Source organism: Leptopilina heterotoma, unplaced genomic scaffold (assembly GCF_015476425.1).
Source record: "Leptopilina heterotoma isolate Lh14 unplaced genomic scaffold, ASM1547642v1 Lhet_332, whole genome shotgun sequence".
Taxonomy (NCBI): domain Eukaryota; kingdom Metazoa; phylum Arthropoda; class Insecta; order Hymenoptera; family Figitidae; genus Leptopilina; species Leptopilina heterotoma.
In genome coordinates, this window is record NW_025111023.1 from 194,710 (window position 1) to 338,888 (window position 144,179).

Here is a 144,179-nt window from a genome sequence, read left to right on the forward strand (position 1 = left end):
TTTAAGAAAAGTTGCTCCCCGAAGAAAAGGTACCTTTAAGAAGACGCTACCCACAGCTGCGATACGTAACTAAATTTGCTTCAAAAAGTTTTTAAAATTCTTTCCACGAAATGTAAAGCAAGGTCCAAAAAGCATTTTGGAAAAACGGTTACTATGTTTAGCTTCAAATTACACTGATTGTGAGTGTTTTATTTATATGACTCTCAAATTAAATTTTTTTAAATAAATGAACTAAAGATACACACCGAGCATGCTCGGGTAAAACCGTATGGGGGTTCAATAGTATAATCTGTAAATGTGAAGTTAATTCAGGGTGTCTGCTGGTCCTGGAATTCCTGGAAATGTCCTGAAATTTGAAAAAATAGCCTGAAAAACTTGTTTAAACATAACCCAGTATGTCTACTAAAAATATGATTTTAAATTCCAGGACATTTTCAGGTCATTCCAGGACAAATTTTTAATTTTTCCAAAACATTAAAATGGATAATATTATTTTATATTACGATTAGCTTGTGATTACGATATGAAGCGTTAAAAATCAATATGGTAGTTAACTATTTCTTTAATCCAACTTTAAATTTGAATTCTTTTTTAATAGATCTAAAAAATTATTTTTTTTATAGTTTGAGTAAAATTTTTTAATTAATGAATATTTTTAAGTAAAATATGGAAAATTCAAGGACAAAAGTTAAAGATCCAGGACATTTCAGGCTATTTTTTCAAATTTCAGGACATTTCCAGGAATTCCAGGACCAGCAGACACCCTGAATTAACTTCACATTTACAGATTATACTATTTAACCCCCATACTGTTTTACCCGAGCATGCTCGGGGTGTATCTTTCGTTTATTTATTTAAAAAAATTTAATTCGAGAGTCATATTGATACAGGTCACTAAATGGTAGGGAAAAAACAAAACATTTTTTTTCGTTCCCGCATTGTCTTGGCCGAGCCAATGTTACTATCCTAAAGGAAAATTGTAATACCATTTTTAGTTTACTTTTTAGACTTTCTTTTAGACATTCTTTCGCGGCAAATTGTTTAAACAAAGGGTTTTTCGAAGCAATACTAGTAAATAACATTCATTAACAATTTGAAATGTATTTTTGAGTCTACCCTACATGAGCGAATTTCGTCTCACTTACGGTAATAAACCTTTAAGATTTCTCATTTGTACTCTGTTTTTAATGTGGGATCCGGAATCCGGAATGTGGAATGCGGAATGTGAAATCCGAAATGTGGATTCCGGAATGTGAAATGTGGAATATGAAATGTGGAATGCGGAATGTGAAATGTGGAATTCGGAATGTGCAATCTGGAATGTAGAATTCGGAATGTGGAATCCGAAATTTGGAATGTGGAATCCGGAATGTGAAATGTGAAATCCGGAATGTGAAATGTGGAATCCGGAATGTGGAATATGGAATCCAAAATGTGGAATCCGGAATGTGGAATTTGAAATCCGGAATATGGAATGTGGAATTTGGAATGTGGAATTCGGAATGTGAAATATGGAATGTGGAATCCGGAATTTAGAGTGTGGAATCCGGAATAGGGATTTTGAAATCCAGAATGTGGAATCCGGAATGTGGAATTTGGAATGTGGAATACGGAATGTGGAATCCGGAATGTGGGATCCGGAATATGGAATGTGGAAACCGAAATTTGGAATGTGGAATCCGGAATGTGGAATCCGAAATTTGGAATCCGGAATGTGGAACGTGGGATCTGGAATAAGTTACGTAATCGACCCCAAGGGCTAAGGGATCCAACCACTGAAGGTAAGATATATTGTTGTCCAATCAATAAAGATCAGGGTTATTAGGTCTAACCACAGAAGGTCAGAAACATTGTTGACCAATCAATGAAGATCAGGGATATCAGGTCCAACCACTGAAGGTAAGATACATTGCTGTCCAATCTATGAAAATCAGGGTTATCAGGTCCAACCACTGAAGGTAAGAAACTGTTGACCAATCAATGAAGATCAGGGTTATGGAATCCAACCACTGAAGGTAAGAAACATTGTTGTCTAATGAGTGGTTGGACCTGATAACCCTGATCTTCATTGATTGGTCAACAATGTTTCTTACCTTAAGTGGTTGAATCTGATAACCCTGATCTTCATTGATTGGACAACAATGTTTCTTACCTTCAGTGGTTAGACCTAGTAACCCTGATCTTCATTGATTGGTCCACAATGTTTCTTACCTTAAGTGGTTGGACCTGATAACACTTATCTTCATTGAGTGGTCAACAATGTTTCTTACCTGCAGTGGTTAGACCTGATAACCCTTTTCTTTATTGATTGGACAACAATGTATCTTACCTTCAGTGGTTGGACCTGATAACCCTTATCTTTATTGATTGGACTACATTTTTTCTTACCTTCAGTGGTTGGATCCCATAATCCCGATCTTCATTGATTGGACAACAATGTATCTTACCTTTAGTGGTTTGACCTGATAACTCTGATCTTCATTGATTGAGCAACAAGGTATCTTACCTTCAGTGGTTGGACCTGAATCCCTGATCTTTATTGATTGGTCAACAATGTTTCTTACCTTCTGTCGTTGGACCTAATAACCCTGATCTTCATTGATTGGACAACAATGTATCTTACCTTTAGTGGTTTGATCCCTCAGCCCTGATCTTTATTGATTGGACAAGCAAAGACTTTACCTTCACGGTTTGAATATTTTATGTGTTTTCTTTATTGATTGATATAAATTGATTATCACCATATCAAATATTTATTTAAAGTGTCATAAATAGCAAAATAACTTGGTTTTTAATATGTAACTTCGGAGGTAATTTTTTAGGGATGATATAAGGATGGTTTCTGATCATGATTAAATGTTGTTGAGTTAATGGTGGATGTAACAATAGTTGCTTATTTGTTATTGGTAGGCATAACTCTTTAACAAAAACATTAGAATCTTAGTCCACGACATTTGGAATTTTTTTCCATTTTTGGTTGTTTAGAGGTGGTTTTTTAACATATTTAGGGGTGGCCGATATTTCAACAGCAGTGGTAAGCGTTGTTTATTTTTGAAGGATTACACAGGCCTACAAATTTCAGACCTAGAAACGGGATAAGTCATTTCCGATGTAATTTGTCACCCTGAATCCAAAACTGGCAGCGAAATTGCTCTATCACGTCAGGATTCTGAGATATTCTAACCTAAAAGAGTAAAAAAGGCCTTTTTTGGCAACATTCGACTCTCAATAAAATCCACAAAAAATTTTTTTTATCATTCGAACAAATTTTAAAGGAAAGTACAATTATTCACCTTTCAAAATATTCTACACCCGATCCGATCCGACTTTTTTTCACTAAGGTACAACAATTTAAAGTTTAGGTTACACGACCTAAAAACTGAAAAAACGAAGAAAAGAATAATTGGAAAGGACTTTAACTTAAGCATCTGATTCTTAATATTTTGGGATCGTTGATTAGAAAACCGATGTCGAATTTTCAAAATTCAAAATGGCGGATCCAATATGGCGGCTGTCAAAATAAAAAATTGATCGGATTCGCTTGAAACTTTTTACTCGGGGGTTTTTAAGGTCGCTAATTACGAATCTGATGTCACATTTTCGAAATTCAAAATGGCAGATGTAATATGGCGACATATTTTTAAAAAATTTAACGGATTTGCTTGAAACTCTTCACTCGGGTGTTTTTAAGGTCGCTTATTACGAATCTGATGTCACATTTTCGAAATTTAAAATAATTGTGGATCTAATATGGTATTATATGTTAGTGAAATCGGAAAACGTGAATTTCGAAGTCTTTGGCGTAATTGAAAAAAAGATTTCCACACCCATAAATATCTAAATTGAGAAAAGATGTATTTACAGGTCTAGATATAAGCAAAAAAGTGATTCTGTATTATATTCTAAAAACGAAACCAACTATACGAAAATCTTTTGAAGAAAAATGTGTAAAGGTTCATAAAGAAAAATAAAACTTTAAATTTTCTTTACTAAAAGAGTGTATAAATTATGCCCTAAATGTTCGAATTTTACGTTCTTCGATTTTACTAACATATAATACCATATTAGATCCACAGTAAATTTAAATTTCGAAAATGTGACATCAGATTTGTAATAAGCAACCTTAAAAACACCCGAGTGAAGAGTTACAAGCAAATCCGTTAAATTTTTTAAAAATATGTCGCTATATTACATCCGCCATTTTGAATTTCGAAAATCTGACATCAGATTCGTAATTAGGGACCTCAAAAACCCCCGAGTAAAAAGTTTCAAGCGAATCCGATCAATTTTTTATTTTGACAGCCGCCATATTGGATCCGCCATTTTGAATTTTGAAAATCCGACATCGGTTTTCTAATCAACGATTCCAAAATATTAAGAATCAGATGCTTAAGTTAAAGTCCTTTCCAATTATTCTTTTCTTCGTTTTTTCAGTTTTTAGGTCGTGTAACCTAAACTTTAAATTGTTGTACCTTAGTGAAAAAAAGTCGGATCGGATCGGGTGTAGAATATTTTGAAAGGTGAATAATTGTACTTTCCTTTAAAATTTGTTCGAATAATAAAAAAAATTTTTTGTGGATTTTATTGAGAGTCGAATGTTGCCAAAAATGGCCTTTTTTACTCTTTTAGGTTAGAATATCTCAGAATCCTGACGTGATAGAGCAATTTCGCTGCCAGTTTTGGATTCAGGGTGACAAATTACATCGGAAATGACTTATCCCGTTTGTGGATCTGACAAAATTCTAAATTTTGTAGGTCTGTGTTAATTATTGCTTTGTTATGTATCAATATATTGACGTTTTATACCTTTTTGGGTTTTGTCATAAGGGTTAATGTATGAGGGGGTAGTTTTTTATACTGCAAGGGTCGTAATCTTGATTTAAATTATTCGGTTGCTATTACTTATTTTAATAAATGATAGTGTAAACATTTCTTATTTACAAAATTTTATCACATTTTACTGTTTTTTATTGAAAATGGTATCTGTGAGTTAAGGGTGGTTTTTCAACCTTTTCCCCAAGATACAGAACTTTCTAAGGGTGATTTTTGGATTAAGCAGGTCAAAATCTGAAAAAACATATACTTTTTTTACAATCCCCTTCAGGGGCAAATTTTGACCATTTTTCAGCATAGTTCTTTATATTATATTACTTACCTTATGACGCTTACTAGAAACTAACTTCTAATGCTTACAGATACTTACCAGAGATAGTTTTAAAGAACTTTTCTCTACTTGTTTTCAGAAAAGTTTCTTAGATAACTTTCTGCAAGCTAACACGGAAAACTAAAAAGCGTAGGACATTTATAGGCCAAGGGAAGCTAACGGGAAACTAACCATGTTAGCTATAGAAGCTAACATGGTTAGTTTCCCGTTAGCTTTCCGCAAAATATGGTGCTATGTGGGTATTTTTATTACAGTTTACATTAGAGAATGCAAATACAAATAATTTTTTAACACATTGAAGTTCACCATAGGACAGTGAATTCCGAAAAAAGTTCAGAAATGTTATTAAAAAGTGGGAGAAAAATATTGAACGAAATTTACGTATAATAGACTTATCCCCTTTTCTACACTGCATTATTTTTATTATTAACACACTTAATTTCCTTAAGAGAAACAATCATATTTTTATAGTACATATTGAGATAACTTTACCTATTATTAGTAGTTTTTGTTTGTTTGACCGTATTATATATTTTGTAGGATAATGAAAAGGCCTAGATACGGTATCTAGGCCTTTTCATTTTACCTATTATTATTATGTAACAAATTAATATTATTATTCATTATCGTTTTGAAAATTAGTTCTGGTAATGACATTTACCTGATAGGGAATACAGAGGAATTACTTCTTCGAAGTAATTTACTATTCTATAATGTTTCTTTCTTCTTGACGGAATTAAAATTTTTATTATGTCATCATCATCATCATCGTTAAAGAAAAGGTCCATAGCAAGCATAAGCGTTGCTGCGTTTTGTAAATTTTCTGCCATTATTTTTCAGCCGGCTTTGCAATTCTTTGCTTCTAAACTCTACAAAAACCTGAATTAAAGTTTGACTTCTTCATTTCTTTCCTTCGCTTATATGATTTTCCACGTCGGATTTTTTTACTTCATTATTTGGGTCCCCTGAAGAGATACCTAAAGGTATTTGCTAAATATCTTTAGTCAGATTTTTTATATTTGTTGTTAAAGCCAAAAACGCACCCTGGGGCGAAAAGTTAAATAATGGGTGGGGCGAAAAGTTAAATGTGAGTAAGAATTTTTGAAACGTGCCACCTAAAATTCAAAAAATTTATTTTTGGCCAAAATGTTGTTTTTTCTATAGTGCTTTACATAAAAAAACACTATGTCAAAGGATTTGCCAAAAAAAAAAATTTTGTTATTGTTATAAACAATTAAAGTTTTCAGACACTTTTTTTTTAAAAATTAATTAAAAAGAAACTTGTTAACCGATTTTAAAGATTCAAGAGGAATATCAAAAATAATATTAAAATAATGTTTAAGTATTTCTTATGGACGAAAAAAACTATAACAATTTAATTAATTGTTTAAACAATTAATTTTTGTTATTTTTTCATAAACAGTAGTTCGGGCTAGAAATTTCTAGTTTTCTCTCAATTTCTCAATTTTTCAATGAGTAAAACATCTACTAATGGTAAAAAATAAATTAATTAAACATTGCTTAAACAATAATTAATTGTTGTTATTTTTTTCATAAACGGTACTTAGGGCTAGAAATTTAAAGTTTTTTCTCAATTATGCAATTTTTCAGGCGTAAACATATATTAATCATTAAAACTAAAAATTACTTATTTATTAAATTGTTGAAACAATTAATTGTTTTTATTTTTTTCATAACTGCAATTAGAGTTATAAATTACTTGTTCTTTTTCTATATTATGCATTTTTTGTAACGAAAGCACTTAAGTATAACAAAACTAAAAATTATCTAATTATTTAAACATTATTTAAACAATTTATTTTGTTAATTTTTCAATTAACTGTACTTAACTAGAAATTCCTTAGTTTTTCTCAATTTTAAATTTTTTTTATAATTTAAATACTTAATTATAATAGTAAAACTAAAAGAATGTTATTTAACCATTGATGAACAATTCATAATTTTTCAATTGATTATACATTTAGGGCATTTATAATTTTTCAATTGATTATAAATTTAGAGCATTTATAATTTTTCAATTGATTATAAATTTAGGGATAAAATAATAATATAATAATATAATAATAATAATATAATATATAATAATAATAATAATAATAATAATAATAATAATAATAATAATAATAAAAATAATATAATTATAGTAAAAAAACTATATATATATATTTAATTTATATTTATTTTTAAATAAATAATTTTTTATTTTTTATCAGTAGATTTTTTTCATAAAAAATTGCACGATTGAAAAAACTAAATTTCTAACCCTAAGTACAGTTTATGAAAAAAATAACAACAATTAATTATTGTTTAAACAATGTTTAATTAATTTATTTTTTATTTTTTATCATTAGTAGATGTTTTACTCATTGAAAAATTGAGAAATTGCGAGAAGACTAGAAATTTCTAGCCCTAACTACTGTTTATGAAAAAATAACAAAAATTAATTGTTTAAACAATTAATTAAATTGTTATAGTTTTTTTCGTCCATAAGAAATACTTAAACATTATTTTAATATTATTTTTGATATTCCTCTGATATTCTCTTAGATTCCCGCGTCAAAGGACCGCTGCGCGTGACGTCACATGCAAATCCCGTTCTGCTCGGGATAAACAATGTTTAAATAAGTCAGTTGTCCAAGCCGTGCCATTTTTTTTCTCAACGGAATATTACTCAGTGGTAATCAGAGAATAAGTACTATTTTTTCATTTTGAAATTCGATTGAGAACATGGTTTTTTGCTAATTTGTTATAAATAAATAATTTGTTTATTTATTAAATTTCAATATTTTTTTACGAAAAAAATTTTATTCAAAACTTTGACTCAAATAAAAAAGAATGCCTCTTGAATTATTAAAATCAGTTAACAAGTTTCTTTTTAATTAATTTTTTAAAAAAAGTGTCTGAAAACTTTAATTGTTTATAACAATAACAAAAATTTTTTTTTTGGCAAATCCTTTGGCATAGTGTTTTTTTATGTAAAGCACTATAGAAAAAACCACATTTTGGCCAAAAATAAATTTTTTGAATTTTAGGTGGCACGTTTCAAAAATTCTTACTCGTGTATTTTTACATGTTATTAAAAATTTTTTTTTTATTTTTCATTTTTTTGGGTTTATTTGTTTAAAAATTATTTATTTGACATTGGGCAAGTACTCTGTCAAAAAATAAGACCGCTCACGTGAAATAAACCAAAAAAATTTTTTTTTTTTTTTGAAATTTCAATTTATTCACTTTATAACTATTCAAAAGCTTTTGTTAAGTAAACAAAGATATTTTATTAACTAAATTACTTGTTTACGTATACTTTAACTTATCTACTACTTAACACCTGTCGGAAAATAGTTTTAGTAGGCTAAAAATAGAATTTAACTTTTTGCCCCAGCCATTTAACTTTTCGCCCCAGCATGGGGCGAAAAGTTAAAAAAAACAAAATTTTCAAAAAAGGACAAAACATGTATTGTATGCGAAAATATCAGAAACTTTTTTATTGAAAGTTGTAGGGGACAAGTTGCCCTACAATATTGATGTATAAATATTTGCATCTAAGCGGATTATATTGTCTAAAAAAATCATTTATGCAAAATTTAACTTTTCGCCCCAGTCTCCCCTACTAATTCATATTAATAATAATAATTATTTTGTTAAATCAATTTTAAATAATTTTTTAACACATTATTATTCACTTCTTTTTAATAAAATTTAACTTTAGGGAAATGCAGTTTTTCTCAATTTTGCAATTTACCAAAATTTTATAAAAAAAAAACCCGATTTAGATGAAAAATAAAATTATTATTTAATCAATTATGTAAAATATTAGTAAATAACAAAATTAATTTTTTTAATGCTTTTTTGAGTAATAATTTTATTTTTTATCTGCAAATCAATATTTTGAATAACTTTAGTAAATTGCAAAATTAGAATACTGCAAAAAATTTGTAACTGACAATAATAATTTATTATTATTAATATATTAATTTTGTTTCCAATCAGCACAGGTATTATATAAGGTTAGGTAAATTGTTATAAATTAAGAAAGATACTGCTACCTCTAAAGTGATTTGTGTAAAAAGTTAGCAAATAATAATAATAATAATAATAATAATAATAATAAGATAATAATAAGATGCGAGTCCGCGACGGGCGACTCAAGGCGGGAAGAGAATTAAGCGAAAGGAGGCTCCACAGCTTGGTTCTGAGTCGCTAGTTGGAACAAAAGAGGCGCCCTCAAACAGTCCTGGCAAGTCGTATGCTGGGACCGTCTTGAGGGACGGAGCGGACAATGGAGACGGTTTCAAAGTTGTTAAAAACAAAAAGAAACGGACTCCAAAAGAGAAACCCTCAGGTGAGAAAAAAGAGCTTCCGAAGCCCCCTTTGAAGCTAAGGAGCACGGAAGCTGTTAAAATTACGGCAAGCGACCCAAAGTTTTATGAGGGTATCTTGCCGCTAATAAAAGCAAAGGTAAACCCAGAAGATACGGGTACCGTGATCCGGAAAATCAGGAGAACTTTTAAACAGGAGGTTCTCGTGATAGTGAAAAAGGGCGGAGAGACCTTAAAATTTGCAGATGCACTGTCTTCGGCCCTGCATGGTAAAGCTGAGGTCACACCTCTAGTGAATAAAAGGTCTCTAGAGATTAAGGATTTGGACGAAGCCACCTCAGAGGATGAGGTAACTGCAGCACTAAGAGAAAAGCTGGGTAAACCCGACCTGAAGATGGAGTGTCGACTTTTGACGCGCCACAGAGGAACTAAGGTTGCTCTGGTACTCTGGTACCCTCAAGGTTCGAGGGTGGGTCCATTTGTATGGAATGTATCTTACGATGATTTTCTGCGAATTGATCTACCCGAAGGTGCGGTGATCATCGGCTTTGCGGACGACGCGTTGTTCGTGTGCACTGCCGAAAGTAAGGAGGCTCTTGGGACATTGGTGAACGAATGTCTGCGACTAGCAAAAAGCTGGCTCGATACCAGAGGTCTTGAAATGGCCCTGGAAAAGACCGAGGCACTGCTGGTCACAGACAGACGTGGTTATGAGCTCCCACGAATCGTGATAGACGGATTCGAGGTCAAGTGGAGTAAGCAAATTAAATATCTTGGTGTGGAGTTGGATGGAAGGTTAAACTTCCACCACCACATGGCTACGGCGTCAAATAAGGCGATCGACTGTGCGGCTAATCTTTCACGGTTAATGCCAAATGTAGGCGGACCCCGTGAACACAAACGGAGACTGGTGGCAAGTGTCGCCCACGCTAAAATGCTCTATGCAGCACCAGCGTGGGCCCCATCCCTGAGGTGCAAAAGATGTGTGACCATCTGTGAAAAGATACTGTCGGCGCAGAGATCGATAACAACGCGTATCATCTCTGCATATAAGACGGTATCTACGAGTGCTGTGCAGGTCCTTGCAAGTGTCCCGCCAGCAGATCTTTTGGCGAGGGAAAGGGAAGAAATGTTTCTCTTTTCTAAAGAAAGAAGTTCCTTAGATGAGGAAATAAGACCAAGCAAGGGCCTGATCCGCAAAGAAGCGAGGCACAGGCTCATAGAAAGATGGCAAGAAAGATTATTTGACTCAGGCGCTCACAGGTCACGGGTGTTTTAACTCGTACCTGTGTCGCTTTAAATTACGCGAGGACGAGGTGTGTGCATATTGCCAGTTCCCTGAGGACAACGCGGAGCACACCCTCTTCTGATGCAGAAAATGGGACTTGGAGAGGCGGGCCATGTTCGAAGGTGTAAATAGTCAAGTTACACCGGAGAACATGGTATCGCTGATGACCCAGTCGGAAGAGAATTGGCGGCAAGTCGAGAACTTCATAATCTCGGTTATGTCGAGGAAGGATCTCGACGGCCGCCAAAAAGCGTAATTTAACAGCTTTTAATTTTGTACGTTTGTTTTTTATTAATTTATTTTGTGATTTATTTGTCCTTATACATTTTTTAATTGTTTGTGTTTTTTATTCATCTTTGTACAGTTTTATCTTTTCAATATTTTATACGCGTTTATTTTTTCTTTTTTTTATATATCCGTTTGTAATTTTATCTTTTGACTTTTTACACTTTTTAGAATTTGCTTTTTTATTGTTGTGCTGTAAATTCCGCTTATACTTTGAAATAGTTAAAATTTTTTTTTAACTATGGACGCAGGTTAACCGCAGAGAAAAGCAGAAAGTCACATTAGCGACAGAGTTGGAGCGCCACCCTCGAAGGCTAAAGTCTTACGACAGTTCCGAGGGAGGGTAAAGGGCTCCAGAAGAAGGGTTACGGGTTTTAGTGGGTCGGACTGGCAGTAGGTCGCCAGTTTATTAAATTTACTATTTTATATATTTATTTTTCTTTTTTTTATCTCCTTTTGTTTTATCACACCAACCCCACATAACCTTGGAGTGCGGAATCCAAGGTATCTGTAGGCAGATTTCCCAAAAGACACCCTAAGCAAAAAAAAAATAATAATAATAATAATAATAATGATTTTGTTAATCTCTGTGGATATATAGATGTTTTTTTGAAAATTTATAATATTACATTTTTTAAATATGTTTTGCCAGCACGGTGGTCTTGAAGCAAAATAAAGTATGCAGGATGATTTAAATCAGGGACCGTCACGGAAATCAAATTTTGATTTCGTTACGATATTCCAAAACAAAACGAAATTATTAATGTATTTTGATTTTGATTCGGTAACGAAACAAAATTTACTTTCTATTTTGATTCTGATACTGTAACGAAACAAAATTCACTTCCTATTTTGATTCTGATACTGCAACGAAACAAAATTTACTTCCTATTTTGATTCTGATACTTTAATACTGGAATTCGGTTTTCTTATAGAAACAGAAGTCGATTCGAATTCTACTTCAGATTTCTTATGTAAAAACGATATTATCTTCTGATATATTTGACATTTGCAACAAAATTTAGGTTCAATGAGACTTATACATGCGCAGTAGTATTTTATCAAAATTAAAACAAAAAAGAATTTTGATTTTGATATTGGAATCAAAACTAAATAGAATGGAATTTTGATTTTGATATTGGAACCAAAACGAAATAGAGTGGAATTTTGATATTGGAACCAAAACTAAATAGAGTGGAATTTTGATATTGGAATCAGAACTAAATAGAGTGGAATTTTGATTCTGATACCCATATCCGAATCAAAACAAAAGTATTTTTTAATTTTGTTTTGATTCCGTGACGGTCCCTGATTTAAATCGTTAACTTTATAACTTTTCCAAGTTTTCAAAAAATGTCGATGAATAGATTCACCTGCTTGCTCCGAAAAAAGTCCTAATTATATTTAAAAGATAATAAAAACGTTATTTGCACCTTAAAATACAATATTAAAACTACAAAAAGAAACAATTGTTTCGTTTTTCAACTATTATTTACGATTTGTGGAGGGCACCAAAGTATGGCGATCTCTAATTTGTAAGAGTTAGCGGTGCTCCCGATACAGCAGTTCCTGACAGTCTAAAGTCTAAAAACAAAATTTAATTCTTAGTACACATAAATACCTAGTAGACGTATGTGATGGAATTAAAAAAAGTAAAAAAAATGGATAAATTCAAGAGTTTAAAGAGAACTTATAAAAATCAGAAAAAAAAGAAACATCTGGGAAGGGAAACGCAGACTGGGAGCATTATGAACAAATGCATAATTTAATGTTTTAAAGACCAGAGATGAACCCCATAGCAACATCATCCAATATTACCGGTTTTAAAAAAAGTGAACCTATCGAAACAAAAAAGCGCAAAATGACTATAGATTCGTCTAGCGATGAAGAAAAGCAAAATATCAAACAGCCTCGTAAAAAAAAGAATAATTCTGAGATGGAGAAAATTCTGGACTTCATGGAGAAGAAAGAAGAAAACAGAAATAAATTTATAGAGCGTTTTTTATCTATACTTGAAAAAAAGTAAAATAGTACGGTATTTTTCTAAATACTTGTTGTTTGATATAAATTCTTTCCTTTTTTTATTTTATTCGATATTTTTAAAACAAATTTTTTGAAATTTTGATTATAGATCACATATTTGTTTGAGTGGTTTTGAGGTTTCTTCGACTTTTTGATAAAATATGTAGCATGCGTTAAACTTTTTCGTCACTTAAAAAATTATAATGTTATAAAGTAAAAAAAAAATAAATAAACTTAATTACTTATAAAAAAATCTTTCTTTGATTAAATAAAAATCTTTTAAAAATGAGAACTTTTTTTTGGTGTCAAGAATTTTATCGACTTTTTAAATTTATTTCACTAGAACTACCTATACAATTTTAATAAATGTAAAAAATTTTTAATCTTCTATATTTGTTTTTTTATTTACTCTCCCTGCGCACAGCAGGGTTCGAGGATCCTTTTACAAAAAAAATTTACAAAAATCTTAAGAGTAATAACATATAGCCTTAACCTAATTACAATCTTTCGCTCTTATTCTACTTAAAACTACTCTTATCCGCCAGTGCCCGGGCCTCCGTTTCCGGTTTCTTTCACCCAGATTAGCTTCGTCAACATATTATTTAAAATTCTCTATTCCCCATGACCCTCCCCTTCGTCCTCTATAACTTCAAGCACACCTTTTCTCATTTTTTCCAATTCTTTCATCCATCTCTCCCCCTGTCCATTCTCATTTAAAGTCCACCTCACTCTTTCATCCACTCCATCTCCCATATTCCCCTGAGACACACTTGCACACCTATCCAACACATGCTCCCAATCTTCCAGCTCATACCCACATACTCTACACATCCTTTTATCCCCTCTCATCCAATACCTACATTCATTCATCCTCTCTCCCATCCTAAAACACACCATCCTACTCCATCTGCTTTCTTCTTTCATCCATTTTAAATATTTCGGCTCTCCCACTCCTTTCACCATCTTATACTATCTATTATACTTAGTTCACAATTCTCTCCCATCTTTCATCCTTATCTCTCTCCTTCCATCCCTCTTCCAAAATTTCCCCACCCCTTCTTCCTTTCCTTCCCTCTTTTAACGCCACCACCCTTGCTTTTTCCCATTTTGACCACTCCCTAACCGCCCTCTCCTCCCTATCTTTTATCGCTTTCCAGCACATCTGTGTCCACATATTTCCCTTTCCTTGACTCATTCTTTCTTCAAAATTCCATGCTCTCTTTCTTTGACGCACCACCATTTTCTCTCTTCCTATCTCTTCTCTCAACATGTACCCTGGACACCACATATTCACCCCCATCGTCCATCTTATATACTTCTCATGCATGCTCTCAACTTTACTCCATTCACACCACCCCACACTTCCACTCCGTAACACAACACTGACCATACAAACGCATCAAACAACCATAACCTCTTTTTCCAATCATTCATAAACCTTCTCTTTCCTATTCCCCACACTTGCCCCATAATTTTTCCCGCTTTCTCCACTCTTCTACTAACATTTAACTTGTGACTACCATTATACGCGAACCAATACCCTAGATAACAAAACTCATTCACTTCTTCAATCTCTCTTCCATTCATTTTCCACACTTCCTCCTCACCACTCCTTTTCTTTCTAAATCTCATCATCTTCGTCTTTTCCACATTCACCCATAACTCTTTACTTTTTGCATACACTTCAAACTCCTTAACTAACAACCTCATTCCACTTTCATTCACTGCAAACAAAACCACGTCATCCGCATATGCTAGTGAAAACAGTCTTCCTTTTCCCAGCACCACACCTCCCTTCCCTCTCTTCTCTAGTCGCTCTTCCAAATCCGCCATTAATAGACTGAACAGAAGAGGACTTAGCGGGCAACCCTGCATAAGTCCCCTTCCCATCCAAAACGTCTCCCCTAATTTCTCTCCCACCCTAACCCTAGCCTTTACGTCTGTATTTACTTTTTTGTTTCCTAATTTTTTTACTAATTTTCTTGTTAAATATTTTTAAATTAAAATAAAAAAAAAATATTAAAACTCGTTAAATTCTTGCAAAAAATTTAAGAATAATTGAATTACTTAAAAAATTGTATTATTTATGAAAATAATTATATTCTCGCTAAGAATTATTAAAAAATTCTTGGAATCCCTAATTAAATTTCTTTGAAGAATTATTTTCAATTTGTTTAATAATTGAATTTCTTTAATAATTTTAACTGGAAATTTTTAAAGTAATTTATTTATAATTTAATAAAATAAAACAATTTTTAATTTTAATCTTTCAAGTTTTTAAAATAAATCAAGTTTTTCTAAAACAATATAATTTATTCAAGGAACTTTATTAAAATATAGAAAACAATAAAAGTAATTGAATTCTTACAAAAAATTTCTTAAATTTATTGAATATAATCGATTTTGATAAAAATTGTCATAAATAATTTTACTATTAAACTTTTATTAAAATTATTAATTGAAAATTAAATTCTTTTAAATAATTTTATTAGAATTTTTGTGAGTAATTAAATTATTTTCAAGAATTTCTTTAAGTTGATTTTAAATGATAATTTTAGAGAAAGGTAGATTATGCATTTTGTGTCCCTCTAATTATGCGCTTAAATTGTGCACAATTATGCGTAATTATGCGCTTAAATTGTATGTACAATTATGCGGAATTATGCAACTAAAAAGATGAATTCTGCGTTAATTATGCGATAAAATGAGCATGATTATGCAGAATTATGCAATTAAAAAGAATTCTGCTTCAATTATGCGCTAAGAAATGTTCATTTTACAAAATTATGCTGCATTTAAAAAAAATTTTTGATTTGGAACAGTTACTGGTTATTTTTCGAAACCAATTTCCCGAAAGGCCCTATCCCGAATGTCTAAAATCCCAAATACCTTTTTCCCGAATCTAATTTCCCAAAGATTTATGAACCCAAAATTTTTTTTGGTTTTTTATTAAAAATAGATATATGTGCGACTCCAAGTAAGAATTTAGTTTTTTTGGAGTAAGTAAACCAATTGCAATAAAATTCAGGAATTTTAATCTACACATAAAAAGAAATGTTTCCACCACACTTAATTCAGAAAAAAAAATGAAAAAATTGTTTATATTATGTTTATACAAATTTTTATAAACAAAACAGGTATTAAATAATAATTAAATAACTCTTGAACGACCAAACGAAATTGAATGAGGCAAACACTAAACAAATCTTTGCTGTGGTTTCTTTAAGATTCCGAAAAAAATTTTAACAACGGAAACATCTTTATACTAATTAGACATTCAGACACGGCCTTTCGGGAAAATGACCGGAAACGATGTTACTCATCATATATAGTACTTACTGCTTTTTAAAATTTAAGATTTATTTAATTTTTCAATAACATTTAACAAGTTAGTTAATAGTTTAAAAACTTATTTATTTTATTATTTAATTTAAAAAATATTTTAAAAATAAAGAAACTAAAAAAAATTTTCCATGGTTTTTAGTTAAAAAAGCACTATTTTGAAAATTTTGAGTCTATTCTGCGATCATTATGCAAAAAGAGTACAATTATGCAGTAAGTAAAAAATTATGCAATATTATGCGCTCTAGAAACATGTTGTAAAAAGTTTAAAACATGAATTAACATAATATTATAATGTTTCTACTTGATTTTAAAAAATTATGCAATTATGCAATCGCATAATCTACCTTTCTCTAGGGATGGAAAAACTGAAAAAAAATTCTTCGTAGATGTATAGTAAATCAACCAGTTGACTGATAATGTATCATATAAAATAAACAATCAACCATTACAAAATTAGTTATGTAAAAACTTGAATAACTTGAACAAATTTTAATAGATTTTCATTCAACTTGGTAAAAAGAAGTTTTTTTTTATTTTGCTGAATAAGAATCTAAAATCAAATTTTTAAATTTCAAAATGGTGGATCCAATATGGCGGATGAACCTAAAAATAATATTTTTAAAAATTGATTAAATTTGCTTGAATCTGGATACTAGGGGGTTTTTGAGGTCGCTGTATACGAATTTGACGTCAAATTTTAAATTTTCAAAATGGCGGATCCAATATCGCGGATGAACCTACAAATATTTTTAAAAATTAATCAAATTTAAAAAAAAAATTTTTTTTTTTTGTAAAGAAGACCTAATTTCCTTTTTTATGTAATTTTACATTGCCAAAGTAATAAAATTGTGAAATAAAAGCAAATTTATTCAATTATTTTCTTTTAAAATGTAGTTCAATTTCTGTTTACATTACCCCGAGTTTTCGAATTCTCGGGGTAAATGTAAACACTTAATTATTTATTAACTAAATTGACGGAAATAAAAAATCGAAGTCAATTTTTGTTAGGGCATTAATAAGGAAGAATTACATATTTTTGTTTGATTTTTTAATTTATTTTTATGCAAATGCGAGACAAAATACTGAAACAGTAAAACTTTGATTTTCAATCTTTTTTGCATTAAAAAATAACTTACATTATGGCATTGCCAATTGTCAAAATAAAATATTGGCAATACTCAGAACATCTTGTAGGTGAGCTGAGGTAAAAATATTGACGTCGTACTTATTTTTAAATTTGTAAATTTAGCTACATCTACATCTACTGTTTACATTTACCCCAAATGACCCTAAATCACTAAAATTTATTAGAATTCATGTAGCAATTTTATGGGATCGTTCTAGTGAATTTCTATTTCTTTATACTAATTAGACATTCAGACACGGCCTTTCGGGAAAATGACCGGAAACGATGTTACTCATCATATATAGTACTTACTGCTTTTTAAAATTTAAGATTTATTTAATTTTTCAATAACATTTAACAAGTTAGTTAATAGTTTAAAAACTTATTTATTTTATTATTTAATTTAAAAAAATATTTTAAAAATAAAGAAACTAAAAAAAAATTTTCCATGGTTTTTAGTTAAAAAAGCACTATTTTGAAAATTTTGAGTCTATTCTGCAATCATTATGCAAAAAGAGTACAATTATGCAGTGAGTAAAAAATTATGCAATATTATGCGCTCTAGAAACATGTTGTAAAAGGTTTAAAACATGAATTAACATAATATTATAATGTTTCTACTTGATTTTAAAAAATTATGCAATTATGCAATCGCATAATCTACCTTTCTCTAGATAATTTTAAAAACCATAGAAGTAAACAAAAAATTTTGATCAACCTTTTAAAATTATCGCGTCTGGTGGTAGTAATTATAATAAAATATTTGATTATTCTCACGTTTATTAAAATTGTAGGTATTGAAAATAATTGAATTTCTGAGAATAATTTTATTATTTATAAAAATAATTTAATTCTTTCGAAGAATGTTGTTGTTTATGAAAATAATTGAATTCTTGGACAAAGAATTGTATTAAAAATTTTGAAATTAATAAACAGGAATAATTAATTAGTAAATTAGTTAATAATTGAATTGTTTGAAAGTTTGAATCGGAAATTTTTCAATAATTCGTATTTGAAAATAAACATTTTTTTAATTTGCATAATCCCTAATGAAAATAAACACGTGTAGATTTGGACACATGTAAATGCACGAGTAAATTCACAAGGAAAAGATTTTACACGTGTAATAATGTTTTCCTCGTGTAACTACACATGTAAATACAGGAGAAAAAATTGTTACACTTGTAAAAAACGTTTCCTCGTGTATATTTACATGCACTGAGAAAACTGGAGAGTCAAATTCAGAGGTTCAAAAAGTGTATGTTTCCTTTGCTTATGAAGAGAGTTAAATAGTCCTTCTAAAATAAATTTTGAATTGATAATGGAAATCTACTTGTATATTCTCTCCCATTATATCTGAGGGTTAAAAGTTGCGCAGAAAATGTGTACGATCTGATGCGCGCGAAATTATTTTTCTGACATTTTATGTATTTAATTTAGGGGTTAGGTTGCCATATTTATTCATTTCGCGCCGGATAAGGAAGGGATTTCTCAAGATGGTTAATTTGTCCCTCTGTTATAAACTCATTTTCCCTCCAAAAGAAATGGCACGAATATCTATCAATGCGGTGTATTTGAACATTTAGATTGTTATCCAATAGCTAACTCTCAAATATCAACGATTTGTCCCTCCAGATGTTTAGTCCAATACTCCAGTTTTCTCAGTGTGTGTAAGATATGTCCAAAAAGACACATGCAATTACACGTGTAAATTTTCACATAATAATAAATAGAATACCACATTCCGCGCGTATAATTTGCTAGTGAAATAATTAAACTACTTATTTAAATCTGAAGTAGTCAATATTTTGACTAATTCAAGTAGTAATTCTACTACATTACATTTGTATAAAGTAGTAAAACTTGCTATATCCCAGGTAAAAAATGATTCGCACGAAATTCGTACGAATTTCGTTCAGAAATCTGTCTAGATTCGTACAGAATTCCTATCGAATTCGAACGAAATTGCTAGTGAAATTCGTGTGACGTTTTGAAACGTTTTTTCGCACGAATATTCGTGCGAATAGTACCCGGATTTTTAAAAATGAATTTTCAAACAAAAATTTCTTTCGGAAATCCGTATGGAATTCCGCATGAAATGTCAACTAAAAATTTCCTCAAAAATTTTCAGCGAAATTTCCATACGAAATTCGTATGAAATTCGAGCGAATTACGAACGGATTCATTTTGGAAAATTTTTATAAAATCTGCTCGTAAATTCGTATGGAATTTTGCACGAATTCGATAGGAATTCTGTACGAATCTGGACAGATTTCTGAACGAAATTCGTACGAATTATACGAATCATTTTTAGCTGGGTATAAAATGCATAATTACCTGGTTTCTATACTATTACCGGGTATAACATCTCAAAATTATAGTGAATAACCTTATCCAGATTCGTTAAAATTTACAAATAAATTAATAAAACTAATCGTTTTATAAAATAATTGGTAAAATTTTACTAATACATAAAATTGTCAAAAAATGAAACCCCTCATAAAATTAGTTAAAAAATTTTAAATAATTATATTAAAATGTATTATGAGTTTTGATTTTATTTTTTTTTACATAATTTTAGTATATTAAAATATAAATACATAATATCTACACTGTAAAAAAATCTGGTGTAAATTTACTATGTCCGACGTTGGAAAGTTTGGTCACTATGTCCGACGTGGTATTTTTACACGCCGACTGTAATCTACATAACCTGCAAATATTTTTTGAAATAATATTTTCAGTCGTAACTTTTTGTATTTATGAAATATAGCCCAAAACTGTTTGTAATATTATTATTTACTTATGAATTAGCATATACTTTCTATAAATGTATATTATATACACTTTTTTAGAGTTATTTATAAAAACTTGAAAATTTTTCGAAAATCTTAAAGGAATAAGAAAATTACATTCGCCATGTAATTGTACAGATCGTGCGACGTAATATTACGTCAAAGTGTAGAAATACACGCAATGTAAAAATACCACGTCGGACATAGTGATCAAATTTTCCTACGTCGGACGTAGTAAATTTACACAAAACTATTAAATTACATAGTCGTATAATGTAAAATTATTAAAAATAGTAAAACTACTTTTGGAACGAAATAAATTTACTACGTACAACCTATAATTTTGATGTGTGAAATTACAAGTTTTGTGTTATTTTACACCAGATTTTTTTACAGTGATATATCTATATCAAAAGACAAAATTCTTTTTTTTAATTTACATTAAGTGGGTTAATTAAGTTTTTTCGTATTATTATAACGATACAAACTTTCATTATATTTTTTCCACCCCGGTGGCATTGATGAGTTGAAGTGTACCATTACTTTTTCATAACACATTTTATAACCTCAAAATATATGATTTTTTTTAAAGCACCTAATTTACCTCATAATTAATATCTGTTATAAATAATACCTAAAAAATATTTTATTACATTAAAATTGTCAATTTAAATTAATTTGGTTCATTTTTATTTCTTATTTTAAATTTTTTATTTAGCAACAATCACATCATCGAACCACCGAACCAGCGAACCATCGAACGTGTTCCTATGTTCCACAAGCTAAAACGACATTAGCAGAAACAGGTTTCCTCTCTTTGCCTCGTGGCGCGTAGGCGCTTCCGTACAGATTTCAGGTGTAAAAACTACGGAAGCGCTCATGCGCAAACCCTAGCAAGTGTGCTTGCCTACCGCTCTGAGCATCTCGAAGCAGCTCGGCATGTGTGCATATAGGCACACCTGCACGTGTGCTTTGAATGTCTTGATTCTCATCATTTTTCATAAATTAATAAAAACTAAGTGCCTTATTTAATTAAACTGTTAACAATAATTATAAATATTGCTTAACGTAATAAATAAAATATATTTTATTGAAAAGCGCTTAATTTAATTTATTTCACTGATTTTTTTTCAAAAAAATTTACATAACCTCTATATAATTTAACATCTACTTTATGTTAAAAGCAAGAACTTTATTTTGTTTTAAGATAATTCTATAACATTATTGTTCAAAGTATATAATATAGTTATAATGAAATTTAAAAAATTTAATTTTATTTGTTATGAAAATATTTATTATCAAAAAAAAATTATAATACTATAACATGCGACACAATTTTAGATGGAGTTTGCGAAGGAAAAAATAAAAATAGAATACAAAGAGGAAAAGCAATGCATTTTTGTAATTGACAATAAAGTGAAAAAAGCTATGATGGATGGATAATAAATAAATAAAATAAATATTAATAAATAATAAAATAAAATAATAAAAAATAAATAAAATAAATAAATATTTTCATAACAAATAAAATTAAATTTTTTAAATTTTATTATAATTATATATTATATACTTTGAACAAAAATGTTATAGAATTATCTTAAAACAAAATAAAGTTCTTGCTTTTAACATAAAGTAAATATTAAATTATATTGAGGTTATGTAAATTTTTTTGAAAAAAAATCAGTGAAATAAATTAAATTAAGCGCTTTTCAATAAAATATATTTTATTTATTACTTTAAGCAATATTTATAATTATTGTTAACAGTTTAATTAAATAAGGCACTTAGTTTTTATTAATTTATGAAAAATGATGAGAATCAAAACATTCAAAGCACACGTGCAGGTGTGCCTATATGCACACATGCCGAGCTGCTTCGAGATGCTCAGAGCGGTAGGCAAGCACACTTGCTAGGGTTTGCGCATGAGCGCTTCCGCAAAAAACGGTCTGAACGCAGCTTTTGCGCAATTTACTATTTCAGAACGCAACCCTTCTAGTTAAATACCTATAAAACTGCAGCCAGTATCACACACACTATCTGATTCATACGCTCTCAACGAATCAGAGTCCAAGTTAACAAATTTACTTTTCAAACTAAAATGAGAACCTTTCACGCCTCCGAGGCGCTTCAGGGCCTATATCTCGTAAACACCCACCGTAACCCACCAATACGGTTTTTACGCGAAAACGCATTTACCGAACGGTCACCACCAATACTTTTTCTCTATTCTAAATACTTTTTTTTACTGGGCAAGCTTTCTAACGCGATATTAAAATTGAAAAAACCTATTTAAATAACTGCCTCGCAAACCAAAATGTGCCGTCTTGGCTGCCTCGCCCCGTTCTCCTCTACAGACTTATTTTACAGAGTTAAAACTATATTTAAAAAATTCTTCAGTTTGATCAGATGAACAGTTCAAAATTGGTTGAGCTTTGAAAAATGATCTAAAAAAGAGGTGTGTTTTCCGAAAGCTAAACGAAATAATTTTTCATGTCGTAATAAACTAAAACCTATATTACAAAATATTTTATAAAGCTTTTAAATCAATATTATGTATAAAGAAATACAGTTGAATTAATTTAAATTAATAAAAACATAATTTTTGTTGCATTATTCCATGCTTTTTAATTGAAATAGGCCCTGTGCATAACTGACGCCATCGGTGGTGACTTTTAACAGTTGGTCCTCTTTCAACTCACATTCTTGAAATCTACTGTACCTCGTGGTGTTCTTGGAGGGACGCGGTTTCTCGTATAGTATAACATATTGGGAACCTGTCGAGCAAAAAGACGACAGTCGATATCGTCGTTATTACCAATTGAAGAAAACTAAATTCCAGATGTCGCTTATGTAGTGAAAAAATTGAACGCATCCTTTGTAGGTGTGACGGCAGGTCAGCTGATTTCTGAAAGAGAAATAAGATCATTTGCAGACGTTGTATAAAGTAAATAATATTTTTTTTAGAAAAATTCTGGTATACTATTTCTGAATTAAAAACCTTTTTTTTGAAAAAATGGCACTACATTCTGCAGGAAAGGGAAAACTTTTAGCTGTCATTGGTGATGAAGTGAGTAACAAATTAATACTTCCTTTTTACTCCTAAAAATTCTTTTAATAAGTACAAAAATTTTATTAATAATCAATCAGATTTTTTAAACTTAATAAATTAGAAGTTAATTGATTTTTTTTCAGGATACCTGTGTAGGATTTTTATTGGGAGGCGTTGGCGAAATTAATAAAAATCGTCATCCTAATTTTATGGTTGTCGACAAAAGTAATGTTTTTATGATATATTTAATTTTAGCTTCACCCTTATAATCTTCATATTCGTTTTAGTTTCTTACCTTTTTAATAGTATTCTTCTTTTTGGTACTGGTATTATTAGAATGTAATGTTTAATGTTGATATTTTTATTATAATTTTTTGCTATTTTAGTAATTTTAAATTACTTTTGTAATTCTTTTAATTCTTTATTATTAGTGATAATTTTAACTGTTACTTAAGTTTTTATAACAAATTACATTATATTACTTTTAGATACAGCGGTTGGAGAAATTGAGGATACATTTAAACGTTTTATAAAACGAGATGATATTGATATAATTCTTATTAATCAAAATGTAAGTTTAAATTATTTTTTCAATGTTCTTTAATAAAAAAATATATTTACTTAAGAATATATATATAATTAATATTTAAATGATTGAAATATTATTAACAGTATTGTCTAGAAAACAAAAATATTAATTATCAAGAAAAAAAATTGACAATCAAAAAATTAATTGGTTTATATAAATTTTTTGTCATACTAGCTCCTCCGACGGCCGCAAGCGGCCGTCTACGGTGCTAGTTTTTATATGTCCATTGTCCAAGTCCATTATTTTATTAATAATAATATTCAAATTTTTTCAGTTAATAATTTGCTTATTTATATTTGAAATGTTGACGTTTTTTTTTAAATGCAAAATAAGATTTATTATGAGTACTTTCTCTTAACAAAAATAAAATTTATATATTCGCGCTCTTTTTAAATAACATACGACTGCAGCGCCACCTTCACATGTACAAACAATTTTAAAAACACCCTTCTATTAAGATTTTACATTCTCATTGCCCATTCTTTACTTCGATACTTTTCGATACATTCGACGTTTCCACTCCATGTCTTTTTTAAGAAAGGATTGCTTCTTAAAAATGATTCGATTTTAATATGCATAATTATGGCTTATTTTCTTTAAAAAATGATTCTTTACAACGTAACCATTCAGGTTTTTAAATAAACACGCTGTTTTAAAAATATGCTTATTTGTTTAGAAGAAAATTTTTACTTTTTCTAAACAAATAAGCATATTTTCCAAACGGCATACGTGTTTAAAAATTTAAACGGTGACATTAAAATATATTAAAATCGAAATACACTACCGTCGGGAATTATCGGAACGGCTGCACGCGCACGGCCCAAAAACATACCAATCTTTAAATCACGATTTTTTTGTAAATACAAATGTCAGAAAATTAACAAATATAGGTACCATTCGAAAGATTATTAAATTCTACGATTAATGATACATGACTGAGAATTTTAATAATTTATACAAAGATTGCAGCAATCGACAAATATAACAAAAAAATTTAAAAAATAAAATTTTGGAAATTTTTTCAACTCCTGCATATTTTTTTAAAATTGTAGAAAAAATTTGAAACTTACATGGGTGTAATCATTCAAATCTCATTTTTAATTTAAGACCAAAAAGCGACTATGTAATTCAATGCATTTATCAAAAAACATGCTCGGACGTTTATAATGATATCTCATGAACCGAATAAGATTTTTAAACTCTTTTGGTCTTAAATTAAAGATGAGACTTAAATGATCACACCTATGTAAGTATCAAATTTTTTTTACAATTTTAAAAAATATGCAGGGGTTGAAAAAATTTCCAAAAAAATTTTATTTTTTAAATTTTTTTGGCAAATTTGTTGATTGCTGCAATCTTTGTATGAATTATTAAAATTTACAGTCATGTATCATTAATCGTAGAATTTAATAATCTTACGAATAGTATATTTGTTAATTTTCTGACATTTGCATTTACAAAAAAATCGTGATTTAAAGATTGGTATGTTTTTGGGCCGTGCGCGTGCAGCCGTACCGATAATTCCCGACGGTAGTGTATATTTTTTTTAATTTTTAAGAAGCGATATGACAAAAAATTTGGATTACATTGAAATTATATAATAAATTTTGTAAGTTTTAAATTTTTTTCTTGAAAATTAATATTTGTTCTTTCAGAAAATTCGAATGATAATAAAATTTCAATTTCTTAAATGTGAATTCATTATTTTTTTAAGTCTGCATTCAGGGTGGTCACAGATCAGTAAAGTCAGGAAATAGTACATTGCACAACTAGTGCTGAAAGTGTGATTTTTCGAGAGTGAAGTTTGCGGTTCGAGCGTAGCAAGAGCAGCAATCACTTGAGAAAAATCATTTTTTCATCACGTGTTGTGCACTAGGTTTTCTCCAACGCCTTGCGAGGAAAGGTTTTTTCTTGAGTTTCGTATAATTTTAATTTAACGGATGCTTATTAGGGTGTCCGTAAGATATATGGGAAATTTATTTTTTCGAATTTTGTTTACGCCACCCCCCACTTTGGTTTCAATAAAATTAAAAATAATTTTCCCAAAATCTGAAGCGGATTGATTAATATAAACACGTGCTAGTAATCGATCTAAATTTCCCATAAAAAATAAATAAAAAAATGCACTTTTAAAAAAAATTATAATTTAAAAATTTTTTATGCACAAAATTCTCCAGATCACAAATCTTTTCATTTTGAATTGTTTATCAAGAATCTGATATCAGAAATTAATTTTTCAAACTTTTTGATCGAATATGGCGGACATAAAATTTTGATTTTCCACATTTTTTAAGTAAATATTCTAAATATTAATTTTTTAGATTAAATCCTCCTTGACGGTGTATCAGAATATTTATTTCAAAAATGTGAAAAATGAAAATTTCGAGTCCGCCATATATTGGATCAAAAAGTTTGAAAAATTAATTTCTGATATCAGATTCTTGATAAACAATTCAAATTACCCCTGAGTAAGAAAATTTGTTGAATTTCTGCTAACATTTACGTGATAAAACGTTGCATACATTGTGGTCTGCATTTTTATGACCCACTTTAAATATCCGCCATTTTGAAAATTTTTTTAAATTAAATTTTTGTAGAAGTGCTAAGTATCTTATAGTGCAGTTAAAAATGAAATGATTTGTGACCTGGAGAATTTTTTGCATAAAAATTAAAAAAATTATGATTTTTGTTTAAAAAGTGCATTTTTCTCATGTATTTTTGATCGATTACTGGCATGTTTTATTATCAATCAATCGGCTTCAGATTTTGGGAAAATTTATTTTATTGGAACCAAACTAGGGGGAGGCGTAAACAAAATTAGAAAGTCGCATTTTTACGGACACCCTAGTGCTTATCCTTTACTAAAAAAGAAAGTTCGAGAAAAATCGAAGAACTAGCTCGAAACTCTATTTCTATTGAAACTCGAATTCTCTCGAAACTTTAGAGATATATCGATATTACGTCATCACAGAACTTTCTTAAAAAAGACTACGCACGCGTGAAATGCAGGATGACGTCAAACCAAGATAGAAAGATGGCTACTGTTTGTTTTCTTTTGGAATCTTATTTTATTTTCGGCAAATAATTGTTTTTTATTATTATAATATAAATAAAAGTATATTAAATGTTTTTTAATTTTGTAATTTTTGGGCTGCGTCTACAATGGAAAAATAATGTGTTGAATGTGTTATGTTGTAGTATTTCTGGTTAGTGCTAAATGTACAAGGTATGCACTTTGTAAACAAATGTAACCTCACTAACTTAGTTACTTAATCGGAACAAAACAAATTTCTGTTGTTGTTGTGACCGACTAAAAATACAACAAAATAACCATATATATTATACGTATAAATAATAAATAAACATTTATTTGCTGAAGAATGAGTAAAAATTAAAAAAAACGTAGGGTAACAGTTTTTTATTATTGTTTATAAACCAGTTTTCGTTCGAAGTGATATTTTAATGTTTTATTATTTTTGAACAAATATAATAATTTTTGAATTTTGACACAAACATTTTGTTTCAAAATTTATTTAAACAAATGAAATTTGTTGTTTTTACATTTTTTTATCACAACAAAATCATAATTTAAAGGTAGGAATAACATGAAAAAGCAAATTACGTGTTAAAAATTTTAAAGAATATTTACGTGTTAAATGGAAAGTGGAAGCAACGTAGTCGACCGCGTAGCGGTCGACGGAGGCGCTACACAGAGAGAAATTTATAGTAGTGGGTAACATAATTGTGGTTAGGGTGACCATCTTTAATGCTACGTATACAGACAGCTATCTAGATAGTCACCGTTACCATCAATATCATCAGGAGTAACATCTTGGTAGTAAGGGGTAGCATAACTATATTTTTTTTAGCATCTGTGATGGTTGGCAGTAGCATAATGATAGTATCGTGTAACATCATCTTTTTAACATCAAAATCTGACTATCCATTTCTCTCAGTGTAGTGTTTAATATAATAACAGACGAATGTTTTGAGTGGGGAAGAAGTGAGACACAAAATATATCTCGCGGTCAAGGAACAACACGGAGAAAAATAAATAGTAATAATTATACTATTCTCGATGAAAAATTACTACTTTCAAGTAGTAATTTTGAAACTGCTCAAGAAATAGTAACTTTTGCTTCGTTTTCAAACGATTTTTACTATTTTAAAAAAGTATAATTTACTTCAAGGAATCTAAATTTTACTAAAGGCCGAGTAATATTTAAAATGTTCCGAGCAATTAATACGAATCAGAGCAATTATTACTATTTAGTAAAGATTTTTACTCGGAAAAGTAGTAATCCGTACCCACTCAATGACGCGCCTCACACCGACGGGTGAAAAGAATGCCGGCGCATTTACACTAAGCCTCTCGGCTACACAATTGCTATGGAAGAAAATTTCGGTTACCCGCATATATCCCTTTCCCATGTAGCACGTAACATTACAGTAATATTACCCGGTAAAATTACTGTAATATTATGGTCATATTAAAATGTCCGCCTGATGGTAATATTACCCATCAATATTATAGTAACATTACAGTAATATTATGCGGTAATATTTCAGTAACATTACTGTAATATTACATACTTAAGAAAAAATTGAAAAAAAGTTTATTTTCTAACGATAAAATAAAAAAAAATTTCTTGTTTATTCATTAGATATGCATTTCACAGCCTTTTTTATTTACTTTACACACTGAGAAAACTGGAGTATTGGACTAAACATCTGGAGGGACAAATCGTTGATATTTGAGAGTTAGCTATTGGATAACAATCTAAATGTTCAAATACACCATTGACAGATATTCGTGCCATTTCTCTTGGAGGGAAAATGAGTTTATAACAGAGGGACAAATTAACCATCTTGAGAAATCCCTTCCTTATCCGGCGCGAAATGAATAAATATGGCAACCTAACCCCTAAATTAAATACATAAAATGTCAGAAAAATAATTTCGCGCGCATCAGATCGTACACATTTTCTGCGCAACTTTTAACCCTCAGATATAATGGGAGAGAATATACAAGTAGATTTCCATTATCAATTAAAAACTTATTTTAGAAGGACTATTTAACTCTCTTCATAAGCAAAGGAAACATACACTTTTTGAACCTCTGAATTTGACTCTCCAGTTTTCTCAATGCATGCTCGTGTAATATTACTGTAATTTTAAATTAATTTTGCTCTGAAAAATTTACTTTAACATTACTGTAATTTTACTATATTTATTTACATAAGCTACTGAATTAAAATATAAACATTAATAATAATAATGCAATAATAATAATAATAATAATAATAATAATAATAATAATAATAATAATAATAAACGACAGTATTATTAATTTAAAATTACTTAATTTAATTATTAAATTATTAGATTATTATTCTTAGATTTCTTATTCTGATTTTGTACAAAATAAAAAAGAATTATTTCAATAAATGTTATAAATAATTTTATACAAAGCTAGAATTGCACATTTTAATATATGTATAAAACTTTGGAGTATAGTATTATAATGTTAATGACTTTGAAGTCAGGCTACGATCGCTGGGCATGACAGTAGTGACGTCATCACACACACAGGTCTATAGTAGTAGTGGTACGGATTACTATTTTTTCGAGTAAAAAGTTCGCTCTCCAATAGTAAAAGTTGTTTCTTGCAGAAGTAATTAGTAGAATTTCTACGAGTAATATTTACAACATATCGAATGTAAAAAGTAATACAAAATTTAATAAAATTTACAATGACGATGTAAAAATTAAAATTCTTAAAGCAATTTTTAAATGTGACTAATGTAATAATTACTATTAGTAATTTTTACTACCAGAAATAGTAATATTTACTTCATTCGAAGTACATTTTACTATGAATAGTAATTTTTAATATAAAAGTAGAATTATTACTATTCCATAGGAACTTTTACTAGAAACTCAGCACCATTTTTCTCCGTGAAGAAAAAAATGAGGTCATGATTTACTTTTACCACGCTAAAATTTACTTTCGCCATGCTGAATTTACTTTCGTGTCTCTCTTCAGAGAAGTTGAGAAAATTTCTACTTTCGCCACACTTATCTAACAAAAAAGTACTCCTTTCGGAGCAGGCGTTGGAGAAACAAAATTTTTGTCAGTAAAGTCAGGGAAATGATATGAAAAAAAAAATTTTGTCAGGGAAATTAAGAAAATAAATAATAATTTTAATGTTAATAAATTGTCAAGGAAATTGATAGGGTAGAGTGGGGTAAAAAAGCCATGGTGTAAAAAAGCCATTTGAGTTTTATTTAAAAACTATTAAGCCGATTTATCAGCTGTTTAGAATATAAATACTATTAGGTAATACGCAACTTTTGAATCTAATTTGAATGTTGTACCTAAATTAATATTGTTTTTATTGTAATTTTAATTTTTTGTTGCTTTTTTGAAAACATTTTAGTGAACTTTTCAAACATATTACAACCTGATTAAGTGAACGAATAATAAAAGTAAATGTTTGTACATAAGGAGAAAAGTATACCGAAAACGTATACAATGTTAATTTTTGGAAATTGAACTGAATTAACAATTTATTTTTGCTTTTTTTAATAACTGGTCATGGGTGTAAAAAAGCCAGGGCAAAAAATCCATTGAATATTTTGTGAAATTCACTTGTTTTCTATTTAAACTAACCTTCTTATTTTACAAAATTTCTCGTGTTTATTTAATAAAATAAATTAAACACGACGAAAAAGTAGTTCAAAGTGCATTTAAAAAATAAACAATGAATAAACGGTTGCAACGAAATATGTTATCTGTGGTGAAACTTAAAGAGAACTTCTAAAAAAGGTACGAAAAATTGGCAGTGCAAATCGAAAACAGGTAAACTTAATATAATTTTCAATTTTGCTTGCTAAAAACTCTTTCATAATTATTAAAATATTTTTCAAATAAGACTATTTATCATATAAATAAAGGAAAACTATAAAAATACCTAAATTGATAACATGTTTTGCTAAAATCGTAGGGTGGCTTTTTCACCCCACCAGGTGGTGCAAAAAAGCCACTTGCAGTGCTTTCGTAAAACTCTTATAACTTAGTCCTTTCATGAGATAAAAATTATTTTCGTCAAGAATTTTCAAGCTTAATAACTAAACTTTCAATAACAATTGGAAATTTGAGAAAAAAATTTTAAATACAGATTTTACAGCATCACAAGTAAAAATGTGGCTTTTTTACCCCACTCTACCCTAAACTGAAACTAGGGAATTTCTTTGAATGAACGTCCTTAATTAATTTAATTTTCCATTTCCCATTGTCAGTTTGTAAATATTTTTTTTAACAAAATAGATCGAAAAACATTATTTAATTAAGACACTTTTTAGATCGCTGAAATGATTAGACACGTCATTGATACTCATATTCAGCCTATCCCATCAGTGTTAGAAATTCCAAGTAAGGATCATCCCTATGATGCTAGTAAAGATTCTATATTACGACGAGCTAAGGTAATTATTTGTATTTAAGAAATACTATAAGGTCATTCCGTTATATTTCGACTAAATTCAATGACAACTATAGTTTTTAAAAATGTTTATACTTATGACAGTAATAGCTGTGCATGTTTTCAAAGTAAGTGTAAAATAATTATTAGTTATTCTAAAAAGTGATCAATAAATTTTTAAAAAATGTTAAGAATATTTAATTTGTAATATATAAAATAATTCATTCAAAATCATTTTATAGAATTTTTTTCAAAGAATTTAGTCGAAGTATACAATAAAAGTAAAATGAAAATTTAGAATTTTCAATTTCATAAATAATAAAATGTTGTTTTACATTTTAGGGAATGTTCAATCCTGAAGATATTCACTAATCCTAAATTAAAAATGCAATATAAGTTGCAATGTATAAGTTGTATTATAAAGGATTATGTTATTCCTTCATATAATATTTATTAGGCAAAGTTTTCTAAATATTTTCTGTTGCTGTATAGTATTTGCTGAAAGTACAAAATTCCACACAAAGAACTGTTAAAAAATGGCATGCTTTGATTAGTACAATAAAGTTTCTGTTTATAATCTACACGATATTTATTGTTTTAATGAATAATTATTAATGAAACATCACCCTATTTAATTTAATCATTTATTAAGGATTGTCAATAGAAAGATAAAAAAAAACTTATAAAATTTTCAGTGCTGTAGATTAATTAATTATTAGTTTTTTAAGCGTCAGTTCTTCGATCCAGCCCCTCAATTATATAACGTATATGAATAACACTAATTGACGACACTTATAAATTTAAAATTAATACATGAACTAATTACAACTAATTACAATTAAAATATAATTATAATTATAGTAACTATGATTATACAATTTACTTATAATTAATATTGCAATATCAAATAATATTTAACAAAGATACTAAAAATTACAAAACTCAATAAAAAACAAATTGACAGCATCTGATTTTGAAAATTACTTTTTAATAGAAATATTATTGGCTCAACAGTCATAGACTTATACAATTGCAATAAGTTGATTATGATTTAAGTAATCAACATTTTATTTTATTCAAATAGTAAACTAGGATTTCTTTGGCTACTCTATTCTTTCTCATACAGTAAATAAATTTTTAAGATAGCAATGAAATTTTTCTTTTCATTATGCATATCATTATTAATAATTTTATTTCGTCTTATTAAGTAATTACTTAATGTTTTGTCTATTACTTTTTCTTTTTAGTTTTTACAAAACAGTATAAAACATATTCAGATCTTTATGTTGAAAATATCTGCTTTTTAGGTAACTAACTTCATCTTATACAGTAAGTATAATTTATAAAACTAAGCAAAAAGTAAAAAAAAATATTATTTCACCTAAAAATAATACATAATTATTAGTAGGTACATTGCGCGATACACGTTTGGAAAGATGAACATTTCCGTTCTTTTGAAAAAAGTTAATATATCTTAATTTCTTTGTTCATATTATCCGAATTTAAGAATACTAGGAAAATGTGCATCTTCCAAAAAGAGTATTGCATTTTATTTTTTATTACAAATATATGGAAACGTCGAACATGATAATAACGATATTATCAAGTTTACGTCGAGGTGTGGTCGGTAGAGGTGTTCCAACTCAAAAGTTTATAATTTTTGTAATTATATTTAGTAATTAATATTAAAATATTAAAAATTATTAAAAATAGTGTCACCACGTCATGTCTAATCGAGTATAGGCCATCGCAGAATAGATTAAAAACATATATGCGATTCTGTTTGCGATCTTGATTAAGAATCTATTCTGCTTTGACTTTAGGTTGAGTCCAGAATAGACAAATATATCTTGAGCAATACCAGTCTCTGTAGAGTTTACAATAGGAAAACAATATAAAGGCGCCGTCTGATGCAGCATGGGACGTCACCTTAAACTTCTACAGAGGCTATATATGAATTGCACAAGATATATTTGTTAATTGAATAGACTCAACCTTATACGTTTAAATTGTTAACACAACTATGTTACAATATAACTAAATTCTTATTGGTTAAACCGAGGAAATTTTTTCAATCTTTGGTAATGTGACGTTTATCTGAATTATTTCCATCTATAACAAGTTACGTTTTCCATGCTTGTGTTATGAAAAAAGTAAGTTAGTATTGTACTTTTAAATTATCAAAAACCTGAATAAAAAGTGAGATTTTTGCTGTTAAAATAAGTAATAAATTAACTAAACATAATATTTAATTAATGCATTCGAAAATATTTAAAGTTTATTTATTATATCAAGTATCATTCAAACTTTATTTATAAATTCTGGATAATATAATTATGTACACATATTTTAAGTACTTTAAAAGTTTTTAAAATTTCACTAGAAGTAGTGAATTTGCTATAATTTATAATTAACTTTAAAAACAGGTTTTTAAACGAAAAATTTATAAAATCTTTCGTTAAAAAAAATATTCAATTTTTTAAATTTATAAATGTGGAAGAAATTTGGAGATTTTTCATAAAAAAAACATGGATCATTAATGTTGTGAATTTCATACCATGAAAATGATGAAAACCAAAAAAAATACAAATTTTAAGTAGAAATATAAATTCTTACAGCTATTCTTCAGATTCTTGATTGGATGGTATTTTACACCTTCTGTGTATAATAAATCATTGGTACATCAAGCGTATTTGGCATGCCCTAAAATTGTGACTTTGATATTCAGCTATACTTAATTGAAGATTGGATATTATTGTCTAGACAGTCTATATAATCCATTCATTTTCCACAAGTTAAAATCAAGTAAACCATTTCAGTCATCATGATCTTCTCTTGCTGCCATAAATAACTTCTGTACTGTATGAGTTAATTTCACTAGAAGAAAGTATTTCATTTACCATTATTATTTACTCAAAACTATTTTTAGCCCAAATTAATCCAACTCTCAGTTAAACTTGACTGTTAGATAGCCATAAGAAGTGAAATGCGGTAAATTTATTAGACACTTATCTGAAGTGGATATAATGTGGGGCTTAATCGAAATAATATTCTTATAACTGATTAATAATTACCAGGGTGGCGAGTTTTTTTTATCTTTAATCGGCTGCAATATCTTAGTCAATTAAATTTTGTTAGCTAGTGTTTTAATAACTATTCTAATTTTATTTACTTTTTCAAATTATTTATCCCTTATGGATATATTTACACGGAAAATCTTTGTTCAAGAAAGATTACAAAATTTCTTCAGGAAATGAGGATATGGAAAAAAATTTAGAAAAATAGTTAAAGTGTCTATTGAATTACTACGCAGACACACGGGTTTAGGAGGGGTCGCACACACACTGACACACACAAAGTATATTATTCTGTCACAGATTACACACACTATAATAACGCACCTAAAACTAACACTATCATACAACTATACGAATACATATAACGCTCGCTTTCGCACGCACGCATATAACATACCACGAGTTGCTTTGAATCTCTCTTATATACTAAACCTGCGTTTTCTTAGCCACTTGTGAGAAGAAATAAGGTTTTATTAAAATTAACTTTTTTCAATTAATTTAAATTAAAATAAATGTAATATGGAATAATTAAGTAAAGGTTAATTTTTTCGACTGAAAAGATTCTATATTTTGACGAAATTAAAAAGCTAGTAATTATTTTACTTATACATTTTAATATTTTTATATAAATTTTAATGTTTTATTCATTTAAATTTATATATTACAATATTTAAAGAATATATATGCAAAACCACTCCTTAAATCAATGCTAACCAATATAATAATTTACTATTATAAATTACGAATTCAAGTGGAACAATTTGTGACAAACAATTTTATTTTCTTAAATAGTATATACATAGAGACCTACACTTTGTGCGAAGCGCATAATCGCACAATTTTCAAAAATTACACAGAAAAAAATGCGAATGGTAAAAACAACCACATGCATTTGTGTAGTTAGAAAAAAAGTAGTTAAAACTACCATATTCAGCAGCATTTTAACTACACTTCCTCAGTTAGTGGAACCAAAATGAAGTAGTTGGTTTTATGTAGTTAAAATAACTACTTTACGTAGTTGAAATAACTAACAGATGCTTGTAAATGGCTCAACTATAGTGTAGTAGTAAAAACTATTGTTAAAAATAGTTAATTTTACTATTGTGGTAGCAAAAATAACTATTTTGTATTAGTTGCAAACAAAATGAGACTTACTGTTTTTATACAGTAAATACAACCTCTGAAAGTTGTTACTTTTATGATTTATGTAGTTAAAACAACTATTTCTTACTAGTTGCAGAGAAAGAAAGAAATTTACTGTTTTCATATAGTAAAATCAATTGTTGAAAATAGTTATTTTTACTATTTATGCAGTTGAAAAGATCATTTTTTTCTACAGAGAAAAAACGTGAGTGGTAAAAACATCCACATATGTGCAGTTAAAAAAATATAGTTAAAACTACCATATTCATCAGCATTTCAACTAAACTTCCATAGTTAGTGGAACTAAAATTGAATAGTAGGTTTTATGTAGTTAAAATTACTACTACACGTTATGATTGTAAATAACTCAACAATAGTGCAGTAGTTAAAAGTACTGTTAAAAATAGTTATTTTCGGAATTTCTGCAGTAGAAATATCCATTTCTTGCTATTTGCAAAATAAATTAAAATTTACTGTTCCAAAGAGTAAAAACAACCGCTGGAATTTGTTATTTTTGTGTTTAATGTAGTTAAAAGAACCAATTCTTACTAGCTTTTAATAATTTATCTCTATGGTGGTAAGAAACATTTATTTTTATAATTACAAAAGTCATAAAAGTAACAATTTTTATGTTATTTTTACTATATGAAAATAGTAAGTTTAATTTTTTTATAACTAGTAAAAAGTGGATAATTTTACTACAGAAATTCTGAAAATAACTATTTTCAACAGTACTTTTAACTACTGCACTATCGTTGAGTCATTTAAAATCATATGCTGGCTACATTTCAACTAAGTCCTTGAGCTTAAAAAATTAGTTACTGCAACTAAACGGAGTAGTTATTATGACTGAATCTAAGAAGAATGTTCTCAAGTACAATGCCAGTCATCGTAGCGTGCGAGCGAGGTTAGGTGGTTAGGTTATCGGTTTGTGAATGTTAGGGTCGTGCGTTCAATCCCCGGCGTTTGGGGATTTTTCTCTGTTAGGTGTATAAGAATTTAATATATAAATTATATATGAACAAAAATAGGTAAGAGAAAATATAAAAAATGGACCTCAATAATAATAAAAAACAAATAAATAATTTCATTTTACTACTTTAAATAGTTAATTTAACTATTTTTTACAGTTGTTACAACTACAATTTGTTACGGGCGCCTATAGGAACTATGAAAATTTAGTTACTACAACTAAATGAAGCAGTTAGTACGACTAACAACAAATAGTTAAGATAACTGTTTTAGTAGTTAAATTTACTGTAAAAATGGTATTTATTACCACATTTTACAGTTAGACTAACTATTCTGTCATAGTTCATTTTACTAAATAACGTTATGGGCGCCTATAGGAACTACAGGAAATAGTAAAAAAGTAGTCAAATTTACCATATTTTTTTTGTGTGTAAAAGAAAGTTTAAAGTTCTACGTATTATAATGTTTATGAATAAAATAAAATAAATTTAACGTCGCATCAAAACGCATAATTTTTTTTCATCGCACAATTTTTGAATTCTCGCATAATTGTGCATAATTATATTTTTTGTGCAAGAAATATAAAAATATTTCACAGTCTAAATCTGCATTAACGAAATATCTCTTTATAAATACATTTTATCATAAATTTATGAATAAAATTAATCATCCATAATTAAAAGGGCAATCCTAGTTGTAATTTTCAAAAAATCGGTTTTTCTTGTCTTGTATTTTTTCTAAGTTTACTCACACAACACCGAAAATTTCCTAAATATTTACTAAAAATTTACTTGCAAGCTTGGAAGTACATATTTACTTGCGAAGTTTAGTGAAAATTCTGCAAAGATTTAAATGTCCCATTTCAATAAATGTTGAGCTATGTAACTTTACAAGTAAATTCTTCGATGTTTGCAAGTAAATCTTTAATAAATTTGTAGGAAAGTTTCGGTACTGTGTGGGTAGGGTCTCAGACATATGTTTGTAAAATAATAAGTTGATATTTTAATAATTGAGTGAGATATAAAGCTTTAAAGATCTGAAGTAAGGTTCAGTTAAGTCTGACTTCCTGTAGCCCGTAAAAAAATTTCGTCTAATGAAAGAGTATGATAAAACTTTAAACTCGTTTTTCTTAAAACAGCATTTTGCAAATCGGTGATCGCACTATTTCTCAAACCTACTGCACTGAATCTCCGATTTTTCTTGAGTTTAGTGGGCTTTTTTAATACATAAAAATCTACTCCTCACATCAATAGAATGATTTCTTTTTTTAAGAAAGGGGTCGTCCATAAAGCATTAGATATTTGAAGGAGTAGGTGGGTCCATAAAATATCATGATTCATATTAATCATTAATGGAAAAAGCATCAAGATGGTTGGGGATAAAATTTCGGAAATTAAGTATGCTTTATGGATGACCCCAAACAATATCTTTTTACAGCTGAGAACCCACAGCATTTTTTTATCTTTTACTTTAACTAAATTCGTTTGAATTTTGTATTTCTGAGAAACCAGCTCCATGTTACCGTGTTCATCGCAAAAAATATTTCTTATGATGCTCTTTACTCTATATTTATAGAGAATAAGTTGCTTTATTTAAAAATGTTGGTGGTTTTTCTTAAAAAAAATTCATGCAAATGATAAATTTTTGTACCCTACAACTAGGGTTGCCCCCTTAATTATTTTCAGTGTATATATTATGAATAATGTAATTTATACTATAATTAAATAGAAACTTATTAAAATATTCTAGCTATATATTAGTTTAAAATGCAACTTTTAATTAACATAATAATGTTAAAAGCTTTATTTGGGTCCTTAATAACGTTTTTCTGTCAAAAAAGCATCAATTTGCACTTTTTAATTTTTCAACGCATAATTTCGCATAATAAACAGTTTTTTAGGGCATAATCCAGTAATTTTCAGCGTCATAAAATATTGTCCTTATATATACACTTAATAATTTAAAAAAAAGAACCATTAACTTTAATACATAAATTTTATAGGTCTAATAACTTGACAGTATAAACTAATTAACACTTTTTACCTCACACGGAAAAAATAAATTCTGTAAGAATTCCTGAATTTGTTCCATAATTGAGGATTTGTGCAAAGTTCCAGAAATTTTTAGAAATTCAATATAAGTATATCTGAATCGTTCCGAACTAATTACGAAACGGTTTTTGTGAGACTTTCAAAATCAGCATTGTAAATAAATTCCTGGAGAAATACAGGACTGGTCTATAATATTATCGAAATTTTGTCGTAGAAATTATATTTCTTCTAAAATAGTATTTACAAGCGTCTAATCAAGGAGAACTCCAGTTTAAATTTCATAATAATTCCCGAACTTCATCGAAAGAAAAGATGTGCCGACCCCGTTTCTCACAAGCGCTGAATAAAAGTAAAGTCTAGTATATAAGAGACTTCCCAGGTCCCTACAACCAGCGTGCGATTCAATGCGTCGTGTATAAATTATGTGTGCGTTAGAATATATGTAGGTAGCTATAAGTGTATTATGTATGTATGTGTGTGTATCCTCCTTAACCAATCACAGTTCGCCTTGCTTGACGAATGTCGATCAAGTATATACGCGTATACACAACTTCTTTTTTTATTTTCTTTGCTACGGAATTGTTCCGGAACTATTCTGTAGCCCTTATAAGAGCTTCTTCATATATGAAGCGACCCTCTGAATTTTTCCCGAACTCATCGGAAGTTCTACCGTCCAGACTATCTGAAATACTCAGCCGCTACATTTCGTAAAAACTACTACATAAATACCGAGTTCTTACCATATAATTCCTAAATATCTATTTTGAAAGTTCGACATTTCTTCCAAATAACAGCTCTACACGGAGAGAAATTTATAGTAGTGGGTAACATAATTGTGGTTAGGGTGACCATCTTTAATGCTACGTATACAGACAGCTATCTAGATAGTCACCGTTACCATCAATATCATCAGGAGTAACATCTTGGTAGTACGGGGTAGCATCCCAGGAGGAAAAGTCGGACGAATGTCGGATTATACAACCGCCTGGGATCCGCGCCCGTACGGACCGCCAGCACCGATGGTCTGTACCGATTCGGATCCTAAAATGCAACCGGCGCGGAACAGATTAGGCTCCGACTTTTGGATCCGCCTTTCTACTTTCGTCAGTACTGGCGCGGTACTGGATTTGTTCCGCCTGCAGATTTCATTCTTCTACGCGCGTCGGAAGAATGACGGATGTTAGGTCTGTACTGGCTCGGTGCTGGGGCGGATCCGACTGCGGATCTCGTCATTTATTGTTATAGTTTACATTATCAGTATAATCATAAATTTATTTTATTATTATAATTAGTTATTACAATAACTAATTGCATTTATTATAATATTATTATTAGTTAACCAATAAATAAATTAATAGTATTCATGCAAAGGAAGAATATAAGAAACTTAATTTTTTCATTATAAATATATATAAAAATCCAACTTTATTAATGTGCAATTAAATAAATAATTTTTAATAAATAATATATTAATTTGAAAGAAGTAAAATATATTTAACTTGAAAGAAAATGTGATCAATATATTATAATGCCTACAATAAATAACATATTAAATACAATATATAAAAAAGAGATTATTATTAATTAATTTATTATTAATTAATTAATAATCTCTTTTTAATTTAAACAATATATTAAGTAATTATTTATTGACACTTTTCTGCAAATTAAATAATTAAAAAAATGTGTTGTGCATTAAAATTTTATTCAATTTAATACTATTACTTATATGTTAAAAATTGTTTTGCAGTGAAGTTATGTTCATATTATTCGATATATTATGTAATAAAATATTAAAAAACATAATAATAAAAATATAACATTTTTTTAAACATTTTTTTAAACGAAATATTGAAATATTCATAAATACACATTCAGTAAAGTATTGAAAATATACCGGTATAACATCAGTCCGTATTTCCAAATTGCCTATTGCCGCGTAGTAATTTTACAATTTTTATTTCAGCTAGTGAGACTTGAAAGCATTTAAGGTTTGAGAGTTCCATGCGAGCGTAGCATAGTGGTTAGCGTGCGAGATTTCGGTTTGTAAATATTCGGTTAGGCGTAGGTTCGTACCCCCAAGCGTTAGGATTTTTCAAATGTGAATATAAAAAAATACCGTTAAGTGTATAAAAAAATGTGTAAAGTGAACTATCAATGAATTGTTATCAGTATTTATCTTTTGCAATTAATTATTATTTTTTTATTGATATATTTTGTTGAAATTATTATTTTGATCCGAGCCGGTTGTCAGGCGGTAGAATGCCAGCATTGCCAGCGCACATCTGGCTAGGAAATGAAAGATCCGCAGTCGGTACAGTGCCGGGTCCCAGCCGGTTGAATTATACACGGAACGGCTCTTCGCGGCCGGTTACCGGGCGGTAGAATGCCAGTTCCGAGACGGATGGCCAGCCAGCTCCTGGCCAAGTCATCTTTTGGTAGAATACCAGTTCTCGGGCGGTAGGCAGGCGGTTCCTAGCCAGTACAACTACTCCGGCGTCGGTACAGGCGAGGATCCACGCCGGTTGGAAATTTCCCACTGGGATAACTATATTTTTTTAGCATCTGTGATGGTTGGCAGTAGCATAATGATAGTATCGTGTAACATAATCTTTTTAACATCAAAATCTGACTATCCATTTCTCTCAGTGTATAATAATTACCGACTTTTGCTCATATCCTCAATTTCGGAACGAATTCAGGAACTATTTCCGAATTATTTTTTTCCGTGCATTTCGGAACGGCTCCATGATCTCTAGTGAAACAATAAAAAAATAATATTCTGAACATATTTATGTTCAAATTTAATTTTTCAAAAAACTATTATTATGACTTTTACGAATTATACTATGAATTTAATCAATTCATTATTAGCACTTTCAAATAATCCGTTAACCAAGCAATATCGTTTGCCGGTTATGTCAGTTTAGGCTAGGGTCTTAATCACCACTCACACAGATGTACTTGCGTAGTGCTTACTGCGCATCAAACGATTCTATTCCAGTTTCAAAAGAATTATAAAGAACTATTAAATCTTTTGAAAGAAATATAGAATTATTTCAAACATTCTCCGAAATTCTCCAGTTTCGTAAAAATAGAGAAAAGTTTCATTTATTATACAAAACATTTATAAACAGTCATAGAATTTTTTCCATATCTTCATTTCCTGAAGAAATTTTGTAATCTTTCTTGAACAAAGATTTTCCGTGTATCAAATTTTTAAAATATAAAGTAGAAATAATGCTAGAAATTCCCGGTTCAAAATGAATTTCCCAGTTTTCACGGTCAGTTTTTAAAATCCTGGTCAACTCGACACTCTGATTACTAAGTTCAAATTATTACTTGTTAAATTTTTAAGCGGACTTTCTGGTGCAGAATTTGTAAAAAACAATTTTTTAAAATCTTATTGTAAATAAAAAATGTATTATAGTTATTGCAAAAATTTCTTTTGCATATTGCTACATATTGCAAGAAGAGAATGTAGGTAGCGTTTTCCAAAAAGTACCTTTTATTCGGGGAAAGAGTTTCCGGCATCTGTTTTACATAAATTAAAAATTCAAACGGGGTTTTCTTCCTAAGGGTTTATCCTACACGGAGAGACCCACATTTGTAAAAATTACTAAAAATGGTTGCAATGACCGGAAATAAGGGGACTTTTAGCATAATAATGTACTACAGAATTAGATAAATTTACAAAAGAAATAGATAAATTTGCTACATTGAAATAGCAAATTTTAATATTTTGTGTAAGAGTTGTAAATGTAGCGAAAATTGATTATAGTTTTCTCTAATTTAATTAGACAAAATCTGACAAATGAAAACATTTTCCACTAAAACCTACTATCCACTGTAGTAATTTTTGGTGAGCAAGTGTGGCTAGCGAGTGCAGTCATATGGCGCCTGCATTTCTATTGGTTGCTAACCTCGTCAATCTCCGTAAATGAGCCGATGCCATCCGATCATTGACAGTGAGTATGTTTCGCGTATGTAAAAAAAATTTGGATATTATCTACAATAATTAAATATAAAGTGAAACGTAGGTCGTTCGTTATCTCAGAAATTGACCATTATAAATTAATAAATTTTGCATTTATTTCTGTCCCAAGAACTATGTCTTATAATAAGTTGTTAAAAGTAAACTGCTTTCTCGTAAGTGCTGTAAATTTTCATCATTCAATATATAAGGAAACAAAGATGTATACTTTCAGTGAAATTCGTTGTCGTGCGTGCAGTTGTGTATTAAAGGTATTAATTAACCGCGTCTATACATATAAGTGAAATAAACATGTGTGTGTCTTCAAATATTTATCCAACAAATATATAAGTGTGTGTGTGTCTGTGTATGTAAAAATCCTTCCAGTTTACCTCCATTAGTCAAGAATTGACGGGAAACCGGCGATTAAAATCCGTATTTTTTCTTTCACTCTTTCTTTCTGCATTTACAAACGACTATAGTAATTTTACGTACACAATACTTCTGAGTTTACTACAGTTGTTTGGAACTATTGGACGAAATAGTAAGAAACTTTGCTAATTTGGTGAACATTTGTCGGATTAGTGACTAAGTGTAGAAAATAGTAAAAAATACAAAAAGTCCCCTTATTTCCGGTGGTTGCAATGTGAAAATAGTAAATTCTAGTGTGATTTTATACAAAAATTAGTAATCTCGGTCTCTCCGTGTACAAAAAGGTGTACAGAAATTAATCACTTTGTGCTGCATTTATGTTAAAGAAAATAAACTCGCTTTCAGCATGTATTAAATAAACTATTTTTTAAAATGTTTTATAATTTTTATATACATTTTTCTCAAAAAATCAAAAAAATGATGTGTTTTTGGGTGAATTCACCCTTTTAGAAAATAACAGGGGGTAGAAATTAAAAATTTTAGAGGTTTTTTTTCGTTGTTTAGATAAACAATCGTACGGTTTTTGGTTTCTTAAAATTGGTTAGGTAGACTTCGAGAAAAGTATCTTCGTTCTCAAAAATGCATTTTCGAGAAAAACGCGTTTAATGTTTTCGTATATAACGTATTCATAAGTGAGTAAAAGTACGACCATAGATATTGTTATAACTTTTTTCTTCTGCATATTTCTTAAAAAATGTTTTAGGTGAGCAATATTATGATACTCACACTGAAAAAATGTTGAGTATCGTGCAATCCCAATCGTCGGAAAGTGGAGGAACTATAGTTTGGATGTGCTGCGTTCTCAATTCGGGAAATCTACGTTCCCATGTCGGTGGCGCTGAACACCCAAGATTTGAGACTCAAAACCTTGAGACTGCAATAGCCGCATCTTGGGCGCTCAGCACGCCCGAGTTGGAAATGCAGCTCCTCCAAACTAAAGTCGTATCACATTCGTAAATTTTCGGTCTACTTGGAACGGCTCGTCACCCAAAATTTTTTCCGTCCAGGAACATTATAATGTATCACATCCCCTAAACGCTTTTCTATAGATTTTTTTTTAATTTTACCATACGTTCTTATTATTATTCTTGAAATATTTGCAAAATTCTAAGAAATTTTAACCTCACGGAACCAGAGATACTGACTTTTTTCCTTGTAGCTATAAGAATAAGGTATATGATAAAGTGAAGACGATTTTGAAAATTTCGAAAATTTTTTGAAAATATTCAAATTTGAAAATTTATGTACTAATTTTTTAAAATTAAGATAACTCCGGTTGTTTTCAATATTTTTTCAAAATTTTTTTTTAAGTTTCTCAGTATAACTAGTACTTTTTAAATAAATTTAAAAAAAAAATTTTATTACCTAATTATTAAAAATTTTTCCAAAAAAATTTTTTTTTTACTTTTTAAAAAACACCCCCTTTTCGATTTTTTTATAGTGATAGCCAAAAGTAATAAGAAATTGTTCGTAAAAGTTTCATAGTGGGATCGCGATAACTTTTCGAGAAATCAACGAAGAAGTCTATGGCGCCCCGTTGAGACTGACGCGCTCACGAACGTATGTCCAAGAAGTTGGCAACGCCATTTCTTTTTTTCTGAACAAAATTTTGATTAAACTTAAAACCAAAACTTGTGCTACACCTACCTAGCAAACGATAACAAATATTGTGCTGGAAAAAAATTTAAATATTTTTCAAAAATTAAAAAAAATAGTATATTAAGCAACAAGAGGATAAAGGCAGCCATTTCTTTACGGTGACTTTTGTGACACGAGTGGAGGTCGAGTAGAGGGTTACTTTTACCAATTTATTTTTTTCAAAATTAATTTTACCAATGACCAATTTTTCAAAAATTTAAAATTTCCCACAAAATTTCTTTCCAAAACCAAAAATTCCAAAAAGAATATTTTCCAAAAATACCTTCTGGAAGATTTTAAACGACGAGAATGATCGCTGTCCCAGCTTAAAAAGTTCTACAGAATTTCACTGAAATCATTCTATATTAATTCTAGTAAATATTCTATAGAATTTCACTAGAACAATCTTACAGGATTTCTACATAAATTCTACTAAATTGAAGTAAACTTTAATTTTAAGAAATATAAAATTTGTGAAGTAATTTTTTAAAATTTTATGTTATTGTGTATAATTAAATTTTACATCTGATTTCAATGACAAATTTTATGCAAAAATTGTTTAAAACATTTAGATTTATAGATTTCATTTAACTTAGTGGTTACTAAGTTATATATTATGGTTATATAATAATATAATGTTTAAAAAAATATTCCACGAAATTTATATTTTTTCTAATTATAGGGTCATTTGGGGTAAATGTAAACGGAATATCTATTTTTCACCAAAAACATTAGTTTTTTTTTAAGGTAAAACGGACGGATTTCTTTTGCATGAACTTGTTACTATAGAGTTCCCTATAGGGAAAGAAAAGGTCTGGAAGAGATATCCATAAAAATATTGTTGAGCAGAATATTGTTGTGTTATCCAATTCAATGGAAGAGACAACTTTCAGAATGGAAGCACATTCCATATTCAGTGGATGAGGGAACCATATTATATTGTTGAATCAAATATGGATGTGACATCCATAGGCATGGTTGGGCTTACAATTCATGCTATGGATTTTCACATATGGCTGCCTCATCCATATAAACTTTGGTTGGGAGATCCATAGTTAGTTCAAAATTTCGATACATGTTGCGCACAATTCATTATCATGGCATCCATTTAAAAATGGTCGTCTCAATTTGTCCGTCGTGTCGGTTTCCTGTCACGTCTATATAATCGCGTTGTGAGTTTATTGTGTATAAATAGTGTTATAATTGTTTATTATTTATTATCGTTATTGTCTATTAGTGTTTATGTAAATTCATTTTCATGAAATATGTGTATAGTATATATAAGGAATATTATATGCTCAAATATTGTAGTTGCGTGTATAGTGTAGTGGATAGCGTTAGTGTTTAGTATGCGTTAGGTCTAGGGTTCGCGTCTCCCCCATCGGTTAATGATTTATTTCGTAAATATGCGGTTATTCAATAAGTGGTGTGTATTAATTAACAAAAATGTGTATAAAATATCTCAAGTGACATGGAATTTAATTAATTAAGTGATTCAAATTTTTTTGTTTCCTATTTCCATTACTATGGATCACCCAACCATAGGTCTTTTGCTGCTCCAACAATATACAGCCAGCCATAGAATATGGATGCAGCAACCTTAACTATGGATATCCCGTATTTTTCAATATAATATGGCTGTGATATCCATGTATCTGGATGTGTCAACTATTCCTTTTTCTCCGTGTAGAAAAATTTGATGAGGTACAAAAAAATATTGATGCACCTGAATCGCCTAAAACTGACTGTTTACATTTACCCCGAGATTTTGAAATTTTCCTAAAATTCGGGGTAAATGTAAACACCACTGTAGTTAAGCGAGGTTTAAGAAATAAGTTATTTCAAGTATACTATACTGTTTTAAGGGATGGATAGAGAAAGGTAGATTATGCATTTTGAGTCCCTCTAATTATGCGCTTAAATTGTGCACAATTATGCGGAATTATGCGCTTAAATTGTGTACAATTATGCGGAATTATGCAACTAAAAAGATGAATTCTGCGTTAATTATGCGATAAAATGAGCATGATTATGTAGAATTATGCAATTAAAAAGAATTCTGCTTCAATTATGCGCTAAAAAATGTTCATTTTACAAAATTATGCTGCATTTAAAAAAAATTTTTGATTTGGAACAGTTACTGGTTATTTTTCGAAACCAATTTCCCGAAAGGCCCTATCCCGAATGTCTAAAATCCCAAATACCTTTTTCCCGAATCTAATTTCCCAAAGATTTATGTACCCAAAATTTTTTTTTGTTTTTTATTAAAAATAGATATATGTGCGACTCCAAGTAAGAATTTAGTTTTTTTGGAGTAAGTAAACCAATTGCAATAAAATTCAGGAATTTTAATCTACACATAAAAAGAAATGTTTCCACCACACTTAATTCAGAAAAAAAATGAAAAATTGTTTATATTATGTTTATACAAATTTTTATAAACAAAACAGGTATTAAATAATAATTAAATAACTCTTGAACGACCAAACGAAATTGAATGAGGCAAACACTAAACAAATCTTTGCTGTGGTTTCTTTAAGATTCCGAAAAAAATTTTAACAACGGAAACATCTTTATACTAATTAGACATTCAGACACGGCCTTTCGGGAAAATGACCGGAAACGATGTTACTCATCATATATAGTACTTACTGCTTTTTAAAATTTAAGATTTATTTAATTTTTCAATAACATTTAACAAGTTAGTTAATAGTTTAAAAACTTATTTATTTTATTATTTAATTTAAAAAAATATTTTAAAAATAAAGAAACTAAAAAAAATTTTCCATGGTTTTTAGTTAAAAAAGCACTATTTTGAAAATTTTGAGTCTATTCTGCGATCATTATGCAAAAAGAGTACAATTATGCAGTGAGTAAAAAATTATGCAATATTATGCGCTCTAGAAACATGTTGTAAAAGGTTTAAAACATGAATTAACATAATATTATAATGTTTCTACTTGATTTTAAAAAATTATGGAATTATGCAATCGCATAATCTACCTTTCTCTAGGGATGGAAAAACTGAAAAAAAATTCTTCGTAGATGTATAGTAAATCAACCAGTTGACTGATAATGTATCATATAAAATAAACAATCAACCATTACAAAATTAGTTATGTAAAAACTTGAATAACTTGAACAAATTTTAATAGATTTTCATTCAACTTGGTAAAAAGAAGTTTTTTTTTATTTTGCTGAATAAGAATCTAAAATCAAATTTTTAAATTTCAAAATGGTGGATCCAATATGGCGGATGAACCTAAAAATAATATTTTTAAAAATTGATTAAATTTGCTTGAATCTGGATACTAGGGGGTTTTTGAGGTCGCTGTATACGAATTTGACGTCAAATTTTAAATTTTCAAAATGGCGGATCCAATATCGCGGATGAACCTACAAATATTTTTAAAAATTAATCAAATTTAAAAAAAAAAATTTTTTTTTTTTGATCAAATTTTTTTTTTGTAAAGAAGACCTAATTTCCTTTTTTATGTAATTTTACATTGCCAAAGTAATAAAATTGTGAAATAAAAGCAAATTTATTCAATTATTTTCTTTTAAAATGTAGTTCAAGTTCTGTTTACATTACCCCGAGTTTTCGAATTCTCGGGGTAAATGTAAACACTTAATTATTTATTAACTAAATTGACGGAAATAAAAAATCGAAGTCAATTTTTGTTAGGGCATTAATAAGGAAGAATTACATATTTTTGTTAGATTTTTTAATTTATTTTTATGCAAATGCGAGACAAAATACTGAAACAGTAAAACTTTGATTTTCAATCTTTTTTGCATTAAAAAATAACTTACATTATGGCATTGCCAATTGTCAAAATAAAATATTGGCAATACTCAGAACATCTTGTAGGTGAGCTGAGGTAAAAATATTGACGTCGTACTTATTTTTAAATTTGTAAATTTAGCTACATCTACATCTACTGTTTACATTTACCCCAAATGACCCTAAATCACTAAAATTTATTAGAATTCATGTAGCAATTTTATGGGATCGTTCTAGTGAATTTCTATAGAATATTCACAAAAATTTATATATATATATATATAGATCATTAATATTTTTATGTAATTTTTTTTTAAAAAAGTATATTTGGTAAAAAATTTTTTTTGGTAAACATTTTTTTTTGGTAAAATTAGTTTCGAAATATAAATTTTTGGAAAAAATAAAATTTGAAAAAGAAAACATTGGAACTGGTGGACTAGTAATAGTTACCTCCATTCGATTTAGGGATCTTTCGACGTTCAAAAGACTTATACTCACAGCGCTAATCTAGAAAATACCCTAAATCATATGGTAATAGACCAACAGTTCAGTCTTTTTGATTAAAATGCCAAATCGAGTCAATAAACGTGAAATCGAAAGATTCAAGAGGACAGAATTGACGGTGAAAAGCAGGATTGGCAGAATGCCCCCAATACGGTTTTCACGCGAAAACGTATTAGCAGAAACTCACCGCCAATACTATTCGCTCTCTTCCAATTCTGTTTTTTTACTGGGTATTTAAAAAAAATCACTCTTTTTGACTAAAATTTTTTTTGAAAAATCAAAAGTTTGGAAAAATAAAATTTGTACCGAATTGTGGTCGTAAGCACAATAATAAAATCTGAAAACAATGTTTCAAAAAGTTAAATAATTATTTTAAAATAATCATAGGGGAATTGTGGGTCACCTCCATTATTTAACAATATTTTAAAGTTTGATCATCCAATTTTTTTATTTTCTTTTGTTCGTCGAAAGTAAATTTTTCATTAGCATTTCATGTCTGTACAGCACTTTACAATTACCTATAAGTCGTAAACAACAACCAACTGAAAATTGCATTCAAATATTTATTTTGGGCATGTTCATGTTTTTATTGTTTTTACAAGGATTTTAAAAAATTGCCGAGTTAAAAAAAAATTTTTTAATATATTTTTTCTTTTTTTTTATCAAAATTTTGTTGATAAAAATGAAATGGCGTTGACAACAGCTTCTTGGACATACGTTCGTGAGCACGTCAGTCTCAACGGGGCGCCATAGACTTTTTCGTTGATTTCTCGAAAAGTTATCGCGATCCCACTATGAAACTTTTACGAAAAATTTCTTATTACTTTTGGCTATCACTATAAAAAAAAATCGGAGGGAGGGTCTTTTTCAAAAAATAAAAAAAAATTTTTTAAGGTAATAGAAATTTTTTTTTCTAAAAAATTTATTTAAAAAGTACTACACGGAGAGAAATCTGCTGCTAATATTACTCTAAAGAGCACATTACTTAAATTGCTTAACGTTTCTCTTATATTTTTAGCATGGATTCATATGCTTATTGTAAAAATACTTTCAATGCAATAAGCATAAGAGACAGTAGCTAATTTTGCACGAAATCTTTATTATAAATACAAAGAGAACGTGCTATAAAAGTATTAGATTCTTCTTATAAGAATCGCTCGAACTCCGACTGATTTTCAGGCGGACTTTATACAACACAATCTTACCTGTGTATACGCACATATAACTCACACACATATATATTTCTCTCTCTCTATATTTGATATTTCTCTGTCCTGTAAAACATTATATACTATATGTAGTATTTAATACTTGTTGCTGTTATAAAAAGATAATATTTATTTAATAGTAAGTATATTATTTAAAAATTATTGCATTTTTATTCGTGTTTGAATGTATAAGCAACATGTGAAAATTGTTAGGTTATGTTATTGCAAACGTCACCGAGTTGTACGCGTTCCGTTCCTCGAAACCATCCAGAGAAATATATGTGTGTGTGAGTTATATGTGCGTACACGCAAGTAAGATTGTGTTGTATAAAGTCCGCCTGAAAATCAGTCGGAGTTCGAGCGATTCTTATAAGAAGAATCTAATACTTTTATAGCACGTTCTCTTTATATTTATAATAAAGATTTCGTGCAAAATTAGCAGCTGCTTTTTGTTTTTATTGCATCGAACTCTCCGTTACATTAAATAGATGATTTCGTATATAAACTATTATAACCTCAAGCTAAAATTCTATTCAGCAGTGACTAATAAAATTTGTAAAGATTCTGCAAGCAATAATAGCAACAGATTTCTCTCCGTGTAGCTATAGGGTCATTTGGGGTAAATGTAAACAGAACTTGAACTACATTTTAAAAGAAAATAATTGAATAAATTTGCTTTTTATTTCACAATTTCATTACTTTAGAAATGTAAAATTACATAGAAAAGGAAATTAGGTCTTCTTTAAAAAAAAACAATTGATCAAAAAAAAAATTTTTATTTTAAATTTGATCAATTTTTAAAAATATTTTTAGGTTCATCCGCCATATTGGATCCACCATTTTGAAATTTAAAAATTTGATTTTAGATTCTTATTCAGCAAAATAAAAAAAAAACTTCTTTTTACCAAGTTGAATGAAAATCTATTAAAATTTGTTCAAGTTATTCAAGTTTTTACATAACTAATTTTGTAATGGTTGATTGTTTATTTTATATGATGCATTACACAGTGCAACAGAATTTCACTTTTTTATTATTTCTGGGATCGCATAGGGTGATTTTGATAGGTTTTTTGATGCTGAATGCGAATCCGTAATCAGAATTGTTCCATCACCCTAGGTTTTCGAGAAATTTGACCTTGAAAATTGAAAAATGGACGTTTTTGGGATACTTTTTGGATTTTTATCAGGGTACAAAAATTTTTTCTAGTGTTTTCATGATATGAGTACGAAAGCTCACATCATCCTCAACAATCTCCAATTTGAACATTTTAAAAATATTTTTTTTTCGATGAGTTATCTTTGTTTTTGTTAAATTATTGTTAAAGAATTTGAAATGATAAACAAAAAAGCAATGGTTCATTTATTTTTGATTTTCCTAAGAATGTAATAGTTTCTTTAATGAATCATTGGTTTCTGCTTGAGATTTAATGGGTTAATATTAATAATAGTAATATTATGATAATATTTTTCTCACTGTTATCCCATTTGACGTTACGATGCGAACTTCAAACAAGGATAGCTCATTGAAAAATAGATATTTTTAAAATGTCAAGATTGGAGATTGTTGAGAAGAATAGCTTTCATACGAATATCATGCAAACACTAGAAAAAATTTTTGTACCCTGATAAAAAACAAAAAAATACCTGAAAAACGGCATTTTTGCTAATTTTACGATGCGACGCGAACATCAAACAAAGATAACTCATCGAAAAATAGATATTTTTAAAAGGTCCAAATTGGAAATTGTTAAGGGGGATATGGGCTTTCGTACGCATATAATGAAAACCCTAGGAAAAATTTGTATATATACAACCCTGATAAAAAACCAAACTCTCTAAATCTGAATATGTGAAAATTCACATATTTGTACGTTATAAGTCGTCTTCTCGATCAATAAGTGCATATACACTTATAATAAGTGAAATTTCATTTAGAATAAGTGAAAAATTCACTTATTTATAAGTGTATATGCACTTATTGATCGAGAGGACGACTTATAACGTACAATAAGTGAAATTTCACATATTCAGATTTAGAGAGAAAAGTACCCAAAAAACGGCCTTTTTTCAATTTTCAAGGTCAAATTTCTCAAAAATCTAGGGTGATGGACCAATTCTGATTACGGATTCGTGTTCGGCATCAAAAAACCTATAAGAATCACCCTATGTAATCCCAGAAATAAAAATGCTGTTGCACTGTGTTATCAGTCAACTGGTTGATTTACTATACATCTACGAAGAATTTTTTTTCAGTTTCTCCATCCCTTAAAACAGTAGTATACTTGAAATAACTTGTTTCTTAAACCTCGCTTAACTACAGTGGTGTTTACATTTACCCCGAATTTTAGGAAAATTTCAAAATCTCGGGGTAAATGTAAACAGTCAGTTTTAGGCGATTCAGGTGCATCAATATTTTTTTGTACCTCATCAAATTTTTCTAGGGAACTCTATAGTAACAAGTTCATGCAAAAGAAATCCGTCCGTTTTACCTTTTAACAAAAAAACTAATGTTTTTGGTGAAAAATAGATATTCCGTTTACATTTAGGGGCCGTACACATAATACGTCACGCGGCTAGGGGGAGGGAGGGGGTCTAAGAATTGTGACTAAGTGTGACATGGGGGAGGGGGGGGGGTGAACTCATGTGTTACGTCACAATCTTTTAAATTCAAAGATTATAAGAAATTATATGTGACAATGTCACTTTTTCTATATAAAACAAGTTAAAAATGCTGTAAACTATTTAATATCTATCACGTACCTGTTTAACATCTATTGGTATATTATTTATAATATGATAAATAATATATTCTCTTAATTTGAATCAGTTAAAAATCATGGTTTTTACTGACAATCAGCAGTGACTGACTTTTTGCTTCTGAATCAGTTAAAAATAACTGAAAAATTATCCACAAAACACCGAAATTTTTCTAAATATTGTATATTAAAGATTTGCTTGCATAATTCGAAAAATTTACTTGCAAAGTTTATTTTAAAATTGTGTAGGGTCAATTGGGGGTAAATGTAAACAGTAGATGTTTCAGCTAAATTTACAAATTTAAAAATAAGTACGACGTCAATATTTTTACCTCAGCTCACCTACAAGATGTTCTGAGTATTGCCAATATTTTATTTTGACAATTGGCAATGCCATAGTGTAAGTTATTTTTTAATGCAAAAATGATTGAAAATCAAAATTTTACTGTTTCAGTATTTTGTCTCGCATTTTCATAAAAATAAATTTAAAAATCAAACAAAAATATGTCATTCTTCCTTATTAATGAACTAACAAAAATTGACTTTGATTTTTGATTTTCGTCAATTTAGTTAATAAATAATTAAGTGTTTACATTTACCCCGAGAATTCGAAAACTCGGGGTAAATGTAAACAGAACTTTAACTACATTTTAAAAGAAAATAATTAAATAAATTTGCTTCTATTTCATAATTTCATTAATTTGGCAATGTAAATATTACATAGAAAAGGAAATTAGGTCCTCTTTGAAAAAAAAATTTAAAAAAAAAAAAAAAAATTTGATCAATTTTTAAAAATATTTTTAGGTTCATTCGCCATTTTGAAAATTTAAAATTTGACTTTAAATTCGTATTCAGCGACCTCAAAAACCCCCGAGTAGCCAGATTCAAGCAAATTTGATCAATTTTTAAAAATATTATTTTTAGGTTCATCCGCCATATTGGATCCACCATTTTGAAATTTAAAAATTCGATTTTAGATTCTTATTCAGCAACCTTGAAAACTTCTTTTTACCAAGTTGAATGAAAATCTATTAAAATTTGTTCAAGTTATTCAAGTTTTTACATTACTAATTTTGTAATGGTTGATTGTTTATTTATATGATACATTATCAGTCAACTGGTTGATTTACTATACATCTACGAAGAATTTTTTTCCAGTTTTTCCATCCCTTAAAACAGTAGTATACTTGAAATAACTTGTTTCTTAAACCTCGCTTAACTACAGTGGTGTTTACATTTACCCCGAATTTTAGGAAAATTTCAAAATCTCGGGGTGAATGTAAACAGTCAGTTTTAGGCGATTCAGGTGCATCAATATTTTTTTGTACCTCATAAAATTTTTCTAGGTAACACTAGCAACAAGTTCATGCAAAAGAAATTCGTCCGTTTTACCTAACAAAAAAAACTAAGTTTTTTGGTGAAAGATACATATTCCGTTTACATTTACCCTAATTGACCCTAAAGATTTAAATTTCTCACTCCAATAAATGTCTATCGTCAAATTTTCTTAAAAATATAGCTTGAAAGTTTACTGAACATTTGAATTACATTTTCGACTATTATACTTTCGTGAAAATTTTCCTGAAAATTTAAGTTAAATTTTCAGGAAAGTTTCGCACTAAACACTTATTGAAGTGGGATATTTAAATCTTTACACAATCTTCACTAAACTTTGCATTTAAATATTTCGAAGCTTGCGAGTAAATCTTTAATAAATTGTTAGAACAGTTTCGGTGCTATGTAGGTAGTTAAACGTGACTAATTTGAATTAATAAAAAAAAATTGTATTGAAACATCAATTATTTTTAACTAATTGTCAGAAAAAATATTACTATTTGAATTAGTGTCTGATTTTTTGCTTTTAAATCAGTTATTTTTAACTGATTCAATAATTTAGAGTGTATAGGATATAATATATAATGTCCAATGTATAAAATTTACAGTGAAATTTACGTGTGTGACGTGACGTAGGGGGAGGGGGGGTTCAAGATTTGTGACGAAGTGTGACATAGGGGGAGGGAGGGGTTAAAAATGGTCAAAAATCGCGTGACGTATTATGTGTACGGCCCCATTATGCTAAAAGTCCCCTTATTTCCGTATTATGTGTACGGCCCCTTCCCCCAAATGACCCTACTGAGAAATTTAAAAAAAAATTTTGAAAAAATATTGAAAACAACCGGAGTTATCTTAATTTTAAAAATTAGTACATAAATTTTCAAATTTGAATATTTTCAAAATCGTCTTCACTTTATCAATCTTATCCTTATACGCTACAAGGAAAAAAAGTTTCAAGAAAATTGCTAACAATGTAGAAAAATCGTCGATCATTTGACATGGAATTGCTCATAAACATAAATTGTTCATAGATGTTTTTCAAAAACTAATATATAATACACGAATACATACTCATTTTGAACCAAAATGTACAAAAAAATTTCTAGTTTACCGCCTCGTTTTTTTTTTAATTACGAATTAAAGCTTCTATTTTATGACGTTATTTGTAGTATTTTCTACTCCCATGTGAATTGACACATGTACGACTTTATTTGTAGTAGTACACGGAAAAAGTATCGGCACGTCAGATGTACAGGTTGTGTCAAATTTTCTTCTACATTTATTTTGCACGCCATCTGTGCCAGTTTGGCGTATCTGACGTGCATTACGTACGTCTGATATCTCGAAATGGCACCTCAGACGTGCAAAATGAAATGTACTGCTGTTAACACTGTCCTTGGCGCATCTAATGTCCCGGAATTTTTTCCGTGTATGTACAGGTTGAGCTAAAAGTATCAGAACGTGACCAGACCAGAAAGTCTACTTAATTCAAACACTGAATTAACTAAACTTAGGAAATTATTTAATTGAGATAAAAAAGAGCCGACGGATTCAAAAACTCGATTAACGTGCAGACACACGCTCTAATATTGGTCAAGTACCAGTGAGTGTCTCTGGATCTGTCTGTGCTACTGGAATGACATTAGAAGGTATGTTCGCGCGCTAATCGAGTTTTTTTATCCGAGAGCTTAAATGATGTATAATTAAAAAAGTTAAAACTATATTCATAAATAATAAAGAAACTAAACTTACTGTTAAATTTTTGAAAACTCATAGGTTTTTTTTTCCAACAAACTCCTACTAAATAAGCGGGAATACCTGTTAACGTAATAACTAATCCCATGCCAACCTCAAAAGGTCGTTCATAACATGGAACAATCACTAGAAATGCACAAACCACAACAAACACAATTGGAATCCAGAGAGAAATCTAAAAATTTTAATTTTATAAAATACATTTTACAATTTAAACAGAAATTAAAATAAATTAAATTAAATTAAAATAAAATAATAAATCTTATGATTTTTGTCGAAATTTACCTTGATAGGTCGTGGCATTTTGGGTCGCTTATGTCTCAACCAAAGAACTCCAGCCACAGAGAGCATTATAAAGAACGATTCAACAATTGTACAATAAGTGATAAGAACATCCAATTTATTAGTTGAAAGCATTATCAGAGACAAGAGGCACTGAAATTTTTTTTAATAGATTAAGAAAATATTTAATAAAGTTCTGTAGTAAATTGGTCTTGTAACATAAAAAAAATTTTTATTCTTACCATAAATACTAAGGCCGGTGTTGGTGTAAATTTATTGACATTTATATGACTCAACATTGATGGAAAATGTCCATTTCGAGCACCTACGAAACACATTCTCGATGATGTCATTATATGAACACTCAAACCTCCAAAAGCCGATACAGCTACCATTACCGGCAGTATCCAAGACATCACACCCAGGATTTTATCTCCAAAAGTCTAACAAAAACAATTTATACAAATGATTGCTTTCAGAATAACAAAATAAATTCATAATTTTGTATTTACATTTAATAATTTAATTTAGAAATTTTTTAGTAAAAGAAAAGAGGTTATTTTCACCCAATCTCCTTTTCTACGTAATGCAGTTGAAGTTCTGTTTACCTATACATTTACACCAAGATTACAAATTCTCGAAGTAAATGTAAACAGTTTATTATTTATTAAGTAAATTGACAAAATTGAAAAATCAAAGTCAATTTTTGTTATAGCATTAATTAGGAATAATTATAAATTTTTTTTAATTTTTAGTTTATTTTTATGCAAATACAAGTCAATATACTAAAACAGTGAAACTTTGATTTTCAATCTTTTATGAATTAAATGATTACTTCACGGAAAAAGTATCGGCACGTCAGATGTACAGGTTGTGTCAAATTTTCTTCTATTTATTTTGCACGCCATCTGTGCCAGTTTGGCGTATCTGACGTGCATTACGTACGTCTGATATCTCGAAATGGCACCTCAGACGTGAAAAATGAAATGTACTGCTGTTGACACTGTCCTTGGCGCATCTGATGTCCCGGAATTTTTTCCGTGTTGGAGTACTGCATTGTCAATTGTCAAAATAAAATATTGGCAATACTTAGCACCTCTTACAGGAGAGCTAAAGTTCGTCGTAGTTAATTTCAAATCTTTAAATTAATTTTTGACATCAGAAACTCAAAAACATTGTTTTGTTGTATTATTAACCATCAAAAGAATAAAAATATTCTACATTTAAGTGGAATAGTTTTGTTTTGAGAGAAAATTAGAAGAGAATTTTTCCTCTAAACTGGAGATTACTTTTTTCTGAGTATACAAGACATTCAAAATAATTTCAAATAATTAAAATAAAAATGCATCAAAACTTAATTCACTGAAAATAAGCTGCAGTGATTTTTCATAAAAAGTAATCATCACTTTTTGAAGAATTTTAATTTTAAACGAATCGGGTCAAAGGTAAAAAAAATTCCTCAAAATAATATTAGTTTTAATTGACCATTAATACTTACAACAGCAATTGCATTTGACTGTGACATTGCATACGGTGATAAAACAGCCAGATATGCTACGTTTGTCAATACGTAGATTAATGTAACCAAAGGCAATGAAATGTAAATAGCACGTGGCAAGTTCCTACAAAAGTGCAAACAATTTATTTAAAAAAAGTCATCGTCTACGATTTATTCAATTCGCAGATACAGTACGTCCTTGTTATTTTGATGATTCACAAGATTAATCAGTATAAAAAGCATTTTATAATATATATATATATATATATATATATATATATATATATATTATTTATTTTTAATAAAAATATATTAAAAATGTAATAATAAAATATGTATATTATATATTTTTATTTTAATACGATAATTAATAAAATTATTAATTTAAAATAAAATAAACAAATATTTATTTGAAAACATTTATTTTTTTTTACATTTAGCAAAGTATAATTTGTCAATAAATTCAGCAAGGAACTGTTTTTTAAAGTGAAAAAAAATTATACTTACACGTAAGGATTCTGTAATTCTTCAGTCATAAAGTTTAAGTAATTCCAGCCAGAGTAGGAGAATATTCCTAAATAAAATCCAACTGCTACTTTCCCCGGATCAGAATTTGTATTTTTAAATGGTTCTTGAAAGCTTGAGTAATTTCCTATCGAAAAAAGATTGATTTTTAAAAATATATGGTGTATATTTACATATAATAAAATTAAAAATAGTAAGTAGAAAAAGACTTCATGCATACGTACCCATAAAAAGCCAAATGAAACCGGAAATAATGATAAGAGCAAGGGCAGCTATTTTTGCAAACATGAAAAAATTTTGCATTTTAGATGTCTCTTTAACCCCATAGCAATTAATGAAAGTTAAAAAACCTAAAACAAAATGGTTAAAAGTAAAAATTTCAACTAAAAAAAAAATTTTCCAAAAATGTAGAAACATTTCTTACATATTACAACAGCTGCGATTAATTTTTCTGCATCCGCAGGAACGATGCAATTGTGAAAAAATGGTTCCAAAACGTATTTAGCAACAGTCAAGGCCATAATGGCATTTGTTGTTGGACTGAAACAATGAAATTGCGTAATTATTTTAGTCAGTAAAACAGCTAATTCTTTTGAAAAATAATTTGTAAGTTGCTGTACATGCAATTTATTTTGTCTTTGATGAACTTTTTTTTAGAAATTACAGTTTTACCTACACAAATATTATATTGGCTGCCCATAAATATAAAAATGCAGGTAAATCACCAAAGGCTTCGTAAATATAGGCATAATCGCCGCCACTTCTTGGGATTGTGGTTCCTAATTCTGTGTAACACAAGGCACCAATCATCGATAATAAACCACAAAGTATCCAAATCATTAGGGAAAGACCAACACTTCCCACTTCTTCTATTACTTCCTTTGGTGATATAAATATTCCTGTAAAATTTGAAATTCATACCAAGAATTCTAAACAATATTTTAAAAACTATTATAACTGAAACCCAATGATAATTTAAATTCAGACTTTAATTTTTTTCGGAAAGCTTGGTGATTGATAAAGATGTTCCCTTATAACAAATTTTTGATTCCAAAAAGGTTGCCATAGTTTTTTGTTTTTAAATTCCCTGACTTTTTCCCGGTTTTCCAGGTAAAAAAATTATGTTTTCTCTGACTTGCGTTAATTTAAATTGCAGACGAAATATCGCACATTTGTAGAAAACAATCGCAAAGAGACCGATTTTCTAATAAATTTTATTATAAAAATGTTATTATTTATAATATATTATACACTGATTCGAAAGAGAATTTCATAAACTTTCTATTGCTTTTTAATTTTTTAAAAATTTTTCTCAATTACGTAGAGAAATTTCTGTTTGAAATGTTAAACTCTTAATATCTCAAAACACCTCCCAGTCGATTTTTATGAAAATTATATAAAAATAAAGCTGAACTTTTCTAGTTTCCATTCCCGTATAAACCTGTCTCTTTGCTATTGTTTTTTGTCGGTGAAAAGGTTTGCATTTTACATTATTATTAATTAATTTTATTTATTACAGATAACAAAATTTTTGAAAATAAATTCTTACCTGATCCAAGAATAATACCCAAAATAATAGCAACTCCTTCAAGTAATCCAAGTTGTTTTTTCATTTGTACTTTATTTATGGCATCATCTTTATCAGATTGAATTATATTGCCACTTAAATTTATTGGTTGTAACTCTCGCAAATTGTCTCCTTCTTTTATGGACATTTTGCCTGAAATTAAAAATTAGTTAAAATTGAAACTCACAACTAACAATAAATAGACAATATCAAACACTAAATAATAATATATATTATATATTAAAAAAATATGAACTTAAGCCCAAAGAATTTATAAACTCGAAAATCGTATAAAATAATTTATTTCTAGTTTTAACAGAATTATAATTTATTCAATTTCGCATACTTTGAACTCAACAATTATTTTTCATACATTGACAAAAAGCCTTTACAAATTGATGAAAAAGAAATAAATATTTATAAAAACAAAAACTATTCAACTTATTTTATATATATATAAAGTAACCGCATGTTATCGTTTATCACTATTAACAATAAACATCAAGTAATTCATAGTTTATAAAATTATCATGCAACTACTTTTTTCCAACTGAAGGTCAACAAACTTAACTTTTTCTATATTTGGAAAATACAGAATTAAAAATAAATACAAAGATTTTGTTAGGTTTTTTAATTTGGTTGTTAGTTCATCACAATTATTTTAAATGTATTATTAATAAGTATTACATTAAACTTCGTGTAAGTAAATACTGAAAACTGATTTATTCAAAATAGAGTATAATTAATGATTTTGTAATGTAAAACTAAATAAATAAATTATTTTTAAGCAAAAAGTAACATGCCTAAGTAAACACGTGTTGTTTAAGCGGCTGATTTATACATACTCGATGTCTGCGGATGCTCGATTTACTCCACAGCATTCACGATAGTCCTCAGGAGGTATGGTGGGTATGGTAGATTGTATAGTGTTATTGTAGTTCAAGAAATGTCCAACAGAGAGACATTTTTCTTTAGTGATTTTTCTGGGGAAAAATGAATTCAAACAATTTTCAAATATTATTGAAATTATAAAATAATCTGAAAATAATATCAATACTTACTTCTTGCTTTTAATTCGAAAAAACTATTTATAAAATTTATGTAAGTTTTGAAATGAATTTGACAATTTTCCAAGATTCTGTGTATTGTAGGAAATGAGGTTTTAAATTTTACTAAATTGTGCCCCTACATGTTCACGTGATCAACTGCAGATCTGATTCTGTGTAGAAGCAACCTAACCTCAAAAACTATAAACATTGCTGTATATTCATTGCTCATAACGTATAATTTAATTCAGTTCTATTTTTCATAATTTTCTTCATATTCACAAAATTCAAAATATTTGAGGTTTTGTATTCTATTCCAGTGGTAATACTGTCGTCGATAAATTTAAATTGGACTTTAAAGACAAGATTAAATAATAAATCAATATTACAAAAATGGCATCAGCTATGGATATTGACGATGAAGAAGTAGATTTACCTTCATCTAGCAGTGGAAAAGGAGAAAAGAAACGCTTTGAAGTTAAAAAGGTATAAAATATATTTTTGTTTAATAAAGATAGCTACCATAAAAAAATTTTCAGTCTAAACATATATAACCTCAATTACGCTATGTCATGCATTTTTACTTTTGAAAATGTTATGGAAAGTATTTGCCTTATTCTCAAAAAAATAATATATATAGTTTTAGTGAAATTTTATTTTCTTTTAGTGGAATGCAGTCGCACTCTGGGCTTGGGGTGAGTGTAATTGAAATTATTTTAAATTTATTTCTCATAATTTTACGCTCTACAAAATTCTATCCCATTAAGGTTTTCTAAATCGTAAATATATATATATATATATATATATATATATATATTATTATCATTCAATAACAGAATCTTTCTATTTGAAATTTTGTTTACAAACAATTTTGGCAGATAAGTTTTGAAAATAATAATGCAATCATTTTAAAATTTAAATACTGTCAGTTAATTTTTCTAAAGAATTTTTGAATAATTATTTTTAAAATAAAGTTAAAAGTATTGTTTTTATTAATACTTTTTTTTCTTTAGAATTAGTTTTTTGAAAAATAATTTTAGATTATTGAAGTGAGCATAAATTTTATTTTATTTCTTTTAACTTTTTCAAGACTTTTATGATTTTCTTATTAATGACATTTTAATGAAATTGAAACTTAAAAATTTAACAAAAATTGACATTTCATTTATCAGAGTTTCTCCAATTTGTAAACTTTAAATTTTTAGTTTATTTAATGTAATATTACATTATTATTCAGAGTTACACAGGTCAGGGAAATGTCAGGAAATTTTTTCACAATTAATGGAAAAATATCAAATTTCTAGAATTACTATAAAACTCTGGTTTTTGGTTCTTGCTGTCCAAAAACATTTTTAACAAACTTAGAAATCTTGAATTCTCTTTGAAAAAAAAAGGTGAAAAAGTATTATTAATAAACAATATTAATTTTTTATTATTATTGCTTGCATTTATTATAATAGGGAAATGTCAGGAAATCAAAATTTTTGTCAGTAACGTCAAGGAAGTGACAGAAAAAAATTTTTTTGTCAGGGAAATTAAGAAAATTGAGACATTTTTCGATTTATTTTAAAAAATTGCGGATTTTCGACTTTTCTTCCAAATATTGCAACAAAATACCACATCTTTTAGTATAAAATGCAAATTATTTTCATTTTTATAGTGCGAAAAATAACTATAACAAATCTTTCAAAAATTATTCTTGAATCATTTAGATTTTTTAAACTTCGGAGAAATCATGGTCATATTTATATATAAAATTCAAAAACTTTCATATGTTCCTGCAAAAATAATTTTGTCAGGGAATATAATTTTAATGTCAGTAAATTGTCAGGGAAATTGATAATCTGAAACTTGTGACCACCCTGACAATATATTGTATCTTTTGGCCTATTGAAAAGCTATAATTTAAATAATTTTAACGATTTAGGAAGAAATTATAAGAAAACTTCGTGAGACACAAAGAAGTGTGTGCAGAATAAAAACAAATTACTTTTTCTTCCTTCAAATGTGTATCAAGAACTTTGTCTATACTTACAACAAAAATAACAAAAAGCCTATATATTTATTATTTTTATAATATTAATTATAATATAAATTTTAACAAAAATTTCTTAATAAGTTTAGTTCATGTCACACTTAAAGCTGAACCAATTTATTCGTTTTGGAATTTTTTTAAAAATTTATACAAGATTGGTTAAAATGTTAAATAAACAAACAAACATCCAACAGATACCTATTTATACCTGATGGGCGCTTTATTAATACAATAGCCAAATAGTAAAACCGTCTTATTTTGCCAGTGCACTGGCAGAATTATTTAATCATCTTATTCTGACAGTTTTTCTCTTATTTCTAGTCACTGCACTGAAAAAAAAAAAGTATTGAACCAAGAAAATTTTTCTTGGTTGAAGAAAATCGTGGGATTGAATACGGCCAAGACTATTAAAGTATTGATTCAAGAAAACGATTTTCTTGACATAGGATATTTGGGAGAAGAACATATATTCTTGATCCAAGAAAATATGGAATTCGACCAAGAAGTTAATCTTCTTATACGAAATATAAAATGTATTAAATGAATAAAATATTTTCTTGTTCTAAGAATATATATAGATGATTGAATTATTTTATTCGATTCATTCAATGTTTTGTAACGTTCGTTCAAGTAATTCAAGATTAAATGAAGAAAACATTTATTTTGTGAGAAGAACAGATATTCTTGATCCAAGAAAATATGGAATTCTACCAAGAAATTAAGTAGCATGTAAGAAATGCAGAATATATTAATTCAAAATCATTTATGTATCAAATCAAGAAAGTATGTTCTCTGTCCGAGAAAATATTTTCTTGATTTGAGAAAATTTATAGTTTTCAATCAAAAAAATACTTTCTCAATACAAGTAAATTATTTACTTAAATTACCCCCCCCCCCCTTACCTCCATCCCATCTTTTCTAATACTTAGGTCAAACATTTTTATTATTTAATTAATTAACATTTATATTTTTTATTTAAATAATTAAATAATTATTATTTTACATATATATTTACATTTAATTAATACTTAACACAAATACAACAAATATACCTTGAAAGAAAATTTTCCACGGTCGGAGGAATTGAACTCGGGTTGCACGCACCAGAAGCCGTCACGCTACCACTATGCCATCCTAGCCTCAATGGACAGTTTTCAAAAACTGATATTTAAGTTGCATATACATTTGAAGAAAAATATTTTCTTGGATCAAGAACACCGGCATTGTGTTAAGTAAAAAAAAGTTTCAAAGCAAATAAATAAAATGATTCGATTCAAGAAACATGAATTCTCCAGACAATACTTTATTATTTCGCTTAAGAACATATATTCTAGATTCAATACTTTTTGGTACTTCGGAAAAGTAAAATATTTGGTTGAAATAATTACATATTTAGTTCCGCCAAATACTACATTCTTAATTCAAGAATTCTGTTCAATGCTAATAATTACTTGACACAAGAAAATGAATTTCTTTCTTCAAATAAATATGGGATTAATTGAATATAATTTTTAATCGACTTGAAACAAATATTTACTTATATTAAGATCTTACACTTAATTGAATTGAATAAATAAAATATTTCATTCCAGAAAATATAACATTCTCGCAACAAATTAATGATTTTGAAACATGAGAATATAGAAATGCTTCAAGTAAAAGAAATGCTTAGATTAATTAATATTTCTTTGAAACAAAATAATTTTTAATTGAGTTGAAACAATTATTAACTTGTATTAATCTTCCCATTTTCTTGGCTCAAGACTATGGGTGTTGGATGAAATAAATAGTTGCTTTAAAGGAAATAAAAAAATTATTTGACTCAAGATACCAAATGACTCAAGGTAAATTACTTGACGTGAGAACATGATATTCTTGATTCAATACTTTTTCGAGACTTGGCGCATGTAAAACAGTTCGTTTGAAACAGTAAGATATTTACTTATGTCAAACCCATATTTTCTTATTTCAATAACTTTGATCAATGCTCAAAATTACTTGACACAAGAAAATAAATTTCTTCCAATAAGAAAATATGGGTTTGTTTCAAATAAATCAGGTCAAGAAAATGCATTTACTTGATTCAATGAACTTTTTTTTTCAGTGTGGCCAAATAATTAAACCACCTTATTCTGACAGTTAACTGGCCGTATAGATATGGTTTAAATTTTATTATAACTTTACCTCAATTTTTTTTAAAGCTTAGTATTTTTTATAACAAAATTTTACTTTGTTGCAATATTTCCCCAAATTGTAAAATACTTTTACAAAATTTAATATATACATATATCCTATATAATTGCGACAATATCATTTATTACTACTCATAGGCATGGTTGGCTGTGACTGATTTAATTGTTATATTGAAGATAGAATAATTTTTTTTTCTCTCACCATGTTTATGTTTAATATGCAATTTTAAAGTTGTAAAATTAAATATAGTTTTACATATAATCAAATACTTATGTATCTTATTCCTCAGTGGGCTCATTAGCCTTAGGAACTTATTATTGAATAAATAAAAAATAAAAATAAATATCCGCTCACCGTGTACATTTTTTACGGGACGCAGTAAGGTGGTCTGCATTTGAATTGTTAGAATCTTGTCAGCAAGATTTTTTGCAAAGTTAACGGTTATGGATGTTATTTTATTGAGTTTATTTGAAGCAAAAAGAGAGAGAGTAGACATAAAAAATTATTTTGAGGGTCTTTATTATGAATAATTTAAGAAAATATCGAAATTTTCATTTCTAAAAAAACGAAATTAAAAATTGTATTGTGAATTTCTCTGGTTCTTCTGGGAAGTTATTCAGATGAGAGTTGTTTTAAGTCTAGTACACCCTTAAGATAACAATCAAAAGGTTTTGAATTTTTCCACCCCCTCCATTTTGAAACAGAAACAACTTTTGCAACGGACCGACAAAGTGGCCCCTTTTCATTTTTTATCTAACAACGAAATAAAATACTTAAAGTATAAATAAATAAATGAAAAATGTATGAATCGACGTAGGAGACTCTGTAGATTAAGAAAAACGAATAAAAAAAAAATTCGATAGTTTTTTTAAAAATTAGTAAATTGCGATTATCTCGGAATCTAGAACCGACTAAGTGGTCCCTTTTCATGCGGTCGTCCACATATGGAAAGAAATTTTTCTAATAATTAAAATTTATTGTCAATAATGAATTTACTAAATAAAAAATGTTGAACACTATAATTCAGCTTAGTAGGTATTCCATTAAACGAAAATTAGATTAACTGCAAATTACGTTAAACATATATTTGATTAAATTAAAATATATGTCTAAGTATAAATTTGACGGTATAATCATTCTGTTATGAATTATTTTCTTGAAATGTAAATTCCATTAAACATATATATGGGCAATTCCACGTGAGATTTTAGTCGACCTCTTAAAATCGGCCAAAAATATTTTTTTTTCTATTCTGTATTGAAAAAAAACTAAACAGATACGTATTTTTTTATTTTTGTTTAATTGTCCAAATTTTCGAGTTATGAATTTTCGAAATTTTGGACTTTTAATTGTAGACCTATATTCAGTAGCTTATATAAGTCCGAAAATATTGAGTTTAGGAAAAAGTTGTCAAAGAATGAAAGTTTTAGTTTTCTTTCGACTTTTAAGAAATAAAAACGAAAATTTTTTTTTTATAAACAAATTAATTTTTTTTAACTTTGGGCCGGATTTATTTTTATTTTTTTTAAATTTATTTATACCTTATAATATAGAGAAGATTTTCCAAAAAGTGCCGAAATGGGCCTGATGTGTTAAATGAGTTTTAAAACATTTTCAAAAATCACTTGCAAGCATCACAGTGGGATTTTTTTACAATTAACTTTTTAAAACTGTCTACAGCGTATAATTTTTAATCTATTTGAGTGTTCTTTGTTTTAATTTAAAGGGTCTACGCTGTAGACAGTTTTAAAAAGTTAATTGTAGAAAAATCCCACTGTGATGCTTGCAAGTGATTTTTGAAAATGTTTTAAAACTCATTTAACACATCAGGCCCATTTCGGGACTATTTGGAAAATCTTCTCTATATTATAAGGTATAAATAAATTTAAAAAAAATAAAAAAAAACCGGCCCAAAGTTAAAAAAAATTAATTTGTTTATAAAAAAAAATTTTTTTTGATTACATTTCTTAAAAGTCGAAAGAAAACTAAAACTTTCATTCTTTGACAACTTTTTCCTAAACTCAATATTTTCGGACTTATATAAGCTACTGAATATAGGTCTACAATTAAAAGTCCAAAATTTCGAAAATTCATAACTCGAAAATTTTGACAATTAAACAAAAATAAAAAAATAAGTATCTATTTTTTTCAATATAGAATAGAAAAAAAATATTTTTGGCCGATTTTAAGAGGTCGACTAAAATCTCACGTAGAATTGCCCATATATATAGGGTCATTTGGGGTAAATGTAAACGGAATATCTATTTTTCACCAAAAACATTGGTTTTTTTGTTAAAAGGTAAAACGGACGGATTTCTTTTTCATGAACTTGTTACTATAGAGTTCCCTAGAAAAATTTGATGAGGTACAAAAAAATATTGATGCACCTGAATCGCCTAAAACTGACTGTTTACATTTACCCCGAGATTTTGAAATTTTCCTAAAATTCGGGGTAAATGTAAACACCACTGTAGTTAAGCGAGGTTTAAGAAACAAGTTATTTTAAGTATACTACTGTTTAATACTGTTAAACAATACAATACTGTTTAATTAATAAGGAAGAATTACATATTTTTGTTTAATTTTTAAATTTATTTTTATGCAAATGCGAGGCAAAATACTGAAACAGTAAAACTTTGATTTTCAATCTTTTTTGCATTAAAAAATAACTTACACTATGGCATTGCCAATTGTCAAAATAAAATATTGGCAATACTCAGAACATCTTGTAGGTGAGCTGAGGTAAAAATATTGACGTCGTACTTATTTTTAAATTTGTAAATTTAGCTACCTCTACATCTACTGTTTACATTTACCCCTTGTTTACATTTACCCCAAATGACCCTAATAGTTTTAAAAATTTCAATTAAATAAAGATGTTGCTTTACAAAATTTAAAACAATAAGCAGAAAATCTTATACGAGACTATTCTTTTTAACAATAATTCATTTACCTCAAATTTATTTTAAACAAAATTACTCACTTCCTAAAGTTTCAACTATTCCAATTTTGTTCAACTTCATGTTATATATTTTTACTATTCTTTTACTTCTATTCAATAATAATTTACTCAAATTGAAATTAAAATTATGGCAGTTATATTAAATAACGTTTATAGAAATTAAAATTCGATGCTGACAAGATTCTAACAATTCAAATGCAGACCACCTTACTGCGTCCCTTTTTTACTCGACTTGAGACCACCAAGAACTGGCCTTTCAATAACAGTGAAATCTTTAAACTTTTTTTTAACATTTTGGAATAATCAATCTTGCATTTAAAACATTTTAAGTCAATTTTTTAAAGTTACTTCAAGTTTTTAAGAAAAATTAATTAAAGAATTAAAAATTAATTGATATTTTAGAAAATTGAATTGAAAATAATACAATTTGTTAAAGAACTTATTAAAAATTTTAAAAAATTGATTTTTGAAAAATTTCAAAGTTGGTAATTGAGGCTCCGGATCTTAAAAGACCACTTTTAGCATTGATTTTAAATGGTAAAAGTGCCCTTTTAAGATCCGGAGCCTCAATTATTGGTAAATAATTGAAATTTACAAAGAGTCAGAATCGAATGTATTTATGTTTCTCAGTATAAAAAGCAGCATCAAAGTGTCCAAATTGCATCTAAATTAGGTTTTTAAAATAGTTAACGAAATGACTTCAAAGATAGCTTACCTATTTTACGCAAAATTTAATCAGCTTTCTAACCGTATGTAAGATTTTTTGTATCTCCTTTTATTTACGAGATATGATTGAAAAAGCAGGGCTCGAACTAGGTCCGTAAATCCCGTAAAAGTCCGTAACTTTGCTTGAAGTCCGTAAAAGTCCGTTTTTTTGAAAAAAGGTCCGTAAAGTCCGTAATTCGATTGAAAAAGGTCCGTAAAGTACGTAAATTATACGATATAATTTGGATAATTTTAGAGAAATTACAAATGATTGAAGGAATTCAATTATTTTCAAAAGTAATAAAATTCTTCGCAAAAATTCAATTATGTTCAAAAATTTTTAAAAATTCTCGTCAAAATTTCAATTATCTTTAGAAATAATTAAATTCTTCTCCGAAATATCAATTATTTTCAAAAATTTTAATAAAATTCTTAGAAAAATTTCAATTATTTTCAAAAATTTTAATAAAATTCTTAGAAAAATTTCAATTATTTTCAAAATTTTTCCTCAATTCAATGATTTTTAATAGGTATCTATACTATAGATATACTTTTAACTATAGATATACTATATACTTTTACTATAGATATACTTTTTAATACTATTCTAATAAAATTTTCCAAAAGAATTCAATTATTTAAAAAAAATCTACTAAAATTCTAAACAAACCTTTAATTATTTTCAAAAAATAATAAAAATTTTACAGGAATTTCATTATTTACAAATTTTTTTTATAAATTTCTTCGCAATATTCAATTATTTTCATAAATAATAACATTTTTACAGGTATTTAATTTTTTTGGCAAATAATAAAATTCTTATTAGGAATTCAATTATTTTAATAAATAATAAAGCTAATTGCAGAATTTCAATTATTTTTAATACAATTTTAATCGAATTCCTCGATAAATGTAATTATTCTTAAAAATTTTATTAAAATTTATCAAAGAAATTTAATTATTTTAATAACCTTTGCTACAATTTATTTATTACAATTTAAATATTATTTTTAATAAATTTTTAATTAAATTTCTTTAAAGAATAATATTATTGCATTCAGAATTTTTAATGCAATTCTTTGCGTAAATTATTAATTATCTTTATAAATAATAAAATTCTTCTCTAAAATTGAATTATTTTCAAAACATTTAATAAATTTCTTGGCAAAATTTTCATTATTTTCAAAAATTTTCCCTAATTTAATTATTTTTAATATCTACTATTTTAATAAAATTTTGCAAAAGAATTCAAATTATTTGAAAATTGATTGATACAATTCTTTAAAAGAATTCAATTTTAAGAAACATATGTAATTATTCAATAAATTGTTTTTTTTTTTGTATTTAAATAATGAAATTCTCGTAGAATTTTCTGATAAAAATTGATTTAAAAATAATTAAATTTTGAAAAGGTTTCAGATTCAAATCTTTGAAAATTTGAATTTTTCATATTTTTAACTAACAATTCTGTGGAATTAATTTTTTTGAGAAATTTTAATTGCGGATTTTTTTTTATATTATTTGAAGTTTTTATTTTTTAATACATATTTAATTGAAGAATTTAAAAATAATTGAAATTTCGTAAAATTGAATATTGTAAAGAAATGGATTTGAAAATTGTCAAAGAACTTTTTCGAAAATTATTAAAAATAATCGATTTTAAGAAGAATTTTAGTTAAAAATTCTTGAAAATAATAATTGAATTGATAATGATTTTATCATTCTATCTTTAATTATTATAAAACATGAAGTAATCGATCGCTCCGAGTCGAAGACTCGGAGTTATCGATATCTTCATGTTTTTTAGTTATGAAAAAATCTAATTTATAGTTTTAAGTAAAATGTTCTCTTATATATTTTTGTCAGTACACTGGAGCTTCACTTATTTTCAGTCTCACTTATTTTCAGTCTCACTTATTTTCACCATTTCCAGTCTCACTTATTTTCAGTTAAAAGGTTCTCCGTGCGTTCTCATTGGTTGTTGTTAAATAATCCACCAATCAAATCAACTCGAATGTTACGTTTCAGAGTGAAAATAAGTGCGACTTTGCCTTTCAGTTTGTTTCGACTTAGTGAAAATAAGTGAAGCTCCAGTGTAATTGGTCCGTAAATGGTCCGTAATTTTTCATTTTTGGTCCGTAAAGTCCGTATTTTTAAATACTTTCACTGGTTCGAGCTCTGAAAAAGTGATAACATGTTTTTTCATAGAGTCGCTTGTAACCGTCCTGATACTCGTAGACGGTAGTGTATGGTATTTATTTTCTGTTAAATATTTAAACGACATTTTTTAATAGTTATGAAAATTTTTTAAGGTTAAATTTTAATTTGTTACTTTTTTCAAACATTAAATAATTTTAAAAATGATAAAGATAATTATTAATCAATAAATACAAAAATTAAGATTAAATTTTAAAATATTTAATGCGATAATTTGTAGCTGCATCAAAAATTAGACTTGAATTTCTAAAATTTACATTTACGTGCGATTATAAATACCTAAGCATAGTAAATGGGATCACAATTTGCTTTGCATAAATTTGAACATAATTTGTTTACAAACTATCATGGAAGTGGATTTATATAAGTTACACGTCAATATTGTCTTCTCCTTAGATAGTGAGGGACAATTTCAAAATTATTTTCAAGTTTGAACAAATATTATAATTTTTTATATTAATATGAGTTTTATTCTTGTAGATATCGTTGTCGATAACTGCGCAATTTGTCGAAATCACATAATGGATCTTTGCATTGAATGCCAAGCAAATCAAGCTTCTGCTACCAGCGAAGAGTGTACAGTTGCTTGGGGAGTTTGCAATGTAAGTTAATATAAAGAATTATTTTATTTTCAATTTAAATTCAATTTATATATTAATAAGTTAGAATTAATTACAGCAGAAACGCCATTATCCAGACCCCCATTATCCGGATTTTCGATTATCCGGACAAATTTTAAATATTTTTTTGTTTTTAATTTTAAAGTTTATAAGCATTTAATACCATAAATGTTGAATTTTCACACTAAACGTTACGTTTTAATTTATTTTAATGATTATAAGAAAATGTTTATATAAATTATTTGAAATATTTCTAACTAAACATTTATTAATGTTGACTTTATGAGTTTTATTTTGTTCCTGCCTTATTTAAATACATATAGGCAATTCTATACGTAAGATTTACCTATGACCGTTAAAATTCGGTTAAACCTATTTTTTTCTTAATCTTTATAGAAAAATATGAAATACGTATTTGTTTATTTTTGTTAAATCGCCCAAATTTTCGAGTTATGAATTTTCGAAATTTTGGATTTGTACACTACCGGCGGAAATTGTGCGACCCCTAACACCTCGAGCTATTAAAAAACACACCCGCACAGAAAGAGTGATAACTCGGTTAAAAATGAAGCTTGATGCTTTTTTTAAATTGCATTGGAAATCTCATTAAATTTCCAATGAAATGCCACTATTTTAAGTTGTATTGCATAAATAGGAAGCAAGGTATTATGTTATGAAGACAAAATAATAATTCTTTTTTTTCGGAATTTCTTACCCTGACTTTGATTCCTGGCAAAATTTAGAAAAGTTGATGAAAAAATTGTTACTTTCACAGACTATTCCTTGTAACCTAAGCTTTAAATAGAGACCAAGAACAGCAAAAAATATTTACGGGTTCCCGAGATATTACAAAAAGAGTCGGACCGTGCCAAGCAATATTTTCAATCATCGATTTCTCTAATTCGCCGTTGAGTCAATTGCGTGGCTGTGAAAAAAGTGCCGAAAATTAATTTTACCAAGTACATTCTTACTGGGATCCATTATTTAATTTAACTTATTATTTAATGATATTTAAAAAGTTAACCTGTTACAGATAAATAACCAATTATTCGGTTATAACCGGTTTTAACCGAATAACCGATTATTATGTGGGTCAAACCATTTTATTTCGCCTAATGTATTTTTGACATTTATAAAAAATTTCAATACTTCGGGAAAATATTCTTACATGTTTTGGGATTACGAAATGCACAATGATTTGTAAAAAATAATTTTATTTCATATAAAAAAAGATATTATAAATTGAGAGTACATGAAAAAAGGTTACATTGACAGGCATTACAAAATATTTAAAAAAGGAGTAATCTCTTTAAGAAATATGAAAAGAGCTATTAATATCACAGCCACACAAAAAAAAAAAGTTCTGATCTGGGGGTCTCACTATGTAGACTTTATGTTTTTTGGGTCGCTGAATCCGAATCCGAGGTCCATTTAACCCCATCAGATCAGGATTTTGACATAACCTCAAAAAACCAATATGGCGGACACATTTTTGAAAAGTTCATCGGATTCGCTTGAAATTCGTTACTCGGGGGTTTTTGGGGTCGCTGATTACGAATTTGAAGTCTGATTTCAAAAATTCAAAATGGCGGATCCAATATGGCGGACAAGTTTTTGAAAAATTCATCGGATTCGCTTGAAATTCGTTACTCTGGGGTTTTTGGGGTCGCTGATTACGAAATTGATGTCGGTTTTTCAAAATTCAAATTTTTTTTTTTTCAAAATTTTTTCAAATTCAAAATTTTGAAAAACCGACATCAATTTCGTAATCAGCGACCCCAAAAACCCCAGAGTAACGAATTTCAAGCGAATCCGATGAATTTTTCAAAAACTTGTCCGCCATATTGGATCCGCCATTTTGAATTTTTGAAATCAGACTTCAAATTCGTAATCAGCGACCCCAAAAACCCCCGAGTAACGAATTTCAAGCGAATCCGATGAACTTTTCAAAAATGTGTCCGCCATATTGGTTTTTTGAGGTTATGTCAAAATCCTGATCTGATGGGGTTAAATGGACCTCGGATTCGGATTCAGCGACCCAAAAAACATAAAGTCTACATAGTGAGACCCCCAGATCAGAACTTTTTTTTTTTGTGTGGCTGTGTATTTATTTTTAAAGACTGAATTTGTGATTTGAACTTGATAAAAGTATCAAATAATTTATAATAAACTGTAAAATATGTTATTTAAGTTTCTGTATGAAATGTCAAAAATCGATCATATTTAACAATTTTTTTGACAAAGTAATTTAATTTTAGTAAATCAGAATTATTTAAATAATAAGTATTTTAAATACACTTTAATATTATTGAAATACTTTTTTGATTATCAACTGAGAAATATATAAAAATTTACCTTAAATATTAACCATTCTTCATTTTATCGGGATTTTGAATGTTTGTAACTTCGTTGGAGAAAAACCGATTCATGCCAAATTTTTGGAGCATGTTGATTGAAGCAATATCTTCCTGCTGGTAAAATTTCGCGATGGGTTTTGCACTAGTTTTAAGAAAAAGTGTTTATTTTGAAGGTTATTGACAAGTATTATAGCTGACTTGAAGTTGGCTTGTTTTAAACTGACTTTAGAAAAATCGTTTTATTTTGAATTTGACTTTTATTGCAAGTAGGAAACCAACTTCAAGTTAGTTATAATACTTGTCTGTAACCTTCAAAATAAACAATTTTTTAAAATCAATTTCTTTTGAAAACTAGTGCAAAACCCATCGCGAAATTTTAGCAGCAGGAAAATATTGCTTCAATCTACATGCTCCAAAAATTTGGCATGAATCGGTTTTTCTCCAACGAAGTTACAAACATTCAAAATCACGATAAAATGAAGAATGGTTCATTTTTAAGGTAAATTTTTTTATATTTCTCAGTTGATAATCAAAAAAGTATTTCAATAATATTAAATTGTATTTAAAATACTTATTATTTAAATAATTCTGATTTACTAAAATTAAATTACTTTGTCAAAAAAAATTGTTAAATATGATCGATTTTTGACATTTCATACAGAAACTTAAATAACATATTTTACAGTTTATTATAAATTATTTGATACTTTTATCAAGTTCAAATCACAAATTCAGTCTTTAAAAATAATTATTAATCGCTCTTTTCATATTTCTTAAAGAGATTACTCCTTTTTTAAATATTTTGTAATGCCTGTCAATGTAACCTTTTTTCATGTACTCTCAATTTATAATATCTTTTTTTATATGAAATAAAATTATTTTTTACAAATCATTGTGCATTTCGTAATCCCAAAACATGTAAGAATATTTTCCCGAAGTATTGAAATTTTTTATAAATGTCAAAAATACATTAGGCGAAATAAAATGGTTTGACCCTATGTAATAACCAATTAACCGGTTATTATAAAATAACCGGTTAACCGTTTTTTCGGTTATTTTGAAATAACTAGGTAAAAGGTTTTCCGATTCTTTTGAAATTATATATACCGTCGGGAATTATCGGTACAGCTGCACGCGCACGGCCCAAAAACATGCCAATCTTTAAATCACGATTTTTTTGTAAATAAAAATGTCAGAAAATGAACAAATATACCATTCGAAAGATTATTAAATTCTACGAATAATGATACATAACTGAAAACTTTAATAATTTATACAAAGATTGAAGCAATCAACAAATTTGACAAAAAAATTAAAAAAATTTTCAACTTCTGCATATTTTTTAAAAATTGTAGAAAAAATTTTAAACTTACATAGGTGCAATCATTTAAGTCTCATCTTTAATTTAAGACCAAAAGAGTTCAAAAATCTTAATGAGCAATTCCATGTCAAATGATCGACGATTTTTCGACATTGTTAGCAATTTTTTTGAAACTTTTTTCCTTGTAGCTATGAGGATAAGATATGATATAGTGAAGACGATTTTGAAAATTTCTAAAAAAATTTGAAAATATTTAAATTTGAAAATATATGTACTAATTTTTTAAAATTAAGATAACTCCGGTTGTTTTTAATATTTTATCAAAATATTTATTTAAACTTCTCAGTATAGCTAGTACTTTTTAAATAAATTTTTTAGAATAAAAAATTTTTATTAATTATTAAAAAATTTTCAAAAAAATTTTTTTTTATTTTTTGAGAAAAACACCCCCCCTCCGATTTTTTTAAAATTTTTTTCATAGTGATAGCCAAAAGTAATAAGAAATTTTTTGTAATGGTTTCATACATTTCATAGTTGGATCGCGATAACTTTTCGAGAAATCAACGAAAAAGTCTATGGCGCCCCGTTGAGACTGACGCGCTCACGAACGTATGTCCAAGAAGCTGTTGTCAACGCCATTTCATTTTTTCTCAAGAAAATTTTGATTAAACTAAAAAACAAAAATTGTGCTACACCTAGCAAACAACAACAAATATTGTGCTGAAAAAAAAATTTTAATATTTTTCAAAACTTAAAAAAAAATTTCTTTTATACCTACTTCAATTTTTTGAACATTTTTCACAAATCAAAATTTAAAAAAAATAAAATTTGTGCTGAATTGTGCTCAGCGAGCACAATAAAAAAAGTCTATAACAATTTTTCAAAAAGTTAATAATTATTCAAGAAAATCACACTTTTTTTACTCTAAAATTTTTTGAACATTTTTCAAAAATCAAAATAAAAAAGTCTAAAAAAACAATTTTACATCAGTTTTACAACAGCTCTATCTCATACATTGCAATGAATAGAATTGTTTTAATTAAATTACTATTATAGCTATGAGTGATTTTAATATTATGTTGCTGCATACTTCTAAAAAAATAGTGGCCCACAATTTCCCGAATGCTTCATTTTACAAAAAGCTTTGTATTATTTTTTCATTTGAATTTCATGCAATTTTTTTTTGCAGTTGAAGTAAAAAAAAAAGAAAAAATATATTAACCCATTAATGCCCATGGGCACAGGAACGCAGATATAAAAAAAAAAATTGGGATTCTGGCAAGGGGTCTAATAATAATTTTTGACGTTAAAAATTTTGTTTAAAAAAATTTGTTTAAACAATTTGTTATAAACAAATTAAGGAAAATTGATTTTTATAAAAAACTGATAGCGCCATTCAATTCTAAGCGAAAAACTACTACGAGAACATATGTTACATAATTTTTTAAAAAAGACCTATTGTTATAAAAATGTTATAAACAATTAGCCTGCATAAATACTCGTTCCAGTCCATGGGCACAGAAACGCAGATATCAAAAAAGTAACAATTGGGATCCTGGCATGGGGTCTAGTAATAATTTTTGACGTTAAAAATTGTTTAAAAAAAAATTTTTTTAAACAATTTGTTATAAACAAATAAAGAAAAACTGATTTTTATAAAATTATGTAATTTATGTTCTCGTGGTAGTTTTTCGCGTAGAATTGAATGGCGCTATCAGTTTTTTTATAAAAAGCAATTTTTCTTAATTTGTTTATAACAAATTGTTTAAACAAATTTTTTTAAACAATATTTTTAACGTCAAAAATTATTATTAGACCCAATGCCAGGATCCCAATTGTTATTTTTTTGATATCTGCGTTCCTGTGCCCATGGGCATTAATGGGTTAAACATTTTTTTTAACTAGGCAATTCTTGAAAATCTTTGGAAAAACAATAAAAACATGAAGCCCAAAATAAATATTTGAATGCAATTTTCAGTTACGACTTGTAGGTAATTGTAAAGCGCTGTAAAGTCATGAAATGCTTATGAAAAATTTACTTTTGACGAACAAAAGAAAATAAAAAAATTGGATGATCAAACTTTAAAATATTGTTAAATAATGGAGGTAACCCACAATTCCCCAATTTCCCCTAAGATTATTTTTAAATAATTATTTAACTTTTTGAAACAATGTTTTTTAGACTTTTTTATTGTGCTCGCCATAAAAATTTTATTTTTTCGAAATTTTGATTTTTGAAAAATATTTTAAAAATTTTAGAGTAAAAAAATATGATTTTCTTGAATAATTATTAATTTTTAAAAAATTGCTATAGACTTTTTTTATTGTGCTCGCTGAGCACAATATATAATTTGAACCTCAAAGAACACCACTTTGGCATAAGTGGGAAAAATTTCTATATTTATCAGTGGTTCTAATGGAAGAAAAAAATCGAAAATCAATTACTTCGCTTTTGAAAAAAGTCACATTTTAGACGAAATTTAAATTTATTTAATGTTTTCGCTTTATTAAAGTTATTTTTTATTACATATTTGAAATATTCAAGAAAAAACAAGTCATTTTCATATATTACATTATTTTTTATCTTTTGGTATAACGGAGTTAAAAGTGTTTCAAAAATCCTTTGCTTCCGAAGATGTTAAATTTAAAAAAATCATAACTATTATAATTTTGATCAAATAAAAAAATAAAAAAACACGTATTTACTTATTTTTCATATAGAATTCGAAAAAAATTGTTTTAATACAAAAAAATTTTTGAGTGAAACTTTTACTGAAAATGCCCCATATTATTCTAAAATAACCGGTTATTTTGAAATTACCTGAAAACGGTTAACCGTTTGCTAAAAATTTTTATAACCGGTTAACCGGTTATGACAATAACCGGTTTTATAACCAGTTAACCGCACTCTAAAACCGGAGTTTTAGAGCCCAGGCGGAAAGTCGGACGAATACCGGATCGTCCAACCGTCTAGCGCCCGCGCCGGTTGAATTGGAGAGTCAATGCCAGTGCAGGCAGTCTGTACCGATTCGGATGAGAATGTCTGCTGGCGCGGTACAAAGTCGGATCCGACGTTCGTTACAGTCTTTCTACTGTCGGCAGTACAGGCGAGGTACAAGATTTGATCCGACCGCCGGATCAAAATTTATACCAACTAGCAACCGGCGTTGTACTGGCATTCGTCCGTCTAACGACCCGAGCGGTACAGGCATTCTACCGACTGAGAACTATATAATTTATCTTATTATTAATATATTAATTAATTTATTAATAAGAATATGCTTAGAATATAGTAATTGTTACTAGTTTTCAAATTAGTTTTATTTTTATATATAGGATAAATTTTTTTATAAATTCGCTTTTAAAAATCTTACAACAAATATCTTTTAAAATCTGACAAGTTTTGCTATTTTTATTTTTTATAATAAAAATTAATAATAATAATAAATTTAATCCATCATGCTTTAAACATTTTTTGTATTATTAACTTTTAAAGAGCCGAAAGTACATCCCCACTGTCATTCTATTGCAAAATGCGTCCGGCTCGGTGCAGGTTTCAACCCGCCAAGCACCCGGCGTTGTACTGGCATTCGTCCGTCTGGCAACCAGCGCGGGCCAAATTATATTCTTTATTAAAAATTAAAATAAAAGAAATGTTTAATTAACTATGCAAGGTGAGTGTTAATTAATATTCAATATTTCTTTCAAATTAATTACATTCATCTTTTTCTCTTTTTTAAAAACATTTATAAAGTATAAATGAAACGCAGTAAGTTACAAATGTTTATTTTAGTTAATTTTGTATTGATTTCGAATAGTTATAAAGTGAAGTGTTCAACTAATTATTCCTAAATAATAAAATAAAGATAAATATTAAAAACATTGAAGATTTAATAAAAATATAATAAAACTTTAAATTTATTTGCATAATATAAATAAAATGCTAAAATATTGAAAAATATTTGAGTAAAAATTATTATTCACTTTATATATAAGTTTTTGTTTAGCGGTACCCGTGTAGAAATCACCATGCTATGCCTAAAATGATTATTGGCCCTAGCTTGGACCTAGCTTGGCAACCCCTTTTTATATATCCTGGGCTGGTCCTAACTTGGTACTAGCTAGGAGATCCAGTTATGACTTAGAAAAATTTTTAGGAAAATAAAGTGTCAAAATTGATACATGAAAAACATGTAAAAATTGATAAATATTCTCAATTAATATTTATAAAATTAATTGATAATCATATTTGTTTAAACAATTTATTGTATGACATAAATCAGAAAATTATACAAATACTATAAAATAAAGTTAATTTATTAATTTATTAATTCAGCAATTGTTTAAACAAATAATTGTTATTTACTAACTTTTTACACAATCAACCTAAAAACTAGCAGTTTTTTCTAATTTTGCAATAAGTAAATACTCAGATTAGTTAATTGCAAAATTTTAAAAGACTACAAGTGTCTAGACGCTTTATTGTCTTAAAAATTAATAAATAACAACAATTTTTTGTTTAAACAAATGCTGAATTGTTAAAATTATAAATTATCTTCATATTTCACTACTCAAGTGTAATAATCGCGAAGTTAGATAAAAAAACTGCAAATTTTTAAGTAATTTGTTACAAAAGTTAATAAAACAGCAAAATTTATTTATTTATTTAAACAGATACAGACTGCAATATAATTATCATTAGGAAAATATATTTCTAATTTCGTTCGCTGATTTTAAGTTTCGTTTAAGTTGGTGCTAAACACTAAGAGATATTGTAATTCGAATGTGGGCTGACCCACCCAGGTCCAACCCAAGGACCTACCTGGGCTTCCTAGTGTCATTAGCAAAAATTTCTAAGTCCAAGTCTAAAAAATTTTTTGCAACAAAAAATTAATGCTTAAAATGATTTAGAATAATGAAAAACGTGTTTTTAACATAAATTTTTTTGACATTTTTTTAAAAAGTGGATCACCCGCTTAATTAATTAGGAAAAATTTCCAAGTCCAAAAGACGAATATTTTTTTTAGACCAAGAAATTAATGTTAAAAATGATTGAGAACAATGAAAAACCTGTTTTTAACGAAAATGTATAGATATTTTTTTTCTTGATATATATTATATATATATATTATATATATATATATATATATATATATATATATTATATTTGGATATTATTTTATTATTATTGTTGTTGTTAAACTATTTTTTTTTATTTATTATCGTGTATTAGTGTCAATAATTATTATATTGAATTATCAAAAGCAAGTCCACAAAACTCACTGACAATAAAAATTTTGATCTCAACTAGTTTCATTAGCATAGTGGTTAGGGCGTTAGTCTCGTAGTCCGTAGGTCGTAGGTTCGATTCCCGCGTGCGTTAGATTTTATTTACTTTTTAGGTTTGCGTTTATTCCAATTTTTCTGCATTGTATTCGTATAAGTATGCAATTTAATGATTATATATACTGTAAAATAATTTAATTAACAAATTTCTAATTTTTTTCTAATTTTCAATGTATATATTAGAGGAATATATATTAATCTCTACATATACTAACATTATTTATGAATTCGCTTTTGGTCATCATTTAATTGAAAAAAATAATAATTAATTAAAACTAATACTTATTATTAATAATTTAGGTTATTTATTTAGCAAATATTATAAACTAATTAAAATTATAATAAAATATATAAATAAACTGGTCCTAACTAGGCTCCCAAGTTAGGACCAGGCTAGAATCGCATCACCAGCCATTGTTGGTCCAACCTACACTGCCAACCTAGGACCAAGCTATTAACAGGGCAAAATAGGTAGGACCTGGCTAGGACCAATTTTCATTTTCCACAATATTGTATATTGGCGTTGTTTTGCTCACATCCGCAAGCGAGCGAATAGCGTAGTGGTTAGCGTATTAGACTTCGGTGCGTAGATTAGGATAGGCTTGGGCTTCGTATCCCACTGCGAGCGTTTAGAATTTTAATGTGTAAAAAAATGTTAAATGTGTAAAAAATGCTTCAAATGATCTATAAATAAATGTTAATTAACGAATGCCAGTAGAACGCCAGTAGAAATAGTCATCTTACGGAACAAAATTTGGCCCGTCCTGGTTGCCAGACGGACGAATGCCGGTACAACGCCGGTTGTTCGGCGGCATCAAATCTGTACCGAGCCAGGCGCGCAGCCACTACAACACATTGTCAGGTTCCAGTACAATGTCTGCACCGCTCCGGTCGTCAGGCGGACCCATGCCAGTACAGTCTTACCGACGTCTGTACAGGCGCGGTACCCTGCCAGTGGGAAATTTCCGCCTGGGTACCTTGCACGTGATTTTTGAAAATTTTGTAAAATTCATTAAACGCATCGGCACACTCCGGGACTTTTTGGAAAATCTTCTGTATATTATAAGGTATAAATAAATTTAAAAAAAAAATAAAAAAAATCGGGTCCAAAGTTAAAAAAAAATTAATTTGTTTATTAAAAAAATTTTTTCATCCCACATTCAAAAAAATGGCGCTTTTAGACAGCCGACGACAGGACGTAAAGTCATTCATTTGTTCGACTGTATGAAAATGGCGTTCAATTTTTTCCTAGGACAAAAAAAACAACTGTTCCCATGTGTTACTGTTGTCCTAGGAAAAAAATCAACGCCATTTTCATACAAGTCGAACAATTGAATGACTTTTACTCCTTAACACGGAAAAAAATTTCCTGTGAAAATTACAAGATTTCCTGTGCCATCTATGAACGGCGGTTGTAGTATCCACAAACGGCTGAGTTTGGGAAATACACAAACCAGAATGAGTCTTGTCACAAACTTCAGTTTATGATTCAACAGCTTAAACAGTCACGCAGCAGACGACAAGCAGACGTTCACTTGAATTTTCTTGCGCATGCGTGGATTTCTTGGTGTTATAACAGATTGGTTTGTGGTACACACAACAAGCTTGTTGGAAACACAAAACTCGCCTGCATAAAGCACAACTTAACCTATTTGTATATTTTACGAAAAAGTTTGTGTTTTCTATAAGAAATTTTTTTCCGTATTGTCATCTGCTATCTGAAATCGCCACTTTTATGCATTTGGAATAAAAAGTATCGTAAGTAACTCGGGAACAAAGGCAGCCTAATTTCTTTACGATGATTTTTGTGACACATGACTATTATAATCATTTGACATAAAACCATTTACCATAAATTTCATTTGACAAAAAATCTACACTACAGGTCAAAATTGAGAGACCACCCATTTTAGGCGAATGAAAAACGTTTTAAAACATAAGATTTATTGAAACTAAAATTTGTTTCTGTTCATTTTTTGATAGATGATAAAATTTTGAAAAGAACAAGATATTTCAGAAGTCGTTTGGCCATTAATTCATTTAGATATTTTTTAAAAATTTGAATAACTTCTAAAATAATGAACGCTTTTTAATGATCTTAGGCTTATTTTAAAGGTCATTTGTTACACTATAAGAATTACTTATAGGCATTAACGTGTCATTTTTTTCTTAGAAAATGCAGGCTATCAAACTTGGACCAAAAAAATTCAAAAAATTTGGAACATTCTTATTAACAGAAAAATAATTTTTAAAATTCAAACGTATTTTTTTAATTAAATTTTCTTGAAAAATATTCACGTATATATTTAATTATTTCCACTAAACATAACGTTTTATGTCAAACTTATTAAATTTTAGCAATTTTTAATGAGTGTCTCACAACTGGAGACATTTTTTTTTTTGACAAAAGCGATGTGCTCGGAAAATGTATCGTAACATTTTTTGAGTTCATCGAAACACTACACTTTCTTTTAATAAAAGTTGCGTATTTCTGTTACCTTTCGAACGGTGTATTTTATTTACAATTTCGTTTACCCGTTTACAATTTTCGGGTCAAAAATAAAACCCGTCTCACAACTGGAGACTCTCCCCTATTTTTAAAATTCTTTTACGTATGGAAATGGAAAAAAATTCATTCCTTTAACCCTTTAACGCCCAAATGTGCTGATTTTTAACTTCGGTTTCAAGCTTATAATATTAAAAGAAAAAAATTATTAAAAATTCTACAAGGACATGTCCATATGTTTTTGGGGTCGCTCTTTCGAATGACATGGTCAAAATTTCCAAAAAGTGACGTTTAACCCTTATTATTTTCAAAAATACTCAAAAAATATAAAATTTTGGGAAGTATTTTTTTTAATCCAATTTTAGTTGTGATACCGATACAATTTTCCAAAGTTCTTGAAATCGCTTGAAATCTGTTACTTGAGGATTTTCGAGGTCGCTGATTACGAACCTGAAATTAGATTTAAAAAATTTGAAATGGCGGATCCAATATGGCAGACTAAAAAATTAAAAATGCATCGCCTTCGTTTAAAATTTGTAACTTGGGGGTTTTCGGGATCGCTGATTACGAATCTGAAGTCAGATTTAAAAAATTTAAAATGTCGGATCCAATATGGCGGACGACAATATTAAAACTTCATGTATTGGCTTCAAATTTGTTACTCGGAGGTAAAATATGTAAATAGCCAATAGGGGCCGTACACATAATACGTCACGCGGCTAGGGGGAGGGAGGGGGTCTGAGAATTGTGACTAAGTGTGACATGGGGGAGGGGGGGGTGAACTCATGTGTTACGTCACGATCTTTTAAATTCAAAGATAATAAGAAATTATATGTGACAATGTCACTTTTTCTAAATAAAACAAGTTAAAAATGGTTTGAACTATTTAATATCTATTATGTATCTGTTTAAGGGGTAACATCACCCAGAGCCTATACAAAATATGGTCTATTTCAATTAATTATTTTAAGAAAACGGTCAAGTACAATGTTGCTGGGTTTTCTCCAACGTTAAACACATGGGTTAAACTTAATTTAAAAATAAAACAAAAAAAAAATTTTCAAAATGGCGCCTTTACACATCCAACAGTGAAAAAATTGTAAAAAAAACTGGCCGGAAGGATTTCTCCAACATTTTTTGACGGATTCAATTAAAATTTAGACTGTAGCTTTAAAACAACATTCTTTATCGAAGCACATAGGATTTTTTAGATCGGTTAATGCGTTTCCGTTTTATAACCATTTTTACCTTGATTTTTTAACAAAAAATAACATTTTTGTCATCGAAGTCATACCATTTTGCGAAAAATTGATATTTTTAAAATATCCTATGTACTTTTCTAGTAAATGTCATCCTCTTTCATAATTCGTTTGAATTTTTTGCCTAGGTGCTTATGGAACGTAGAAAAGCTTCCGGCTGCAGAGGTTGTTTTAAAAAACGTGATCTACGTTGAACTGTTGTGAAGGCGCCATTTTGAAAACAAAAAATCTTTTTTTATTTTTAAATTAAGTTTAATTCATGTGTTTAACGTTGCAGAAAACCTAGCAACATTGTACTGAACCGTTTTCTTAAAATAATTAATTGAAATAGACCGTATTTTGTATAGGCTCTGGGTGATGTTACCCCTTAACATCTATTGGCATATTATTTATAATATGATAAATAATATCCCGTGTAGAAATATCCCTATTATGGCCATATTAGGGAATGAAACACACGGCCCGACCTGGGCCAGATCGGGGCGACGATCAAATGTGGATTTCCTGATCAGGGCCATATCAGGCCGTGTGTTTCATTCCCTAATATGGAAGGCCCGATGAGTCCCTGATCCGGACCATAGCGAAATTTCTACACGGGATATTCTCTTAATTTGAATCAGTTAAAAATCATGGTTTTAACTGTCAATCAGCAGTGACTGACTTTTTGCTTCTGAATCAGTTAAAAATAACTGAAAAATTATCCACAAAACACCGAAATTTTTCTAAATATTGTATATTAAAGATTTGCTTGCATAAGTTAAAAAATTTACTTGCAAAGTTTATTTTAAAATTGTGTAAAGATTTAAATTTCTCACTCCAATAAATGTCTATCGTCAAATTTTCTTAAAAATATAGCTTGAAACTTTCCTGAACATTTGAATTGCATTTTCGACTATACTTTCGTGAAAATCTTCCTAAAAATATAACTTAAATTTTCGGAAAAGTTTCCCGCTAAACATTTATTGAAGTGGGATATTTAAATCTTTACACAATTTTAACTAAACTTTGCATTTAAATATTTCGAAGCTTGCGAGTAAATCTTTAGTAAATTTTTAGGAAAGTTTCGGTGCTATGTAGGTAGTTAAACGTGACTAATTAAATCAATCAAAAACAATTGTATTGAAACATCAGTTATTTTCAACTAATTGTCAGAAAAAAATATTACTATTTGAATTAGTGACTGATTTTTTGCTTCTAAATCCGATATTCTTAACTGATTCAATAATTTAGAGTGTAAGATATAATATACATATATATTGTCCAATGTATAAAATTTACAGTGAAATTTACGTGTGTGACGTGACGTAGGGGGGAGGGGGGGTTCAAGATTTGTGACGAAGTGTGACATAGGGGGAGGGAGGGGTTAAAAGTGGTCAAAAATCGCGTGACGTATTATGTGTACGGCCCCATAGGAAAAAGTTTTAATTTTATCATCCAGCTATATTGAATCCGTCATTATGAATGTTTAAAATCTGATTTCAGATTCGTAATCAGCGACCCCGAAAACCCCCAAGTAACAAATTTGAAGCGAATACTATGCGAATACTATGCACAGTAGTATTCTATCAATGTCACACATGCAAAGTAGTATTCTATCAGTGTCACGCATGCGCAGTAGTGTTCTATCAGTGTCACGCATGCGCAGTAGTGTTCTATGAATATCAAGCATGCGCAGTAGTGTTCTATCAATGTTACGCATGCGCAGTAGTTTTCTATCAATGTCACGCATGCGCAGTAGTGTGCTATCAATGTTACGCATGCGCAGTAGTATTCTATCAATGTCACACATGCACAGTAGTATTCTATCAATGTCACACATGCAAAGTAGTATTCTATCAGTGTCACGCATGCGCAGTAGTATTCTAACAGTGTTACGCATGCGCAGTAGGGTTCTATCAATATTACGCATGCGCAGTAATGTTCTATCAATGTTACACATGCACAGTAGTGTTATATCAATGTCACGCATGCGCAGTAGTGTTCTATGAATATCAGGCATGCGCAGTAGTTTTCTATCAATGTCACGCATGCGCAGTAGTATTCTATCAATGTCACACATGCACAGTAGTATTCTATCAATGTCACACATGCAAAGTAGTATTCTATCAGTGTCACGCATGCGCAGTAGTGTTTTATCAGTGTTACGCATGCGCAGTAGGGTTCTATCAATATTACGCATGCGCAGTAATGTTCTATCAATGTTACACATGCACAGTAGTGTTATATCAATGTTACACATGCGCAGTAGTTTTCTATCAATGTAACGCATGCGCAGTAGTGTTCTATGAATATCAGGCATGCGCAGTAGTGTTCTATGAATATCAAGCATGCGAAGTAGTGTTCTATCAATGTTACGCATGCGCAGTAGTGTTCTATGAATATCAGGCATGCGCAGTAGTTTTCTATCAATGTCACGCATGCGCAGTAGTGTTCTATCAATGTTACGCATGCGCAGTAGTTTTCTATCAATGTCACGCATGCGCAGTAGTGTTCTATGAATATCAGGCATGCGCAGTAGTGTTCTATGAATATCAGGCATGCGAAGTAGTGTTCTATCAATGTTACGCATGCGCAGTAGTGTTCTATCAATGTCAGACATGCGCAGTAGTTTTCTATCAATGTCACGCATGCGCAATAGTGTTCTATCAATGTCAGGCATGCGCAGTAGTGTTCTATGAATATCAGGCATGCGCAGTAGTATTCTATCAATGTCAGGAATGCGCAGCAGTGTTCTATGAATATCAAGCATGCGCGCAAAACACCCACACATGTATACTCAACATATACACTAATCACATGTACATGTATACTCACACATGTACATAAATTATATACACATGTATACTGACTAATGTGCAGATATAGACTGCTACATATATACAAATCACATATATATAGATTTAATAAACGATTGATAATATAAATTGTTGAATTTTTTAAGGTTCGTTGATGAACGTAGTGTCTGTTGAAATTTTTTTAAATATACGTAAGTAGCTCACTCGCTAATGCTGCGCTGTCTGTGTTGTAAGGGAAATTATTTATTTACTTGTGTATTTACTTATTCCCAAGTGCGAAATTAAAAACGGCCTAAAACTGGCCCAGTGACGGCATAGTCAGTGTCTACTCTTGGCAGACAATAGTGGCCCGACTGTCGGGAGGTTAACTGCGGTAGGCCGTCGGCAGCCAATCATCGGCCGATTCTCGGTAAACATTAATGGCCCATTATTGGCTGCCATTACTCCCCAGTGTTGAAAAAATTTAAAAAAATATATTTTTTATTTAATTAACTAATTAATTCATAATATTTATACAGTTTATTTCCCTGAATTAATCGCAAACTTACAAATATTTGAAAAATTCTTACCGCTCGCGGGGATCGATACCTGAACCTGACGCACCACAGCCTAACACTGTGACCACTCTGCTACTCTGACGTGAATTCGAGTAAGCTAAAGGGTTCTTATAAGCTACACTACACTGGCCGATACTGTGCCATTCTTGGGCCGAGCTACGTCCCAATATTGGCAATTATAATTTACCATCATAGATACAAAATGATAGACATTAATATGGCATTCCTGAGCCAAGGTACGTCCCAACTCTGGCAATTATAATTTGCCACAAAATGTTTTCCATTAAAGTGCCACTAATGTGCCATTAATAGGCCGATCTTCGTCACATCACTGGCAATTGAATATTGCCATTAAAGATTGATCAACTTTGCCATGAATGTGCCATTATTGGGCCAAGCTACGCCCCAATACTGGTAATCATAATTTGCCTTCAAAGATACAAAATTTTTGCCATTAAAGTGCCACTAATGTGCCTTTAATGGGCCGATCTTTGTCACATCACTGGCAATTGAATTTTTCCTTTAAAGATTTATCTACTTTGCCAATAATGTGCCGTTATTGGGCCAAGCTACGCCCCAATTCTGTCAATTATAATTTGCCATCAAAGATACAAAATTTTTGCCATTAAAGTGCCATTAATGGGCCGATGGTCGGCACATCACTGGCAATTGCTTTTTGCCATTAAAGATTGATCAACTTTCCCATGAATGTGCCACTATTGGGCCGAGAGCTGGCCCAGTCTTAAAAAATTTGAAAATCTGACCATCGGCGCCATCATTGGCCCATCAATGGGACGTTTTGAACACCAGTAATGGCCCAGTAACTACTGCCAATTCTCGGCAGACATTACTAGACCAATTATGGGCCGTTTTTGCAGTCTTGGCATTTCGCACTTGGGTTTATTTGTTTGACAGAAATCAACAATAATTTTTTAAATGGATAATCAGTGAAAAATGACTTATATTTCTGTAAGTGTAATTTTCAACTGACTTTTAGTAAAATTATTTGTTTGACAGAAATTTACAATAATAAATAAATCACAATAAAATAACAATCAGTGAAGAAGAATGACTGATATTTTAGTACTTTTCAACTGATTTTCAGTAAAATTCCACTGATTATGAATCCAAAGTCACTTTTTAAAAATACAAAATGGCGAATCCAGGATAGCGGACGAAAATGAAAGATTTATAAGAGAATACGTAAAAATAACATTTCGTATAATGTACAAGGACAATTTTTTAAAATGTCACTTCATAATTTTTGTCTTATTACACAATGATTTTAAATAAAATAATTTATATTTTTATAAATATTAATAATTTTTTACATTTTCTAACCACTATAAGGTTTTAATTTTGTAAATGTTCAAGCTCTAGTTTAGAAAGAAAAATTTATATTATTATTTAACAATATTGTCTAGACTTGCAAAAACCCAAAGTCTAGACAAATTTGTCGTAACAATATTGTTACAATATATATTGTAACAATATTGGTGACGGTGACGTGCGTAAGAATAGTGCAGTAAAAATTTAAAAAAAACATTTCTCAAAAAAATTAATAAAATAGCATTTTTATATAGTTTACGAGATAAAAATTCCTGAAAAAAAAGTATTGAAATTATTTGATTGAAGAGCGTTCACAAATGATGTCACGCAATTTTTCGGGATTTTATAACCCCCCCCCCTCCCCCTGTCAAACAAATTTCATGCAATTTCACATGTAAAAATACATTGTGTCACGTTTAGTAGAGACCCTCCACCCTCCCCCAAAAAACGTGACATCATTTATGAACGCACCCTTGCAAATATCTTGCAAAATATTAAAAATTTTGTAAAACTTTTTGGCACACTTATTTAGGACCCTAAACACTATCAAATTACAAAGAACCCAAGTATCACGGAATATAACCTTAAATATAAGGGAATATTGCATTTCATATTCGGAATATTCCAGTGGAACGTTCCAGAGATCTTAAACCCCAGTAGCACGTAATATTGGGAACATTCCAGCAATATGCCACGACATTGAGGCAATATTGGTAATGTTAAGGCAATGTTCTCAATATCGCTGTAATATTACGTGCTACTGGGGAAGTAATATTAAAATGTCCGCTGCACAGGAATATTCCAAGATAACATTTAGGGAATGTTCCACGATTATATCGAAGTAATATTCCAGGATGATGTTAAAGGAATGTTCCACCGTAATATTAATGGAATATTCCAGGGTGATGTTGAGGGAATGTTCCTAGATAATATTAAATATGTTAAAAATACCATTGAAAATCGTTTTTACTAAAGAAAGAAGAATATTTTCAGGGAATATTCTGGGAATATTCCCTTGATATTCATTCAACATTACCTTGGAATATTCCATTAATATTACGGTGGAATATTGCCTCAACATCATCCTGGAATATTACTTCGAAATTACATTATATGAAATGTAATATTCCCTTCATTTCGATGGGTTAGTCGAAAAAAAGGACACCTCGAATTTTGGTTGAAAAAGAGGACACCTCGCATTTTAGTTGAAGAAAAGGACACGTCGAAAATATTCATTTTACATCAACTTTCGTTTGGCGATACTAGTTGTGATGCATTACGAGCGAATATCGAGAATCTCGCGAAAAATACAATGAAAACAATTGAATGTTACAGTTTCATCTCTTTCCTTTTATGAAAGGACAAAGTCTCGTTATGCATCACTAGGCGATACTATGTGTAATGTAATTGTTTTTTGTAATAGAAGATTTAAGAACATATTATCTTCATAGTTTTTGAGCACAAAATATCATAAGTCAATTACTTTACACATATCGTTCACTCCAAGTGGAATGTACGTATGTTTAAAGAACATTTTAGAAGTTACGTATCTTCCACGTTCAGTGAAGAAACCACGTATCTTTCTGTTCCGTGCAAAAACTACGTATCTCTGTCAGTCACTTTAGAAGATCTACATTTTATTATTATTATTATTATTATTTTGAAGTGAATATTTTGTTATGAAGTAATAATTTTTTCAAAAGTTGATGCAATAAAATATATATTTTTTAAAATAATTTAATTTTTTTTCTTAAAAATATTAGAATATTATTAGAAGTTTTTAAAGCGACTGACAGAGATACGTAGTTTTTGCACGGAACAGAAAGATACGTGGTTTCTTCACTGAACGTGGAAGATACGTAACTTCTAAAATGTTCTTTAAACATACGTACATTCCACTTGGAGAAAACGATATTATCGTCAAACAAAAATGCATTTAAAATTAATATTTTCGAGGTGTCCTTTTCTTCAACTAAAAAGCGAGGTGTCCTCTTTTTGAACCAAAATTCGAGGTGTCCTTTTTGTCCACTAACCCAGCGATAAAATTATTCCATTTAATTGACTTAAGTAATTTGTATTTGGTTCAAATAATTATTTATTTGATACCATAAATTAAAATATTTGTGTCCAGTAAATATTTACTTAGTTCAAATAAATAAAAATAAATAAGTAAAAACAAATAAGTTTTAATACAACCGAACGAGCGTTAGCGAGTGAGGTATATGTCGCTAGTTTCAAATTACAATAATGAATGTTTCAACAAGACTTAAAAAATATTTGTAATGAGTTCTGCCATAAATTAATATACTTTTGAAGACTAAAAAGACATATGAACATTGAGGGACACCACTGACATTTTTGAAAGATTTCACTGATAATTTTTTTTGAATAGTGAGAATAAAATCAGCCTATAAATTACAATCCAGTATCATATCTTCATTAACTGAATATAAGGAGTAAATTTAACACAAATTTATTAAAAATAAAATAATAAGCTGCAAGAAACAGAATTTTGAGGGGACACCACTGACAAGGGACACCACTGACATTTTGCTTCATTTCTCATTTTCGAAAAAGAAAGACTTTATTTTTAAGTTAAAGTCGTTGCGGTTTTTAAAGTACGTGTAATAACTGAAAATGAGATACAATAATATTTAAAAAATATTAATATTATGAACAATTTTTTGATGGGGACACCACTGACATGGTGTGCTCGACAAAGTGATACTTGCTTTCTGCCACTAACCGTACAAGTTATAGATGTGATAGAATGTTGTAATGTTTTTTCTTTAAGAAGCTGTACATATCACCAATACTATTAACGCTTAATAAGGCAATTATCTGCACTAGGTTATTTAAATATCAGACATGATATTCAAAATTTGCGATAATTACTTAAAAATATGAAACTTACGGACAGGCGATTTTGATTTTTTTTCTAGCACTGGATCAAAATTATTCTGCTAGCACAATTACTATATAAAAATATAGACTCTTAGCTGTACAAAATAATTTTTCTGGTACTAAAAATGTGAGAATCAACAATTTTTATTATTAGGTAAAGTTCTGATTTCTTAAGTGCGGACAGGGGACACCACTGACATTTTGCTTCTAATTCTTCTGCCAAATTTTTTCAGAGAATTTCTAGCGACTAAGAATTATTAATTTAAGTAGAAGGAGTGATTAAGAAAATTAATTGACTTCAAAAACTTTTATATATGAACTAGTATTCCAGATTTTTGGGCAGGACATGAAAATGACATTTTAAATTTAATCACCCATATACGCGTATACACAACTTCTTTTTTTTATTTTCTTTGCTACGGAATTGTTCCGGAACTATTCTGTAGCCCTTATAAGAGCTTCTTCATATATGAAGCGACCCTCTGAATTTTTCTCGAACTCATCGGAAGTTCTACCGTCCAGACTATCTGAAATACTCAGCCGCTACATTTCGTAAAAACTATTACATAAATACCGAGTTCTTACCATATAATTCCTAAATATCTATTTTGAAAGTTCGACATTTCGGGACGCATGATTATTCCCCAAATGTCATTTTTCCGAAATGTCATTTTACCGAACTGCACTTTTGCGAATAGTCATTTTTGCGAAAAGCCAATTTTGCGAAATGTCACTTTTGCGAATTGTCATTTTTGCGAAAAGCTATTTTTGCGAATTGTCATTTTTGCGAATGGCCATTTTTACGAATTGTCAATTTTCCGAAAAGTCATTTTTGCGAATCGCCATTTTTACGATTTGTCAATTTTTCGAAAACTCATTTTTGCGAATTGTCATTTTTACGAAAAGACATTTTTGTGAAATGTCATTTTTGCGAAAAGCCATTTTTGCGAAAAGTCATTTTTACGAATTGCCATTTTTGCGAATTGTCATTTTTAGGAAATGTTATTTTTGCGAATTGTCACTTTTGCGAATTGCCATTTTTGCGAATTGTCATTTTTAAGAAATGTTATTTTTGCGAATTGGCACTTTTGCGAATCGCCATTTTTACGAATTGTCATTTTTGCGAAAAGTTATTTTTACGAATTGTCATTTTTGCGAATTGTCATTTTTGCGAATCGCCATTTTTACGAATTGTCAATTTTCCGAAAAGTCATTTTTGCGAATCGCCATTTTTACGAATTGTCAAATTTCCGAAAAGTCATTTTTGCGAATTGTCATTTTTGCGAAAAATACAATAGAAAACTTGTAGGTCTATAAATTCACTATTGTATTTTTCGCAAAAATGACAATTCGCTAAAATGACTTTTCGAAAAATTGACAATTCGTAAAAATGGCGATTCGCAAAAATGACTTTTTGGAAAATTGACAATTCGTAAAAATGTCGATTCGCAAAAATGACAGTTCGCAAAAATAGCTTTTCGCAAAAATGACAATTCGCAAAAATGACAATTCGTAAAAATAACTTTTCGCAAAAATGACTATTCGCAAAAATGACAATTCGTAAAAATGGCGATTCGTAAAAATAGCGATTCGCAAAAGTGACAATTCGCAAAAATGACATTTCTTAAAAATGACAATTCGCAAAAATGACTTTTCGGAAATTTGACAATTCGTCAAAATGGCGATTCGCAAAAATGACATTTCACAAAAATGTCTTTTCGTAAAAATGACAATTCGCAAAAATGACTTTTCGGAAAATTGACAATTCGTAAAAATGTCGATTCGCAAAAATGACTTTTCGGAAAATTGACAATTCGTAAAAATGGCGATTCGCAAAAATGACAATTCGCAAAAATAGCTTTTCGCAAAAATGACAATTCGCAAAAGTGACATTTCGCAAAATTGGCTTTTCGCAAAAATGAGTATTCGCAAAAGTGCAGTTCGGTAAAATGACATTTCGGAAAAATGACATTTGGGGAATAATCATGCGCCCCGACATTTCTTCCAAATAACAGCTCTATAATAATTACCAACTTTGATACTTATATATCAATTCAGTTTTTTATTTAGACGTTTTTGTAATATAGCTCATTATAATGGTGCCGTCACAATTTTTATAAGTAGAGAAAGGTAGATTATGCATTTTGTGTCCCTCTAATTATGCGCTTAAATTGTGCACAATTATGCGTAATTATGCGCTTAAATTGTATGTACAATTATGCGGAATTATGCAACTAAAAAGATGAATTCTGCGTTAATTATGCGATAAAATGAGCATGATTATGCAGAATTATGCAATTAAAAAGAATTCTGCTTCAATTATGCGCTAAGAAATGTTCATTTTACAAAATTATGCTGCATTTAAAAAAAATTTTTGATTTGGAACAGTTACTGGTTATTTTTCGAAACCAATTTCCCGAAAGGCCCTATCCCGAATGTCTAAAATCCCAAATACCTTTTTCCCGAATCTAATTTCCCAAAGATTTATGAACCCAAAATTTTTTTTGGTTTTTTATTAAAAATAGATATATGTGCGACTCCAAGTAAGAATTTAGTTTTTTTGGAGTAAGTAAACCAATTGCAATAAAATTCAGGAATTTTAATCTACACATAAAAAGAAATGTTTCCACCACACTTAATTCAGAAAAAAAAATGAAAAAAATTGTTTATATTATGTTTATACAAATTTTTATAAACAAAACAGGTATTAAATAATAATTAAATAACTCTTGAACGACCAAACGAAATTGAATGAGGCAAACACTAAACAAATCTTTGCTGTGGTTTCTTTAAGATTCCGAAAAAAATTTTAACAACGGAAACATCTTTATACTAATTAGACATTCAGACACGGCCTTTCGGGAAAATGACCGGAAACGATGTTACTCATCATATATAGTACTTACTGCTTTTTAAAATTTAAGATTTATTTAATTTTTCAATAACATTTAACAAGTTAGTTAATAGTTTAAAAACTTATTTATTTTATTATTTAATTTAAAAAAATATTTTAAAAATAAAGAAACTAAAAAAAATTTTCCATGGTTTTTAGTTAAAAAAGCACTATTTTGAAAATTTTGAGTCTATTCTGCGATCATTATGCAAAAAGAGTACAATTATGCAGTAAGTAAAAAATTATGCAATATTATGCGCTCTAGAAACATGTTGTAAAAGGTTTAAAACATGAATTAACATAATATTATAATGTTTCTACTTGATTTTAAAAAATTATGCAATTATGCAATCGCATAATCTACCTTTCTCTAGGGATGGAAAAACTGAAAAAAAATTCTTCGTAGATGTATAGTAAATCAACCAGTTGACTGATAATGTATCATATAAAATAAACAATCAACCATTACAAAATTAGTTATGTAAAAACTTGAATAACTTGAACAAATTTTAATAGATTTTCATTCAACTTGGTAAAAAGAAGTTTTTTTTTATTTTGCTGAATAAGAATCTAAAATCAAATTTTTAAATTTCAAAATGGTGGATCCAATATGGCGGATGAACCTAAAAATAATATTTTTAAAAATTGATTAAATTTGCTTGAATCTGGATACTAGGGGGTTTTTGAGGTCGCTGTATACGAATTTGACGTCAAATTTTAAATTTTCAAAATGGCGGATCCAATATCGCGGATGAACCTACAAATATTTTTAAAAATTAATCAAATTTAAAAAAAAAATTTTTTTTTTTTGATCAAATTTTTTTTTTTGTAAAGAAGACCTAATTTCCTTTTTTATGTAATTTTACATTGCCAAAGTAATAAAATTGTGAAATAAAAGCAAATTTATTCAATTATTTTCTTTTAAAATGTAGTTCAATTTCTGTTTACATTACCCCGAGTTTTCGAATTCTCGGGGTAAATGTAAACACTTAATTATTTATTAACTAAATTGACGGAAATAAAAAATCGAAGTCAATTTTTGTTAGGGCATTAATAGGGAAGAATTACATATTTTTGTTTGATTTTTTAATTTATTTTTATGCAAATGCGAGACAAAATACTGAAACAGTAAAACTTTGATTTTCAATCTTTTTTGCATTAAAAAATAACTTACATTATGGCATTGCCAATTGTCAAAATAAAATATTGGCAATACTCAGAACATCTTGTAGGTGAGCTGAGGTAAAAATATTGACGTCGTACTTATTTTTAAATTTGTAAATTTAGCTACATCTACATCTACTGTTTACATTTACCCCAAATGACCCTAAATCACTAAAATTTATTAGAATTCATGTAGCAATTTTATGGGATCGTTCTAGTGAATTTCTATTTCTTTATACTAATTAGACATTCAGACACGGCCTTTCGGGAAAATGACCGGAAACGATGTTACTCATCATATATAGTACTTACTGCTTTTTAAAATTTAAGATTTATTTAATTTTTCAATAACATTTAACAAGTTAGTTAATAGTTTAAAAACTTATTTATTTTATTATTTAATTTAAAAAAATATTTTAAAAATAAAGAAACTAAAAAAAAATTTTCCATGGTTTTTAGTTAAAAAAGCACTATTTTGAAAATTTTGAGTCTATTCTGCAATCATTATGCAAAAAGAGTACAATTATGCAGTGAGTAAAAAATTATGCAATATTATGCGCTCTAGAAACATGTTGTAAAAGGTTTAAAACATGAATTAACATAATATTATAATGTTTCTACTGGATTTTAAAAAATTATGCAATTATGCAATCGCATAATCTACCTTTCTCTATTTATAAGTTTGGATCTTCTTACGGACATTTCAATTTAGAATATTAAATAATTCAAAAATTTGTTAGTCAGGGAAAATCAAAAATTGGTCAGGGAAAAGTCAGGGAATTTTAAAAATAAAATTTTGCGTCCACCCTGCATTTATCTATAGGTTGTGAAGGGTAGAAAAAGGTAAATTATAAATTAATGAATTAAATTAAATTAATTATGTGCCAATTATAATACTTGTTGAGCGATCATTATTTAACATTCGCCCATATATTATTTATATTTTTAGGTATTCAGTAAAAGAATTATGGGTGGTAGAACATTGTGCCACTTAAAACTTCTACGAAATCGTTCTGCGAAAACGCGCAACGAGTGCGCAACTCGTCAAAAAATGGTTTCTTGACGAGCACAAGAAATCACATTTAAAAATATGTATTCACCTTCGTGTAATATCTTGGTTTAGTGTTAATAAATATGTGTGCAAAATGCTCACCCCTAAAAATAATATTTGGGGTTGATATTGAATAACTTTTGTACGAGATAATGTTACTTAGTCAATTATAGTGCCATTTTAGGAAATAATATATTTGAACTATATCGCGTGTAGATTTTTGATAAATGTAAGTTCAGGTAGATAAAAGAAAATGTTTTTTTAAGGATTGTAAAATATTATAAATTCTTGAAGATAAATACGTTTTACCTGCACTCTTAACCATAAATATGAAAAAATAGTTTAAATAAAGTAGCAATTAATAAATATAAATAGGGGGTTTTCATCAAAAAAATTTTTTATTTAAATTGATAGATTAGGTCTACTTTATATAACAAATTTTTTTTCTAATAATTTTTTAACGAAAAATAAGTGTATAAATAAATAAAAACAGTTTGCATAATTTGAAAATATCGAAAACGGTCCGGAAATACCCGAGTTCTACCGAAGGGACTGTGACGTCAGAGGTGCTTATAGTTGTCAAGGGCTGTTTTCGGCGTTCACTTGGTGTTAACACCAAGCTAATTTCCATTGGATAGTTCCAACAGAATGTTAATAAATATTATTGCTGATTGGACTTTCGTTACCTCGGTGTTAACACTGGGTGAATGCCGAAAACAGCCCATGTTGACATGAATTCTTCATGTAAAACGTAGTGCAACATAAATTTTTTCTCAATATTATTATACTACCCAATGGGAAGTAAATGATTGGTTCAATAATGGGCCATGCTTAGCGAACTCCGTTCCATTATTGGAACATTAATGGCAACCATCATTGGACCACCATTGGTTTTAACTTGGAATGATCACGCTACTGCCAATGATCGGTAGCCAAGCATCGGGCCAATATTAATTGCCAAGGAATTGCCAAGAAAACAAAATCGATTTTCAAAAGCTTGATTTTTTATTGGCAGCCAACAAAAAACCAAGGATTTGAAAATTGATTTTTTTAATTATTAATTAAAATTTATTTTTAAAAAATATATTTTTCAAAAATATATTTTTTTTAATTAATTTAATTTTTCACCTTTGGTAAAACAAAGGTGAAAAACTTATAAAAATTCCCTCACCGTATCTCACAGTGGAGGGATGACTGTGAATGTCTTTGCGAAAGAGGAGCAGGTACTTATAGAGCCAGTGAAACAGGTCACAAGCGAGAAAAAATCACTGGCATGCACTCTGGCGGCGCTTGTCGGAACTGTTTTCTGGCGCGCTTGCATATCCTGACATTATCGACACAGCGCTTGGCAACCAACGTTGTTCCACTTCCGACAAGCGCCGCCAGAGTGCATGCTAGTGATTTCTTCTCGCTTGTGACCTGTTACACTGACTCTATAAGTACCTGCTCCTCTCCCGCAAAGACATTCACAGGCATCCCTCCACTGTGAGATATACGGTGAGGGAATTTTTATCAGTCTTTCACCTTTGTCTTACCAGAGGTGAAAAATTAAATTAATATGTTCTATTAATTTTAAAAAAATATATTTTTGAAAAATATATTTTTTAAAAATAAATTTTAATTAATAATTAAAAAAATCAATTTTCAAATCCTTGGTTTTTTGTTGGCTGCCAATAAAAAATCAAGCTTTTGAAAATCGATTTTGTTTCCTTGGCAATTCCTTGGCAACTAATATTGGCCCGATGCTTGGCTACCGATCATTGGCAGTAGCGTGATCATCCCAAGCTAAAACCAATAGTGGTCCAATGATGGTTGCCAATTGTTTTACCAAGAAAAAACTATTGGGCACCAAGCATGGCCCACTATTGAACCAATCGTTACCATTGGCAACTTCCCGTTGGGTATGGAGAAAAACAAAATATATAAGACGTGTTTTATGCCAAAATGTACCAGCTAACAATCAAGACACCAGAAAAATTGTTTTTTACTGTACCACAAAAAAAATATCAGGAGACAATGACAATTTGCTGTCGTTGAAAACCAAATTTTTCTGCTGTCAAGATCATTTTAATTTATATATTTACATTGCAAGAATTTTAAATTATACTAGTTATAAATTATATTTTGAGATGTGCAAGAGTAAATAAAAATTTCTAATATTATTGTATAATGTAAAATTAAGTAGTCAACATAACCTAAAAATAAAATAATAAATCGATATTTTAGGCAAATTCGATGGATCTGCTTTTTCAAATCCTGGGTCTAATGTACAAGGCATTTTTTGATAAAAATAAATCACTTATTTTCACTTTAAATAAAGTAAAATAATTTAAAAACCGTAAATCGTAAACAAAGATCATGCATGGATATTTTCAAAAATTCTACAATTTTAATTTAATTTTTTAATGTATGTAAACTTAAAAAAAATTAAAAACTTTCAACGCTAATATATTTTAAAATATCTATATTTACTATTTCTTTAAAAAAAACATAAAATTTTTTTGATGCAAACTCCCTATTACGATGGTTAAAATATACTTCTATTTGGTCGAAGAATAATAATTTATAGTAAAAACATGTGCCACACAGTGGTATTAAACTCGAATCTAGGTGGACAAAACTTTTTTCTCAAAATTTCTTCCCGTGTGGAAAATGAAAATTGGTCCTAGCCAGGTCCTACCTATTATGCCCTGTTAATAGCTTGGTCCTAGGTTGGCAGTGTAAGTTGAACCAACAATGGCTAGTGATGCGATTCTAGCCTGGTCCTAACTTGGGAGCCTAGTTCGGACCAGTTTATGGGTCCATTTAAGGACCTAGAAAGGACCATCTGAGACAGTATTTTCTATTTCATTATAATTTTAATTAGTTTATAATATTTGTTAAAGAAATAACCTAAATTAATAATAATAAGTATTAGTTTTAATTAATTATTATTTTTTTCAATTAAATGATGACCAAAAGCGAATTCATAAATAATGTTAGTACACTAGAAACTCCGAAGAGCGGTATTCCGAAGAGCGAAATAAATAGGGGAGAGGCACGGTAAACAGACGGAGGGAGAAAAATGGGCGGGTTCAGAAACTGAAAGCTACAAGCAAGAGCGTGTAGTTAAAGTGGTGCGTGATGTTCGTGCTCCGTGTACGTCACGCTTTGGAAAAAACTGAAAGGCACAAAAATACGCGTACGGCCCTGCGTGTTGATAGAATCTAACCTCTCCCGGCCGTTCAAGGACTAACTCCCAAGAGCGGGATAAGACTCTAGCCGTTCGCTCTTCGGAGTTTCCAGTGTATATGCAGAGATTAATATATATTCCTCTAATATATAGGGTGATGTGGGGTGATGTGAAACATGGGGGGATGTGCAACACCGCCGATTTCTGATCTACAGTTCGATATTGAACAGAGCCAAGTATTGCCATTTGTTTGTGTCCTCAGTAGCTTGTTTTTGATATAAAACTCAGGAGACAGCTTCTGTACGTAAGTTGACTTAAATTTCTCTAGAAGGAAATATTTCTCGCGCTTTACATTTCTAGTCGTTTCGTGAAGGGTTTTAATTTATTTTATAGATAAGAATGTGCTTATTGTTGCTTTTTTAAGTGTTTTTAAATATCTTTTTATATTTTGTGTTTCCATTGCATTGTATTGCGTACAAATCATTTTTTGCAAAATATCATATTTGGGGTGATGTGCAACACTTTTTTTGGGGTGGACGTAACTACTTTTTACGTGCCATAACTGCGATTCGCATGATGAATAAAAAATTCTTAGTTATTTTCCTTTAATTATATTCCTCATTCAGTTATTAATAAATAAAAAGTATATGGAGTGTATAACTCCTTTTTCATTTTAAGCCAAGTATAATAAAGTAAAGATTTCCTTCTTTCTTGTGGCGTAATGGCTTAAGCCATTAGGCCACAAGAAAGAAGGAAATCTTTACTTTATTAATAAATAAAAAATTAAACAAAACAAATTTTATTTTTCTTTGGTGAAATCTCCACTTTTCAGAGGTCAACTACACGGAGAGACCCACATTTGTAAAAATTACTAAAAATGGTTGCAATCACCGGAAATAAGGGGACTTTTAGCATAATATACTACAGAATTAGATAAATTTACAAAAGAAATAGATAAATTTGCTACATCGAAATAGCAAATTTTAATATTTTGTGTAAGAGTTGTAAATGTAGCGAAAATTGATTATAGTTTTCTCTAATTTAATTAGACAAAATCTGACAAATGAAAACATTTTCCACTAAAACCTACTATCCACTGTAGTAATTTTTGGTGAGCAAGTGTGGCTAGCGAGTGCAGTCATATGGCGCCTGCATTTCTATTGCTTGCTAACTTCGTCAATCTTCGTAAATGAGCCGATGCCATCCGATCATTGACAGTGACTATGTTTCGCGTATGTAAAATGAATTTGGATATTATCTACAATAATTATAAATATAAAGTGAAATGTAGGTCGTTCGTTATCTCAGAAATTGACCATTATAAATTAATAAATTTTGCATTTATTCCTGTCCCAAGAACTATGTCTTATAATAGGTTGTTAAAAGTAAACTGCTTTCTCGTAAGTGCTATAAATTTTCATCATTCAATATATAAGGAAACAAAGATGTATGCTTTCAGTGAAATTCGTTGTCGTGCGTGCAGTTGTGTATTATAGTGTATTAATTAACCGCGTCTATACATATAAGTGAAATAAACATGTGTGTGTCTTCAAATATTTATCCAACAAATATATAAGTGTGTGTGTGTCTGTGTATGTAAAAATCCTTCCAGTTTACCTCCATTAGTCAAGAATTGACGGGAAACCGGCGATAAAAATCCGTATTTTTTCTTTCACTCTTTCTTTCTGCATTTCCAAACGACTATAGTAATTTTATGTACACAATACTTCTGAGTTTACTACAGTTGTTTGGAACTATTGGACGAAATAGTAAGAAACTTTGCTAATTTGGTAAACATTTGTCGGATTAGTGACTTAGTGTAGAAAATAGTAAAAAATACAAAAAGTCCCCTTATTTCCGGTGGTTGCAATGTGAAAATAGTAAATTCTAGTGTGATTTTATACAAAAATTAGTAATCTCGGTCTCTCCGTGTATACCTTAGTAAATTTTTTTTGGCATATTTCGATTAGTTTGCATTGAAAAAGCCTAAAATTAATAATTAAAGAGATTTTCATCAATATTTATACATTACATACCTGAATTTTACTGGTGTTGCACATCACCCCAACTTTTTTAGAAAATGCAAAAACAGACGTTTTTGAAAAAGCGATAAATTTGTAGGAAAAATTTAAAATTCTGAAAATCTAATAATGCAGAAATATTCTATTATAATGCCTCTAAGTCATTCAATTTTGAAATATTTAAAAATTTAATTATTTGAAATGTTTTTTGTCCAACGAAAAAAAACGTTGCACATCACCCCACATCACCCTACATTAAAAATTATAAAAAAATTAGAAATTGGTTAATTAAATTATTTTACAGTATATATAATCTTTAAATTGCATACTTATACGAATACAATGCAGAAAAATCTGAATAAACGCAAACCTAAGAAGCAAATAAAATCTAACCCACGCGGGAATCAAACCTATGACCTACGGACTACGAGACTAACACCCAAACCACTATGCTACGGAGCCTAACTGAACATCGACGTCTTATTGTCAGTAACTTGTTGACTTGCTTTTGATGATTCAATATAGTATTTATTGACACTAATACACCATAATAAATAAAAAATAATTTAACAACAACAATAATAATAAAATAATATTCAAATATAAAAATTCAAAAATTAATATTTTTATATTATATTAAGAAAAAAATATCTATGGGCAATTCCACGCAAGATTTACCTATGACCTTGAGAATTCGGTTAAACATATTTTTTTCTCAATCTATATGGAAAAAAAGAAATACGTGATTTTTTATTTTTGTTTAATCGCCCAAATTTTCGAGTTATGAATTTTCGAAATTTTGGATTTGTAACTGTAGACATATTTTCAGTAGCTTGTAAGTCTGAAAATATTGAGTTTAGAGAAAACTTGTCAAGCAATGAAAGTTTTAGTTTTCTTTCAACTTTTAAAAAATGTAAAAAAAAAATTTTTTTTAAAATTTTTTATTAAAAAAAAATTTTTTTTTTATAAACAAACTAATTTTTTTTAACTTTGGACCTTTTTTTTTTTTTTTAAATTTATTTATACCTTATAATATACAGAAGATTTTCCAAAAAGTTTTGGAGTGGGCCGACGCGTTTAATGAGTTGTACAAAATTTTCAAAAATCACGTGCAAGGTGCTCGCGTTCTACGAAACGCCTCACAATGGAATTTTTTTACAATTTACTTCTCAAAAAATGTCTACAGACTAAAATTTTTAATCGATTTGAGTGTTTTTTGTTTTAAATAAAAGGAGAACAATTTCTGAAGATATCTCTCCATGCAAACCTAAGAATCTTCAATTGTTTATAATTTTTTTTAAAAACAAAAAGTTAACAAATTAATTGTGTAGTTTCCTTTAAAAATGAAAGATTATTTTCTTATTTTGCTACTACACATGTCCTAAATCAGATTCAATTAATATAATATACGACCACCGAATAAATAGTAAAACATAAAATAATTTATCTAAACTGTTATAAACAATATTAGTTAACAAATAGTTAACTTTGGTTCCTCTCCATAAAAAAACTTTGTTCTTTCATATTCATATTGTACTTTAGGTTCATTTAATGAATACATCTCCCTTTCGTTAAAAAACAATTTATTTTGAATTGTTATAAACAATAATAGTTAACAAATAATGAACTTTGGTTCCTCTGCACCAAAAAGAATTTTTTTCATAGTTTTCATTGAAGTTTATTACAAAGAATATATGTTAAAAAATAGTGAACGTATGAAATAGTTTGCTCAATAACTATAAACAATTAAATTTATATAAATTTGTATTAAATGTTTTTTTACTTTCCTTGTGTTTTTGAAAATTAAAATAAAAAAATTAATTAAAATAATATAAATGCAATTAATATATATTTTACATTAAAATGTTTATTGTTTTATTTTGACACAAACATTCTTTGTAATAAACTTCAATGAAAACTATGAAAAAAATTCTTTTTGGTGTAGAGGAACCAAAGTTCATTATTTGTTAACTATTATTGTTTATAACAATTAAAAATAAATTGTCTTTTAACGAAAGGGAGATGTATTCATTAAATGAACCTAAAGTAAAATATGAATATGAAAGAACAAAGTTTTTTTTATGGAGAGGAACCAAAGTTAACTATTTGTTAACTAATATTGTTTATAACAGTTTAGATAAATTATTTTATGTTTTACTATTTATTCGGTGGTCGTATATTATATTAATTGAATCTGATTTAGGACATGTGTAGTAGCAAAATAAGAAAATAATCTTTCATTTTTAAAGGAAACTACACAATTAATTTGTTAACTTTTTGTTTTTAAAAAAAATTATAAACAATTGAAGATTCTTAGGTTTGCATGGAGAGATATCTTCAGAAATTGTTCTCCTTTTATTTAAAACAAAAAACACTCAAATCGATTAAAAATTTTAGTCTGTAGACATTTTTTGAGAAGTAAATTGTAAAAAAATTCCATTGTGAGGCGTTTCGTAGAACGCGAGCACCTTGCACGTGATTTTTGAAAATTTTGTACAACTCATTAAACGCGTCGGCCCACTCCAAAACTTTTTGGAAAATCTTCTGTATATTATAAGGTATAAATAAATTTAAAAAAAAAAAAAAAAGGGTCCAAAGTTAAAAAAAATTAATTTGTTTATAAAAAAAAAAATTTTTTTAATAAAAAATTAAAAAAAATTTTTTTTTACATTTCTTAAAAGTTGAAAGAAAACTAAAACTTTCATTCCTTGACAAGTTTTTTCTAAACTCAATATTTTCAGACTTATAAGCTACTGAAAATATGTCTACAGTTACAAATCCAAAATTTCGAAAATTCATAACTCGACAATTTGGGCGAATAAACAAAAATAAAAAAACACGTATTTCTTTTTTTTCTATACAGATTGAGAAAAAAATATGTTTAACCGAATTCTCAAGGTCATAGGTAAATCTTCCGTGGAATTGCCCCTATACATTTTCGTTAAAAACAGGTTTTTCATTGTTCTCAATCATTTTTAACATTAATTTGTTGGTCTAAAAAAATATTCGTCTTTTGGACTAAGAAATTTTTGCTAATTAATTAAGAGGGTGATCCACTTTTTAAAAAAATGTCAAAAAATTTATGTTAAAAACACATTTTTCATTGTTCTAAATCATTTCAAACATTAATTTTTTGTTGCAAAAAATTTTTTAAATTTGGACTTAGAAATTTTTGCTAATGAAACTAGGAAGCCCAGGTAGGGCCTGGGTTGGAGCTGGGTGGGTCAGCCCACATTAAAATTGCAATATCTGCTAGTGTTTAGCACCAACTTAAACGAAGCTTAAAATCAGCGAACGAAATTAAAGAATATATTTTACTAATGATAATTATATTGCAGTCTGTATCTGTTTAAATAAATAAATAAATGTTACTGTTTTATTAACTTTTGTGACAAATTACTTAGAAATTTGCAGTTTTTTTTTCTAATTTTGCGATTATTACACTTGAGTAGTAAAATATGAAGATAATTTTAACAGTTCAGTTATTTGTTTTCTGATTTATGTCAAACAATAAATTGTTTAAACAAATATGATTATCAATAATTTTATAAATATTAATTGAGAATATTTATCAATTTTTACATGTTTTTCATGTATCAATTTTGACACTTTATTTTCCTAAAAATTTTTCTAAGTCATAACTGGATCTCCTAGTTAGTACAAAGTTAGGACCAGCCTAGGATATATAAAAAGGGGTTGCCAAGTTAGGTCTAAGCTAGGGCCAATAATCATTTTAGGCATAGCATGGTGATTTCTACACGGGTTGGATGAATTTACTTAAAATTAGTTACTCGGAGGTTTTTTAGGTTGCTGATTACGAATTTGAGGTCAGTTTTTAAAAATTCAAAATGGCGGATCCAATATGGCGGACATGGATGTTAAAAATGTAGTGGATTCTATTAAAACATTGTATATAGGGTTTTTCAGGGTCGCTGATTACAAATATAAAGTCAGTTTTTAATCATTCAAAATGGTGGATCCAATATGGATGCTGTGTCGCGCCTCTCCGTTCTCTAATACAAATACTGTAAATACTTACCTTCATTGGTGCTTTTTTAATACCAGAATTAAAAATAGAGGGATATGTATTACAATACCTAACAGCCAGTAAAACCAACTGCAAAATTCATTTGAACATTGTTTAAATAATAACATTTATAAGGTAACTTGCCGCAAATAACTCAAGGTGTGAGTTTTACGTCAAAATCAACTATACGCGAAACTGACAAGGTTAAACCTCCGATACAGCAATAAAAACAATTTTTAATGGATGAAATATTCTTAATCAAACAAAATAGATATCATAAATCATAAAATCACAACAACAACTAATATTTGAATACTTCGATTTTCTGACATTTGACCAGCTAGAATCGGCTCTCAGACCACTGTGTGCCACTAATTTGAAAAATAAATTTTTTTACAACAAAAAGTTTCCATTTCGTGAGATTTCCCCAAATTAAAAATCGAAAATTCGTTTATTTTGTACTTTTTTCGATTATCCGGATAGGTGCCTGCATCCATTAGTCCGGATAATGGGGTCTCTACTGTACCAATATTGAATTTCTAATTGACGGACTGGATGCTGTAAGGGGATACGCACCATTTACTTAACATGGCGCGCATCCCGTTATAACATCCAGTTTCTTAATTGCAAAAGTTAACTTCTGATTTAATTATTATTTAATTTTGAGAATGTATTTCTAATTGAATTGATGTTTTAGCATGCATTCCACTTTCATTGTATTTCCCGTTGGCTGAAGACTCGTCAAGTTTGTCCACTTGATAATCGTGAGTGGGAATTCCAAAAGTAAGAATTTGCATTTCGTAATTTTTATTTTCTGTGCGATTCCATGGGAGATTTTAGTTTTTTCGGAGTAAGTAAACCAATTGCAACGAAACTTAGGAATTTTAATCTACACATAAAAAGAAATATTTCCACCAAATATTACGTCAAAATATTCAGTAGTTTTTGAGATGTCAAAATTTTGGAAAAATTTTGAAATCGTTATATCTTTTTTCCATCTTAACCAAATCACTTAATTCTTTTTGGAAAAAATTCAGCATAAAAAAACGAACAAATTTTATCTATTATGTTTATACAAAATTTTTATAAACAAAAAAGTTATTAAATAATATATGAATAACTTTTGAATAGCTTGACGGAATTGAATGAAACAAACACTAAAATAATCTTACCATTATTTTCTTTAAAATTCCGAAAAAAAACCTGGCAACGAGAATGTCTTCATAATTATAATATTTTAAATATTTTTGTTCACTTTTGATCGTAAACATTAGAAGTTTCTGCAACTTTACGTGCAAATTTAGGTGCGCGCGCAGACCTCTTTTTCTAATCATCTGCGAATTTCCGGTTTCATAGAGAGAGGTCTGCGCGCGCACCTAAATTTGCACGTAAAGTAGCAGATACTTCCAATGTTTTCGCTTAAAAGTGAACAAAAATATTAAAAATATTATATAAAGACATTCTCGTTGCCAGGTTTTTTTTCGGAATTTTAAAGAAATCAAAGGTAAGATTATTTTAGTGTTTGTTTCATTCAATTCCGTCAAGCTATTCAAAAGTTATTCAATTATTATTTAATAACTTTTTTGTTTATAAAAATTTTGTATAAACATAATACAAAAAATTTGTTCGTTTTTTTATGCTGAATTTTTTCCAAAAAGAATGGGGATCACTATACGTAAAGCTAATCTTAGATGGCAGCACCATAGCAAGATTTGTCTAGCGCTTAATTTTTGATTTCGCGAAAAGTCACATTTGTTTTACAAACAAATGGACGAAGTAAATAAATACTTTTTGTGGAATTGTGAAAAGTTAAAAATTAAATTACTTGAGCGAGGAATTTGTGTCACAGGAAAAAAGACGGTTTTGCAAGTCACAGGCAGTATCGAAAAAGTATAGATAAAAAAAATTGAGGTTATGTTGCCTGCCATTAAAAATATTGTAAACACATTTTAATTTTGAATCTCCCAACATCTTTAAATAGTTTTCCGTACTTTATTATAACCAATATTTCTGATCTAATAATTTTATTCGTCATTTACATAAACAAAAACCATTTATATTGTTTAATTAATATTATGCAACAAATCACATTTAAAATTTTGCGCCATAAAATCTTATAGTGGTGCTGCACTCTACTGGTCAAGTTTGGCTGTGTGGAACCCCATTAAGTGATTTGGTTAAGATGGAAAGAAGATATAACGATTTCAAAATTTTGGCATCTTAGAAACTACTGAATATTTTGACGTAATATTTAGTGGAAATATTTCTTTTTATGTGTAGATTAAAATTCCTAAGTTTCATTGCAATTGGTTTACTTACTCCGAAAAAACTAAAATCTCCCATGGAATCGCACTTCTTTTCAACTTTTTTATAATTGGTAATTTATATGAGGAGTAAGTTTTCAAAACCTCATAAATCCAAATTTTGTCATTTCGAGAAATTTAAACAAATGACAATTCTCACATAACCATTAAAATGAACTTTAATGCAGAAAAATTGTAATAAATAATTCATTTTTAAGTATTTTTCATATTTAAAACGCTCTGTTTGTAATTAAAGTCTATTGTAATAAGGGAATTTAAAGGTTTTTGTAATTTTGTCTAATAAAAAAATTAAAATTAAAAATCATCAAGGTTAGGCCAAAATATTTTTTAAATTGAAAATTCTTTGGTAATAAATTTTTTTTATATTGAACAGTGATAAATCGATTTCTAAGGATTTTAGTATTTTAAATATGTGTTTATCTCAATTTTATTGAAAAATGAATTTATCAACTTCTGAAAAATTGCTCCTCATATAAACACTTTTCTTTAATATTATAAAATACTACAACTGTAAAATTAATGTTTTTAGATATGGACACTAGTCAAAGGAACTTCAAACTTCTTGGACAACTGGGATGAGAAGAACTTAAAATGTTTGCTCATCTTAATGTGTAATGAAAAGTTTAATTTCTCTTTTTTTAAACTGAATTCTAAAATACATTTGTAAAGACTTTTGCTCTTTGAAAATTTAATATTTTTGCTTCAAATAATTCTCTTTGTTGACTCATTTGTTTTTAGAAAAAAGTAACTCATATGAGAAAATAATTGTGGACGATAATTTATGTTTGTTTACGTGTATGTATTATGTAAGGAAAATAATTTATCGAATAGAAAGAAAATTGAGTCTAAAGAGAAAATAAAATGCAATACTTGCAACGTTATGGAAATTTTTGAGTTCTTTTGTAAAAAGAATGAAAAATATTTCATTCAAAAAATAACTTTCATTGAATAATTAAATTTTTTAACAAATTATTACACTCTTGTGTTTTGTCTATCTAACTAAAAAAGGAAAACATTTTTGTCTCAGAAAATCTTGAAAGGAAATGAAGAGAAAGCTGAAATTTATTAAGATCCTAAATAGCATAATAGCATGCTGTTAGGTGATTAGAGAGATCCACGGTAGAAGTTAAGAAGTAATTTCGTAGAAGGACGATTAACAAAACTATTTGAAAATGGATTCAAGCACAACTCCGCGAACATGCACGTCTTTTCCTTTCTAAGCTTTTTTCATTGGAACCCAGATGATCAGATTATCCCGTCTTACAGGGGCTTCTCGTTGGAAAATTTTTGTCCTTCCTTAGTACTGTTGGGCGATTCAGAACTTAAGCTTCTTCTCTGATTCGTCATCGTGTTTTTTCTATCAAGACTTATTCTATTTTTATTTTCAATTTTTTTTATAGAAAAAAATGGGAAGCAAACATTTTTTCTTATAATATTTCAAAATTCATAAGAATTTTCAAACAAAAAATTATTGCTCAATGTACAATAAATTAATTGAATTTTAGAGAGAAATTCAAAGTCGAGATAGACAATACTTATCATGTCGGGAAACATAGAATGCGACGACCTGGCTTCTAATCCGGGTATGTAGCGAAAATTACATCCTCACAGACCAAATGACATTTACTAGGAGCTTAGGAGCCACCGCGCATTACCGAGTCTCTCTTCGTCGCTTGGTTTTAACGAGAGATAGTTAAATTAAAATTTTTTAAACACTTATCCTCATCACCTGAGCACCTGAGAGAGATTATTATAGTGTATCGTTTAAATTCTTGTTCATTTAACTATTTTCTTTCACAACATAATTTTTTAATAATTGAAAAAATTATTCAGGGGTGGCAACCTAAACGTATTTAAAATCTTTTATTTTAAAACCTAAATTTAGTTGTTTTGGTTTTTAATATAAAAGTAAAACTGAGGGTGAGGGTGAAGTCCCATGGCAGCGTTTTGCGTTGCGTTTTGTAACTAGCCCATGAGTGCAAATATAGCAAACATAAATCTCCATCTCTCTCACACTCATTGCCTAGTTACAAAACGCAACGCAAAACGGTGCCATGGGACTCCATCCTGAGTGGAACTAAAAATTGGACAACTGCGGGGTTGCACTCGCATTGAAATGACGGGTTCCGTACATCAATATTACAATCATTTGGTACAAAAAATAAATGAAAAAGAAGTATATATTGAAGTATGGTATGTCTAATATTGTAAGCAATAAGTAGAGGAACCAAAATTGCTGATCAAAAATAATTAATTTTAAAAAAAAATTTTAAATTGGTTTTCAAAAATTTTCTTAAATGGTAATGAATGTTTGAAAGAAATTCGGGAACTGTATTAGAAAAAGCTATAAATAGTCCATTAGTCTCTTTTTCATTACTTTCTCATGTAAAGTTCATGGCACTGGCCGCAACTGTTTCTGAAATTTTCGGGAACTCGTCAAGGAATCTTGGTGCGCAGAAACTGTGCGCACCAGTCTCAACAAGTCTCACCGTCAGTAAGACTTGCGTGCCTTATATATTTATTTTATGCTGAGGTATTTAACTCGCCTGTTTAGCTCAGCTGGATAAGACGCCGGACTTCTATTCTCGGGTACGCGAGTTCTGTTCCAGCCGCCGTCGATTTTTCTCTAATATGGTTTTTTCTATTTCAGAAACTTAATAAAAAATAAAAATTGTATGTGACCTTCAAGGATAAATGTGTGTGTGTGCGGACGTGTCAAGAAGGGGAAGTGGGAGGGGGGAAGCAGAATCCATTTTTTCTTGCATTCGCCTAACTTTTCGATTTTCTTGAACAGTTTCCGACTTTTTCAAGAACAGTTTGCCGAGAAGTGGTGAAATAGTTATAATTTGTAGAGAAATAGTAAATGACATATTTAAACGAGGCAACCTTTAGTTATCTGTGCACTACCCGCCGTATCCAAGAGTTAAGAACGAAGTTCCCGAATAATCCTCGAACTTTTTTTTTCCGTGTAGCATACCAATTTTTAGCTAATTAGGTCAAATAATGTAAAAGATAGGGGAAAAAAAGGTTTTTCAAAAAAATTTTAGTTTTTCCTTGACAACGCTATGGACACTATTACATATCAAGTTCTCTTAATAAATTATGAGTAATTAATACATATATTTCGTTCTAAATAATAAAAATGCACACAAATATGTCTTGGGAAAACAACCGAAAAACTGAAACCTACACAGAAAATTTAATCTATACACGGAAAAAATTAGTTTAGTACATTTTACGAAACTAATTTCGCACTAGCAGATATTTAAGATTCCTTGACGAAGTTTGCTATAAACTCAGAAACTTTCACTACTTTAAGCAGAACAATTTTGGAGAAACTGTAACCAGTTTTGTAATTTCTAAAATAAGTTTGAATGTAGAAAAGTTTCGTATTTTCTTAGGAATATTTTATGAGAAAATGGTGAAAAATGTTTCGTACAATCTAAATAACACGTGGTTTGAGTCTTCACTTCGCTGTCTGCTGTGAATTCTAGAACAGAGTTTTGTAAAATTCTATACAGGGTGTACCAAAAGTCGCGTTATAGATAGATATCTTAAAGCTTGTCTCATCGCGTTGGTATTAACTTGTCTGCTTAGTATACGGATGATCAATATGTGGAAGGAAAAAGAGAACTGCTTTACCTGCCGGTAACGTTTGGATCATATTGTTTTCTTTTAACTATTTTACCTTACGTTGTTAAGTTGTTTCAAGTATAACCTTTTTTATGTTCTGTAATCGAAAGTTTTAATTATTAATTTCTTTTACTTTACATTCCAGTAAATTTTAGTCTATCAAGTTTGAATTAAATTTTGAAATTTTTTTATCAATATTATTTATAATTAAAAATTAAGAATAATTTTTAAAAATATAAGAATTTTATAGAGATTTTATAACTAATTATAATTCAAAAATTTTATTTTTAAAAATTATAAAATATTTTGTATAACTTTTAAAAAAATGATTTTTTTTAAAATTAATATTAAGTATATTGATATTTCTCACAAGAGCAGTTTAATCTGCTCAATTAGTATATAAAAAATTCAATTCTTTCATCTACAGTGCGAGTTATATTGTATATGCGTTGCGTCAGAGTTCGTTTATATGTATGCGTATTTCCGTTAAGTTAGTGTTAGAATAAAATAAGCCATTCAAAGCGAACCATTGCGTTGTAGAGTACACTCTACAAATAGTATTAAATAGTACAAATAGTAGTCAAATGTGTAAATTAAGAGCATCATAGACCTTTTCATCTCGAATAGGAAATGAAGAATGCGCAATCTCAGTCCGCCATGATAGTCGGTCATATTCAAGAATTCACCATGTATTAACATGAGGAACTTGAATATGACCGACCGGAAATTATTGAGAAAAAATTATTCGACATGAAAAGGTCTATTGGTGCTTTAAGAAATTCTTTTTTCTGTTTCATTCGTTTTTTTCTCCTTGAATATTTTTCTCCGTGTGCGCATGCGCTTCAGACTACACATTTTACAAAACTCTTGAATCAAAACATCCAACCGACCACTGCAGAACTTATGCCTGGTTCCACCAACTCGTAGTTAAAGGTTTGATTAACTAACGGTCCGCTAAACTTAAAGGCGCTGTTAAGTTGGCTTTAACCGCCTGTGCGTTCCACCAACATGTTATAAGCCATGGTTAACTAAACGTATACTATGTTCGTAATAACATTACTTTCTCTATTATGATTGGTCAATTCTAACAAAAAGTGTGCGTTTTCTAGATAGAATTTTGACTATTTCCCTTATCCCTTTTTAAAAAATTGAAACAGTTCAAAATAAAATTTGTTACTGGACCAAACTTCTGCGTCTATTATTTTTAAAAATTACTATAAAATTCTTTATAAATTCTATAAATTTTAATAGAATTTATAAAATTATTTAACAAACTTTCAATTACTTCTTTATCAAATTTCAATCATCTTCAATTCAATTAATAATAACAAAAACAAAATTGAAATATTTTAAAAACTTAAATTTTTAGAATTTTAAGTAAAATTTTCCTAGACTTTTATTAAATAAATTACTAAATTTAAATTATTTTAAAATTTACTAATTAATAAAAATTGTAATTGTAACTCTTTGTACAAGTCAATTCAATTATTTATAAATTATTAAATAAAAATTCTTTGACACTTTGGTTTTTTTTAATTTTTAATGAAGTTCTTTAACAAATTGTAATACACACTAAAAAAAAAGTATTGTGTGATACAGGGGTGATAGGGTGAGTGTTGTTAGGGGTGTAGGGTGCTTTGAAGGAGGGTATTTTAAGAAAGTGAGTGGTTAGATTTGACTGGGGTAGTGAGTAGGTAAAGTAGGAATGGCGTTCTTAGAAAGATCGCCGCCAATGGATAAAAGAGGGCAGGCAGGAATAAGAAAAGTAAGCGAGGGAACGCTGGTAGATGTGAGCGGGGCTGAAGGAGGGAAGGAGGCAGGAGAGACGGAAGGAGGGAGTAAGGTAGTGAGTGAGTTGAAGCCGGTAGACGAGAGCGGGCAGGAAAGGGGGAGGACGAGTGGAGAGAAGCAAGGCACGGGTAGTAAGGAGAAAGACAAGTTACTTGAGTTCGCTGTACAAGTGTCGGACAGCGTAGAGAAATTTGATAAGAAAATACTGAAACGCAGGGGCAGGAAAAATGGCGTGGATAGACTAGCACAGGAAAACCCAGGTGAATCGCCAGTGTTCATGCAGTCCTGGCTTTTATCAGGGACGAGTAAAAAAGTAATTAGTGAGGGCATGAGCAGAGAGGAGGAGGAGGTGGAAGTGGAGGATAGGGGGGAAAGGTGGATGGAGAAAATATTAAAAATGAGCGAACAAACGAATAAAAATATAATGGAATTGAGTAGAAGGGTGGACAGGGGGTTGGAAAAAGTAGAAGGGGAACTGGGGGGGATGAAAAAAGTGTGGAGGGAATGGGAGAAGAAGTGGGAAAGGGATAAAGAAATGATCTGGGGTAAGATGGAAGAAATGGATAAATATCAGGAGGAAATGAACATGGAAGTAAAGAAGGAATTAGAAGACTGGAAATTGAGGGTGGTAAACTTGGAAAAGGAGGTGGAGAAGGAAAAGGAGGAAGAGAAAAAAGTGGGTGGTGTGGGAAGGGTAATGGAAAGTAAGATTGAGCAGCTGACGTGGAAGTTGGGGCAACTGGAGAGTGAAAAGAGGAGGAATAATATTTTGATTAGAGGGCTAAAAGTGATGAAAGAGGAGGGGAAAGAGAAAGTAGGAGAGCTGTTGCGGGGATTGGGGGTAGAGGTGGGGGTTAAAGAGGTGAGGGGGGTAGGTGGGGTGGAAGAAGGAAGAGGGAATCTGTGGGTGGTGGAATTGGAGAAAGAGGAACAGAAGAAGGTGTTAAGGGTTAAAGGTAAATTAAAGGGAAAAGAAGTGTGGATAGAGGAGGACAGAACATGGGAGGAAAGAAGAATAAATTGGAAAATTAACAGGAAAGTGTGGGAAGAGAGGAATAAGGGTAGCATCGTAAGAAGGGGGAGGGATTGCGTTTGGGTTAATGGAGAGAGATGAGGAGTGAATTGGGAGACTGGTGACCTAAGAAAGGAGGAAAGAAAAACGGGGTTTGGGGACAGAAGAGGGGAGAATTTGTAAATAGTAACGGAGGGGAGGGAATAAAAGTGGTTTTTTGGAACGTGTCGGGATTGAGGAATAAAGAGGAGAGTTTTTGGAAGGAGTTAAGGAAATGGGACGTGATAATGTTGAGTGAAACGTGGGTGGAATCAAAAGATTGGGAAGGAGTAAAAAGTAGATTACCCAAAGGGTATATTTGGGAATGCCAAGGGGCTAAAAAAGAAAAAATTAAGGGTAGGAGTGCCGGAGGAATGGTTTCGGGGGTTAAAGTGGGGATAAATATAAAAGACGTGGGTATGCAGGGCAAAAAAGAAGAAGGCTGTATGGTAAGATAGGTAAATTTAGGAAATGAAAAGTTAACAGTGGTGGGGATCTATAGAAGAAGAGGGGAAAGACGGGGATGGAGACAAATGGAAGAGTGGATTGAGTGGGGGAAAGGGAAAAAGATGATAATAGGGGGGGATTTTAATGCATGGACGGGAGAATTGGGGGGAGGTGAGTGGTGTGAGGAGGAGGAGAAATATAAAAGGACATCAAAACACAAAGAGGTCGATAAAGAAGGGAGGAAATTTTTGAGTATTTTGGAGGAAACGGGGTGGGGAATTTGCAATGGAAATATAAAGGGGGATGAAGATGGGGAATTTACATTTATAGGGAGGGGGGAAACAGTCATTGATTACATTATTTCGGATGAGTGGACGAGGAAAGCGATAAACTAGATGAGGGTGGGCGACGAGAGTGATTCAGGGCACTTTCCGTTGATAGTTGAGGTAAAAGGAAAAAGGGGAAGGGGTATAGGAAGAATGACAGGTAAGGGGGAAGAAAAAAAGGGTAAAATTAAAATGGGAGAATGGAGAAGGGAAAGCTTGATAGAATTTGCGAAAAAGGTGCAGGAGAAGGCAGAAAACTTTGAGAAGGAAGGAGGAATAAACGAGAGGGTGGAAAGGCTAAGGAAAGTACTAGAAGAGGCGAGAGAGGAAATAGAGAAGGTAGAGAGAGAGAGAGAGTGGGAAGGAGAGAAAGGGGTGGTGGGACGAAGAGTGTGTTAGAAGTAGGGAAGGGTTAAGGAGATATATAAAGGAATGGAGAAGGGGTCGAATAGGGAGGGAAGTTTACAATAAGGCACATAGGGAGCATGGAAAATTGGTGAGAAGGAAAAGAGAAGAAGGTAATGTGAGATACATGGAGGAAGTGGAAAAGGCAATAGGGGAGGGTAGGGAATGGGAAGTTGTAAATAGGGAAAGACGGAAATGGAAAGGGGTGAGTAGGGAAATTGAATTGAGAGATTGGACGGGGTATTTTATGGGCTTAAGTGGGGGGGTAGGGACTAGAATTAGGGGGGAGGGCAGGAGGAAAGATATAGGAAAAGAGGAAGGACAAATCACCAGGGAAGAGTTGGATGAGGCAATGAATAGAATGAAGAGAAACAAAGCGGCTGGGGGGGATGGGATGGAGGGGGAATGTCTGAAGTTTGGGGGGGAAGTGGTAAGGGAAGAGATGTTAAAGATCGTGAACATGGTATGGGATGGGGAGGGTTGGCCGGAGGAGTGGAAAACGGGGTTGATTGTGCCAGTGTTAAAGAAAGGTGAGGGGGAAAGGGTAGAAGATTATAGGGGGGTAACGCTCATGCCGGTAGGATACAAGGTGTATGCGGAAGTATTAAGGAAAAGACTGGAGGAGGAGGTAGAAAGAGAGAGAATGATACCACATAATCAGACGGGTTTCAGGGTAGGGATGGGTACGATGGACAACATTTTTGTTTTAAATTATTTGGTAAATAGTAGTTTGAAGAGGGAAAAAGGGAAGATGGTTGGGGTATTTGTGGATTTCAAAGCGGCGTTTCCATCGGTTAATAGGGGTATTTTGTGGAAGGTGATGAGTAAGATGGGTATAAGACAGGGATTAATTGAGAGAGTTAAGGAGTTGTACGAGGATACAAAGGAAAAGGTGAAAATAGGGGGGGAATTTGGGGAGGAGTTTTGGTTAGCTAGAGGGCTGAAGCAGGGATGCCCCCTTAGTCCAATCTTGTTTAATGTGCTGATGGCGGATATGGAAGAGAGAATGAGAAAGAAAGGAAAAGGGGGTGTGATTTTGGGTAAAAGTAGAGTGTATACGTTAGCTTATGCGGATGATGTGGTGCTGCTGGCAGAGGATGAATGCGGAATGAAACTGTTATTGGGAGAATTTGAAAAATATGTAAGAGAAAAAGATTTGAGTGTGAATGTGGAAAAGACAAAAGTAGTAAGATTTGGAAGGAGAGGGGCAATGGAAGAAGTAGTATGGAAGTTGAATGAAAAGAGAGTGGAGGAAGTGAGTGAATTTTGTTATTAGGGTTATTGGTTTAATTGGGATGGAAAGCAAGATTTGAATATTACGAGACGAATGGAAAGAGGAGGAAGGATGATGGGGCAGGTGTGGGGAATCGGAGAGAGAAGGTTTAAGAATGATTGGAAGAAGCGTGTGTGGTTGTTTGATGTGTTAGTATGGGCGGTGGTAAGTTATGGGGTGGAGGTATGGGGTTGGAGGGAGATTGGGAAAATGGAAAGTATGCATGAGAGGTTCTTAAGATGGACTATGGGGGTAGACAGGAATTGCCCAGGGTATATGCTAAGGGAGGAATTAGGTAGAGAGAAGATAGTGTTGAGGCAGAGAAAGAGGGCAATGGGGTTGGAAGCAAAGCTGGAACAGGGAAGAGGAAGTGATTTAGCGAAAGAGTGTTTGAGATTGGTGAAGAAAGGGGATGATATGAGTAGAAGGAAGTTATCGAAATGGGAAAGGGAGAGAAGAGATGCGTTGGAAGAAGGGGGGAAATGGGGAGGGAATGGTAGAGAGGTAATGGAGGGATGCAAGAAGAAGGAGGAACAGGAAAGATGGAATAGAATAAGTGAGTCAAGGTATAATTGTTGGTATAAGATGGTAAGAGGGGAAGGTATGCCTGAGTATTTAGTGAGAATGAGAAAGTTTGATAAGTTTAACAGGGTGTGTAGGTTTAGAATGGGTGAGGGAGTGAGTGGGTGCAAGTATTGGTTGGATGAGCAAGAGAAGCTGTGTAGAATATGTGGATATGAGGTTGAGGATTGGGAGCATGTGTTAGAGAGGTGTATGGGTCAAATGGATGTGGGAGGGGTGCAAGGAGGTATGGGTGACAGAATGAAGTGGATACTAAATGAGAACGGCAAGAGTGAAAAATGGATTAGTGAATTGGAGAAAATGAGGGAAGAGAGAATGAGTTTAGGAAATTAAGGGGGGGGGGCTTAAGGGATAAGAAATTTTTGAATTGTTTTTGTTTTTTTGTAGAAAGAGGATCTAATCTAATTTATATGTAAATTTAAATAATTCTTTTGATGAAGCCAAAAAGGGCTTATGGAACTGGAAACGGAAACCCGAGGCACTTGGCGGATAACTAGTTGTTAAGTATTCTAATAATTAGTTTAAGTATTGGATAAGATAGAGTAAGAGTTGCGTTATAGTTTTAAGGAATTTTGTAATAAATAGGATAAGTAGATGTATATGTATTAGGGAGTCTCGAACCCTGTGGATGCAGGGAGAGTACATAAATAAATAATGTTTTAAAAATTCAATTATCTTTAAACAATTTAATTAAAATTTACAATTTTTTCAGAATTTTATATAAAATTATTTAATACTTGAATAAGTTTTAAAAGAAGTATTGAATCATCAAATTTGGGAGCTATCAATTTTGCTGTATACAGGAAAAGTACACATGAAAAAACTGCACACATGAAAATTTAAAAAATAAATTCATTAAATTAAATAACTGACAAATTTAAACTGACCACGAGAAAACCGCACACCATTAGAAATTACAAATTTTAATGAAGAATTAAAATTATTTTCAACTGTATACAAGGGTATCCGGACAAGAAGTCCAAAACAAAAAGTCCAAGCTAAAAAATCCAAAAAAATAAAAATAAAAAAGTTTCACTTTGAACATATTGGTTTTTTGTCCTGATCAAAAAGTCCAAAGCAATTAAAAATCCAATAAAAAATTTGAGATATAAAAATTTAAATGGTTGTCTTGAATGAAATTGTCCTTTTTTGAGTTGCTCATTTTGATGACTGTGAACCGAAAGTAGATAATTTAATGATTTTATTTTTTAAATACAGTTTACTCGTATGCATTTTAACTTATGCAGTTTTCCTATATACATCCCAGTAAAAAAAATTCGATACACGGACCGCGGAGTTCGTATACGAGCTCGGTAGCTCGTATGAGAAATATGAGAAAACTCTCATACGAGCCTTTTCCGTAATGAGAAGTGTATAGATGCTTGTATACGAGGTGACTTTTAAAGCATTTTTCTTAATATAACACTATTTTAAAGTAAATGTAGATAATAGAAATGAATTTTCAAAGTAAAACAAAGCTAAATTTATAAGAGAAATTAAGTTTTAAGAAAAAATGATAATTTTATTCAAAAAATTTATTCACACTGAAAACAGGTTAGAATTTGATAATTCCTTGTTACTCTAACTAACCGACATTAGATATTTCTCGTATACGGTAAGCAGATTTTGTATTAAATTTAATTATTTTATATAAGAACATTTATATAATAAATAAATAATAATATATTATTAATTAGTAATGAAAAAAACTTATTTATTCTACCGCCAATACAAAATCGTGCTTACCGCATCCGAGAAATATCTAATGTCGGTAAGTTAGAGTAACAAGGAATTATCAAATTCTAACCTTTTTTCAGTGTGAATAAATTTTTTGTACAAAATTATCCTTTTTTCTTGAAACTTAATTTCCTTTATAAATTTAGCTTTGTTTTACTTTGAAAATTCATTTCTATTATCTACATTTACTTTAAATTAGTCTTATATTAAGAAAAATGCTTTAAAAGTCACCTCGTATACAAGCATCTATACACTTCTCATTACGGAAAAGGCTCGTATGAGAGTTTTCTCATATTTGTCATACTAGCTACCGAGCTCGTATACGAACTCCGCGGTCCGTGTATCGAATTTTTTTTACTGGGATTTGAATTGTGGGAATTTAATACTGCCTCAACAAATTGTTGTGACGGTTTCGTCAAATAATAAACAAATAATATATTTTCGTGAAAATAACTTTATTTGGAGACGAGGTCTTTGCCGTAACAAATGTTTTACAACGACTGATTTTTATTTTCTACATTGCCTGTTTATATACCTTTAAAAAAAGGTCATTTTGATTTGAAAGGGAATATTAGAAAGTGGGTTTAGGAAAGAGTTTGGAAATTAGAGAAAGGGACCTGAAAGGGACTCTCTATATTAGAAAGTTAAAAAGGAAAAAGTAGAACATATTATTTTACATATTACACCCCCAACGCTAGATAGTTCTTACACCTGGAAGAACCTAATTTTTTCTGCGAAATTTAATTAAACGCTGTTCTACTAGTCTTTCGCTAAGTGTATCATTATCTTGCAGAGGTGCATTCGGCGTAGTAGGTACATAAGTTACAACATGTGGAGTAATATTATTGGTTATATCATTTTGAGGGCAACATATTCTTATACAAAATTTCGGCATACATTTGCTTATTAAATCTAATATTCCGCATTTATAAATAGTAAACAAAGCAATTAATATAATAGATGTGTGTCCAATATAAGTTAAAACATTACTTGCTTTCTCAGACCAAGTTTTGGCGCGCTTTTCATTTCTAATTTTATTTAAATAATTATCTATATCGTCGAGTGTTTTACTTGAATCAGACAAAGTTTCGAAGTTGATTTGTTTTCTTAAAGTTAATAAACTATTTTGTAAAAGGTCGAGGTCATCTGACGTATGTGGCATAGTTATATTTTTTCTGTAAAAAGTATGTTTTATTAATTTTTGAACCTTTTTTAGTTTAATTAGAATTGAATCTGAATTAAGTATGCAATCTTCGTTTGAATGAATTAAAGTAGTTTTGTTGATTATTACATCTTTGTTAAAGTTAGGACAATTTATATTTAACAGAAGTTCTTTTTCTGGTATGAGAATATATCCTTGATCATTTTCTAGTGTTATATATGTTAATAATTCTATTTTAAATATTAAAACTTGACATAATTGCACTTCTAATGTTTTTATACTAGATCTGATTAATTGATTTTCGCATGTATGTGATTCAGAAATTATGTACGTAGGTTGTTTTCGCTGACAAATTCTTGTTTGATCATACTTTTTACAATTATCTAGAAGGTTTTTATCTGTTAGTACATAAATAGTTTTTTGGTCATTAACCACTTCACTGGCAGGGCGTTCTAAATGGCGTTCCACGCGCCGAGGCCCAGACTGGCAAAAACACCGAAATGGCGTTCCTAATAAAACTTTATTTTTTCCCTGGCGGGTTTGGTGAACCGAACTCTGACCAAGTTTGGTCGGAGTTTGGTCGGAGTTTGGTTTGAGGCAAAATAATGCAAATATTTAGTGAAATATGATGTAAAAATAATAAATAATGTCAAAATAGGCATTATTTAATTGATTCGGGTGAAAATTATGTTTAATGAAACAGTAATTATGGAATAATTAAGATTTAAAATATTTTGTGTTAATCTGTCAGTTGAAATAGTGTGCAAAATTCACAAATTGTCGATGAAAATTAGTTTAAAACGTCAAGAAAAAGAGCGAATATATATTCTTTAATATTTAAAGTAATTGATTTATTATATAGTTTTGTTAATTACTGCATATTAACAAAAAAACGTAAATTAAAGTAATAATTTTGTATTCTATTATAAAGTGAAAGTGTATAGTGTCGATAACAGAGGTGTGCAGAAAAATAGCCGCGCTCAAAACACGGTAGGTGGCACTAGTAACAATTTCTCAATACTTAGAGTAGTTGTAATTTAATTATTAAATTTCATTAAAATAGAATATACTGTGAAATAAACTAAAGTTTCAACTATTGAATATATTTATTTAATATACGTGATTAACATTTATCTGCAATTTATTATAAAACAAATTAAAACAATCAAAATTCTCTGTATATGCACTGACATCAATGCTTTTCAAATAGTCAATATACAGTGGCAATAGCATAATTGATTTCCGAAAAATAAATTCATCCTATTTTTGTTTGTCATTTTTCTTGAATAATTAAATAAATAATAATAATAATAATAACAATTATTATTATTATTATTATTATTATTATTATTATTATTATTATTATTATTATTATTATTATTATTATTATTATTATTATTATTATTATTATTATTATTATTATTATTATTATTATTATTATTATTATTATTCTGTACTGGTGGAGCGACGAATTAGCCCGCTTAAAAAGAGAATGCAACGCAGCGAGGAGGAAATACACCCATTCAAAGGGAGACCTTCTGCTGCAAGAAGAGTGGCACAAAGCCAGGCATATTTTTAAGCGGGCTATAAAGAGTAGCAAAAAATCGTGTTGGAAGGACCTGATCGGAGAAGCGGAGAAGGACCCATGGGGTTTGGCCTACAAAGTCGTCACTAAGAAATTAGTTTCGAGGCAAAGAACCCCCGGTCTTGACAATCCGATCTGGGTCCGAAAGATTATTAAGGCGCTGTTTCCCCATGTGGAATCTGGCCCTAGGGAGGACTTTTCCTCTTGTGTAGTGCAAAGAGAGGAGCTCTTCACGCTGGAGGAGCTTAAAAAGGTGGCAAAGACGTTGAGGAACGGCAAAGCGCCAGGCAGCGACGGAATACCCAACGAGATCCTCAAAGAGGTAATCGCTGTGTATCCAGAGTTACTCCACGACGTCTTTAATACATGTCTCGAGAGTGGAGAGTTTTTCAGTGACTGGAAAACACAGAGGTTGGTCCTCCTGAGAAAAGGGGATAAACCTCTAGATAAAGTCTCATCGTTTAGACCAATTTGTTTATTGGACACGATGGGTAAACTTCTAGAGGGAATGATTCTAGAGCGACTTCAGGGAATCCTGGTAGGCGAAAATAGCTTATCAGAGAATCAATTCGGTTTTAGGAAAGGCCGGTCGACAGTAGACGCGATCTTAGCAGTTCTCGAAAAGGCGAAAAAGGTCAAAGAGGGACGGAAGAAGGGTTTTTGCGCGCTCGTTTCAATTGATATCCGTAACGCGTTCAATTCCGCGAAATGGGATATTTGTATGAAAGCAATGAGATGTAAAGGGGTACCAACGTATCTGTTGCGAATGATAGACAACTATCTTAGCGACAGATGGGTTGTCTACGAGAGCGATGCATGTCATATCAAAGAGAAAATGACATGCGGAGCTCCCCAAGGATCAAAGGTGGGGCCAACCATCTGGAACGTTATGTATGACGGTTTTCTGAGGATGGACTTACCCGAAGATACGTCTATATCCGGGTTCGCGGACGACGTGCTTTTGATATGTTACGACGAGAATTTGAGACTGCTAAAAATAAAACTTGAAGATAGTCTGCGGCGAGCTGAATTTTGGTTATATCGGCATGGTCTGAAAATGGCTCTCGAGAAGACCGAAGCTCTACTCGTCACAGACAGGAGAGTTTATGAAGCCCCGAAGATTGAAATGGGAGGAACTGAAGTCGCATGGGGAAATAAGCTTAAGTACCTGGGAGTGTGGTTGGACAAACGTTTAAGTTTTGGCCAACATATTAACATCTCAACACTCAAAGCCACCGAATGCATGGGAAACCTCTCGAGGATGATGCCCAATATCGGTGGCCCCAGGGAAAATAAACGAAGACTGGTGGCGACTGTGGTTCAATCAAAGCAGCTTTATGCTGCCCCTGTATGGGCTTCAGCCCTTAAGATCCACAGCATCTCTGACAGACTTCTCTCGGCCCAGAGAGAGCCAGCAAGGAGAATAACGTCAGCCTTCAGAACGGTGTCTGATTGCGCTCTTCGGGTGCTTGCTAGATTACCGCCAATGGATTTGTTGGCGATGGAAAGGCAGGAGAATTTCCAGCTCTCCAAAGATCTAGTAGGCAACCCGGAGCGTAGAGAAAGACTCAAAGCTCTAATCCGCTTAGAGTCAAGAAAAAGACTCGTTCTGAGTTGGCAGGAGAGATGGAATGGGGAATTGAAAGGTAGATGGACTCATCGCCTAATTCCCCACCTCGCCACATGGTTGGAAAGACAACACGGTGAAGTAGGCTACTACCTTACACAAGCGATGTCGGGTCATGGTTGTTTCGGTCAGTACTTCTATCGGTTTAAAATAGAAGCAGACGCGAAATGTGTGTACTGTAAAGGTTCGGGTGACGACGAAGCAGAGCACACTGACGACGCGGAGCACACGCTTTTTTCCTGCGGGCACTGGCGTGAGCTTAGGGAAGCCATGTTTTCGGCCGTGGGCACTGAAGTCACGGTCGAGAATATGGTTTCAATTATGTTGCAGAGCGCGGACTCATGGCGAGAAGTCGAGACTTTTGTCATCGAAGTCATGAGGAGGAAGGAGAACGACAGAAGGGCGAGATTACCCTGGAGAATTCCTGCTGCTCGGCGGGGCGCTCGCGGAGGACGAAGGAGACCTTAATTGGAACTCCTCCCTCTTCAGCTGGCGCCTTGTTAAGGACTTGGATCTGGAAGTAGGTAAGGAGACCTCCACTGGCGATGTAAGCTTGACAGCAGTTCCGCCAGGGGAGATATGTCTCAAAAGGGAGTGGTTTTTAGTGGGTCGGTCAGAACAAGAGCGGTCATCCCCACATAACCTAGGAGTACGGGCTCCAGGTATCTGACTTGGAAGTAGGCCTCCAAGGTTATAGCAGATTTTCCACTTCCCACGCAAAAAAAAAAATATGATTATTATTATTATTATTATTTTTTTTTTTTGCTTAGGGACTTCTGGGAAATCTGCCTACAGATACCTTGGATTCCGCACTCCAAGGTTATGTGGGGTTGGTATGATAAAAAAAACAAAAGGAAATATAAAAAAAAGAAAAATAAATAAATGTTATAATAAATTTAACAAACTGGCGACCTACTACCAGCCCGACCCACTAAAACCCATAACCCCTCTTCTAGAGCCCTTTACCCTCCCTCGGAACTGTCGTAAGACTTCAGCCTTCGAGGGTGGCGCTCCAACTCTGTCGCCAATGCGACCTTCTGCCTTTCTCCGCGGTCATCCCGCGTTAATAGTTAAAAATTTAAAACTATTTCAATATAAAAGCGGAATTAACAGCACAACAATAATAAAAAAAAATGTTTAACCCATTAACGCCTGAAACCTTTGAAATTTTGTGTTTAATTTAAGATATAATTTTATATATTAAACATGCTCCCTAAAAATAACTGAAGCGTTTCTTTATGTTTTCGGGGTCGCTCTACAAGATTCCATGCTCAGATTTTAAATTTATCGCATAGAAAATTAAATATGGCGAATTTTGTGCACCAAATTGCGAAAAAAATGAAATTTTTTTTTAAAAATAATTATTTCTTACTTCCACAAGGTCTTAAATTAAAGCTTGTAATGTGCACTAAAAGACCAATATCCATAAAATAAAAAAAAATTAAATTTTTTTTCAAAAAATGGGATTGAAGACACCAAAAATTTGTGTTTTTGGATTGCTTTAATAGACTTTTTGCAATTGCTTGGATTCGCATAAAAATGGTTACTTGGGGTTTTTGGGGTCGCTGATTACGAATCCGATATTAGTTTGCAAAAATTAAAAATGGCGGATTCGTAATCAGCGACCCCAAAAACCCTGAAATAACAATTTTCAAGCGAATCCAAGCAATTCTTAATTCTTACATCTGCCATCTTGGTTTCGCCGTTTTAAATTTTTGCAAACAAATATTGGATTCGTAATCAGCGACCCAAATAACCCCAAGTACCCATTTTCAAGCGAATCCAAGCGATTGCAAGAAGTCTATTAAAGCAATCCAAAAACACAAATTTTTTGTGTCTTCAACCCCATTTTTTGAAAAAAAATTTAATTTTTTTTTATTTTATGGATATTGGTCTTGTAGTGCACATTACAAGCTTTAATTTAAGACCTTGTGGAAGTCTCTAGCACGTCAGGTTAAAGAGAAAAGAAATGTTGAAAATCCTCAAAAAAGCGTTTTTGGGGTCTTTACCCCCACTTTTCTCAAAATCCTGACGTGATGGGCAAATTTGGAAGTCGGGATCGTGTTCAGCGTCCAAAAATACATAGGAAACCATTCCGCTATCTCATAAAAAAAAGTAAGTCTTTTTTTGTTGACCTGTGATTATTTCTTACTGAAAACATTTTTTTCAAATGAATACAAGTGTCACAAATTGGCACAAACTTATTAAACTTTCAAAATATGCAATAGCGGAAACAAAAAAAACAAAATGGCGGCTTCAAAATGGCGCTAATTTGAGAAAAAATTAATTAATTTTTTTTATAGTGCACCGATTCAGGCAATAGCTATGAAATGTAATAGAACTTAGTGTTTATATGTTTTTGAGGTCTCTCATCACGAATATGTACTCGGATTTTCAAAATTCAAAATGGCGGATCCAATATGGCCGACGAAAATTTTAAAAATTTACTCGATTCGCTTGAATTTTGTTACTCAGGGGTTTTTGAGGTCGCTGATTGTGAATCTGCAATCGGATTTTCAAAATTCAAAATGGCGGATCCAATATGGCCGACGAACATTGTAAAAATTCACTCTATTCGCTTGAACTTTGTTACTCAGGGGTTTTTGGGGTCGCTGATTATGAATCTGCTATTGGATTTTCATAATACAAAATGGCAGATCCAATATGGCCGACAAAAATTATTTAAATTTACTAGATTTGCTTGAAACTTGTTACTCAGGGGTTTTTGGGGTCGCTGATTATGAATCTGCTATTGGATTTTCAAAATACAAAATGGCGGATCCAATATGGCCGATAAAAATTGTTTAAATCAATTCTAGTCGCTTGGAATTTGTAAAATGATGACCATCTATTTGCCGTCAGAATAAGACGTTTACCAACTCTCTAAATTATTCTAATGATATTAAAGCTAAAATTCGATAATATTGGTCAACTACTCCTTATCTGTCATCTCAAATTGTTTCATTAACAATGTCAGGTTATAAGTTTTGCAATATTAAGTCTTATGCTAAGATAGTGTTGAAACAATTTATCTAAGCCAATTAGATTTAGACCTACAATTTTTTCGTTGTGTACTTCTGAGGGATTTGATTTGTATTTTGCCTTATTCTGACGGCAAATAGATGGTCATCATTTTACAAATTCCAAGCGACTAGAATTGATTTAAACAATTTTTATCGGCCATATTGGATCCGCCATTTTGTATTTTGAAAATCCAATAGCAGATTCATAATCAGCGACCCCAAAAACCCCTGAGTAACAAGTTTCAAGCGAATCTAGTAAATTTAAATCATTTTTGTCGGCCATATTGGATCTGCCATTTTGTATTATGAAAATCCAATAGCAGATTCATAATCAGCGACCCCAAAAACCCCTGAGTAACAAAGTTCAAGCAAATAGAGTGAATTTTTACAATGTTCGTCGGCCATATTGGATCCGCCATTTTGAATTTTGAAAATCCGATTGCAGATTCACAATCAGCGACCTCAAAAACCCCTGAGTAACAAAATTCAAGCGAATCGAGTAAATTTTTAAAATTTTCGTCGGCCATATTGGATCCGCCATTTTGAATTTTGAAAATCCGAGTACATATTCGTGATGAGAGACCTCAAAAACATATAAACACTAAGTTCTATTACATTTCATAGCTATTGCCTGAATCGGTGCACTATAAAAAAAATTAATTAATTTTTTCTCAAATTAGCGCCATTTTGAAGCCGCCATTTTGTTTTTTTTGTTTCCGCTATTGCATATTTTGAAAGTTTAATAAGTTTGTGCCAATTTGTGACACTTGTATTCATTTGAAAAAAAATGTTTTCAGTAAGAAATAATTATTTTTAAAAAAAAATTTCATTTTTTTCGCAATTTGGTGCACAAAATTCGCCATATTTAATTTTCTATGCGATAAATTTAAAATCTGAGCATGGAATCTTGTAGAGCGACCCCGAAAACATAAAGAAACGCTTCAGTTATTTTTAGGGAGCATGTTTAATATATAAAATTATATCTTAAATTAAACACAAAATTTCAAAGGTTTCAGGCGTTAATGGGTTAATTAAGTATAAACAGTTAAAAGATAAAATTGCAAACGGATATATAAAAAAAAGAAAAAAAAATAAACGCGTATATAATATTAAAAACATAAAACGGAATAAATTAAAATTGTATAAGGACAAATAAATCACAAAATAAATTAATAAAAAACAAACAAAACAAATTAAAAGCTGTTTAAATTACGCTTTTTTGGCGGCCGTCGAGATCTTTCCTCGACATAACCGAGATTATGAAGTTCTCGACTTGCCGCCAATTCTCTTCTGACTGGGTCATCAGCGATACCATGTTCTCCGGTGTAACTTGACTGTTTACACCTTCAAACATGGCCCGCCTCTCCAAGTCCCATTTCTTGCATGAGAAGAGGGTGTGCTCCGCGTTGTCCTCAGGGAACTGAAAATATGCACACACCTCGTCCTCGCGTAATTTAAAGCGACACAGGTACGAGTTAAAACACCCGTGACCTGTGAGCGCCTGAGTCATATAATAGGAAACCTGACCGTGTTTCCTATTTATCCAGGTGGCGAGTGCCGGGATAAGGCGATAAGTCCATCGACCTTTTTCCTCACCATCCCATCTTTCTTGCCATCTTTCTATGAGCCTGTGCCTCGCTTCTTTGCGGATCAGGCTCTTGCTTGGTCTTATTTCCTCATCCAAGGAACTACTTTCTTTAGAAAAGAGAAGCATTTCTTCCCTTTCCCTCGCCAAAAGATCTGCTGGCGGGACACTTGCAAGGACCTGCACAGCACTCGTAGATACCGTCTTATATGCAGAGATGATACGCGTTGTTATCGATCTCTGCGCCGACAGTATCTTTTCACAGATGGTCACACATCTTTTATTCCTCAGGGATGGGGCCCACGCTGGTGCTGCATAGAGCATTTTAGCATGGGCGACACTCGCCACCAGTCTCCGTTTTTGTTCACGGGGTCCGCCTACATTTGGCATTAACCGTGAAAGATTAGCCGCACACTCGATCGCCTTATTTGACGCAGTAGCCATGTGGTGGTGGAAGTTTAACCTTCCATCCAACTCCACACCAAGGTATTTAATTTGCTTACTCCACTTGACCTCGAATCCGTCTATCACGATTCGTGGGAGCTCATAACCACGTCTGTATGTTACCAGCAGTGCCTCGGTCTTTTCCAGGGCCATTTCAAGACCTCTGGTATCCAGCTAGCTTTTTGCTAGTCGCAGACATTCGTTTACCAATGTCCCAAGATCCTCCTCACTTTCGGCAGTGCACACGAACAACGCGTCGTCCGCAAAGCCGATGATCACCGCACCTTCGGGTAGATCCATTCGCAGAAAATCATCGTAAGATACATTCCATACAAATGGACCCACCCTCGAGCCTTGAGGAGCCCCACGCTGCATCTCTTCCTTGAGAGTGCAGGTGTCTCCCTCATATATAACCCACCTGTCGCTAAGATAATTATCCATTATCCGCAACAAGTAGGGCGGCATGTTTTTCTTTTCCATCGACTCGATGAGATCTTTCCATCTTGCGGAATTAAACGCGTTGCGTATGTCAATTGCTACCAACGCGCAGAAGCTCTTCTTTTTTCCAGGTCCCAACTTGTTTTTTCCTGCTTTGGCTATGTCCACAATTGCCTGGATGGCATCAACTGTGGACTTGCCTTTACGGAAACCAAATTGGTGATCGGATAGACTATTCTCTCCGGTCAAGTGGCTTTGCATTCTCTGCAGAACCATATCCTCTAGAAGTTTACCCATCGTATCCAATAGGCATATAGGCCTGTACGATGAAAGCTTATCTAAAGTTTTTTCACCTTTCCTTAGGAGGACTAACCTCTGTCGCTTCCAGTCGCGGAAGAACTCTCCTCTCTCAAGGCAAAGATTGAAGCATCGAAGCAGAATCTGGGGTGAAGTGTCGATTACCAACTTTAGGATCTCGTTACTTATCCCATCGATTCCAGGCGCCTTGCCTGTTTTCAATCTTTTGCCTGCTTTTTGCAGTTCACTAAGTGTGAAGAGTTCTTCCTCTTCGACTTTGCAAAAGCTCCAGTCCCTTCTAAGGTATGGTTCCGCAGGAGGAAACAAAGAATTTATTATCTTTCTGACCCAATCGGGATTGTCCAGGCCGGGGGTCTTTTGCCTCGTCGATAATTTCTTAGTAACGATTCCTTCCAGCTACGGCGTCGCGACTTGCGGATCTCTTTCTTGAGGTTCTTTTTCGCCTCCTTGAAAGCCTCTTTCAGCAAGGGATCTCCCTTAGATCGGGTATATGTCCTTCTTGCTTTGAGGCACTCCTTCCTCAAGGAGGCTAGCTCCTCTGACCACCAGTGCGAGGATTTTCTTACGGGAATGGCGCCTTTGCGTGGCATTTACGCATTGCAAGCGGTGACTATCATGTTTCTCACCGCCCGCACCTTCCCATCCAGACTGCTTGGCTTCTTCACCCAGCCTAAGTCCTCAATCAAAAGGGCTTCTCTTAGGGACCGGCCGAACTTTTCCTTGTCGAGTCTCTTTATATTCCACGAGGAGGTTTTGCGACTAGGAACATCCTGTCTTTTTTCTCCTCGTGTGTCTCCCATCAAGACTGAGAACTCAATGTACTGGTGGTCACTTGCGGTATATTCCTCTGAGACCCGCCAGTCCCTTATGCGGCTAAATAGTTTAGACGATGCGATCGTTAGATCTATAATTGATCCGATCGCACCTCGTCTAAAAGTCCATGTATTGCCTCGGTTCACAGCTAATAAGTCGTTTCTGGAGATCATTTCTCCAATACGAATTCCTCTCTTGTCGTGTCTCGTCTCACCCCTCTCTGGCGACTTTGCGTTAAAATCGCCAGTGATGATGACATCCAGCCTGGATTCTGTGAGGCTTGCTTCTAGGTCTTCGATATTGGCTTCGAAGTTTGTCAGTGGGTCGTTGGGTGAAAAGTAGCAGCTATACATACGTATATTAGCCACCTCTATCCACACGAACCCACTGCTCGTCTCCAGAAACTTGTCAACCCGCAATTTTGGGTTGCACAGCTTTATGGCGGCTCTCTTCGCCTTATCCTGATACCAAGGGGCGAGGTCGCTTCCTTGATACTGCTCAGTGCAGAACAGGATATCGACCTCATTTTCCCTTGCTGTTTGCATTAGGAGCAACTGTGCATCCTTACTTGTATGCAGGTTGACCTGCAAAAATTTTAAGGATTTGCCCTTTTAATCTTTTGCAGTTCTTTCCAGTAAACCGGGCAGGCTCTCTTTCCGGACTCATGATTTGTTTCTGGCTTTCCTAGGTCCAAGCATGTAAGGCACTTCGGCTTAACGTTACAGCTCTTCGCGAGGTGTCCCTCTCCGCCGCATCTCCGACAGTTTTTACTTCTGTCGGGGCCTTTGCAGAATAGGGTTCTGTGTCCATAACCTAGCCACCTTAGTACTTCTAAAGCGCGTCAAAAGGTGGCACTCTATCTTCAGATCAGGTTTGGCCAGCTTATCTCTCAGAACTGAAATCACCTCATCCTCCGTCGTGGTTTCATCCAGCTCCTTGATCTCAAGAGACCTTTTATTTACGAGAGCAGTGACCTCGCATGGCAAGGCGCCATGCAGATTATTATTATTATTATTATTATTATTATATTATATATTATATTATTATTATTATTATTATTATTATTATTTTTCACGGGGGGGGGGGAGAAGAGGAAATGCATTTACGCATCCCCAGGAAGATCCCACTTACCTGGGGTATGTCGGACTCGTACAAAATGCAAGGAAAAAAAAGAAACCTCACATACCTGCTTTTAACGGCAGTCACCCTACCGCTCTTGTTCTGGCCTTATTTTCTCCTTGTCCTTGACAAAGTCTTCTTTGCTTCCTCGAGGGCAGTTCTGAAGACCTTGCAACTCCCTGATCCGGCTACATGTTGGATGTTCTCCTTTTCGCCGAACTTCGCCTTGCATAAGAAGCAGCATGGGCTCTTCTTACAGTCTGCTGCCTTATGGCCGGCTTCTCCGCACTTAAAGCACGCAGCCGACCTATCTACTGCATTGCAGTCTCGACCTATATGACCATAGTCAAGACACCTATGAGTAAGAATTTTTGAAACGTGCCACCTAAAATTCAAAAAATTTATTTTTGGCCAAAATGTTGTTTTTTCTATAGTGCTTTACATAAAAAAAACACTATGCCAAAGGATTTGCCAAAAAAAAAATTTTTGTTATTGTTATAAACAATTAAAGTTTTCAGACACTTTTTTAAAACAAATTAATTAAAAAGAAACTTGTTAACCGATTTTAATGATTCAAGAGGCATTCTTTTTTATTTGAGTCAAAGTTTTGAATAAAATTTTTTTCGTAAAAAAATAGTGAAATTTAATAAATAAACAAATTATTTATTTATAACAAATTAGCAAAAAACCATGTTCTCAATCGAATTTCAAAATGAAAAAAATAGTACTTATTCTCTGATTACCACTGAGTAATATTCCGTTGAGAAAAAAAATGGCACGGCTTGGACAACTGACTTATTTAAACATTGTTTATCCCGAGCAGAACGGGATTTGCATGTGACGTCACGCGCAGCGGTCCTTTGACGCGGGAATCTAAGAGAATATCAGAGGAATATCAAAAATAATATTAAAATAATGTTTAAGTATTTCTTATGGACGAAAAAAAACTATAACAATTTAATTAATTGTTTAAACAATTAATTTTTGTTATTTTTTCATAAACAGTAGTTAGGGCTAGAATTTCTAGTCTTCTCGCAATTTCTCAATTTTTCAATGAGTAAAACATCTACTAATGATAAAAATAAAAAATAAATTAATTAAACATTGTTTAAACAATAATTAATTGTTGTTATTTTTTTCATAAACTGTACTTAGGGTTAGAAATTTAGTTTTATCAATCGTGCAATTTTTTATGAAAAAAAATCTGCTGATAAAAAATAAAAAATTATTTATTTAAAAATAAATATAAATTAAATATATATATATATATATAGTTTTTTTACTATAAAAAGTTGCATTATTGGCAAAAATGCAGGAATTTATAATTGATTATAAATTATAGATTATTATATTATTTATAATTATATTATATTTTTTTTTTTTTTTTTTTTGCTTAGGGAATTTTGGGAAATCTGTTTACAGATACCTTGGATTCCGCACTCTAAGGTTATGTGGGGTTGGTAAAATAAAAAAAAGGGAATTTAAAAAAAAGGATAAATAAATAAATGTTATAATAAATTTAATAAACTGGCGACCTACTACCAGCCCGACCCACTAAAACCCGTAACCCTTCTTTTGGAGCCCTTTACCCTCCCTCGGAACTGTCGTAAGACTTTAGCCTTCGAGGGAAGCGCTCCAACTCTATCGCTGCTGCGACTTTGTTCTGTGTCTGCGGTTCTCCTGCGTCAATAGTTAAAAAATTTAAAACTATTTCAATATAAAAGCGGAATTAACAGCACAACAACAATAAAAACAAAAATTTTAAGAAGTTTAAAAAGTCAAAAGATAAAATTATAAACGGATATATAAAAAAAAATAAAAATAAACGCGTATAAAATATTGAAAACATAAAATTGTACAAAGATGAATAAAAAAAACAAAACAAATTAAAAAAAAGTATAGGGACAAATAAATCACAAAATAAATTAATAAAAAACAAACAAACAAATTAAAAGCTGTTTAAATTACGCTTTTTGGCGGCCGTCGAGATCCTTCCTCGACATAACCGAGATTATGAAGTTCTCGACTTGCCGCCAATTCTCTTCCGACTGGGTCATCAGCGATACCATATTCTCCGGTGTAACTTGACTGTTTACACCTTCGAACATGGCCCGCCTCTCCAAGTCCCATTTTTTGCATGAGAAGAGGGTGTGCTCCGCGTTGTCCTCAGGGAACTGGCAATATGCACACACCTCGTTCTCGCGTAATTTAAAGCGACACAGGTACGAGTTAAAACACCCGTGACCTGTGAACGCCTGAGTCAAGTAATAGGAAACCTGACCGTGTTTCCTATTTATCCAGGTGGCGAGTGCCGGGATAAGGCGATAAGTCCATCGACCTTTTTCCTCACCATCCCATCTTTCTTGCCATCTTTCTATGAGCCTGTGCCTCGCTTCTTTGCGGATCAGGCCCTTGCTTGGTCTTAATTTCTCATTTAAGGAACTGCTTTCTTTAGAAAAGAGAAACATTTCTTCCCTTTCCCTCGCCAAAAGATCTGCTGGCGGGACACTTGCAAGGACCTGCACAGCACTCGTAGATACCGTCTTATATGCAGAGATGATACGCGTTGTTATCGATCTCTGCGCAGACAGTATCTTTTCACAGATGGTCACACATCTTTTACTCCTCAGGGATGGGGCCCACGCTGGTGCTGCATAGAGCATTTTAGCGTGGGCGACACTCGCCACCAGTCTTCTTTTTTGTTCACGGGGTCCGCCAACATTTGGCATTAGCCGTGAAATATTAGCCGCACACTCGATCGCCTTATTTGACGCCGTAGCCATGTGGTGGTGGAAGTTTAACCTTCCATCTAACTCCACACCAAGATATTTAATTTGCTTACTCCACTTGACCTCGAATCCGTCTATCACGATTCGTGGGAGCTCATAACCACGTCTGTCTGTGACCAGCAGTGCCTCGGTCTTTTCCAGGGCCATTTCAAGACCTCTGGTATCCAGCCAGCTTTTAGCTAGTCGCAGACATTCGTTTACCAATGTCCCAAGAGCCTCGTCACTTTCGGCAGTGCACACGAACAACGCGTCGTCCGCAAAGCCGATGATCACCGCACCATCGGGTAGATCCATTCGCAGAAAATCATCGTAAGATACATTCCATACAAATGGACCCACCCTCGAGCCTTGAGGAGCCCCACGCTGCATCTCTTCCCTGAGAGTGCAGGTGTCTCCCTCATATATAACCCACCTGTCGCTAAGATAATTATCCATTATCCGCAACAAGTAGGGCGGCATGTTTTTCTTTTCCATCGACTCGATGAGATCTTTCCATCTTGCGGAATTAAACGCGTTGCGTATGTCAATTGCTACCAACGCGCAGAAGCTCTTCTTTTTCCCAGGTCCCAATTTGTTTTTTCCTGCTTTGGCTATGTCCACAACTGCCTGGATGGCATCAACTGTGGACTTGCCTTTACGGAAACCAAATTGGTGATCGGACAGACGATTCTCTTCGGTCAAGTGGCCTTGCATTCTCTGCAGAACCATATCCTCTAGAAGTTTACCCATCGTATCTAGCAGGCATATAGGCCTGTAGGATGAAACCTTATCTAGAGGTTTTTCACCTTTCCTTAGGAGGACTAACCTCTGTCGCTTCCAGTCGCGGAAGAACTCTCCTCTCTCAAGGCAAAGATTGAAGCATCGAAGCAGAATCTGGGGTAAAGTGTCGATTACCAACTTTAGGATCTCGTTACTTATCCCATCGATTCCAGGCGCCTTGCCTGTTTTCAATCTTTTGCCTGCTTTTTGCAGTTCACTAAGTGTGAAGAGTTCTTCCTCTTCGACTTTGCAAAAACTCCAGTCCCTTCTAAGGTATGGCTCCGCAGGAGGAAACAAAGAACTTATTATCTTTCTGACCCAATCGGGATTGTCCAGGCCGGGGGTCTTTTGCCTCGTCACTAATTTCTTAGTTACGATTTTAAAAGCCAGACCCCATGGGTCCTTATCGACTTCCTCGATTAGGTCCTTCCAGCTACGGCGTCGCGACTTGCGGATCTCTTTCTTGAGGTCCTTTTTCGCCTCCTTGAAAGCCTCTTTCAGCAAGGGATCTCCCTTAGATCGGGTATATGTCCTTCTTGCTTTGAGGCATTCCTTTCTCAAGGAGGACAGTTTTTCTGACCACCAGTGCAAGGATTTTTTCCTTGGAAAGGCGCCTTTGCGACGTGGCATCGACGCATTGCAAGCGGTGACGATTATATTTCGCACCGCTCGCACCTCTCCATTTAGACTTTTCGGCCTCCTCACCCAACCAGAATCCTCAATTAAGATAGATTCTTTTAGGGACCGGCTGAACTTCTCCTTGTCGAGTTTCTTAATGTTCCACGAGAAGGTTTTGCGACTAGGAGCTTCCTGTCTCTTTCCTCCTCGTGTGTCTCCCATTGAGACTGAGAACTCAATGTACTGGTGGTCACTTGCTGTATATTCCTCAGAGACCCGCCAGTCGCTTATGCGGCTAAATATATTAGACGATGCTATCGTTAGATCTATTATCGATCCGATCGCACCTCGTCTAAACGTCCATGTTTTTTCCCCGGTTTACAACTAATAAATCGTTCTTGGAGATCATTTCTCCAATCAGAATTCCTCTCTTGTCGAGCCTCGTCTCACCCCACTCTGGCGACTTTGCATTAAAATCGCCAGTGATGATGACATCCAGCTTGGATTCTATGAGGCTCGATTCTAGGTCTTCTATATTGGCTTCGAAGGTGGTCAGCGGGTCGTTGGGTGAGAAGTAGCAGCTATACATACGTATGTTAGCCACCTCTATCCACACAAACCCGCTGCTTGTCTCCAAGAACTTGTCAACCCGCAATTCTGGGTTGCACAGCTTGATGGCGGCTCTCTTCGCCTTATCCTGATACCAAGGTGCGAGGTCGCTTCCTTGATACTGCTCACTGCAGAACAGGATATCCACCTCATTTTCCCTAGCTGTTTGCATCAGGAGCACCTGTGCATCCTTACTTGTATGCAGGTTGACTTGAAGGAGCTTTAAGGATTTGCCCTTTTAAGTTTCTCCAGTTCCTCCTTGTAAACCGGGCAGGAAATTCTTCCAGGGATATGGTTGACTTCCGTTTTTCCCAAATCTGTACACGTTATGCACTTTGGCTTGTCATTAGTACACTTTTTGGAGAAGTGTCCCGCTTCGCCGCATCTCCGACAGTTTTTTGTTCTGTCGGGGCCCTTGCAAATTCGGGTCACGTGTCCATAGGCTAGGCACTTTTGACATCTTGTCACTTCTAAGTGCGTTCGGATGGATGCATTTATCCAGCCAATACGCACTTTGCCCAGCTTAAGCAGACTCTCGCTGTCCGTTTCATTCAAGCGTACTAGTGCCACTTTCGTACCACCAAAACGTGTCAGAAGTCGGCAAGTCACCTCTAATTCGGGCTTTTGCAACTTCTGCTTTAAGACGGTTAAAACGTCCTCCTCTAAAGTTGTTTCGACAAGATCCCGAATTTCGAGGGTCTTTTTACTGACAAGAGCCGTAACCTCGGCCTTGTCCAGAAGAACGGAGGTAAGATTCTGAGCGAACTTTGAAGTTTCACCCCCCTTTTTCACAACAACAAGAACCTCTTTTTTAAGAGTTCTCCTAATTTTCACAATCTCTGTTCCAGTTTCCTCTGGCTTTACCGAAGTTGTTGCCAGTTTTATGAGATCATGGTAGGTCTCTGGATTCCGGGCCACAATTTTTATTGCCTCCGTTGTTCTAATTTTGGGGGGGCGCTTCTGAAGTCGCTCCCTCTCCTCCACTTTCTTCAAGGCCTTTTTCTTACGGGCCTCCCGTTTCCTATTGGAGACAGTTTCAAAGTCTTTTTCGTTTTCAGGCTTATTTGCCACAGTTGCCTCCGAATAAGAAGCAACCCTGGCCGAAGCAGCCTTACTCACCTCCGTCTCTATAACAGTAGGGTTTGCCTTGGTCTCCTTGCTCTTAACCCTCTTACCCTTGGGAGTGGTCACAGAAGAATCAGTCTCCGGACCTTCAAACTCTCTAGGGCGCTTCCTTGGGTCGATGGACTTGCTCTCGCTGGATGTGGCGTGCGACATCGATCTAGGAGTTTCAGGATTCGACCTTGGTTTGCTTGGGCTAATGAAGGGCTTAGGTATAAATCGCAGGTTTCTGCAAAGCACCTCGTGCACCTTCTCCATTGCCACCATTCCATCCTTAACATCCTTGCTAATGTTTTTTTGCTTTTTGCAAGCACGCCACATACTATCCAGTATTATTGGGATCAGATCGACCTGTTCTAAAACATTTTCTTCGAATCTGCTAAGTCCCACATCCTCAGAATTTTTTATTTGGCTCCCTCCAAAATCCTTGGAGCCGTCTGCACCGACTACCGGGGCTTGAACCCGATCAGAATCGGTGACGGGATTACCCTCATTTGAGGTACCCGCTTGGAGTAATTTATTTGAATCTTTATCCATTTCATTCATTTTTTTTGGTTTTAGAATCAGGGAACCACCCTGTTGGTTGCCTTTTAGTGAAAAGCCCCGCCACCACGGCAAGGTCTACCGAACATATCCATGATGTCAATCATGTCTGGCAGTGGATAAGCATCCACTTCTCCCAGCACATCAAAGACATCGATGATGTTCGGTAGTGGACAACCATCGGCGGGGATTATTATTATTATTATTATTATTATTATTATTATTATTATTATTATTATTATTAATATTAATATTATTATTATTATTATTATTATTATTATTATTATTATTATTATTATTATTATTATTATTTTTTTTTTTTTTTTTTTTTTTTTTTTTTTTTTTTTTTTTGCTTAGGGAATTTTGGGAAATCTGCCTACAGATACCTTGGATTCCGCACTCCAAGGTTATGTGGGGTTGGTGTGATAAAACAAAAGAAGATAAAAAAAAGAAAAATAAATATATAAAATAGTAAATTTAATAAACTGGCGACCTACTGCCAGCCCGACCCACTAAAACCCGTAACCCTTCTTCTGGAGCCCTTTACCCTCCCTCGGAACTGTCGTAAGACTTTAGCCTTCGAGGGTGGCGCTCCAACTCTGTCGCTAATGTGACTTTCTGCTTTTCTCTGCGGTTATCCTGCGTTAATAGTTAAAAATTTAAAACTATTTCAATATAAAGCGGAATTAACAGCACAACAATAATTAAAAATAACAAATGTGTAATTAAGTGTAAAAAGTCAAAAGATAAAATTATAAACGGATATATAAAAAAAAGAAAAAATAAACGCGTATAAAAAATTGAAAACATAAAACTGTACAAAGATGAATAATAAAAAAAAAAACACAAACAATTAAAAAATGTATAAGGACAAATAAATCACAAAATAAATTAATAAAAAACAAACGAATAAATTAAAAGCTGTTTAAATTACGCTTTTTGGCGGCCGTCGAGATCCTTCCTCGACATAACCGAGATTATGAAGTTCTCGACTTGCCGCCAATTCTCCTTTGACTGGGTCATCAGCGATACCATGTTCTCCGGTGTAACTTGACTGTTTACACCTTCGAACATGGCCCGCCTCTCCAAGTCCCATTTCTTGCATGAGAAGAGGGTGTGCTCCGCGTTGTCCTCAGGGAACTGGCAATATGCACACACCTCGTTCTCGCGTAATTTAAAGCGACACAGGTACGAGTTAAAACACCCGTGACCTGTGAACGCCTGAGTCAAGTAATAGGAAACCTTACCGTGTTTCCTATTTATCCAGGTGGCGAGTGCCGGGATAAGGCGATAAGTCCATCGACCTTTTTCCTCACCATCCCATCTTTCTTGCCATCTTTCTATGAGCCTGTGCCTCGCTTTTTTGCGGATTAGGCCCTTGCTTGGTCTTAATTCCTCATTCAAGGAACTGCTTTCTTTAGAAAAGAGAAACATTTCTTCCCTTTCCCTCGCCAAAAGATCTGCTGGCGGGACACTTGCAAGGACCTGCACAGCACTCGTAGATACCGTCTTATATGCAGAGATGATACGCGTTGTTATCGATCTCTGCGCAGACAGTATCTTTTCACAGATGGTCACACATCTTTTACTCCTCAGGGATGGGGCCCACGCTGGTGCTGCATAGAGCATTTTAGCGTGGGCGACACTCGCCACCAGTCTTCTTTTTTGTTCACGGGGTCCGCCAACATTTGGCATTAGCCGTGAAAGATTAGCCGCACACTCGATCGCCTTATTTGACGCCGTAGCCATGTGGTGGTGGAAGTTTAACCTTCCATCTAACTCCACACCAAGATATTTAATTTGCTTACTCCACTTGACCTCAAATCCGTCTATCACGATTCGTGGGAGCTCATAACCACGTCTGTCTGTGACCAGCAGTGCCTCGGTCTTTTCCAGGGCCATTTCAAGACCTCTGGTATCCAGCCAGCTTTTAGCTAGTCGCAGACATTCGTTCACCAATGTCCCAAGAGCCTCCTCACTTTCGGCAGTGCACACGAATAATGCGTCGTCCGCAAAGCCGATGATCACCGCACCTTCGGGCAGATCCATTCGCAGAAAATCATCGTAAGATACATTCCATACAAATGGACCCACCCTTGAGCCTTGAGGAGCCCCACGCTGCATCTCTTCCTTGAGAGTGCAGGTGTCTCCCTCATATATAACCCACCTGTCGCTAAGATAATTATCCATTATCCGCAACAAGTAGGGCGGCATGTTTTTCTTTTCCATCGACTCGATGAGATCTTTCCATCTTGCGGAATTAAACGCGTTACGTATGTCAATTGCTACCAACGCGCAGAAGCTCTTCTTTTTCCCAGGTCCCAATTTGTTTTTTCCTGCTTTGGCTATGTCCACAACTGCCTGGATGGCATCAACTGTGGACTTGCCTTTACGGAAACCAAATTGGTGATCGGACAGACGATTCTCTTCGGTCAAGTGGCCTTGCAATCTCTGCAGAACCATATCCTCTAGAAGTTTACCCATCGTATCTAGCAGGCATATAGGCCTGTACGATGAAACCTTATCTAGAGGTTTTTCACCTTTCCTTAGGAGGACTAACCTCTGTCGCTTCCAGTCGCGGAAGAACTCTCTCTCAAGGCAAAGATTGAAGCATCGAAGCAGAATCTGGGGTAAAGTGTCGATTACCAACTTTAGGATCTCGTTACTTATCCCATCGATTCCAGGCGCCTTGCCTGTTTTCAATCTTTTGCCTGCTTTTTGCAGTTCACTAAGTGTGAAGAGTTCTTCCTCTTCGACTTTGCAAAAACTCCAGTCCCTTCAAAGGTATGGCTCCGCAGGAGGAAACAAAGAACTTATTATCTTTCTGACCCAATCGGGATTGTCCAGGCCGGGGGTCTTTTGCCTCGTCACTAATTTCTTAGTTACGATTTTAAAAGCCAGACCCCATGGGTCCTTATCGACTTCCTCGATTAGGTCCTTCCAGCTACGGCGTCGCGACTTGCGGATCTCTTTCTTGAGGTCCTTTTTCGCCTCCTTGAAAGCCTCTTTCAGCAAGGGATCTCCCTTAGATCGGGTATATGTCCTTCTTGCTTTGAGGCATTCCTTTCTCAAGGAGACTAGCTCCTCTGACCACCAGTGCAAGGATTTTCTTACTGGAGTGGCGCCTTTGCGTGGCATTGACGCATTGCAAGCGGTGACTATCATGTTCCTCACCGCTCGCACCTCCCCATCCAGACTGCTCGGCCTCTTCACCCAGCCCAAGTCCTCAATTAAAAGGGCTTCTCTTAGGGACCGGCCGAACTTTTCCTTGTCGAGTCTCTTCATATTCCACGAGGAGGTTTTGCGACTAGGAGCATCCTGTCTTTTTCCTCCTCGTGTGTCTCCCATAGAGACTGAGAACTCAATGTACTGGTGGTCACTTGCGGTATATTCCTCTGAGACCCGCCAGTCGGTTATGCGGCTAAATAGTTTAGACGATGCGATTGTTAGATCTATAATTGATCCGATCGCACCTCGTCTAAAAGTCCATGTATTGCCTCGGTTTACTGCCAATAAGTCGTTTCTGGAGATCATTTCTCCAATACGAATTCCTCTCTTGTCGAGTCTCGTCTCACCCCACTCTGGCGACTTTGCGTTAAAATCACCAGTGATGATGACATCCAGCCTGGATTCTGTGAGGCTCGATTCTAGGTCTTCGATATTGGCTTCGAAGTTTGTCAGTGGGTCGTTGGGTGAGAAGTAGCAGCTATACATACGTATATTAGCCACCTCTATCCACACGAACCCACTGCTCGTCTCCAGAAACTTGTCAACCCGCAATTCTGGGTTGCACAGCTTTATGGCGGCTCTCTTCGCCTTATCCTGATACCAAGGGGCGAGATCGCTTCCTTGATACTGCTCACTGCAGAACAGGATATCGACCTCATTTTCCCTTGCTGTTTGCATTAGGAGCAACTGTGCATCCTTACTTGTATGCAAGTTGACCTGCAAAAATTTTAAGGATTTGCCCTTTTAATCTTTTGCAGTTCTTCTCTGTAAACCGGGCAGGCTCTCTTTCCGGAATCGTGATCCGTCTCTGGCTTTCCCAGGTCCAAGCATGTAAGGCACTTCGGCTTAACTTTACAGCTCTTCGCGAGGTGTCCCTCTCCGCCGCATCTCCGACAGTTTTTGCTTCTGTCGGGGCCTTTGCATGTTCGGGTTGAGTGTCCGTATGCTAGGCACTTTTGGCACTTAGCTACTTCAACATGCTCGTGAATTGGAGCATTTATCCAGCCGATTTTTATTTTACCAAGCTTTAGCAGAGTGTTACTTTCTGCCTCTGTCAGACGTACCAGAGCAACCTTAGTTCCTCTGTATCGCGGCAAAAGTCGACACTCCATCTTCAGGTCGGGTTTACCCAGCTTTTCTCTTAGTGCTGCAGTTACCTCATCCTCTGAGGTGGCTTCGTCCAAATCCTTAATCTCTAGAGACCTTTTATTCACTAGAGGTGTGACCTCAGCTTTACCATGCAGGGCCGAAGACAGTGCATCTGCAAATTTTAAGGTCTCTCCGCCCTTTTTCACTATCACGAGAACCTCCTGTTTAAAGGTTCTCCTGATTTTCCGGATCACGGTACCCGTATCTTCTGGGTTTACCTTTGCTTTTAGCAGCGGCAAGATACCCTCATAAAGCTTTGGGTCGCTTGCCGTAATTTTAACAGCTTCCGTGCTCCTCAGCTTCAAAGGGGGCTTCGGAAGCTCTTTTTTCTCACCTGAGGGTTTCTCTTTTGGAGTCCGTTTCTTTTTGCTTTTAACAACTTTGAAGCCGTCCCCATTGTCCGCTCCGTCCTTTAAAACGGTCTCAGCATACGAACTGCCAGGACTATTTAAGGGCGCCTCTTTCGTTCCATCTAGCGACTCAGAACCAAGCTGTGGAGCATCCTTTCGCTTAATTCTTTTCCCGCTTCGAGTCGCCCGTTGCGGACTCGCATCCGGGCTTGCACCCTCCCCGGGGCGCCCATTAACGCCCTTTGCCCTATCAGGGCGTGCAGTTACGCCGTCCAGAGCTGTAGTCGCGCTCTCCGTCCGATCTCGAGCTCCCACAGTTGGACGTTGCGGCGCCCGGTCCTTGAACGGCTCGGGGATAAAACGTAAATTTTTACAAATTGTTAAGAACGAACTCTCCAAAACCGCCACGCCATCCTGGATGTCACGACTGACGTTCTTTTGGCGCTTGAATGCCTGGTACACGCTCTATTATTATTATTATTATTATTATTATTATTATTATTATTATTATTATTATTATTATTATTATTATTATTATTATTATTATTATTATTATTATTATTATTATTATTATTATTATTATTATTATTATTATTATTATTATTATTATTATTATTATTATTATTTTTTTTTTTTTTTTTTTTTTTGCTTAGGGAACTTGGGAAATCTGCCTAACAGATACCTTGGATTCCGCACTCCAAGGTTATGTGGGGTTGGTAAAATAAAAAAAAAGGGAATTTAAAAAAAAGGATAAATAAATAAATGTTATAATAAATTTAATAAACTGGCGACCTACTACCAGCCCGACCCACTAAAACCCGTAACCCTTCTTTGGAGCCCTTTACCCTCCCTCGGAACTGTC

The 144,179-nt window shown here is 31.3% G+C and overlaps 3 protein-coding genes across 7 annotated transcripts; 2 read left to right on the forward strand and 1 right to left on the reverse strand.

The window, feature by feature from the left end:
- Positions 1 to 22,063: 22,063 nt before the first annotated feature.
- LOC122505031 (large neutral amino acids transporter small subunit 2) lies at positions 22,064 to 60,973 on the reverse strand. 5 transcript variants are annotated; one of them, XR_006301880.1, is made up of 12 exons: positions 60,791 to 60,910; positions 59,970 to 60,140; positions 59,097 to 59,319; positions 58,845 to 58,960; positions 58,645 to 58,770; positions 58,403 to 58,547; positions 57,896 to 58,019; positions 56,640 to 56,840; positions 56,401 to 56,550; positions 56,113 to 56,290; positions 34,104 to 34,364; positions 22,064 to 23,270 (listed from the first exon to the last, which is right to left on the reverse strand). XR_006301880.1 is itself a non-coding variant. In XM_043616444.1 (11 exons), exons 2-11 carry the CDS (start codon positions 60,133 to 60,135, stop codon positions 23,260 to 23,262), a joined length of 1,440 nt encoding a protein of 479 aa, XP_043472379.1. In that variant the 5' UTR covers positions 60,136 to 60,140; positions 60,791 to 60,910; the 3' UTR covers positions 22,064 to 23,259. The 5 variants fall into 5 exon arrangements, 4 of the variants coding, with proteins under 4 accessions (XP_043472379.1, XP_043472378.1, XP_043472377.1 ...); XM_043616444.1 differs by lacking the exon at positions 34,104 to 34,364; XM_043616443.1 differs by lacking the exons at positions 22,064 to 23,270; positions 60,791 to 60,910 and adding an exon at positions 60,559 to 60,578 and having other exon boundaries at positions 33,908 to 34,364.
- On the forward strand, positions 23,255 to 32,073 carry LOC122505033 (V-type proton ATPase subunit F 1). The gene is made up of 5 exons (XM_043616445.1): positions 23,255 to 23,432; positions 23,558 to 23,639; positions 23,903 to 23,985; positions 31,369 to 31,491; positions 31,830 to 32,073. Exons 1-5 carry the CDS (start codon positions 23,379 to 23,381, stop codon positions 31,857 to 31,859), a joined length of 372 nt encoding a protein of 123 aa, XP_043472380.1. The 5' UTR covers positions 23,255 to 23,378; the 3' UTR covers positions 31,860 to 32,073.
- Positions 60,974 to 61,196: 223 nt separating the features above from the next.
- On the forward strand, positions 61,197 to 109,678 carry LOC122505034 (RING-box protein 1A). Its single transcript, XM_043616447.1, has 5 exons — positions 61,197 to 61,519; positions 61,701 to 61,728; positions 71,626 to 71,747; positions 107,165 to 107,250; positions 109,321 to 109,678. Exons 1-5 carry the CDS (start codon positions 61,427 to 61,429, stop codon positions 109,331 to 109,333), a joined length of 342 nt encoding a protein of 113 aa, XP_043472382.1. The 5' UTR covers positions 61,197 to 61,426; the 3' UTR covers positions 109,334 to 109,678.
- The last annotated feature ends 34,501 nt before the right edge of the window (positions 109,679 to 144,179 follow it).

Coding starts and splice junctions, on each gene's coding strand:
- LOC122505031 (XM_043616443.1), bottom strand. CDS start 60,135: ATGTCCATAAAAGAAGGAGACAATTTGCGAGAGTTACAACCAATAAAT. Junction 58,771..58,844: donor AATCGCAGCTGTTGTAATAT/GTAAGAAATGTT, acceptor ATTTTGTTTTAG/GTTTTTTAACTTTCATTAAT. Junction 58,020..58,402: donor GAATTACAGAATCCTTACGT/GTAAGTATAATT, acceptor GCACTTTTGTAG/GAACTTGCCACGTGCTATTT.
- LOC122505034 (XM_043616447.1), top strand. CDS start 61,427: ATGGCATCAGCTATGGATATTGACGATGAAGAAGTAGATTTACCTTCA. Junction 61,520..61,700: donor AACGCTTTGAAGTTAAAAAG/GTATAAAATATA, acceptor ATTTTCTTTTAG/TGGAATGCAGTCGCACTCTG. Junction 71,748..107,164: donor TTGCTTGGGGAGTTTGCAAT/GTAAGTTAATAT, acceptor TTGATGTTTTAG/CATGCATTCCACTTTCATTG.
- LOC122505033 (XM_043616445.1), top strand. CDS start 23,379: ATGGCACTACATTCTGCAGGAAAGGGAAAACTTTTAGCTGTCATTGGT. Junction 23,433..23,557: donor TAGCTGTCATTGGTGATGAA/GTGAGTAACAAA, acceptor ATTTTTTTTCAG/GATACCTGTGTAGGATTTTT. Junction 23,986..31,368: donor TAATTCTTATTAATCAAAAT/GTAAGTTTAAAT, acceptor GACACTTTTTAG/ATCGCTGAAATGATTAGACA.